This window comes from Phascolarctos cinereus, unplaced genomic scaffold (genome assembly GCF_003287225.1).
Source record: "Phascolarctos cinereus isolate Bilbo 61053 unplaced genomic scaffold, phaCin_HiC Scaffold_2;HRSCAF=192, whole genome shotgun sequence".
Lineage (NCBI taxonomy): Eukaryota > Metazoa > Chordata > Mammalia > Diprotodontia > Phascolarctidae > Phascolarctos > Phascolarctos cinereus.
Window position 1 is genome coordinate 391,074,642 of NW_027555625.1, and position 111,298 is coordinate 391,185,939.

Consider the following 111,298-nt stretch of genomic DNA (forward strand, 5'->3'; position numbering starts at 1 on the left):
AGGAGACACCTCAGAGAAGATTGAGTGCAACACACATCTTACTGATAAAGAAACTGAGGTTCCATAAGCTGCAGTGACTTGCCTAAGGTGAACATCTCAACCTTTCACACACAGTTCGTGGAAGAACCAGGGCAAGATCCCAAGTTTCATGCCTAACAGTTCCATCAGTTCAGTGCTCTTTCAACTGAGGCTTTGCTTGACATGCTGATTAGAGTACTGAAGCTGGAGTTGGAAAAGCCTGGGTTCAAGTAACTGTGACCATAGGTATGTCATGATCTCTCTGAGCCTCAGTTTTCTCATCTGCAAAATAAAGTAATAGGTACCCCACAGGCTTGTGAATCCCAAACGAGTAAGCGTACTTAACTGTGTCATGCAAATCACTTTGCCAACCTTAAGCTATATAAATATCAACTATTAATGATGATCATAGTAGTACACAAGCCTTAAGGACAGAATTTTTCACTTACTGCTTCATTTTTTTAAAAAAGTTATTGCACTGAGCTTAAATTGTCCAGAACCAGGTAACAAAACAGCCTGCAATTTTTTGATTCTTCTGGGACCAGAACTGAGGTTCTTGCTGGTCTATACTCACTGCCCACCCCCTTCATTCCTTCATTCCTCCTTGAAGTACAGGCAGAGACATTCTGGTGGGTGAGTCTGTTTGCTTTATCTCAGTTTTTGGAAAACCATCTCTTCCAATGTTAGTATACTTTTCCAGTTACCTGAAAAAGAGGACTAGGTCACCTATGACAACATGAGCCCTTTACATTTTACCAAAACCAGAACATAAAGGTGACCCTCATTTAACACCTTTCTGGACAATGGCAGCTCACGTAATTCGATCTGTCCAAGCTCAGGGGGGTCTAAGTTTTCTTTTTTTTATTATGACATTAACAAGCAGCAACAAATACAAACATTTCCATATCTAAAGAACAGAAAAAAAGGTATAAATGAAACAGTGAATCTTAACTATATGCAGCTTCTCTTTTTTAAAGTACGTATGCTATTCAGCCATATAGCACCAATACTCCCCTGTTTGTCTGTATCTGCTTCTGAACTTCCTTCTGCTATCTTCTGTGTTTTTTAAAATGAAACTTTTAAATGGATACTTTCTTTTATTTTTTAGGACTATCACTGACCCCCAATTTTACCCCCAACACATTTTAAAATTTAATCTGCCTTTTTAACATTTTCTCCATCACTTTCTTAACTCCAGACAATCAACAAAATAATAAATCCTTTGCCGATTTCTGAAGTGTACATGCTCATATTGAAAGTTTAACAATCAGCTCTCTTGAGCTGATACAAGCTGGCTCCAGCACATCCCTTCTCCCATTTCTAACATTCTCTGATTCATCACATCCCCCTTTCCCAGGGCTATCGTAGAAACACATGACAAAGTGAGCAGAACAGAGAGCAATGGGAGATAGGAACACAGTCGTTCCCACCTCTTGCCCCCCTCCCACATAATTCTGTTTGTCTCATTGAAAGCATATTAATCTAAGTGATTGGTTAAAGTAAACGGCAAACATGGCGCAGTGGACAGTTTGCTAGATTTGGAGGCAAGAAGACCTGACTTTCAAGCGTCGCTTCTAAAACTAGCTGTGTCAACATGAACCAACGGTTACTTTTTTTTAGTCTCAGGCAGTTTTCTAAGACTAAAAGTTATAGGTAGATATTAACATATTGGTCAAGGTCTAAATTATTTAAAGGTAAGTTAGGGATAAAATAAAGTTCTCCCAGATACTGCTTTTTAAAAGTCCACTCTTTGTTGTCATTGTGTTCAGTTATGTCAGTCTCTTCGTGACCCGTAGACTTGTCCGTGGGGTCTTCTTGGCAAAGATACCTGAGTGGTTTGCCATTTCCTTCTCTGTCCTCATTTTACAGATGAGGAACTGAGGCAAACAGGGTTAAGTGACTTGCCCAGGGTAACACAGTAAGTGTCTGAAGGCAGATCTGAACTCAAATCTTTTTGACTCTAGGTTCAGTGTTCTATCTACTGCACCACCTTCCCTATTAGCTGCCCCATTATTCTTAACTCCCTTAAATAATCCTCTCAATATTCCTCTTCTACCTTCCCTCCCTTTACAATAACTTAATTTGGTTGAAGGAGCTCTTGGGAGGACCCAGACATGGTGAATAGGGAGCTGTATGTCTAGCTCCATTCCTTAATCTCCATGGGTACTAAAAAGCAAGAGAAGCACGAGAACACGCCATGACATCAAGAACACTGGACTTGAAACTAGGAGGCCCAGGTTCAATTTTTAGTTCTGACAATTGTGTGTGTGACCATGGAAAGGCACCATTTAACCTTTTTAAGCCTCAGTTTCCTTATCTGAAAAATGATGCTGATAATAATGCTTGTACTACCACCTTCACAGTGCAGTTGTGAGGAAAGTAATTTCAGAAACATAAAATTATATGCCTCTATGTATACACTGTCACTGCTATTATCGAGAGACATCATGGTGAGTAGAAAGTCTGGGAGTTAGGACGATGTAGGTTCAAATCTCACCTCTGACACATACTCAGTGAGAGATCCTGAACTCTCAGCCTCTTGGTACCCCAGAGAGCTCCTTGAGATGACTAAGTCTGAGATTTGCATTGCTAGAGGGAGTTTTTTCATCAGAAATCACCAATCTGGAGCAACAGCAACAACCCGAACCTTATTGTTACTACGCGTTTCTTTCTCTTTTGTGAAACCTGTTAGATAATGTTGGTGCAGCTTCAGTATTCCTGGGTGGGGGGGGGGTGGATCTGAAAAAACAACCAGGGATCTAGGGAATAACACAGGACTCCAGGCTGTGCTGCTGACTGAATTGTGTGATGGTTGGCATCGGTTTCTACCTCAGGAAATAGGGCTAATGCTCCTGTTGAAGGGTCTGATGGTATTATGTCAAGCTTCATATACATAATCACATTTGATTCTCACAATGACCTCCCCCAAAGGAAAATAGTGCAAGCATTATTATCCCCACCTAAGAAGAAATGGAGGCTCAGATTACCACAGGGACTTCCGAGTGGCTGTCCCTGTCCAAGGTCTGTGGGTCACAGGTGCCTTCTTGTCCAAGAAAAGAGAGCTAGCAAATCACCAACTCAGCATTGGGGATTCCACTCTCCTGACTCGCTCTATAGAATAGCCTTTCTTCTATAATTCATCAAACATGTATATTACATGCCTGCCGTGTGTGCAAGGTGCTGGTGCTAGGTTCTGGGAATACAAAAGCAAAAATGAGACAGCGTCCTTAAGGAGCTTGTATTTTACTGGTGAACACGATATGGACATGGGATAAGCAAGTATGAAATATGTGCAATAGAACATCAAGTTATTATTAAGAGGTCAAGAGCCCTCATTAGTGAGAGAATCAGGAGGGGCCTTGTGTAGGAGGTGAAACTTGAGCTATGCTTTGTGAAGCCAGGGATTGGGAGGAAGGGAGGCAGGGCCGTAGCCTGTGCAGAGGCGTGGTGGAGAAGGATGTACTATTTGTACTATCGCATACGGGGGACAGATAACAGGTCACGTTGACAGGAATGGAGAGTGTGGTGGGGAGGTATTATGAAATGAGAGCTCTACTGTGAAAGACTTTGAGTAACAGATTGAGAAATTTTTCCTAGTCATTCAGTAACCTTGATTTAGCATCTATGTGCCAGGTACTTAGTATCTTAGTATCAACACTTAGTAAGTGTTGAGGAGAGAAGGAAAGGCAAGAGACCGGCCCTGATCTCAGGGAACTCTCAGTCTAATGGAGAGGATAGCATTCAAAGATCTATGCACAAATAAGATTATGTACACACACACACACACACACACACACACACACACAGGATGAACTGGAGATAATCAATAGAGGGAAGGCACTAGCCTCAAGGGAGATGGAAAAAGGCTTTCAGTAGAAGGTGGGAATATAGCTGGACCTTGAATCATCTGGGGAGATGAAGATGAGGAGGGAGAGAATTCCAGGCATGGGGGACATGCAGTGAAAATGCCCAGGGTCAGAAATGTGGAGTGTCTTATGTGAGGAACAACAGAGAGGCCAGTATCATTGGATTTCAAAGTATGTGGGAGGGAGAATATAAGGTATAAGATGACTAGAGAGACAATAGGGAGACGCTGAGGATTTCTGAGCAGGGAAATGTCATGGTCAGATCTGCATTTTAGCAGTATCAATTTGGCAATTGTGTGGAGGGTGAATTGGAAAGGGAAGTGGAAACAGCAGGGGAAACCAGTTAGGAAGGTATTTCTATAGTCTCGGAGAGAAGTGAAGAGAGCCTGCACTAGCATGGTGACCAATGACTGGAAAGAAGGGAGCAGATGCAGATGTCATGGACACAGAAATGACAGGACTTTGAATCTAAATGGACACTCCAAGATGGTGGACCCAAGTGAGCAGAAGGATGCCGATGTTACAAAATACTTGAAGTTTTGCAAAGAGTCTTATGGACATTAGCTCGTTACTCCTCACAATGACTTCATGACTGTGCTGCCTTTATATCCACATATAAGTATCCATAAAGGAGAGCTCTCTACCTTGCTTCTCACTCTAGACCTTGCAAATTGCCCAGTGTCTAGGGGAAGGGAGTAGGATTGACTGTTGACTACTTCAATTCTGTTTCTAGAAGCTTAACCTTTTCGGAAAGTTTCTTCCAAGGCCCCCTTAGTCCTAATTGCCTCCATTGGCTTTCACTGTGTTAAAGCTTCAATATATCATTGGGTCTTATACTGCCAGTGGGGTTACACACTCCCCAAGAGTCCATTAGTCACCATGGGAGATTCATTAACTAAGGTCACTAGAGTGGCGTAGAGCACTAGAATGGTAATTTCCTACATAGTACCCTAGTGACCTAGAGCCAGCTAGCTCAGCTGGTCCAAGCATGTGGCTAATGAGGCTAGGGTCATGGCTTCCCATCCTGTATGGCCAATTAGCTTCATGCGGAGAAAAACTCCCTCCTAGGACTACAGCCCCTTATCCTCAGCCAGCCATCTTACAAATGTGTGCCATTGGTCACAAGGAGGATTGGGTGAGAGTATATGGATCAGTCAACATAGACCATTGCTACTTCAAAAAAAAAAATCCAAAACAGCTCAGATCTCACATCCTCCTGATGGTAGGGTGGTAGCAGTATCAGACTATACAAGAACAGCACCTTGACCTCAGTGACCTGGGAAATAGCATACTCCTTGAATAAGATCCTATCCAATGAAAATAATTTAGAGTTCCATTTTCCTGAGAGAAGCCAAGAGGTTTATACCTTGTAACCACCATTCATGAGAAGCCAATGGAAAAGGGAAGAAAAAGACTAATCTTGATCAGTCAAACATAGATGTCAAGATGTGGTTTAGAAATTTTGACCTGCTCATTGTTTTAGCAAATCCAATTCTGGTTCCTACTTTCCTCCTTCAAAATATCATTTAAACATACTCAGATACTTATTTCTCCCATAGTGACTTTGCAAAACAAGCTCTCCCAAATGACAAAAAAAGAAATAAAAAACTTTAATATCACGTAAGCCTACGTCTGTAGACTGAGCATATAACACAGTCTCTAATATATGTGCATATGCTAGGCAATAGTCTATAGAGTATAAAATAACAAACACATTATATGTTCCCATCTGTATATTAAGTTCGTCCATTGATAGTGAGTTTCTTCAGATGTTCCTGTTTCTAGGACATTGGGCTGATTGCACTGAGCCAAGGAATACTACAATAACACTAACATGATTGGCTAGCCATCTATTCAGGAAAAAACAAGTGGATGAAGAATGCATGCTTCTAAGATTATGGCATACATACTCTAGGCCCAGTGTTCTGTTCACTGCACCACCTAGCTGTCTAAAGTTAAATTGAGGGTGATCTCAGAGGGAAGGCACTAAGATTTAGGAAGGCTAGGAAAGGCTTCTTGCAGTAGGTATGCCTTTAATTGAGATGTGAAGAAAGCCTGGGAAGCTAGGAGGCAGAGAGGAGGGAAGAGAGTGTTCTAGGCATGGGGACAGCCAGTGAAAGTTCCTGGAGTAAAAAAAAAAATTCCTTGAGTCAGGAGATGTGCTGTTGTTTGCGTGGAACAGCAAGGAGGCCAATATCACTGGATCACAGAGTCTATGAAGGGGAATTAGATGAAAGAAGCCTAGAAAGGTAGGAAGGGGCCAGGCTGTAAAGGGATTTGAAGGCCAAACAGTAAACTAGCTATGCAAGGATAGTGAAGGATAACAGATTGTAGCCTGAGCACTAGAATGGTATCTCAGAGATAACAAGGATGAAGGTTTCAGGTTACTTAGGTAGATCCTCTATAGCAAATTTATGCACATGCATGGATAAGAATATCCCAGAATGAGATGGTATGTGTGTGTGTGTGGGAGAATTGCCTCAATGGAAAGAGTAAGCACATCAGTAAGGGAATTTATTCATTGGAAGTATTGAAATAAACAAAAAAAATATTATTTAATGATAATGTCCATGAAATTAGCAAATCCATCACTCAGGACTATGTTTACTTCTACTCTGTGAAATTAATGTATAGACACAGTGCAGGTGCTTCTACCTTCACTGTCCCATAAGGAAAGCTATTATTTTAGATGAGTTTCTCATTTAAGAACCTGAACCCAAAGACACATAAAATATTAGAGCTGAAGGTGAACTTAGAGGTCATCTAGCAAAACCTTCAGATTCTACAAAGGAGGAAATAGGCCCAGAGAAATACAATAGCTTGCCCAGTGTCACATAGTGAATTAGAGGCAGAAAAAAGACTTTTCAGCCTCTTTCTATTATGCCAGGCTGCCTCTCTGAACATCCTCTCTTGTTGCCAGGCCCAACCGCTTCTAAACTGAGCTTGGCCTTCCCTGCTCCCCATAGTGTTTATCCAAGGATATCTGTAGTTCCAAGGATAATTGACATCTTCCCAGTGCACTCCTATTTCCTCATGGCTTTCTTGCAAGAAGAAAGGAAAGAATTAAGAACTGAGGCCATCAGAAAAGGCTTTGTATGAGAGGCAGTACTTGGACTAAGTCTTGAAGGAAACTAAGGGTTACTAGGGTTGGGATTCTTATATCTTAAAAATACCCTGGAGGGGCAGAGCCAACATAGCAGAATAAAGGCAGGGACCCTCACCTGGGCTCTCCCAAAGTCCCCTTCAAACAATGTTAAAATAATGCCTCAAAACAAATTCTGAAGCAGAAGAACAAAAGGATGGGGCGTTCCAGGCCAAGGCATCTTAGAAACAATAAAGATCTGTCTCACTGGGTGAGAGTAGAATGCAGTCCAGCATAGGCCATGTCAGCACAAACTGTACCCCAACCAGCCAACAGGAGGCCTTGGAGGCGACTAAATTGAAGGTGGTGACTTCCAGAGCTCTCAGCTCACAGATGGTAAGGGGGTCAGACAAGCAGTTAAAAGGAGATTACAGGGGATTCTTTACTGAAACTAGGAGAAGGGCTCTGTTGCATTGCTCATACATGGTTCCAGGTTGCACTCCCAGGGTGAGGAGGAGAACTAGCAAGAATGAGTTACAGGGCAGAAAAGAATGTGTATAGTCACTCACAGACCACAGTACAGGCCAGGAGAGCAGTCACCACACCTCTCCTTAGATCTTACCACCCTGCAAGAACTGAAAACTTATAGACCCCTAGAACCAGCTCTGAAAATAGCAGCATGAAAAACTTGAAGCTGAAAACAGTGTCCCCTCTAACCCAGGAGTAGAGCCCAACTTTTGTTAAAGTTAAAAATCAAGAAATAGAGTGGCAGCGGTAACGGCGGTAATGGCAGCAGTAAGCTTGGCAGTAATGGTTGAACATGCAGCGGGCGGATGGGGGTCCAATCAGTACATTTGCACGAGTTGGAATAGAAGTCTTTCAAAATGGCAGATGACCTGGACTTTGAGACGAGGGATGCAAGGGCATCAGCTACCTTTCCCATGCAGTGCTCTGCCTTGTGCAAGACTTTGTAGTGCTCAAAGGCCGGCCCTGTAAGATAGTTGAGAGGTCCACCTCCAAGACTAGAAAGCAGGGCCATGCCAAGGTTCATCTGGTTGGTATCGATATCTTTACTGGGAAGAAATATGAAGATATCTGCCCTTCAACCCACAACATGGATGTGCCCAATTTCAAGAGAAATGATTTCCAGCTGATTGGGATTCAGGATGGCTACCTGTCACTGCTCCAGGACAGTGGGGAGGTGAGGGAGGACCTTCCTTTACCTGAGGGGTGACCTTGGCAAGGAGATTGAGCAGAAGTATGATTGTGGAGAAGAGATCCTGATAACAGTGCTGTCAGCCATGACAGAGGGAAGCAGCTGTTGCAATCAAGGCCACAGCAACATAACTGGCCCCCAGGGTGGTGGTGGCTGCAGCAGCAGCAGCAGCAATCAGTGCCTGAAGAGGCCTTCCCTCTCCTCCCCAGCCTGGTCAGGCTTTGGCCCCATGCTGGCAGACGCCTACTCTATTTCTTTGATGTTTTGTTTTGTTTTGTTTTCTCTTGATCCAGGGAGCTCCCCCAACCCCCACCCCTTTAGTCCAGCCCTACCTCCCCCAACCCCTTGGACAAGATCGGGGCAGGGCCTTGGTAAAACTGTCTCCTTCTCTCCCCCACTTCACACTACAGCCCTAGTGGGGGAGAGGGGATGGGGGCTCTTTGAGATTTAGGTTTTTTTATTTTGTATCATTCAATCTGGAAGCAGAAAGCTGTGGATTCTGGATTCTGGCAAAAATCCTCTGCCCCCTCTCCCTACCTATCCTGTCTGGCCCCCTGGTTCCCTATACCTCATCTAGTACCACTCCTTCCTCCAACTCCCCCCACCCCCCTATCTGCCTGTGCCCCCATGTACCCCAAATCTCTTTAGTGGGAGAAGGGACAGGAATGGGGAGGGGGCTCTATTCCCCTCCTCAGGCATCCAGGAGGGCCCATAGCACCCATGGGCCCTTACTCCTTGCCGTTTTCTTCCTGACACATTTGTTAAAAATCAAACCTGAATAAAATTACAAGTTTAATTTTCAAAAATCAAGAAATAGACTGGAAAAATGAGCAAACAAGAGGGCTGACCATAGAAAGTTACTATGGCGACAGGAAAGATCAAAACACAAACTCAGAAGAAGACAACAATGTCAAAACAGCTACATACAAACCCCAAAGAAAAGTGTGAATTGGTCTAGAGCCCCCTCCCCAAAAAATTCCTGGAAGAGCTCAAAAAAGATTTTAAAGATCAAGTAAGAGAGATAGAGGAAAATTGGGGAAATAAATGAGTGTTGCAAGAAAATCGTGAAAAATGAGTCAACAACTTGGTAAAGATGGTACAAAAAAAATACTAAAGAAAATAATACCTTGAGAAACAGAATAGGCCAAATGGCAAAAGAGGCACAAAAATTCATTAAGAGAAGAACTCCTTAAAAAGCAGAGTTGGTCAAATGGAAAAGGAGGTATAAAAGCTCACTGAATAAAACAATTCCTTAAAAATTAGAATTGGGCAAGTGGAAGCTAATGACTCCATGAGATATCAAGAAACAATAAAACAAAATCAAAAGCATGAAAAAAGAGAAGAAAATGTGAAATATCTCATTGGAAAAACAACTGACCTGGAAAATAGATCAGGGAGAGATAATTTAAGAATTATCAGACTACCTGAAAGCTATGATTAAACAAAAGAGAACCTAGACAGTACATTTCAAGAAATTATCAAGGAAAACTACCTTAATATCCTAGAATTAGAGAGTAAAATAGAAATTGAAAGAATCTCCTGATCACCTCTTGAAAGAGGCCCCAGAATGGAAACACCCAGGAATATTATAGCCAAATTCTAGAGAATCAAGGAGAAACTATTTCAAGCTGCCAGAAAGAAACAATTCAAATATTATGGAGCCACAGTCAGGATAACACAAGATTTAGCAGCTTCCATTTAAAATATCAGAGAGCTTGGAATATGGTATTCTAGAAGGCAAAGGAGCTAGGATTACAACCAAGAATCACCTACCTAACAAAATTGAATATAATTTTTCAGGGGGAAAATGGATATTTAATGAAATAAAGGAGCTGAATAGAAAATTTGACTTTAAAATATTAAACTAAAGAGAAGAATAAAAAGGTGAACAGGAAAAAAAAGTGATGTATTCAATAAGGCTAAATTGTTTACATTCCTACGTGGGAAGATGATACTTGTACTCTTAGGAACTTTATCATTATTAGGGCAGTTAGAAGGAATATACATAGACAGAGGGCATAGGTGTGAGTTGACTATGAAGGAATGATATCTAAAAAAATAAAATTAAGGGGTACAAAAGATAGATGACCTGGGACAAGAGGGAAGGGAGAGTAGAAGAGGGTAAATTATCTCACATAAAAGAGGCATGAAAGAGCTTTTACAGTGGGAGAGAAGCTGGGGGTAGGGGTGGAGAGAGCCAACACTTGAACCTTACTCTCATTGGAACTGAATCAAAGATAGAATAAGATACACACTCAGTTGGGCATAAAAATCTATCTTATCATACAGGGAAGGAGGGGAGGAGGATATAAGACTGATAGAAAGGAGAGTGAATTGGGGGAGGCAGTGGTCAGAAGCAAAACACTTTTGAGGAGGAACAGGGTAAAAGGAGATAGAAGGATAAAAAGGGAGAGAAAGTAGGATGGAAGGAAATTCACAGTTAATAATCATAACTATGAATGTGAATGGGATAAACTCACACATAAAATGGAAGTGGATAGCAGAGTAGATTAAAAACCAGAATCTGACAATATATTGCTTACAAGAAACACTTGAAACAGACACACACAGAGTTAAAATAAGGGGCTGGAGCAGAATCTATTATGCTTCAGCTGAAGTAAAAAAAGCAGGGGTAGTAATTATAAGCTCAGATAAAACAAAAGCAAAAATAGATCTAAATAAAAGAGATAAGCTGGGAAACCACACTTTGCTAATAGGTACCATAGACAATGAAATAATATCAATACTAAACATATATGCACCAAATGGTATAGCATCCAGATTCTTAAAGGAAAAGTTAAATGAGTTATAGAAGAAAACAGCCAGTAAAACTATGCTAGTGGGGCACCTCAACTTGCCCCTCTCAAAACTACTAACCAAAAATATAAACAAGAAAGAATAAGATGAATAGAATATTGGAAAAGTTAGATGTGATAGAACTCTGGAGAAAATTGAATGGGAATAGAACAAAATGTACCTCTTTTCTCAGTGGTACATGGCACCTACACAAAAACTGACCATGTATTAGGGCATGAACACCTCACAATGAAATGCAGAAAAACAAAAATATTAAATACATCCTTTCCCAGATCATAATGCCATAAAAACTACATTAAATAAAAGACTGTGGAAACATAGATTAAAAATTAATTGGGAACTAAATAATCTGATCCTAACAAATGAGTGGGTAAGAGAACAAATCATAGAAATAATTCATAATTTCATTAAAAAGAATGACAACAATGAGACAACATAACCAAAATTTATGGGATGCAGCCAAAGTAGTACATAGGGGAAATTTGATGTCTCTAAATGCTTACATCAATAAAATAGAAAAAGAGCAGATCATTGAACTTGGCATACAATTTTTTTTTAAAACTAGGAAAAAGAACAAATTAAAAATCCCCAATTAAATACCAAATTGTAAATCCTGAAAATCTAAGGAGAGATTAATAAAATTGAAAGTTAGACAGTAATTGAACTAATACATAAAAATAGGAGATAGTTTTATGAAAAAAAATAGACAAACCATTGGTTAATTTGATTTAAATAAAAGAAGAAAACCAAATTATCGGTATCAAAAACAAAAAGGGTGAATTCAGCACCAATGAAGATGAAATTTGATCAGTTATGAGGAGCTTAGGAGCTATTTTGCCCAATTATATGCCAATAGATCTAACAATCTAAGATAAATGGATTAATATTTTCCAAAATATAAATTGCCTAGATTTACAAAAGAGGAAATAAAATACTTAATCCTATCTTAGAAAAAGAAATTGAACAAGCCATCAATGAGCTCCCTAAGAAAAAAATCACCAGGACCAGATGGATTCACAGATGAATCCTACCAAACATTTAAAGACAATTGAGTCCAATACCATATAAACTATTTGGAAAAATAAGCAAAGAAGGAGTCCTACATTTTATGACACAAATATGGTGCTGATATCTAAACCATGAAAAGCAAAAATAGAGAAAGAAAACTATAGACTAATTTCCCTAATGAATATTGATGCACAAATTTAAAATAAAATACTAGCAAGGAAATAACAGCAATATATCACAAAGATCATACACTATGACCAGGTGGATTTTTTACCAAGAATGTATAGCTGGTTCAGTATTAGGGAAATGATCAGCATAATTGACCATATCGGTAACAAAACCAACAGAAATCATATTATCTCAATAGATGCAGAAAAAGTTTTTGACTCATTCCTATTAAAAACACTAAAAAAAGCATAGGAATAAATGGAGCTTCCCTTAAAATGATGAGTGGTGTCTATCTAAAACCACTAGCAAACACTATCTGTAATGGGAATGAGCTAGAACCCTTTCCAATAAGATCAGGAGTAAAGGAAGGATGCCCATTATCACCGCTATAATTCAGTATTGTTCTAGATATGCTAGCTATAGCAATAAGAGAACAAAAAGAAACTGAAGGAATTAGAATAATCAATAAAGAAATGAAACTATTGCTTGTTGCAGGAGATATGATAGTATACTTAAAGATCCTAGAGAATCAACTGAAAAAAAAACCTAGTTGAAATAATTTACAATACTAAGAGCTGATTTTATGAAAAAAAAACAATAAAATAGACAAACCTTTGGTTAATTTAAAAAAAAAGAAAGAAGAAAACCAAATTACCAGTATCAAAAATGAAAAGGATGAATCCACCACCAAGGAAGAGAAAACAATAATTAGGAAATATTTTGCCCAACTATATGCCAATAAATTTGACAATCTTAGTGAAATGGATAAATATTTACTAAAATAAAAATAGCCCAGATTAACAGAAGAGGAAGTAAAATACTTAAATAACCCCATCTCAGAAAAAGAAATTGAACAAGCCATTGATGAACTCCCTAGGAAAAAAGCTCCAGGGCCAGATGGATTTACATGCAAATTCTATCAAACATTTAAAGAACAATTAATTCCAATACTATATACACTATTTGGGAAAATAGGTGAAGAAGGAGTCTTACCAAATTCTTTTTATGATACAAATATGGTGCTGATACCTGAAATGGGAAGAGTCAAAACAGAAAAAGAAAATTATAGACCAATTTCCTAATGAATATAGATGCAAAAATTTTAAAAAAATATTAGCAAATAGATTACAGCAACTTATCACAAGAATAATACACTATGACCAGGTAGGATTTATACCAGGAATGCAGGCTTGGTTCAATATTAGGAAAACTATCAGCATAATTGAGCATATCAACACCAAAACCAACAGAAACCACATGATCATCTCAATAGATGCAGAAAAAGCTTTTGACAAAATACAACACCCATTCCTATTAAAAACACTAGAAAGCATAGGTATAAATGGAGTCTTCCTTAAAATAATAAATAGCATCTATCTAAAACCTTCAGCAAGCATTATATGTAATGGGGACAGCATAGAAGCATTTCCAATAAGATCGGGGTGAAACAAGGATGTCCATTATCACCACTGTTATTCAATATTGTACTGGAAATTAGCTTTAGCAATAAGAGAAGAAAAAGAAATTGAAGGTATTAGAATAGGCAAAGAAGAAACAAAGCTATCACTCTTTGCAGATGACATGATGATATACTTAGAAATCCTAGAGAATCAAGTAAAAAACTACTTGAAATAATAAACAACTTTAGCAAAGTTGCAGGCTATAAAATAAACCCACATAAATCATCAGCATTTCTATATATTACCAACAAAGCCCAACAGCAAGAGATAGAAAGAGAAATCCATTTAAACTTACTGTAGACATTATAAAATATTTAGGAGTCTACCTACCAAAACAAACCCAGGAACTCTATGAACACAATTACAAAACACTTTTCACACAAATAAAATCAGATCTAAATAATTGGAAAAACATCAGTTGCTCATGGGTAGGCTGAGCTAATATAATAAAAATGACAATCCTACCTAAGCTAATTTACTTGTTCAGTGCCATACCAATCAAACTACCAAAAAATAACAAGATTCATTTGGAAGAACAAAAGGTCCAGAATAACAAAGGAACTAATGAAAAGAAATGCAGGGGAAGGCGGCCTACCCATTGCAGATCTTAAATTGTATTATAAAGCAGCAATCATCAAAACTGCTTGGTACTGGCTAAGAAATAGAGGTGGATCAGTGGAATAGGTTAAATATGCAAGACAGTAGTCAATGACATAGTAATCTATTATTTGATAAACCCAAAGACCCAGCTTCTGGGATAAGAACCCACTCTTTGAAAAAACTGCTGGGAAAACTGGAAAAGAGTATGGCAGAAACTAGGCATAGACCAAAATCTCACACCATATACCAAAATAAAGTCAAAATGGGTTCATGATTTAAATATAAATACTGTAAGCAAACTGGGAGAACAATAGTTTACCTATCACATTTATGGAGAACAGAAGAATTCATGACCAAACAGGAGATGGAGAACATTACGAAAAGCAAAATGGATAATTTTGATTACATTAAATTGAAAAGTTTTGCACAAACAAAGCCAATGCAACTAAGATTAGAAGGAAGGTAGAAAATTGGGAAAGAATTTTACAACCAGTCTCTCTGATAAGGGCCTCATTTCTAAAATATATAGAGAATTAAGTCAAATTTATAAGAATACAACCATTCCCCAATTGATAAATGGTCAAAGGATATGAACAGGTTTCTCAGATGAAGAAATTAAAGCCATCTATAGTCATATGAAAAAATGCTCTAAATCATTATTGATTAGAGAAATGCAAATCAAAACAACTCTGAGTACCACATCACACCTATCAGATTGGCCAACATGACAAAACAGAAAATTAAAAATGCTGGAGAAGATGTGGGGAAATTGGAACACTAATGCATTGTTGGTGGAGTTGTGAAATGATCCAACCATTTTGGAGAACAATTTGGAACTATGCCCAAAGGGCTATAAAAATGTGCATACCCTTTGACCCAGCAATACCACTTCTAGGGCTATATCCCAAAGAGATCATACAAATGGGAAAAGGACCCACATGTACAAAAATATTCATAGCAGCTCTTTTTTTGTGGTGGCAAAGAATTGGAAATTGAGGGGATGCCCATCAGTTGGGGAATGGCTGAACAAGTTGTGGTATATGAATGTAATGGAATACTATTGTGCTATAAGAAATGATGAACAGGCTGACTTCAGAAAAACCTAGAAAGACTTGTATGGTCTGATGCTGAGTGAAGTGAGCAGAACCAGGAGAACGTTGTACACAATAACAGCCACGTTGTGCGATGACTCATATTGATAGACTTAACCCCTCGCAGCAATACAAGGATCTAAGTCATCTCCAAAGGCCTCATGATGGAAAATGCTATCCACAAAGAGAAAGAACTATGGAGTTTGAACACAGATCGAAATATACTATTTGGTAATTTTTTTCTTCTGTTGTGTTTTGTTTCCTCTTTCTGGTGGTTTCTCCTGTTGGTTCTAATTCTTACTTACAACATCACTAATGAGAAAATATGTTTAATAGGAATGTATACGTATAGCCTACATCAGATTGAGCACTGTCTTGGGGAGGGAGGCGGGGAGAGAAGGGAAGAAAAATTTAAAATGCAAAAGCTTATGGAAATGATTGTTGCTAATTCAAAATAAGTTGATTTAAAAAAAGAAATAATTAACAACTTCAGCAAAGTTATAGTATGTAAAATAAACCTACATAAATCATTAGCATTTCTATATATTACCAACAAAGTGCAGCAACAAGAGATGAAAAGAGAAATTCTATTTAAAATAATTGTAGGCAATACAAAATACTTGGTAATCTACCTGCCAAAGCAAACCCAGGAACTATTATGAATGCAATTACCAAACATTTTTCACATAAACAAAGTCAGATCTAAACAACTGTGAAAATATTAATTGTTCATAGGTAGGCCAAGCCAATGTAATAAAAATGACAATTCTACCTAAATTAATTTATTCAGTGTCATACCAAACTACCAAAAATTATCTTATAGAGCTGGAAAAAACTAATAACAAAATTCATCTGGAGGAACAAAAGGTCAAGAATATTGAGGGAATCAAAGGTAAAAAAATGTGAAGGAAGGTGGCCTAGCTATAACAGATGTCAAACTATATTACCAAGTGGTAATCATCAAAACAATCTGTTACTGGCTAAGAAATAAGTAGTTGGGGCAACAAGGTAGCACAGTGGATAGAGCACTGGCCCAGGAGTCAGAAAGGCCTGAGCTCAAATCCAGACTCAGATGCATGACACTTACTAGCTGTGTGACCCTAGGCAAGTCACTTAACCCCGATTGCCTTGCAAAACAAAACAAAACAAAAAGAACCCCAAAAGAACCAAAAAATAAATAGACTGGCAGATCAATGGAATAGATGAGGTAGAAAATACACAGTGGTAAATGACCATAGTAATCTAGTGTTTGATAAATGCAAAGATCTAAGCTTTTAAGACAAGTATTTACTATTTCACAAAAGCTGCTAGGAAAATTGGAAACCAGTTTGGCAGAAACTAGGTATGGATCAGCAGCTCGCACTCTATACCAAGATAAAGTCAAAATGGGTACATGATTTAGACATAAAGGGTGATACCATAAGTAAATTAGGGGAGCATGGAATAGTTTGTCTGTCATATCTGTGGATAAGGGAAGAATTTACAACCAAACAAGAGATATAGAGTATTACAGGATGTAAAATGGATAATTTTGATTACATTAAATTAAAAAGGTCGAAACCTTTTTAAGAAACAAAATCCTAAATGCAGCCAAGATGAAAAGAAAAACAGAAAACTGAGGGAAATTTTTATAGCAAATTTCTCTGATAAAGGCCTCATTTCTCAAATATATAGAGAACTGAGTCAAATTTATAAAAATACAAGTCATTCCCCAATTGATAAATGATCAAAGCATAGGAACAGGTAGTTTTCAGATGAAGAATGCCAACCTATCTATATTCATATGAAAAAATTAATATTACATATGAAAAATGCTCTAAATCACTATTGATTAGAGAAATTAACAACAAAATAAAACAACTCTGAGGTACCATCTCACACCTATCAGACTGGCTAATATGACAGAGAAGAAAAATTATAAATGTTGGAGGGGATGTGGGAAAATTGGGACACTAGTGCACTGTTGGTGAAGTTGTAAACTGATCCCACTATTCTGGAGAACAATTTAGAACTATGCCCAGAGGGCTGTAAAACTCTGCATACCCTTTGATCCAGCAATACCACTACTAGGTCTGTATCCCAAAGAGATCCAAAAAAAAGTGGAAAGGATCTATTTGTACAAAAACATTTATAGCAGCTCCTTGTGTAGTGGCAAAGAATTGGAAATTGAGGGGCTTCTCATCAGTTGGGGAATGGCTGAACAGGTTGTATATGACTGTGATGGAATACTCTGGTGCTGTAAGAAATGATGAGTATGATGCTTTTAGAAAAATCTGGAAAGGCTTACATGAGCCAATGCAAAGTGAAGTGAGCAGAACAAGAAGAACATTGTACACAGTAACAGCAATATTGTCATGATGATCAATTGTGAAAAGACTTAGCTACTCTGATCAATACAATGATCCAAGACAATCCCAAAGTACTTATAATGAAAAATGTTATCCACCTCCAGAGAGAGAACTGATGGAGTCTGAATGTAGAGCAAAGCACACTTAAAAAAAAACTTTACTTTTCTTCTATTTTTTTCTTTCACAACATGACTGATATGGATATATGTTTTGCACAGCTGCACATATATAACCTATATCAAATTGCTTGCCTTTCCAATGTAAGGCAGGGGATGGAAGGAAAGAACTTGGAACTCAAGATTTTTAAAAATGAATGTTAAAAATTATTTTTACATGTTAATTAAAAAAGAAAATATTAAAAAAGAAAAAACCCACCACATCCTGGTTGGTTAAGACCCATTGAATTTTCCATTACCTTTAGTAATGAATATTTAGAAATGAAATTTAATGAATTGAATGAAATGACATGAAATTTAGTAATGGATACTTAGAAATGAAACACAGTAAATTTTTGCATTTTGACTTAAGAAAAAATTAGACTTTTTTTTGTGAGTGTGGGTGAGTATACCATAAGATTCTATCTTGGGCTCCCTGCTACTACTCTCTATACTCTTCCTTGGTGATCTTGTCATTTCTTTTTTTGGATTTTTTTTTTTGATGAGGCAATTGGAGTTAAGTGACTTACCCAGGGTCACACAGCTAGTAAGTGTCAAGTGTCTGAGGCCAGATTTGAATCAGGTCCAGTGCTCTATCCACTGTGCCACCTAGCTGCCCCGATCTTGTCATTTCTTAATGGTTTCTGTCATCAACCATATACAGATCAGTTCCGAATCTATATATCCAGGTCCTAAGCTAAAGGAAACTGATGACATAGTGGATAGAATGCTATGAATACAAATCCTACCTCAGTCACTTTCTAGCTGTATGACCCTGGACAGACATAGTCTGCCTCAGTTTCCTCAATGTAAAATGGGAATAATAATAGCACCTATCTCATAGGGCTGTTGTGAGTATCGAATGAAATAATATTTGTAAAGCATTTATTACAGTGCCTCAAACATAATAGACTCATATTACCAACTGCCTGCTGGACATTGTCACCTGGATGTCTCTTCAGCATCTCAAATTTAGCTCATCCAAAAATGGCACTTGTATCCTTCCCTTTCCGACCTCCCCAAACCCAGCCCTCTTCCTAAATTCCCATTTCGGTCAAGGGCACCACCACCCTTCTAGTCACCAAAGTTCCTCAACTACTTTCATCACCATCACCCAGGGTTGTGTCAATAAGTGTTTAACAGTTGCTTCTCAGAAAAAAAATAATTGTACTCACAACCCACTTTTAAGTTCAACAAAACAAGTCAAGCTCTGATTTGTAGGTGTGCTAGTTTCAGAGACGTAAATGCTTACAATGAAAATTTAGCAGTTGGCTCTCCAGAGTTGATGGGAACTGACTGCAGTGTATCCCTTCCCTTCAATTTTCCCCAGTCCATTCCGTCAGTCTGGGCAGTTCTGCTGCCCTCCCAACACTCCTTGCATCTCTGTTCCCTTCCATCCAGCCACATTTGCTGCAATCTTAGCTCAGGCCTCACCCCTTCTCACCTGGACGCTGTAATAGGCTCCTTAAGCTTTTTTCTAGTCTCTCCCCTCTCCAATCAACCCTCCATACAGTTGCCAAATCAGCCTTTCTCAAGGACAGGTCTAATTCTGTGGCTCAGAACAGTCTCAGGGATAAAATAGAAGCTTCTCTGCTTGGCATCTGAAATTCTCAACAACATGAGTCCCACCTAACCTACCAGGCTTAGTTCATATGATTTACCTTCACACTATAACCTGCTGTGATTGGTTCTATTAGCTATTCCCTAAGCTTAACACTCCGTGCCTTTGCGTGGCCCTCCTTCCACACCAGGGACATGCTCCCTCTTCACCTTTGCCTCTTACAATCGTTAGCTTCCTTCAAGGCCCAGCTCAGGCATCGCCTTTCCTGATTCTCTAAATTATGTGAGCTCTGTCCCTCTTCAGATTACCTTGCATTTTCTTACCTTTGTATGTATCGTGTCCCCACCAGTAATTTTTTTGACAGCAGGGGCTGTCTCACTTTTCCGTCTCTGATGCCAGCCCAGTGCCTAATTGTGTTTGTTGAGCTATGGGTGGGTATAAGGTTTTATATTCAAAACACCATTTGTGAGGGATTGAGGATCGTTGGACCAGGTTAACTCTCAAGGGATGGGCTAACTCTTCTAGCCCCCTGCTTTTTTCATCCTCCTTCCATTCGTCAAGGACAAGAGTAACCATGTGATTTTCCTTTAAAGCCCAGTTCTTTTAAACTAGGCATAGATTAAAAATCTGTAACAGCTTATCTTGCAGTCATATATCTTTTAAAAAGGAACCCCTGTGCACAGTGCTGAAGGGGGATCACGTCAATGAAGCTCAGGGCCTTCCCTTAGCAGAGCAGTAGACAGTCAAGGAGAATCTTAAGCTAGGGCAAGCTGGGCAGGTGAGGCAGACTAGGAACTCCTATTCTAAAGGCTCAGTGGCACTGGCCAATTATTCCTGAGCTTTCAATAGTACTAGCCACAATATGTTCCATCAAGTTTGTGAGGTTAAGAAACAGCTTTTGAGGTTTGGCTTGGGAAACTCTGATATGGTCTTCCCCCTTCAGAATGCAAACACTGGGCTTCCCTCAGCAACACTGCTCCAAATCCACACATTCCTAGGTTGGAATTGAGGTTGTGGTAGTGCCAAAAGGCAAAAGTGACCCCAACTGGTGGCTGCTGACCTGGAGACTCCTCTGCCAAAGCCTGCTGCCATGTATAAATCTGAAAGAGCTGCAAGAACTTGGTGGTAACCCATAATCATCAACATGTTGTTGAAGGGCTAATTGCCAAGTAGTGCATGCACGTGGGACCATCAGTAATTCTGGAGCTATGCACATTAAAACAGTGATGCATGATTTATGGCTTTAATAATGTTCTGAAGGCTCTTAAATTTTAATCACTTGCAACATCCTTTTTAATATTCAATTACTTTATTAACTAATTAGGTCACTTGCTGAAAAAGCACATAAGGCTGGTGCTATTTTAATATCAGCTGAGCATCACAAAATACCTTTGAAATGGTATAAATGGTTTATTTTAAACAGATCATTAAGATGCTATAATTAATAAACCAATTATGAAGAATGGTCTGAAGGTGATGGATGCAAAAGTACAATAACTGTGTCCATTAGATTAGTCATTTTTACAAACATATACCAAGGGGGCAAAACTTAAATGAAAATCACTGCAAAAGTGCCTTCCTAAATAATTCAGTCATGCAATGATTGATAACTAGAGCCTGGTGAACTTAACTTGAGGCTTGTTCATTACACAAACCTGTAATGTGTGTTTTAGTTCAGCCTAATGATACTCAGGTTGGAAAAGCCTTTCGCAAGCTAAACTTTGTGTTCTCTGATTGCTTACAAGAGCCTTAATTTGAGGACAGGGCCATGTGCTTTCGTGTGAGTTAGTGGTTTGGAGGGATGACAGCCACCCAGAGGAAAAACAGAGGGCCACTGATATCTCATCTGCTTTATTTTCCACTATCAGAGAGTTGAAAACAAAGGATATTAAAAGAAGATCCAAATCCAGTCCTATAGGATCTTTCAAACCTTGTTGCCTCTGCTGCCAAATTGAGAACCACAAAACTATAGAGTGTAGAACTGGAAGTGACTTTGAAACATAACGTCAAAGCTGACAGGAACCTTAGAATGGAGAATACCAGAGCAGGAAGGGACCCTTAGAGAACAGAACACAGAATTTCAGAACTGGAGGAGACCTTAGAACATAGAATATTTGAGTTGGAAGGGAACGTATGATATAGAATGTCAAATCTGGAAGTGACATTAGTACATAGAGAACGTCACAGTGAGAAGGGACCTGAGAATGTAGAATGTCAGTGGGAGAACCTAGAATATTAGAGGGCACTGACCAAATACTGGGGATATAAGGAGAGATATGACACAGGTGCTGCTTACAAGTAGTTTAGTAAGTAGGAAAGATGTATGTACACAACTAACCATGATATCAGAGAGTGTGTTCAGTGGAAAGGAGAGGCCCAGCCATTTGTTCAGTCATTTGCTAAGTGCTTATTATGTGCCAGGCGCTGTGCTAAGACTGAGAAGTAAAGAAAGGCAAAAACCATCCTTTCCCTGAAGGAATTCATATTTGAATGAGGAAGACAACATGAAGACAACTATGCATACAAAACATATACAGAAAGATGGAAGGTAATCTGAGAAGGGAATGGGCTGAAAGCTGGTGGAGGACGGGGAAAGACCTCCTTCAGAAGGGAAGGAGGCCAGAGCAGCCAAAGGGTAGAAGTGAGGAGAGAGAGAGCAAGGCAAAAGAGGAACCTGAGGAAGGAGAGATGATCGTGATGTTCCCTGGAGGAGGTGAGAGGCACCAGGGCAGACGTCATAGGCATGGCACCTGAAGTTGGGCTGGAATTTAAAAATGAGAGAGACGAGAGAGAGAGAGAGAGAGAGAGAGAGAGAGAGAGAGAGAGAGAGAGAGAGAGAGAGAAGAGAGAGAAGAGAGAGAGAGGAAGGAGAGAGAGAGAGAAAGGGAGAGAGAGGAGAGAGAGAGAGACAGAGAGAGAGAGAGGGGGAGAGAGAGAGAGACAGAGAGAGAGAGAGACAGAGAGAGAGAGAGAGGAGAGAGAGAGGAGAGAGAGAGAGAGAGAGAGAGAGAGAGAAGAGAGAGAGAGAGAGAGAAGGGGGGGAGAGAGAGAGAGAGAGACAGAGAGAGAGACAGAGAGAGAGAGAGACAGATGGAGAGAGACAGAGAGAGAGACAGAGAGAGACAGATGGAGAGAGACAAAGAGAGAGAGAAAGAGAGAGAGACAGAGAGAGAGAGATAGATAGAGAGAGAGAGAGAGAGAGAGAGAGAGAGAGAGAGAGAGAGAGAGAGAGAGAGAGAAATACTGCTGTTCCTTTTAGGGACAGGGGACAGCATGGCCAATAGTAGCTGGAGAGAGGAAAAACCAGAAGGAACCTCCTTGGAGATCATTTAGTCCAACTCTTATTTTTTTAAAAAAAGTTTTATTGGTACCTTTTGTTTTTACATCACATTCATCTCTGAACAGGAGGTAGTATGGTGAAGATGAAAAAGTCATGGATTTGGAGCCAGAGAGATTGAGTTCAAATCCTGGCTCTGCTACATACTGTTTGTTTGGACTTGTGCAAATTCTTTCACCTCTCTGTTTCTTCATCTGGAAAATGAGGGGAATTTTCCCTTCCAGCTTTAAATGGACTATGCTTGGACTACAAGGCTCTCAACTTCAAGTGAGATCTTCCTTTTAACAACAACAAAAACAGCTAAGCAAAATCAACCTTCTGAACCTCCATCTGCTCTTATCTATGTTTTTAAAATGTTTCGCTGATGCTCTTTCCTTTTTCTCATTTTGCATTATCATCAGCAACCACCAATTCCACCCCTCCCTCCAAAGCAAAATTGTCTCTTGTAACAAGTAAGCATAGTAAGATAAAACAAATCAACACCCAATGTTTCTCTAGCTTGAAAGCTACCTTGTAAATGAAAGATATGTTGATTTTATGGCCTCCCACCCCATGAACTTCAATCTTAGTAGGGGCTGTAGGCTCTGGCTCCCAATTAATTCAGATTACTCGGTTTCCTCCTGTGCAAGATGAGGTGATAGGGAAGATCTAAGAGTCTATAAGACTCTCCACTTGCTTCAAGAGATCATGTTGATGGCTGTTTAATATTTCCTATGACTTGGGATCTGTATACCCATTTTATACCTCCTGGGGGGAGATTCACTGACAGACACCTTCTGCCAGAGGCCAACAATCCATAGAGGAGCTACCTTGGACAGTACCATCACTAAGATTACTTCTGGCTCTAACATGTTAGGGTTCCATTTGTTATTTCAAAGGTAAGCTGTTTGTATTTCTAATTTTTTGCATTGATGCTTTTTGTTTTTATATCACATTTGTTTCCTGATATAATCTTTGCAATCCCCTACCTGGTAGACCTTCCATTGTAACAAAGATTAAAAAAGAAAAAGAAAGTTCAGTAAAAATAACCAATACATTGACCATGCTTGACAATATATGTAACATTTCACACTGATGGTGGCCCACTTCTGCCATGAAATGAGGGAAGCGAGTTTTCTGAGCTCCTCTCTAAGGTCAAGCTTGGTGCCTATGATTACACGATATGCATTGTCCATGTACATTGTTGAAGTCATTGTGTATTTTGTTTTCTTGGTTCTACTTACTTTACTCTATATCAGTTCATAAGTCTTTCCATGATTCTCTAATTTTTCACATTTGTCATTTCATAAAGCACAATAATATCCTATTACATTCGTGTGCCACAATTTATTGAGTCCCCATTGATGGTTTTTGTTTCTAGTTCTTGCTATTGTTTTTTAAAATAAGGTTTTAGTCTTCAAAGTATCTCTCAGTTTTATTTCTTATGTATGTGGATGCCAGCATGTAGTAGAAAAGTTGGAAAAGGGAAAGCTTAGGAGGTGAAGGAATGTAAATAATAAGGCTGCTAATTTTACCTCCATCTTTTTACTTTTCAGTTGGGTGCCTGTGGCTTTGGGTAGACTGGGATGGCTTTGGAAGAATTTATTTTAGTTTGCAAAAGGTCAGAACTGAAAAGCGTCTCAGAGATCATCTGGTTCAAGTTCCCCCAACCCTTCTCCATCTTAAAGGTTGGGAAACAAAAGTCTAGAGGGTTGAAGTGAGTTGCCCAATATGACACTGCAGGTTAATGCCTTTTAATTCCCAGTTCAATGTTTTTTGGTGCCATTATGCTGCCTCTTCATTCACAAACTCCATGCACATTATTATATGATAAGATGGACAGATTATCTGTGTGGAGCTGCAGAATTTAAAGGGCATGAGTCCTAGCCATCGTCATTTCCTTCCTCAGTTATTTTGAAATGAGGGTTTTTGGGGGGCTACATTTTAATGGCTACAGGATGGTAGAATATACTATAATATTAATCCTCTCTACTTCTATATTTATTTGTTTGTTTATTGTTGAACCTCACCCATCATCATCTTCACCCTCCTCTACCTATTCCTTTGCCTCTAGGATGTAATAATGTATGTTATCATGCACTGTGTATTCATGTACTTTGTGGGCAGGTAAGTGGTGCAGTGGATAGAGTGTCAGATCTGGAGTCAGGAAGACTCATCCTCAGACACTTACTAGCTGTGTGACCCTGGGCAAGTCATTTAATCCTGTTTGCCTCAGTTTCTTTAAGGGTAAAATGAACTGGAGAAGAAAATAGCAAACCACTCCAGTATCTTTGCCAAGAAAACCTGAGATGAGGTCACAAAGAGTCAGACATGACTGAAACAACTCAGCAACAACAACATCATGGCTTAAGCCTAGGATATTGACATGCCAAGAAGATAATTGGAGCAGGCCTTGAGTGTAAGATTGTTTAACCCCCTTGGGAAAAATCTTTCTCTCTTCCCCTCTTCATTCATTTGAAAGTCCAAGGAAGACCTTAACTATGGCTGATTAGAGTAGTAACTGTCCCATGGATATATTTGTTTCAAAGAAAAGGAATTCTACAGGCTTTGAACAGAAAATCAACATAAGATGCAAAAACCTGGGAATGAAGTGAGAGACAATTAATAGGTGAATGGCTGGGGGAAAACCCAGTGGTATATGAATATAATAGAAGTATTGTGTTGTAAGAAAGGATGGGGGGGGCAGAGCCAAGATGGCAGAGTGAAAGCAGTGACTTGCTTGAGCTCTCCCCCAAACCCCTCCAAATACTCATAAAAAATGGCTCTAAACAAATTCTGAAGCAGTAGAACCCACAAAAAGACAGACTGAAACAAATTTCCAGCCCAAGACAACCTGGATGATTGATCATAAAGGTGTATTGCGCCGGGCTGGGAACGCAGCGCAGTACGACATGGGCACGCAGGCCACAGCAAACCTGGAGCAGGCCTCAGAGGACTGAATCATAGGCAGCTGTGGAGGTTTCCAGACTCCTCAATCCACGAATGCCAAAGACAATTTACAAGGTCAGTGGGAAAAGTCTGTTTCTGTTGGTGCCTGAGAAAGGAAGGTGGGTTTCAGCTTCATTCCCCAAGAGTGTGGGCGGGGGTTGGGGGTGGCATCTGCTTCCTGAGCTTCCAGCCCACAGACTGAGGGGGAATCCAGTGGCTGATCAGAGAGGGATTGCAGAGATCTCTTTGCCAGTGCTGAGGCAGGAATCTCTTGCTTTGCCCGTGTTTGGATCTGGGTCACAGTTCTGGGTGGTGGTGAGGGGGTGAGGAGGAATGCTGATGTGGTGGAGCTTGTAGTGGCTGTGGAGAGAAACCCCTCCTCACAGTTACAGGACAGAAAGGAATACTTGTGGTCACAGGCCAGGAAAGGAGTAAACACCTCGCCCCTTATCATACCACCTTGGTAGGCCCTGCAAGTATCTCTGAAAACAGCTGTACAAACCCCTGAAGCTTGGGACAGTACATTCTCCACATTGGAAACAGATTCTTACCTTAACAAATAGTTTAAAACTCAAGTAATTGGCCGGGATCATGAGCAAGCAGCACAAAAAGAGTCAGACTATATTATCTTACTTTGGTGACAAAGAAGATCAAAATATACAACCAGAAGAAGTCAATAAAGTCAAAGCTCCTGCATCCAAAGCCTCCAAGAAAAATAGGAATCAGTCTCAGGCCTTGGAAGAGCTCAAAAGGGATTTTGAGAAGCAAGTAAGGGAAGTAGAGGAAAAACTGGGAAGAGAAATGAGTGATGCAAGAAAATCATGAAAAACAAGTCAACAGCTTGCTAAAGGAGACCCCCAAAAATACTGAAGAAAATAACACCTTAAAAAATAGCCTAACCCAAATGGCAAAAGAGGTCCAAAAAGCCCATGAGGAGAAAAGTGCCCTAAAAAGAAAAATTGGCCAAATGGAAAAGGAAGTCCAAAAGATTACTGAAGAAAATACTTCCTTAAAAATTAGGATAGAGCAATTGGAAGCTAGTGACTTTATGAGAAATCAAGACACTGTAAAACAAATCCAAAAGAATGAAAAATTAGAAAACAATGTGAAATATCTCATTGGAAAAACAACTGACCTGGAAAATAGATCCAGGAGAGAGAATTTAAAAATTATTGGACTATCTGAAAGCCATGATCAAAAAAAGAGCCTAGACATCATCTTTCAAGAAATTATCAAGGAAAACTGCCCTGATATATTAGAACCAGAGGGCAAAATAGAAATTGAAAGAATCCACAGATCTCCTCCTGAAAGAGATCCCCAAAGGAAAACTCCTAGGAATATTATAGCCAAATTCCAGAGTTCCCAGGTCAAGGAAAAATATTACAAGCTGCCAGAAGGAAACAATTCAAGTACTGTGGAAACACAATCAGGATAACACAAGATTTAGCAGCTTCTACATTAAAGGACTGCAGGGCATGGAATATAATATTCTGGAGGGCAAAGGAGATAGGATTACAACCAAGAATCACCTACCCAGCAAAACTGAGTATAATCCTTCAGGGAAAAAATGGTCATTCAGTGAAAAAGAGGACTTTCAAGCATTCCTGATGAAAAGACCAGAGCTGAATAGAAAATTTGACTTTCAAATACAGGACTCAAGTGGAACATGAAGAGGTAAACAGGAAAGAGAAATCATAAGAGACTTATTAAGATTGAACTGTTTACATTCCTGCATGGAAAGATGATATTTATAACTCATGAGACCTTTGTCAGTATTAGGGTAGTTGAAGGAAAAAAATTATATGTATGTATGGATAGATAGATAGATAGATAGATAGATAGGGGCACAGGGTGAGTTGAAGATTAAGGGGTCATATCTGGAGAATAAAATTAAGGGATGAAAGAGGATGATACTCGGAGAAGAGGAAAGGGAGAGGTAGAATGGGGTAAATTATCTCACAAAAAAAAAAACCCAGAAAAGTCTCTTACAGTGGAGGGGAAATGGGGGAAGGTGAGAGGGAATGAGTGAATCTTATTCTCATAGGATTTGGCTTAAGGAGGGAATAACATACACATTCAATTGGGTATGGAAATCTGTCTTACCCTACAGGAAAATAGGGGGAGAAGGGGACAAGAGAGCAGGGGGATGATAGAGAGGAGGGCAGATTGGGAAAGGGGGTAATCAGAAGGAAATACTTCTGAGGAGGGACAGGGTCAAGAGAAAGAATAGAATAAATGGGAGGGCAGGATAGGATTAAGGGAAATAGAGTTAGTTTTTCACAGCATGTCTACTATGGAAGTGTTTTGCATACCAGCACATATATAACCTATATTGAGTTGTTTGCCTTTTCAATGAGGGTGGGTGGGGAGGGAGGAAGAGAGAAAATTTGAAACCTAAAGTTTTAAAAACATATGTTTAAAAAAAATGTTTTCACATGCTACTGGGAAATAAGAAATACAGGAGATGGGGTATAGAAGTCTATCCTGCCCTACAGGAAAATAGAAGGGGAAGGGAATAAGAGAAGGGGAGAGAGATAGAAGACAGGACAGACTAGGGGAAGGGATATTCAGAATGCATGTCATCTTGGGGTGGGGAGAGGGGTGAGATGGGGCAAAATTTGGAACTCAAAAACTTGTGGAAGTAAATGTTGAAAAAAATAAATTTATATTTAAAATAAATAAATAAATAAATTTTTAAAAAAGAAAAAGGATGAGTGTGAGGAATTCAGAGAAACGGGAAGATTTGTATGTGATACAGAGTGAAGTAAGCAGGATCAGGAAAACAATGTAAACAATGACTATAATATTGTAAATTAAAAGAATCCTAAAAGAAGACTGAACTCTGAGTGATTGTCATGACACATTGTACCATTGGAGAACATACCTTTGAACCTCAGCAGAGATAGGAGAAGAATGGTGAATGTACTGTCAGATATGACTGCTTGTTGTGTTGGTTTGTTTTGCTGAACAGTTTTTCTTTGTTACGAGGGAGATTCAGTAGTGAGGGGCTGAGGGAAGGGGACATACATCCAGAAAGGATAATTATAATAACTAACACTGATATATCACTTACTATGTCCAGGCACTGAGCTAAGTGCTTTATAATTATTATCTCCTCTGATATTCACAGCAACCTTGGAAGGTAGTTGTTATTATTATCCCTATTTTATAGATAAGGAAATTAAGGCAGAGAGAGATTAAGTGACTTGCCCAGCATCACAGAGCTAGTGTCTGAGGTCAGATTTGAGCTCGTGTCTTTCTGAATCCAGGTCTGGTGCTCAGCTTATTGGGCTACTTATTGGCAATGAAGTCACAATGAAAGGTATCAATTAAGCTCATTTGTATAAAGTACATTTGACAAAAGAATTGGAATTCTCAACCTCTACAGTTGGTATGACTGAATGAAGCTGAATGAAGTAATGGAAGTATGCTGACTGGGTCAATTATAATCAGTCAGTGAATAAGCATTTATTAAGTCCTTAATATCTGCTAGGAACTATGTAAGCACCAGGGATACAAGAAAAAGCAAAAACAGTCCCTTCCCTCAAGGGGCTTAGATTCTAATGTTGAATTACATTACGTGTGTGTGTGTGTGTGTGTGTGTGTGTGTGTGTGTGTGTGTGTGTGTATGTATACCTACAAGGTAAATACAGAGTAAAATGAGTGTTGTATAACCTCAACTCCGCTTTCATTGTAGCAAGGCACAATTTATTCCTCCCTAATTAATTTAATTTAATTGATCCCTCACTTTTATTCTTCTCTAATTGACTCGTTATTTTGCTCCATCACCATAGCTGTTCCAAATCTCTTCTTTCCTCAAGTCTCTCATAGCAGTGAGCTTCATTTCATGCTTTATAGAAAAAATAAAGCCATTTATTGGAAGTTCCCTTTTTCCTCCTTCTCTACCTCTTACAACCCTTTGACATTGTTTTCCATTCTCTTTTATTCCAGTCTCTGAGGGCCTTGCCAAGACCAATTACACTACACATAACCTTGACCTGCTATCCCTTCCCATCTCCTCTACTAGATTATACCCACAATTATCCCCTCCCTAATCTTTGATTGCACCCCAACTATTGATTTCCTCCCTACTATCTATAAACATGGTCATGTCTCCCTTATTCTTTAAAAAAAAAAACCACCTCACTTGATCCTACCATCTCCTCAATCTACCATCCCAGATCTTTGCTCTTTCTTGTTAAACTCATAGAAAAACAATAGTTATTTAAACTTGTTACCTTCCCTTCTTCTCTCCTCACTCACTCCTGAAACATTTGCAATCTGGCCTCCAATTTCATCACTCCATTGAAACTTCTCTCTCCAAAGTTACCGTTGCCAAATCTAATGAGCTCTTTATTTTTTTTCCTTTGTGAGGCAATTGGGGTTATGTGACTTGCCCAGAGTCACACAGCTAGTTAGTGTTATGTGTCTGGGGTCAGATTTGAACTCAGGTCCTCCTGACTCCAGGGCCGGTGCTCTATCCACTAGCTGCCCCTGATGACCTCTTTTCAATCCTCATCTTCCTTGACCTCTCTGCAGGCATTGATACCATTGGCCACCATTTCCTCCTGGATAATTTTTGCTCTCCTTTGGTTCCCTTTCTACTTGTCTGACTGCTCTTCCTCAGTCTTCTTTACTGGTTCTTCCTCCACGAAATACTCACAAACTGTGGGTGTCCCCCAAGCCATGTCCTTGACCCTTTTCTCTCTCTACACGCTCTCATTTGGTGACCTCATCAGTTTCCAGGGGTTCAGTTAGCATCACTGTGTAGATGACTTCTAGGTCTATATATTGTACCCTTGTTTCTCTACTGAGCTCCACTCCCACATTACTGACTATCTGCTGTACATTTCCAACTACATGTACTGAAGGCATCTTCATGTCCAAAACAAAACTTTGCTTTTTCCCCAAAAAATATTTCTATTTTGAACTGCCCTCTTACTTTTGAGTGGACCACCATTATTCTAGTCATCAAGGTTCTCAACCTCAAAGGCATCTTTGACTCCTCACCTCACATATACAATCACTTGCCAAATCTTACCAGCTTTACCTTCACAGCTCTCATATAATGTCTCCTTTTCTCTGCTCACATAGCTACTACCCTAGCTCTGGGCTTTATTCCCTCTCACCTAGAGTACTACAAAAGACTTGTAACTGGTCTCCTGCCTCACTGATCCATCCTCTCCATACCTGTCAAATGGATTTTTCTAAAGCATATGTCTAGTGACGTTGTTGCCCTACTCATAAAACTCCAGTGGTTCCCTATCACCTTTGAGATCAAATATAATCTCCTCTGTTTGTTGAGCTCTTCACAACGTGTAATAAAGGCCAGCTTTATTACACATTCCTTCCATTCATGCACCATACTGTGGCTCCTCACGTACAATAAATAGCCCATCTCCTGTCTGTGCTTTTGCGTGGCCTAGACCCTCATGCCTGGAACACATTGTCATCACCTCTCAATCTTATAATTTCTAATTTCCTTTGAGATTCAACTCATGTTCTACTTTCTACAAATGAAGCCTTTCCTGCATGCCTCAGCTGTTAGTGTCTTCTCTCTCAAAAAAATTACCTTATGTGTGTTTTGTACATACCTCTGTATGTACATGTTTGTCTCTCCCAATAAAATGTAAGCTCCTTGAGGGCAGGGAAGTCTTTGTATCCCCAGGGTCTAGTATAGAACTTGGCACAAAATAGGTGCTCAATAAATGTTTGTTGATTGATCTACAAGACCCCACCAGGCTCTTCTCCAAAAGCTTTAACATCCCAATCAGCCTCCTCTCACTGGACCTACTTTTCCCTTAAGCATCAGAATACAAGCATGGTAAAATGGAAAGGGAATTAGATCTGGAGCAAGAACCTAAGGCACTAGATTTAGGGTCAGGAAGGCCTGGGTTCAAGTCTTCTGTCAGTTGCTTGCTTGGGTGACCTTGGGCAAATCATTTATGCTGGCATCAAAGAAGGTGTTGCACTTTATGAGCAAAGCAGAATGGCCCTAGTTCAAAAGAAACACGAGATGCCCAAATTTCGAGAGGTCTCTACTCCAAATGTTCACATGGACTATTTGTGCCCAACCTATGGTAGAGCCTTCCAAGCTTGTCTTGGTCCGATCAGCCACAGCCACTGGACCTTGGCCCCAACATAGTGATGTCCCTTCGGTCCTCTTCGAGCCTGCAGGACAACATCCGACTGATCTCATCTATGAAATGAGGGACTTGGACTCGATCACTTCCACAGGGGCACAGATCTAGATTTGATCCTAGATCAAAGGAGGGGCCTTTGACGTTGTTGAGTCCAGCACCTTCATTTTACAGATGAGGAAGGAAACTGAGGCCCAGGGAGGTTGCGATTTGCCCAAGGTCACCAGCCATCCTCACCAAATGTCCACTAACTGCCGTACACTGTGCAGGCAAGACAGCCCTTGAGGGAAAGACAGGAGGCAGCGTGTGCCAGGCAAGTCAAACCACACTACCACCCTCACCACCATCTCGCCTCAGAACCTGATGCAGGCAGCCCAGGGCCCTGAGCCCAAGAGCTTGGGAATAGTGTTGTTCCAGCCATGCTGCGAAGGAATCCTTCCTGGAGACAGAGCCTGGCAAAAGGGTGCCACAGCTCTTTCTACTGAAGACCCAGAAAAGAAAGTTCTTGCCACCAAAGTCCCTCACACTGTCAAATGTCAGCGTCCCACACTGATAGGCATTCATTAGTGCACACGACATTAAAGAAAAAGCATTAACTTCTGCTTTGCCATTATCCCCTGAGGACCATGAGACTTTCCCATATGACTTACAGTTAAAACCTTCTATAGCTGGTTTCTCTCTCATTAGAATGTAAGCTCCTTGAGAACAGGGATTGTCTTGCATTTATTTCTATTTGTATCCAGAGCATTTAGTACAATGTTTTGTATGTGGTAGGTACTTAATAAATGCTTTATTCATTCATTCAACTAGTAAGTGCCTGAGTTGAGATTTGAACCCAGTTCTTCCAGACTCCAAGTCTGATAGCCTACCCACTATGTAAAACTATCTTTCAGTTCTGGATCTACGATCCTAAAACAATTTCTTTTTCTACTTTATTGTGTTGAATCATGAGATAAGCACATAGTGAGCACTTAAGAAATGCTTCATTCATTCATTCGGGAGGAGCTGGAGTCTTCAGCCTTCTTTCTCCTTCCCCCCATTCTCCTCCTATTTCTGCTCATCTCTACAAAATCAATAACAAACACCTTAAAGAGAACAAAGCCCCAGGTAACAACTAACTTGGCTTTCTAAGAACAAGCCCTCCCAGCAGATCCTGATCTCCTATGGCCATGACAGGCCTGGCTGCTGGAGGAGAGATGAGTGATGGGATCTTGCTTTGGGAACAGCATTGGATTGCAACTCTCCAGACATTCTAATCAATAAGCCAGAGACTTGTGGTCTAGATGACACAACTATTAGCTGAGTACACGGCTAAATGAAAGCCAGATCTCTGTAACCAGATGGAGGGCATGACAAAGTGATTACCTGCAGACACACAACAGTGCTGCTCCATACCAAGGATTCTTCAAGGCCCTGAGCATCATCCTTTGAACTTGTTATTTCTAGCAAGTATTTCTGGCTGGGAGTCCTGTCTAGAAGGAACTGTAGCGCAAAGCATACTGACTTTGGAGTCAGAATCTGGATTCAAATCCTGCTGTTACTTTCTAGCTTATGACCTTGGGCAAGTCATTTGTACTTTTTTGGGTCTCCTTTTCCTCATCTTTAAAATGAGAAGAGTGTTCTTGATTTAGTTAACATCAGTATTTATTTTAAATTTGTGTATGTGTGAGTATGAATATATATATATACACATATGTATATAGAGCAGCTAAATGGTGCAGTAGATAGAGCACTGGAGTCAGGAGGACCTAACTTCAAATCTGGTCCCAGACACTTACTAGCCCTGTGACTCTGGGTAAGTCACTTAACCCCATTTGCCTCAGTTTCCTCATCTGCAAAATGAGCTGAAAAAGGAAGTGTCAAAACCAGACCTTGAGGCCACATGTGGCCCTCTAGGTCCTCAAGTGCAGTCCTTTGACTGAATAGGATTCAGGCCACCACATGTGGCCTCGAGGCTCCAGGTTTCCCACCCCTGGCTCAAAACCACTCCAGTATCCAAGAAATCCCCAAATGAGGTCACAAAGAGTCAGACATGACTGAACAACAACACATATGTATGCACAGACATACATATCTTTTGTTTTTGCAGCACTTTTATTTCCACATATATCCCTCTTCCTCCTGCCCCCAATTTGAAGAACTATCCCTTGTAACAAAGAATTAAAAAAAGCAAGTCAGAAAAACTAACCACACATCAATTGAGTATCACACGCTTGAGTACTTATACTGTTGCCCATTCAGAGTCTTTTCACTGGGGCTACATTGGTCATTATATTATATTATAATTATAATGACACAGCTGTCTTTTTTTTGGATTGCTCTTCTTTCTATTTATGTTGCTGTAATTACTATGTATATTGTTTTCCTCTACTGCTTCCCTCACTTTACATCAGTTCATGTCAACCTTCTCATGCTTTTCTGAGTTCTCCATTTTCATTTTTTTCCCTATAGCACAGTACCATTTCATTGCACCCACATACCATAATCCATTTAGCTTTTCCCCAGTTGATGGGCAATTGTGCTTCCAGTTCTTCACTGACATAAAAGGTGCTGCTATGAGTACTTTGATGTATATGGGATTTTTCTTTTTATCACTGACTTCTCCATGAGGTATACACCACGAGTGGAACCTCTGGGCCGGAGGATATGGACATTTTAGTTCTTCCATAGCATAACCCATAGCTTAATTGAGCCAGCTGGTAGCACAGTGAATACAGAACTTGGAATTAGGGGAGAAGGAAGAGGATTGCTTTCCAGAATAGTTAGACTTCATCACAGCTCCCCCGAGAGTGTATCAATATGCTTCCAACCAACATTTGTTAAGGGCTTATTACATAGAAAGAACTGGGTGTGGTGGGATGTGAAGACAAAAGACTTGTCTTCAGGAGTTTACATTTTATTGGAGGAACTCGGATGATCTCTAAGGTATCTTCCAGCTCAGATCCTAGGATCAGATTCCTCCCATTTTAAAGAGCAAGAGAAAAACTAAGTATAGTAACAAGGCAGCGAGGCGGCACAGTGCACAGAGCAGCAGGCCTGGAGTCAGGAAGAACTGAGTTCAAATCCAGCCCTAGATACTTGCTAGCTGTGTGAGGCTGGGTAAGTCACTTAACCTTGTTTGCCTCAGTTTCCTCATCTGTAAAATGAGCTGGAGAAGGAAATGGCAAACCACCTCATTATCTTTACCAAGAAAACCCCAAAAGGAGTCACAAAGAGTTGGACATATCTGAAAAATTACTAAACAACAACAAATAGGAATGATTCTGCTGCATTTAGAAATACAGGATGTCCCAAAGGGTCTTCAAGGTCAACAGTCCAAAACTCTATCTCCATCCCCCAGTTTTACAGATGAGGAAAGGAAGGGGAAGAGGGACAAGAATGAGGTGCTTGAGGTAACAGAGAAAGTTAGTAGCAGAGCTTGGATTTGGACCTGAGGTCTGTTATCTTCTAATTCTGTGGTCTTTCCACTTTTCCATATGGCTTTGATGGAACAAATTGCAAACCATTTCTGGACATATACATTGGCATCCAGGACAAATAAATAAGATGTACGTCAACAACACAGTTACCAGTTTGTGGCAAGTGTTAAAAGAAGTCCAGAGCTACAAAGACACTGGTGGCTAACAGTCCATTGTTAACCTCCCAAACTCTATTCAATGTGACAGTGACACTTCACAGCACATTGCATCCAATCTCATTTGAAGCTGACAAAGATTGTTTCTGCTTTACATCTATTGGTTTATTAATGGTCTACAGCCTCTTAAGCAGATGCATATTCATTAGGTAGCCAGCTGTTAGGAGGTTCCCAGATGTCGAATGTAACTCTGTCTTGGAATGTATTTTTTTTTTCCTTATCATGAAACAAAGTAATTGAGGCTCTATTAAAGAACCAGTTAATTACCAAAGCGGTACCTTATGGCATACTTTGTTTTTATCATTCAAATCTGAGAACTCTTGGGAACCCTAAAAAATTTGGTGAAGAGACAGTATTTAAGAGTCAACTTCTACCTACACATATTTACATATATGTACACACAGATGCTGGGTCGATGCTCATAAATTCAGATATGTTTGCAGTAGAGGAAGCAGAGCACGTTTTTATAGGATGCTCTTTCAAGACATTATATCCTTCTTCTGATTCATCAAAGGAGCTAAGTCCAGAAGGTAACATTTGTAAGCCTTGTAAATTCATCCAAAGTTAGCTTTTTATATTTATTATATTTATATTCTTTTTTTTTTAATCATAAACTACCTTGTTGTTAGGGAATAGCTTTCAAAGATGTTCTCTGCACAAGGGATTAAAAAAGTTTTGCAGGAGGCAGCTAGGTGGCGCAGTAGATAGAACACCGGCCCTGAAGTCAGGAGGACCTGAGTTCAAATCCAGCCTCAGACCAAGCACTTGACACTAGCTGTATGACCCTGGGCAAGTCACTTAACCCCAATTGCCTAAAAATAAAAAAAAAAGTTTTGCTAATTTGTTTCCCAAACCTTATTTTGAGAGATGGATCATTGAAAAAAAAAATTATCAGAAATGAAGAGCTTTAAGCATTGGTAATGAAATAGGGCTGTCAAAGTACCATTTCAAAACATGGTGGCTATCTATATGGTAGTGTAGTACAGTGGTTAGAATGCAACCAAACTGGATTACTTGCTGTTCCCCAAACTTAGTATTTCCTTGTCTTTGTCCACTTTCAGACCTTTGCACGGAGGCTCCAGTGTGCTTGCAGTGCTCTTCATCTTCATCTTCATCTTCTCACTTACCTTCTTCACCTGCCTTGAAGACTCTAAAGTAAGCTTCTCACTCCCCAAGTGATTAGTGCCTTCCTCCTCAAATTATCTCCTACTTGCTCGCCTGTGCTAATGTTGTGTCTCCCTGGCGGGATGTAAGCTCCTTGAGGGCAGGCGCTAGCTTTCGTCGGCCTGTCTGGTCCCAACACTTAGCTCAGGGCCGCACACACACACACACACACACACACACACACACACACACACACACACACACACACACAGTAAGCGCTCAGTAAATTCTCGTTGCATGAGTGAAGAGGCCAGGAAAGCCTGCACTCCAACCTTGCTTCTGAGCCTGGCTGTGCGATTGACTGTGGACAATTGCATTATCTCATCACCCTAAGATTCAGATCCCTCATCTATAGAATAGGGACAACAAGAACGTGCCCAGCTCCTGAGATTGTTGTGAGGCTCATGCAACGTATGTAAAACCCTGAAACGCTGGAGCACTCGATGTTAGTTGTCGTTGTTGACTGGTTTCAGTTGTGTCTGACTCTCCATGATCCCAGTTGGGGTGTTCTTGGCAGAGATGCTGGAGTGCTCCGCTGTTTCCTTCTTCAGCTCATTTTACAATGAGGAAACTGAGGCACACAGGTTAAGTGACTTGCCCAGAGTTACATAGCTAGTGTCTGAGGCTGAAATGGAACTCAGGTTCACCTGATTCCAGGGCCAGTACTCTCTCCACTGCACCACCTAGCCGCCCCACATATGCTAGTTATTAGCCCTCAAAACACTACGCAGACTTTCAGAATCCCTTAAATCTTTCAACTCTTATTTTTATTAGAGAGGCAGCTGTATTGTAATGAAAAGTATGCTGTCTGTGGAATCACAAGACCTGGGTTCAAGTCCTAGCACCACCATTTACTAGCTGTATGACCTTAGGAATATCATTTTACTTCTCTTTCAGTATTCTCATCTGTAAAATGAGGGTAAGTTACAGCACTTAGCTTTCATAATAATGAAGAAAACACCCTTTCTAGAAGCATGAACTCTTATTAAATGTGAGCTCTGACTCCTAGATATTAAATGACAGGAAGCTCACCTTTTTACCTATCTGTATCAAATGCAAAAATCATGGTAGTGGACATTGACTCTTAAAGAAATATGGGGGCAGCTAGGTGGCACAATGGATAAAGCTCAAGCCTTGGAGTCAGGAGGACCTGAGTTCAAATCCAGCCTCAGATACTTAACACCTGCTAGCTGTGTGACCCTGGGCAGGTCACTTAACCCCGATTACCTCACCAAAAAGAAAAAAAAAAGAAATATATATTACATTTATTACATATTATTGCATTAAATCAACCATAGTTCTCCCAATCAATTCTGAATAATTGTGATAAAATTGAATCCAACAATAAATCTAATTTTATACCCTTTCATCATGTCAAATATTTGCCAACAAAGAGTTTCTGATTACTCAAGTTGTTCTGGGTTGGCATCTGTCAGTTGAGGACTTTGCATTGCCTGGGTTTGAGCTACTGACTTGTGGAAAATCACATATCCACACTTCACCAAAATAACCAAAACTGGAATCCTTAATAAATTAGGAACCTAATGTTTGTTTGCCTCACAAGGCACTCTGAGCTGGCAACCTTTACAGAATCCGAATATTCTATGCAAACACTTCAGGGCTTACTGAAAACAATGTTAGTTTTCAAGCCTTCATTGAATGTCCACTGAGCATCAGACTGGCTCACACTGGACATGTGGGGACAAAGTGAGACATCTCAGGGGGAAAAAAAAAGAAAGAAATCTCTGCTTTTACAAAACTTGTTTTTAATTTGAGATTTAAGATCTCAGGGATGATCACTTTTTAGTCTGTGAAACTGGCACAAAACTCATCATCTCATATCAGGATTATTATAAGGGAACTGTTGGGTTTTTTTAAGTTTAAGAGGAAAAAATAGAATTTCTGAGAACATTTACTTAACATATATTGAGTATCATAAAACTTTTTACTGGGTTGCCATGATGAAATAAGTCATCACCAACTGGACAGCCAACTGAAACAAAGACTCATCTGTTTATCTGGGCAACTAGGAGGTGCAGCAGATAGAGTTCCAGGCCTGGAGTCAGAAAGACTCATCATTCTGAGTTCAAATCTGTACTCAGACACTCACTAAGCTGTGTGACCTTTAGCAAGTCATTTTTTTATTTTTTTTAAATTTTTTTGTTTGTTTTTGTTTTTTGGTTGGGCCATGGGGGTTAAGTGACTTGCCCAGGGTCACACAGCTAGTAAGTGTTATGTGTCTGAGGCCGGATTTGAACTCAGGTCTTCCTGAATCCAGGGCCACCTAGCTGCGCCTGCAAGTCATTTTTTTTAAAAAGCAGGCAAATGGCCAGAGAGGAAAGGAGGAGGGGGACAGGGTAGAGCCTCTAAATGGGGGGGATGGAGGAGAGGAACCAGGGTGGCTGGCATCCATGACTGCATGCAGTACCAGAAAGGGACTGGGGAACTGCTGTACTGAGTGCACAGCAAACAGGTCAACGGGGATGGAGGAGCAGGAAACAGGGGGTCAGTTATATAGATGCACAGGGAAGGGGGGCATGTGCTTGGAGCTAAGGTGGGTTTATTGTTTTATTCCCTTCCGACCCAGTCTAGTCCCATTCATACCCCAAGGGATTTAGGGGAAGGGGGAAGGGACTAGCAGGGGCAGGGAAATGGTCAAAGCTATGGGGCAGGGGGTGACATCTTAGATGAGCCAGTTGGCACTGAGGTGCCAGGGTTCCAGCAGCTGCCATCAATACCAAGCCTCTCCCCCCCCACCCCGTGCTGTGCTTCTAATCTGACTTGTTACCGTCGTCGTCCTGGTGGGCATCCCCATCATGCCTGTTCTGTCCTTATTATAGAGGTGGGCCAGAGAGCCCAGGGCAGAAAGGGAGAAGTGGCCAGTGCCTGTGCTGACAGCTGGCGGCAATGGAGGCTGCAGGCCTGTGGGCAGAGAAGCCAGGGGCAGGGCCAGAGCCTGGAGCTGCTACGGATGATGGAGTTCAGTCCAGAGCGGTTACCTGCCTGGCAGGCTCAATCGCCCCCAACACCCGCTTTTGGCGCTCTTGTGAAAGGTAGGCCAAGACTTGAGCACAAATTCCACAGAGCCTTGACGATTTCAGCCTGTTTGTGCATTTCAGTGCTGAGGCCATAGGACATCTCCTAATACACGATGCAGTGACGCTGCATCTCCTACTTCTCACTGGCCAGCTTGTCATACTCCAGTTTCAAGCTGTGGTACTGAGCTTGTAGGAGCTGAAACTCATCTTTGATCTGGTCACAGGAAGCTGAGATTGTGAACTTGAGCTGCTGGGGCAGGTGTCAGGAGCCCAGGTGCCTGCTTTGTGGAAACATCATGTCACTTGTCAGGAGTGGGGGGATCAGGGAAGAGCGGGAGGGCTGTGGGCTGTGGGCTGAAGGAAGGCAGAGGCTGCTGCAGAAATAGCACACTGCAGGGTGACATGTCCAGGGTCACACACACGAGACTTTGCCTCAGTTTCCTCATCTGTAAAATGAGCTGGAGAAGGAAATGGCAAACCACTCCAGTAGCTTTGCCAAGAAAACCCCAAACGGCATCATGAAGAGTTGGACATGATTGAAAAATAATTAAACAAAAATAATTTATCTATCTATCTAAATCTTATTCTCATTAATATTTTTGTTTCCCATCATTCGCAAATATATCCATTCTCTCTTCCCCAGCCTAGCCCTTGTAACAAAGATTTAAAAAGACGGAAAAAAAGTTAATAAAGTATATGCAACATTCTATACCCATAATTCCCCTCTTCTTCAAAGAGAGGATGGAGGTACATTTCCTCAATTTCTCTTGAAGCCTATCTTTTTAAATGTCAACATTCTTCCATCGCTGCTGCCTGGCTATGAGTTATAGAACGGTATACAGTCTGAGGATCACCCAAAGGAAAATGAGGAGGCACACCGGGGCGTGAGCAATCTGCCACACACTGAATTACGAAGAAATAGTTTAAAGGATGTGATCAAAGAAATGTATAAGTGAAAAAAAATTGGCTGATCACATAGCAAGAGCAAGGAACAAAGTATCAAACTGGGATGAAAAAAGACATTTAGAATTTTGCAATTCACCAATATGTGAATATTAGTTCATTTAAAAGCCAAAGTGGTTCAGACACTTTACTCTTTAGTTTTTCAAAGCCAATGAGGAATCATCATTCCATGATCAGGAGCCTTCATCAAAGTCCTACTGACTGCCTCATTGCAGTGGAGAGTAGGTGACAGTTGAATTTCCAAGGGCTAGGTCGACAGATTCCATGTTCTGACAGGGTCTACTGAGCTGCAGAATCTTTGAAAACAAGCCCAAGGCAGACTGTCAGTGGACTAGTCCGGCTAAGTCTGAGGAGGCTCATCACCTGTCTCTTGTGATGGATTTTTTTTCTGCTACCCCAAGACCACCCAGTAAGATAGAGTGGTGACCTGTGTTAATAAAGGGAGTGCCTACAGTAATAAAATCATAGAACCTTGGAACATTTGAGTCTCTATCAGTCATTTATCTATTACACATCAATTGCAACACATGAGCAAAAGTCACTAGTATTCAAAATGTAATCATCAGGCATTATTTAGGTTTTGATATCCAATAGCTAGGCAGAAATTCCACATGTAAATCATCATGCCTGAGCCTGAGGGTCAGAACATAACACTTCACCTAATGTACCCCAAGTCAAGGGCAGCTAGGTGGCACAGTGGATAGAGCTGTTCAGCCTAGAGGCAGGAAGACTCATCTTTCTGAGTTCAAACTCTGGTCTCACTTGCTAACTGTGTGACCCTGGGCAAGTCACTTAACCCTGTTTGCCTCAGTTCCACACCCATAAAATGAGCTGGAGAAGGAAATGGCAAACCACTCCAGTATCCATGCCAAGAGAACCCCAAATGGAGACCCATGAACGAAACTAAGAACAAAAGTTCTTGACACACATTTCCACCAGATAGGGAACTTTACCTTTCTACAAACAAGTACTTAAGGTTTATTTAACAAATTATAGCTCCTTTACACCATTCTTTCATATTACAAAATGCTTTATTCATAAATGATTGCCTTGGTAAGTTTGCAGTGGCAAGGATTAGCATTTGACCTATAAATACAACCTGTAGAAAACCCCACTTCTTTCAAAACAGTTGCTGATTTACAGATGAAACCGACACAGTTGGAGAGCAGTGATGATTAATTCCAAATAAAGATTTTTTAAAAAAAAATCATTTAAGAAACAGAAACTTGTCATGGTAATATTTTTAACATGGAAAATTTATGTGAACAGAGTGTGGGAAGACCTGAACTCAGGAAGACCAGAGTTCAAATCTTGCCTCAGAGATTTATTAGCTGTGTGACCCTGGGCAAGTCATTTAATTTGACTTAACCAATGCCAGACTACGCCCGAGTTGAGATTCAAACCCAGATCATCGGGATCTTCATGTGATTCATTTATATTTCACTACAATGTATTGCCTTTCAATAAAATTTCTCTCAGCTAGAGAGTCATTAAGTCTTTAAAAATGTTTTATCGGTGTTTCATTTTTTTCACATCAGTTTCCTCCAATATCCGTCCTCGTCCCCCTCCCAGAGAGCCATTTCATATAATAGAACCTTTCTAAAGACAAAGAGGAAATGAGTACTAACAGATCAATATGTTGACAAAGTCTGAAAACGTGGGCAATGTACACTAATGGACCTCCCACCTCTGCAAATGTGAGTGGGAGATACGTGCAGACGTATCTTCTCTCTTCCCATTTTTGTTGTAGTCACTGCATATACTGTTTTCTTGGCTCTGCTTATCTCCTGTTATCAGTTCATGTAGGTCTTTCCATGCTTCTCTTCATTCATCACATATATCATTTTTACAGCACAGTAATATTTCATTATAATGTACCATGCTATTTCCTGTAACCTTGAGCAAGCCATTTAACTACTTCTCTAGGTCCACTTTCATTTATCTGTCAAACAAAGGATTGGACTAGATGAGCTGAGGTCTCTTTAACGATAGCTAACATTTACATAGCGCTTATCATATATGTGTCGTGTGCTGTTCTAAGCATTTTACAATTACTTTCTCCTTTGTTCCTCACAACAACTCTGAGGGGTATATGCTGTTATTAACCCTCTTTTAAAGAGGAGGAAAATGAGGCAAACAGAGGTTAAGTGAACTGTGCAGCAATGCAGCTAGTCTGAAGTCAGTTTTAAACTCGGGTCTTCTCGTCTCCAGCCCCACAGAAAAGCATGGTAGTTCCATAATACAGTACTCTGAAGACATATGGTTACTGAAACCAAATGAGAAGATGTAAGGGAAATAGAAGTCTAGAAAAGGTAAACTACAATGACAAGGAGAACTGGTATGAACTCCTTGTATGAAGGCAGATAAAAAAGTATGTTCTTCTAGTCTGGAAACAACTTGGACCAAAGTCAAACCACAAATGGGGTCAATAAAGTGAAGAGATTTGTTCAAGTGAAGAGGCATTCCTGAAAACTTCAGGTTACAAAGTACTTCTTACAGCAGGTAATAAGTTTATTTAATTATTACTTCAAGAAGTTGTAGAAGATGAAAGGATGAACTTTCAAGAAAGAGATTTCTTGAAATAAATGCACAGAAATTCTGAAATGAAAGGGACAAACTTCACTCTGTCCCGTTCACTCCCTCATTTTAAAGGAGAGGAGCCAAACCCTGAATCGGTCTAGCCCCTTCCCTTCCCACTACATCATGAGAAGTCCTAAGAATGTCAATTTATAATTGGAAGCTAGAGATGGCTGTTGGAAATTTGGGGGGTGAGGGCAAGAATGTGCTCGACTTTTTAAGACTGGTAACAGGGAAGACAGGCCACCAAATATTTCTTGATGCCAATTTCAAAAACAGAATGCTGGATTGTATAAATCATGGGGTTTGACCCCATGTGGCAATTCTTGTCCTGTGGGGCCAATAACATTTAAGAAAAAAGAAAGGTACAGAAAGCCAGCAAATGGTATTTTCATGTTCATAAAAACTGAAATGTGATATGTGTCTACTTCTGGACTCAGGAGAGGTCTTTCAGAAAGACATGGCATATTTTCTCTAAATCAATTAAACCTGACTTACTGAAAATGCTGTTTCTTTTGGGTATGAGATATCTGGGAATAAAAACTTAACTTACTTCCTCTGACAACTGCATGCTGCTGAAGGTTGGAGGTGTAACAATAGTCAATCTAAAGCTTAACCAAAAAAAACAAAAAAGGAACGGATCCCCCACCCCTCCAATTTATGGATTTAAAAAAAAAATCAGCAACGAGTTCTCCTACCCTACCACTAGAGCCTGGCTTGATTACTTTGAAGTAACAACACTTGAAAGCTCCTATTCTTTGAAACTAATTTAAACACACTGAATTGTTGAAAGATTAAAAACCGCAGTCAGCTAATTACACTCTCTCTCATCTCTTATTCAGCAAATGAATCACTTTTCATTACCACTTAGCTGAAGTACATGAATTTCTGCCTAATTAGAAATGTTGTAGATGGAGCATTAGCAAGACTGGAGCAGGTCAGGTTATCTTTGCTGCTTCATTTTTAATTCCTAACAGTAGAGTCATATAGGAAAGGATGGAGAGAAGTCATTAAACAATTTTAAATTATTTATAAAAATTACTTTGCCCAAATTATAATTATTTTTTCCCCAAACAGTCTCAAATGTCAAACAGAATGAAGGAAAAAGCGGTTCAACAATGATTTTAATGAATATTTTAATGTTATGTATAACAGAACATTATGAATACAATGGGAACAAAGTTTTATCAATTTAATAAAAAAGAAATCCAACATAAAGAGGGGGAGGTAATAATTTGATACCTATATTATAGTGTTTATTTTCAATATTATTATTCCCAACTTGTGGGTAAAACAATTCATTTTGCATTCCAAACTCTAGAATCATGATTTTCATGTGATCTTAATGCAGAATTATAGCAGGAAAACAAAAATGTTTTTTTAATTAATTTCCTTTATTTTCCATTAAATCAATAAAATCTTTGACTGCTACAGGTCTCCTTTAATAATATATATTTAACTCCCGCTACTGGAACCACAGCTTGCAAATGCCATATTTACACCAAAAAACAAACAAAACGAAACCAAAACCAAGTATTGTATAAAATCTAAAAACCAACACTGTTGGGTTTAAACATTTATATTTAACTTAAAAATGTATTAAGGCTTTTTACCTTATTTTTTGAAAAGATGCCCAAAAAAATAAATATTTTTGCTCTGACAAATTTTGCTGTTAACCAATGGCTATGGGGATAGAGCAGAAAGAAGTCCTGCCCATCAATGACTACAAATTGTAAAGAATGCCTACTGAAAATAAAAGATGCTGGAGATCTTTTTGGAAAGGAAACCGTACAACAGCCCCAGAGAAAGCATTTCTCCCAGATCTCCACTGAATGATAATTATAGTGGGAGAACTGGGAGAAGCCCCTTCCATACCTATCACCAACTGCTTCAAAAGATTTGTTATAATAAAAATTTGGATAGTATAGCAGTGTGCCTGGAACATTAGCAAAAGTATATACATTCCAGTTACCTCTGATTTAGCCATAATCACATATGTAAGCCTTTTTTTGGACAAAAATAGATATTTTTATAAAAAACAGATTATCAGACTTGAATGACTTCAACTATGGACTCAAAAGCGGTAGGAAAAGCAACGGGTCCAATTATGACAAGGCGATTCAGGGACAGAAAAATCAAGTTCATCAGGTAAAAGAAAAGTATAAAATTAGAGATTCAAACAGATTTGTTCAGCCCTATTTCAGTCTTTCCACAAATTACAATGAAATTGCTTATGTAATTTATAAAGGCTTCTGATGGTCTCACTACAAAACATGGTCTAGGCTCATTGGAAAAAATAATTATACTGCCTTGTCTGAAGTGCCCTGGCCTGTCCATCTGGAACACTAGATATTTCACTTTTACAAAAAAGCCTTTTTGGTTTTTTTATGCAGGTTCATTTTTAGTAATTGATAAAAGAAAAGGGTACTGATCAGCATTTTCCACCCCAACATCACCTCTCTGCAGCTAAAAATCCTTCATTCAATCTGGTTCTTTATAGACTCTTATTTGCTAAAGTTGGCAAAATTTGCAAAGGCATCTTGCTTGGGTTGTACAGTTCCAGAAGCCATGGCCAGACTGGGCACTCCCATGCCCATTGTGCCTGTCAATCCCAGCCCCGCAGTTGGCATTCCCATGTTCACATTCATTCCCATCATTCCCTGGTTCATCATAGGAGCATTTCCAAGAGAGGCAATGCCCATTGTGCCAGTCATCACACTAGGCATGCCCACAGGCATGGGTCCTCCCATCAATGTATTGGTCTGAGGCCGGACAGGGATCATATTCGGTGGTGAGCTTAGGTTCACAGCTCCAAAGCTTTGGGTCATCACATTCATAGGCTGTTGCATATCTATGGGAAGAAAAAAGTTTATTGTCTTAAAGTTTCCACACAGAAGCAGAGTGGAAGAAGCCAAAGTAAAAACACAAAATTCCTTTGGAAATACTTTGTAAGGGCAGCTAGGTGGCGCAGTGGATAGAGTATCCAGCCTAAAGTCAGGAAGACTCATTTTTGTGAATTCAAATCTGGCCTCAGACACTTACTAGCTGTGTGGCCCAGGGCAAGTCACTTAACACCATTTGCCTTAGTTTCCTCACCTATCAAATGAGCTGGAAAAGGAAATGGCAAACCACTCCAGTATCTTTGTCAAGAAAACTTCAAATAGGGTCACAGAGAGTCAAACACAATTGAAAACAACTAGACAACTAAAGTTGGTAGAAAAGGCAGAACTTGGAAGTCTTCTGTTCCCAGCTAATCAGATGCTATTTTGTGGCTCCTGGCCCAGTTTTCCCCAAACAGTATTGTAGATGGAAGGGGAAAGAAGAAAACACGTGAGCCCCACTGTAACCATTGTTACCTAACCTCTTACTGGGTCCATACTAACAAAAGCTGTCAAGGTGAGAGCAGGAAAAGAAGTCATTTAATGTGATGGGAATAGACAATACGTGGCAGCAAAGGGAAGCCGTGTTTTAGGAGAGACTGTAGCTGGGCTGGCTCTGCAATTAAAGTAAGAGACTTCATGGCCTGAAGTGTTTTTGACATGGAAACCAGTCACAGCGCTGGCAGGAGGATTGTAGAGTAAAAGACGCACGGGAAGGGAACAATTCGAAGTTAAGGTGAAAGGGTCAGTGTCACTTACTCTGTTGCTGGATCATTGTGTTCAGAGACGGCTGCTGGGGTTTGGAAGGCTGCAGACCAGGTAGTAGGTTGTCCAGGCTAATGTTGACACTGGGGTCCGACCACGTAGATGGCAGGGTTTTGCTGACTGATTTCTGGACCATATCTGTATTCTGATTATAGAGAGGATTAGGCTTCTGCAGCACTGTGCTAACATTTTGTAAAGGCTGGAAAAAAGAAAAATGCTCTAAAAACTAAGCCTCTTCTCCATCGACACTATATGGGAAAATCAGAAAGTTGGATCACGTAGTAGTTTTGTCAAAAAGAAAGCACCACTATGTCAGACTTTCAAATGAAGCCCCTGGAACCAAAGACCAATGACAACTGCTTTATGTGAGTTTGTAAATTTTCTAAAAGTTTACATCCGTAGAGAGCTTTGGAGTTTATAAAGCAATTTCCTTATCAACCTTTTAAGCTACAAGTGTAAGAAGGGAGCAACTGACATGCACAGGTTAGTAAGTTTGCCAGCTAAGAAGTAGCAAAGCTGGCCCTGAAATCAAGATTCTGACTCATCTTTCCCTCTTTAATGACATTTTAAAATTGCATCTACACTACAAAATTAATAATCAGTTCCAACTTTGTGTGCTAATTTCTGGTGGAAAATGCCACCTTTATGACCCAAATTACCTGTTGATTAAAGAGACTATCCACAAAGAACCACACAATGTTAGTGAGGGGAGGGGCTTAGGCCAGAACCTGCATTTTAAAAGAAACTGAGGTCCAGGGTAGTCTGCCTCTCATGGTGAGTTAATTCAAGGCCCTTTCTACTACACATTGAGTACTCTCAAGGGTTACTACCAGCTACAGGGTGTGCCATACTTTAAGAAAATGTTTTTCATGAAAATATGAACTTTAACTTAGGTGTGTTCTCAAAAAGTAACCTAATTATTCCCCTTTAAAATAAGAAGGGTGAGAAATATATATGGTGCTCTGAATGCATCTATTATATTTTTCTGTAATTAATTCAAGGGAAAGGAGGTCATCCTTAGAGACCAGTCTGAGACAGAAAGGTAGGAAGACAATAGGGAAAATATACCTAAAAATATAAAAGACACAGGTATTAATGCAGAACTGACATTTAGCTTTAATTCACACTGCAAAAAGTTTAGGAGACTGTGTGCTTGGGAGAGGTTTTATGTGGTTCCAGAAAAAAAACCTGTTTGCTCACAGAGAGAGAATGTTCTCTATCCTGTTGGTGAGGTCTTTTTCAGCACCGTCCCACCTTCCTTGTCCTATTTCCTACCACCCAGCATTGTAATTTATTTTTTCAGTTCAATTTCTGTATCCAGCAGCGGTCACCTCTTTATGTTCTTTGTTCTCTTCCTGTATCCTAATACTTGGAGGAGTAAAACCTGGACACTGAAATTGGTAGTCAGCATCACAAAAACATTTGCTCAAGAGCCAAAGTCATAAAATTATCAAGTTTCCCACTCAAATGTTACCAACCTCTTAGCCTGTACTTATTTCAAAACTAATCATTCTTGATGTAGTAACATATGTGTGTGTGTGTATTTTATATATATATATATATATGAATAAAAAATGAAAAAACAACCCTCCTAAACCTTCTATTTTCACTTCATTCACATAAATGACCTAAGAAATTCTGAAAGAGAAACAGCTAAATAAACAAAGAGTTGACCAATATATGGTAGACTCAATCCATGAGATGAATGTTCACTTGCATGATACCATTTGGAGAAAATATTTTCTAAATTATTATAAATATTTTAAAAATAAACTTGTCCTCAAAATTAATTTTAACACCTCAGAGAGATAATGATGATCCACTTAAGTTTTGGTTTTTAAGAACACAGTGGAAAATTTTAGTGTATGTTATGTATGTGATGTATAAATAGAATGAAATTACTTTCATTTTTTTCCATCAAAAGTGGCATGCCTCAGTATGCTTCTTCATTCAAAATGAGTTCATTACCTTCTAAACCACCTTTACATTAACATTCTTAGTTTGGAAAACTGAAAAACACACTAGTTTCATTAAGTTGAAAATACAGAGAAGATGATTCAATATCTCCTGAGCTGCTGACTTTTCTTTTCTTCTGGGGGGAGGGGTGAAGAGACAAAGCACAGGTGGGACTGGACTTACCTGTGATCGTGACATGGGTAAACCAAGGCCCACTGTATTAGTGCTCATCATAGAGAAATTCATACTTTGGGAAGATGTCATGGTTCCTTGGGAGGAGCCCATTAAATCAAACAGATCTGAAGTATTTGAGGCTGCTGGAGGCTGACTCAGAGCTGGTTGTGAGCTACTGAAGAGTTCCACAGTTGGCTGGGAGGGGCTACTGAAAAGCTCTCCACTAGAAGCCATGGGACCAGAAGAAGCTTGGTTGAAGGCACTCCAGTCACCAAAGTCTCCATTCCCACTTGTTGCTGAACCTAGTAGGGGAAGGCAGTGGGGAGAGAAGAAAGGTAAGAGACTTTTTGAAAGGCACAGAACAGATGCAACACTCTGTGAACTGAAACAAATGAGAGCTGATTTGTGTCCATCCAGATTAACATCTGCAGGTACAATCTCCATCTGGACTTCCTTCTCTCTCATAAATATTCCATGAGTTTTAACAAGGTAGCAATGAAAAAAAAAAAAGAAACTCTTACATAGAAAGTAAAATCTATGTTTGACAGGTCTTCAGGTGACACACTTCTGAAATGATAGTGAAAGAGGTTCCCTTCAGCCAAGTTTACAAACTAAAAGTGCTTCTAGCTAGATGATAATGGTGTGTGCAGGCTGAGATTGTCAAAAAGGAAGAAGAGATTTTTCAGTCAGTTCTAAAATGACTGAACTTTTTCCAGGGAATACCAGTATTGAGAGAGAGAGAGAGAGAGAGAGAGAGAGAGAGAGAGAGAGAGAGAGAGAGAGAGGGAGAGAGAGAGAGAGAGAGAGAGAGAGCGAGCGCCTGGTAAGAGGCAACAAATGCTTTGAAAAACTATTGATATTTCATAGGACTGACTCTCTAGGAAACCAAGCTATTTAGAACATCTAAAACAACACCATTAAGTTAATGAAATTCAATTAATAGAGGAACAAAATAACAGAATAACAAGACAAAGAAACCAGTAAAATTAAGAGTATTCAGACTATCTATAGCACCTTCTAACTTACTTGGCCATTTCTTCAACGCTAGCACATTTTGCACCAAGTCATGATGTGGTAGCAATGCTAACTCATCCTGTTTCTTGCTTTAACTTGGTTGCAGTATCAATTTTTAGAGAAAATCTTTCAAGAGGCAACATTAAAAAAAGCAAATTAAAAAAACTGTTCCTTTAAAATAGATTTATAGTTTTAAAGCTGAAAATAAAGCTTTGTATGGAACATTTAATTCACAGTTAAGATCTGCTGTGGGCAAACGCATAATAACTAAGGGAACACCTTTCTCCTTTCAGTAAGTAGACAGCAAATTTTTCTTAACTCTCTCTTAAAATAAAGGTATTTAACTGTTCCAAACACCATAGTCTACACTTTCTACAAGTGAGCTGTACATGAGACTATTAAAAGTAAATAAACCTTTGAGAAATGAATTCATTTGCAGCCCCCAAGCACTTTAACAATTTAATTCAAGAAATCCATTACCTCAGGGCCTTCACTAAAGCTAGTCTTTGATCTCTTCTACAAAAAAGGGACTGTATTGGGATATTTCAACCAGTACCACATATTAAAACTTTAAACCCATTTTCGGTAATCTAGATGGATAAAGTAAACACTGAAGGTGCTAATTCTCCACTTATTTGACTAAAGTATGTTTTGGAAAATGGGGAGTGGAAAGGGCAAAAGTTGCTGCCTGTTTATAAAATTTTACCAAAGCTGATTAATCAAGAGAAATATTTCTAGTGGGGCTCTTATTATTCAGAAATGATTGATCACTTCACAAGTCTCTGCCCCTTGCATAATGCTGATCAGGTTAGATCAATCATACTCACACAGGTAAACAAACGTTATCATTTAAACTATGTACATATTCAAATGATGTACACGGCAGACAGGGTCACGTATATTAGAACTTTAAATATTGTAACTAAAGGGGGGCTTAAGACACTTTTTCTGTTCATTTTGATTTTCATGAACTGAAGTCTATTGACTCTTGGTTGTAGACTCAATCATAATTGCCAATGAAACATTGAAGTAATAAATCAAAAGCTCTGGTTTCCCACTAACCTATGTTTCTGGACAGCAGTTACTACCTCTGCTTGAAGCAGCTACTTTGGAGAATAAAGAAACATGTAATTTACTTTATGTTACACATAAATTACATCTCAAACTAAGGAATTCTGTATCTAACTCAGGAATCTTCTCATATCTGCATGGCCAATTATGGGTTTAAAAGAGGGGCAAACTGAAAAAAAAAAGCATACTGCAACTTTAAAAGGATTTTTTGGTAAAGAGTCTAGGTCATTAGACCATTACTAAAAAGCAGAACAATCTTTCATAAAGATTTTACTAGGACACATCTTTAAACAAATATTTAAACCATCTCCATATCTGTTTGCCCCTTCTTTTCACTGCTTATTCCTTGCCCTCTCCTCGGACAGCTGCATCTCTTTCTTTCTCTAAGCAGACTTAGAAAGGGACCTACTACGGCAGCCTTGTATCACCACTTCCTCCTTTTGGGACGTCAAAAAGAGGTTCTCAAAACATTCTAGGGCTATTTTAAGGTTCCTGCATCATGAAGTTTCAGCCTAGACAGTTATATTTTGTAGTAATTTATTTAAATAGCTAAATTATTAAAGAGTTTGAGCTCAGCAGTTCATATCAGTCTTGATTTATCTGAGAGTTCTTCTGGACAAAAAGAGACTACCTTCTAAACTACACCACAACCACAAGGCTGGCATAAACACGGACTGGACTTCAATGCTTGATTTGACTCCTCCACTGCTCCCAAAATGAGGATATTATGTATAACTTGACACTCAGTAATTCCAAGAAAAGGCAACTGACCTGAATTACAATTTTTCTCCAAACCAAAAGGCATTTTTATAAATAAGAGATTTATTCAACAGTACAACAGTATGAATCATTTGCCAAATTTTACTTTTCATCCTAAATGCGCTTATGAGCGAACAGGAAGTCACACATACAAGAGATGGAAAAAAAACCAAAACTCTGAGGGGGAATTTAAAAAGGAAAAAAATTCTTTAACTTAACCCTTTAGTGACATAGTCAATAAACTCTTATCATACCTTGTGAAGGGAAGTTTCCTGATGCAGCAGCTGATCCAAAGTCAGCAAACCCTCCAAACAGATCAGCTGATCCGCCTGGAAATTATGGCCAGAGAAAAAGTAAACATTACCTTCAAATAAGAGGCAGTAATTCCAAAGCCATTCTTAAGATCTTCATTTTTAGAATAGAAAAAAAAAAACAGACCCCTCTCCCCATAATGCTTAAAAGCAAGAGTTAACCAACATTAGTTTGCACGACACCACAATGGTTCTCCTAAGTAACTAGTGCCACTCAATTCTATTTCTCGTGAAATAAAATGCACCATTCTGGGTGTTAAAGTCATTACATTAAAAAAAAAACCACCAAGCTAGGGATGCCATAAAAAGGTGAAATTATTCTGCTATTAAAATCGGAATCTGATTGGGTTAAAAACCAAAACACATAACAAATGGGGAATATCAAAGCCCTAATGCTTCAGGGAGATTAATTTTTAGCACGAAAATTCTGGTCCACATATTGTCAAAATGTTAACCTTAAAAATATCAGGATTCATTTTTCTGATGTTTCAAGGGCAAAGTGATGCTCATTTTAAAACTAAAGTACTTAAAAAAAAGAGTCCAAATCACAAATCTATAAATATATAGCTCAAATAATGCAACACCTAATTTTTAAAATTCTTGTTTGTAAATTTGTGCCAAATTTAATTTCTAGCAACAGTTTCAACTGAAATGTATCCTTTCAAGTTACACTATTATAGTGAACATTTCTTTCTCCATTTCTGTTTTAAACTTTCTAATCGGCTGACCTAAATTCTGAAATGGCTGCCCTTATTTTTGTTTGTCCTCAAAGAATTCACCTCATAACAGTCACAACCTTAGACGTAGCAGCAGCTCAATTATTGTGCTTTTAGTGTTATGCGTACATTATATAGGTTACATCACAGCTGCTTAGCCTGCAGTGCTTAGAAACTAGCCAGGTGGGACTGGAACATCTGTGCTGCACTCAAACACCACCAGGGACAACTTCCAACATCTGGTGCCATTTCTGAATTGTCTTATCGCTGCAAGACATTCTGCCCCATCTGCTACACTCAACTGGGTTAATTAAACTAGAACCATCTCCCCTTTTTAATAAATGGCCAGCAGTAATGAAAGGAACAATTCAGTTTCTGATACATGTGTACTTGTATTCCTTTTTAATGCCATTTTATTGTACTCAGCTATCAGCAGGCATAACAAATACCTTTCTCCCTCCCCCAAATGGGATCTAGCATCAACTACAACTAAACTCCTAAAAGATATTAAATCAAAGCTGGAGTCACATTTCTGTACTTTATATATATAGTCTTCAAAGCATAATGTCATTACTACCTTAGTTTTCCCAGTACTTGCACATGCATTACATTATGTGCTAATTAATTAGTAAATTAACCTGATCCATAAATTAATCCAATTTGTTTACATTAATTTAACAGTAATTTAAAAAAACAAACTCGAATATAGGTCAAGGAAAATAACCAATTTAAACTAACAGATTTATTATTGGATGACAGGAACTGTGTTTTTATGATTCCATAGGATCACTGATTTAGAGATGGGAGATGTTAGGGGTCATCCCCTCATTTTACAGGAGGAACTAAAGCTCAGAAAAGCTAAGTGACTTGCCCAATGTCACAGGGAGGAAGTGGAAGAAAGGCTCCAAATCCAGGTCCTGCAACCCCAAAGTCAACACTTTCCCCACTGTACCACACTGTTTTATATTAACAAATGTGAAGAGGAGAACTGTTTTCAATTTCCCCAAATGATGGCCAAACACAATGTATTTTCACTTAAGCACCAGCTCCCCTCAAACTGTGGACTTTAAATTTAAATGCTCCCATGTCCTAAATTAAAGCCCTGAGTAATCCACTTGGTTCATTACACTTTTCCACCTTTTACATAAAGGCCATCCATAAAAGGCATTTGTTGTAGACTCTAAGTATCTCCTCACCTTCTATACCATAAAACAACTGCCCAAATCAAATGCGTTAGAGGAAGCCCAAGTGGACTACCTTTTATAGGAAAGGGCCATCATCACCTCAAAAGGACAGCTGATATCTCTTTCACCTCATAATTATCAAGTGCATTCAGTCCAATTACGATTCTGTTTAGGCTCAACAAAACAAATACTACCTTAAGTTTGATGTTTCAAAGTTTTGAAACCAAAACCTCTTACGTTTCAGTCAAATTTCCTCACTTGCCTGGGAAATCTACCTTTTACCCACACGTGTGGTATAATTCACATAAAAATGATTAAAGCCACCAACATTTTTAAATTCCTTGGGTTGTCCCTGCTAATTTCTTTGAAGAGAATTTTAAAAGCTGTCTTCTGACCCCTCACATTCTTTGTTGATAAGAAAAAATGTTCCCATACTCTATGCAGAAAGTATATATATTGGTCTATCACAAATCAAATGCATGTGAAAGACTGTTAAACTTCACAACATGAGCTATCCTTCAAGATTCCCACATGAGAGCTGTCATTATAAATGAACCATTTCCATCTGCCTTCTCAGGGCAGCAAGAAGGTTATTTACAATCACCAGCTGGTAACATGTCTTTTTTCACAACCCTGTTATACAAAGGAAAAATATAGCCAAACTACATGATGTTTAAAATACAGAGTAAATAACACCTACTTTGAGAAGTATTTTCATCAGCTACATATTAAAACTGATGGCTAAAATAAAACTGTCTATTGCAGGAACACCTGATTTTTGAGTCGGTAACCTGAGAATGCACTAGGTGTTTAATATTAATATTCATGTAAACAACTTCATTCTAAGTCTTGGTTTTGTTAAGGGTTTCACTACAGATATGCACTTAAGTATGTATTTAAATCTCTAAATTATTCATTACTAAAAAATCCTTGGCATAGATATAATGAAAACTAATTTTTGGATACTTTGTAATTTTATGAGGTTGATAAGAGGATTTTATATTATTCTCTTTTTTATAAGAGAAAAGTACGTCAGTAACCTATAATTCCCCCTTGAATCCATAAGCCAACACGCTTTAATGGGCATCTCCCAAATTTGTACTGAGTATATTTTTTCTTTTGAACACCACCAAGCATATAAATTATCTTATATGAGGGCATTCTATGGATCAGTGCTTTAGTTAGTTAAGAGGGACCTTCAGAACTGTTTTTGAAGGAAATGTGATATATTCAGTAAAAGTAAAAGAGGTTCCCCTTTCCATATCTGATGCTTGCTATCTGCCATCTATAAAAGCCACCAAAATATCCCTACGACATAGTTACACATGAAAACATCCCAATATCAGAAAGTTTTCATGGCATCTAGTAATGAATCTTGATGAATGGTTGGGTGTCAGTCTTGTTTTAAACTCAGTGGAACATTTTATAACAGTTTTACCATAGGTATTCTCAAAGATGCTAACAAGTATGAAAACCCCTCTAAAACAGAAAAATTTTTCTTTTTTTCCTCAAAGGAGATAGTCATCTGTAAGCAGCACAGATGCCATATCTACTTAGCTTTTACAGTTCATGCTCTTATTACCTGCAGGATGGCACAAGTATAAGTATAGGCACATCTGCTAAACAGCACCCAAATGGCATCCCACACAGCAATGTTAATGTGACAACTTTCCACACCTTCAGATACATAGGTGAATCTTTTTTCAATAGTAAAGTCAATTTGAAACTGTTTGTATATTATTAAAGCATTTAAACAGAGATCCAGGGCAACTGATAAATTTTCTCATGTGACAAACTGGATTTAAGAAAGACTGAAAAAACAAGAAAAGGGTCTTATACGTAATTTCTAAGACAATTCTTTCATTTTGCTTAATGTGAGAATTTAGAGATTCTATTCAAACTTTCACTAAGTATTAGGGAAAAAAGTTGACATAACTTGAACTATGGTTTCTCTGCCACCATATCTCACTATATTAATAATGATTTCTATTTAACTGGTCAAACTGCTGGTACTTGAGGAAGAAAGCTGCTCAAAGGTTTCTTGCCAAAGAAAGGAAGCATGTTGGTGCTTAAAACTCTCTCTGTTCAACGTAATGAAGGTTATGTTCATCCAACTGACCTTCCTAGGATTGCTCTATCACAAATACACCAGAGGTTACGTGAAAGAAGCTGTTTAACACTTCAATCCAGGAAGTCCAAAATAGTTGCTACTTTGTGACACTAATTCTGTATTAAAGATAAATTTCAATTTAATAATTTTATATATCTATATAAGGAGAGAACTCAAACTTAAAGCACACCCAAAAGAAGGAAAATGAATCATAGGCTAAAATATTTAAGAATTCTTTAGGGTTGCCAAACTAATAATGTTTAATAATTTTAGATCTATATCTATCTAGGGTATGAACATGAAGAAACAAAAAGGCAGAAGCAGAGAGAAGGACAGATGGGAACCTAGACTTTCTAATGCAAACAGGCCAGGTTTATGAATGAAAATACCTTCAGTTATGTCTTCCACTTAACCAGAATGAAAACTGTTTAGCTCAAATCTGCTTTAAATATTAACTGTATTCAAATTGTAGCATTCAGTCTACTTTGGAAGATTATTCATCTCTTTCTTTATCCTATCATCTTTCTTCTTGCTGTCTGAATTTTACTTAACATGTATTTAAAGCAGACTTAGCAAAATATTTGCTTTGCATTAGGAGTTTTACTTGTTGACCTGTCTTCACCAAAACAGTAATTTATTGTACTACAATCATACACACAATCTTAAAAAAGAATAATTTTCCTGAAATCAAATTTTCAAGGTTTTAAAAATATATGAAAGGGGTAGCTAGGTGGTGCAGTGGATAGAGCACTGGCCCTGAAGTCAGGAGGACCCGACTTCAAATCCAACCTCAGACACATAACACTCACTAGCTGTGTGACTCTTGGCAAGTCACTTAACCCCAATTGCCTCACTAAAAAAAAAAAAAAGTTAAAAACACACACACACACACACACACACACACACACACGCACACAAAGGACACTTAGATATAGTAGAGATTTAGAATGAAAGTTAAGATTTTATCTCCATGTACTGAAAAAAACCTACACAGACTGAGGAAATAGTATCGGTGGGCCTCCTTCCTCCAAACTGAACAAAAACTTGCCATGCCTTCTAAACAATGCCTCAAGTTCAAAGAGCCAAAAGAAATTACAATTCTATGGAGGAGCAATAAAACAGGCAGAACCTAGTACTTTATCCTCCTAAAGCAGAAAGAGCTCAATGGTTAGGCAGCTTTATGAAGAAAAGCATTATCCTCTCTCCAAGTCAATTCAGAAAAACTAGAAAGGGACAAATGTGGTCTCAGTGACAAATTCTATTGAGCATATATAAGCTGAACATAACACTAATGTTATCTAGAGCAGGATTACTTTAAAATCATCGGAATGAAATCTTCTAAAAAGTGATTTTATAATAAGCTTTATTTTTTTAAAGTTATTTTACCCACAAACATATAATGCACAGAGTACTATGCTAGGTACTGAGGATGCAAACTAGCAGGAGGCTGGATTAGATGACTTCTGAAGCCCCTTCTGGTTCTAAATCTGTAAGTCTATGAGGAGGTATGGCTCCTACTTTCAAAGGATTTAGATCTTGTTGTGAACAGGAAACATACATAAAAGATAGTAGTAGCAAGGTAAATACTTGACTAAACTGAGCAAATCAAGCTTGAAGTTTCCTCCAACAAGATGTCCTCTATTCATATTGAGATCATACAGAAGATTACTTGAGAGCTCTGATTACAAAGATAACTATTCAACAATCCTTTGATAACTAATGCTGCTTAAGCAAAGAATAAAATGGGGAGACACCAAATGTGTCTGTCACGTCATAAAGGGCTACCCTAAATTTCTAAATATTCCTGTTTGTAGATACGTCAAGCTAAGGAGTTCTACAAGGTTTCCTCAATGACATTCTATCCACTCAAAAGAGACTGGCCTAGTAATCATGCAATGAAAATGAAAACAAGGAAAAATGCATATTATGCAGGCAATAACATTGAATGAGTGTGTCTGTGGATGAATTAGTATTATTTTGTTTGTTTTTTCTTAATTTTAATTTTTTTAAGGCAATTGGGGTTAAGTGACTTGCCCAGGGTCACACAGCTAGTAAGTATAAAGTGTTTGGTCTGAAACCGGATTTGAACTCAGGTCCTCCTGACGTCAGGACCGGTGCTCTATCCACTGCGCCACCTAGCTGCCCCATTAGTATTATTTTGGACAAGTGTTGAAGACAGACAATGAAGAGCTAGGCCCACGACTGAGCAAAGTGGGCTGGACTGCACTTGGGAAATTGTATAGCATTTTCAAAGATTCCCAAGTTGATTCCTGCCATGAAATCACATCTTTTAAACAGCAATACTCTACCAGTGATACAATGTGGCTATCACAGAACACCAAGCCCACAGAAAAATCAAAATGCAGGAGACCCAAAGAGAAACAGAAAAACATTTGGGGCAAAGAAAGGTGTACGAAAGTTAAGTTGTAGCATGCTAATGTTCCATAATAATGATCACAATGGCATAAAATATTCATCAAGGACATATGTGACCAGAAAAAAAGAAGTGGGCTGGTCATGTAGAAAAGGCAGGGGTTAACCGGCTGGACAATATTAAAGACTAAACAAATTCTTCTGTCTCATAGATAGTACATGGAGGATGTATGAAATGATAGACAAAAATCAATGAGAAAATATGGCAGGGTTGCAATCTGGAAGGGCAGCTACACCTTTAAGTTCACAGATCTATGTCATATGTCATATGCTACATGGCAACTCAGTGGCATAAATTACAGGTAGTACAAGCACTGAGAGAGATGTGATCACTTAATAGTTAGCCTTTCCTTTACATATAATCAGTTAATATCATGACAGAACTTCAGATGAGTAGTCAATCTCTCTCTCTGTCTCTCTCTCACCCCCCCCCCCGCAATCCCTTGCCTTAAGCACAGCTGTCTTTTCTACCTTTCTTTTTATAGGATCATGAAATATTTGAATTACAAAATATTGACTGAGAACATGTAGTCAATCTCTTTGTTTTACAAAAGGAACTGATGCTTGTAAAGTTTCAATGACTTGACCACAGTGACAAGGACAGAGTGGGGACAACAGAAGAAAAGTCTTCCTTATTCCTAATTTAATGCTGCTTCCATTACATATTACACAACCTCATTTTCAGAAATACCATTTTAACAACTTTCTTCCCAGTTGTTTAAAAGTGATACGATACGTTTTTTATTGGGGTCAGGTTCTGTGACGAAAGTTTTTTTAGTGAGGAAAAAACCAAAGTAACCATGAAGCTTACCTGTTGGTTGGCTAGTGCCATCAAACAGTAGATCAACAAGGTCACCAGATGATTTGCTGCTAGGCACTGAAGTCTAAAAGTAAACCCACAACATATAAGTTTTAAATACACTTAATTTATTAGATTTTTCTAGAACACAACTCTTCAAATGATTAAATTTTTAAGTAACTGAAAAAGTTGACAGAAACTCTGGCCAGCTAGACAATTATTAAGTTTTACATTTTATTCATTTCTACTTCTAAACAAAGCAGCTAGATATTCATTTTAAACAAGAGGAGTCATATTATTCTTAAAAAGACTAGAGCACAACCAGGAGAATGTTGTACACAGTAACAGCCACGTTGTGCAATGACCTTGACAGACTTAGCTCTTCTCAGCAATGCAAGGACCTAAAACCTCTCCAAAAGTCTCATGATGGAAAATACTATCCAAATCCAGAGAAAGAACTATAGAGTTTGAATGCAGATCGAAGCATACTATTTGCCCTTTTTTTTTCTTGTTTTGTTTCTTCTTTCTTGTGGTTCCTCCTATTGGTTCTAATTCTTCTTACAAGATGATTATTGTGAAAATATGTTTAATAGGAATGTATATGTACAGCCTACATTAGATTGCACGCTGTCTTGGGAAAGGAGGCCGGGAGGGAGGAGAAAATTAAAACTCAAGAACTTATCAAAGTGATTGTTGAAAACTAAAAATAAATTAAAAAAAAATAAGACTAGTTAAGGTCAACTACAGAGACAACTCTGAAATGCAGAGTTAGGCACTTGCAGTCCCAGATTCCAATCTGCACTAGGCAGATGTGGTTCCTCAGAAGAAGCTTCCAAACATTAATGAAATCATACTTCTAGTTAAAAACAAAATAAGAAAAAAACCTTGGCAAACACTGACAAGTCTACAAACATTTATTAAGTGTCTACAGCACGTCCAAAACTGAAGGCATTATGACAAATACCATGACGATAACATGATCATTATCCTAAATCAGCTCATAATAAAACTAAGTTGGAAGAACCAAGATATATATATATGAAAATTAGAGAGGAAAGATAACTGTAGATAGGAGTGATCCCCACAAAAAAGCGGGACTTTAAAGAGCTGGACTGATAAAAGAGTGTGCAGGGGGTTTCATATAAATATACATGAATCCAGTCGGGCAGGTCTGGCTAGGAAAGGCAGGGCCAACTGATGGACTCTGAATGTCAGGTTAAGCGACACTGTACTGCCTCAAATTTCAAATACATAATTCATTCTTGTCTGAACCTTTGTTTATGATGTTTATTCTCTTGTCCTTTCTATCAAAACAAATTATCTGAATCTTTCAAAAGATCAAATCAAATGAGATAATACTTGGAAAGCACTTAGCACACTACCTCGCATACAGCAGACACCATATTCTACTTATTCTACTCCCCTCCCCCTTCAAATCAAGCCCTACTGTGTTCATGAAATCTTTTCTAATTATACACTACCCTACATTAATCTCTCTTTTCTCTGAGCTAACATTTAGTCTAGACCAGTGGTGTCGAATTCAAACAGGAAAGGAGGTCACTAAACCATACATAAAGACGCTTGGGGGCCACGTACTAACATATTAACATTCTCTATGTCCTATTTTTATTTATTTCGTTAAATATTTCCCAGTAACATTTTAATCTGATTTGCGTGGTACTTGAACGTTGTGGGTGGGCCACATGTTTGACACCTCTGGTCTAGACTAGGCAATCTAGTATTGATATCTATATTTGCGATGATTCTTCTTCCTAAACAGTCTCATGTACATACTGCCTCCCTAACTAAACTGGGTACTCTGGTTCTGAGGTCTTAAAATATTTGGTGACATATCACATCTCCCAATAACAGGTTTGAATAACAAGTGATTTTTTCCCAACCAAGATTAGGCAGAATTATAGACCAATGTGGAAGGTATGTTGCTCATTACCTATATAGTATTTATAATCAAATCTATGCTATACTACTTATACCTAGCAAGAGTTACATGAAACTCTCAAGATGTATATATATATTTTTAGTTTTCTAAGTCAGCATATGATAGAAGATAGAGTTGGAATAAGAACTTGGAGAAAATAAAACACTGAGAAAAGCATCAATATCATAGATGAGAATTTATCTAAACAGGCAAGTTTCGCTATTAACACTGGCAAATTCAGCATGTCAGGTTCACTTTTAGAGTGACTGATGAACAATTTGAAGCAAAATAGTTTCTGATACTCTCCAAAGCTGACTGGCAAATTGGTACACCCCTCACCCCTTTTCAAGTGTATATTAAATATATATATGTAAATACAGCCCCTATGTACTTTAATTTCTTTTCTAAAATCTTCAATAGGAGTCCACACTCAGAAATTCTTCTATGGCTCCAATAGTGACATTAGTGATTCTCAGAAGACAGAGGTAGCTCCAAGAAAGAAATCTATAAATGACATTCTGTTTCTTCTACCTAAAAAGAAATGTTGCTTCTGCATTCAGGATTTGTGTTCAGGGGTCACCAACTGAATGCTTTCTCTGCCCAAAGAGCTTTCTTACCATAAACAGCTTTGCTGGAGAATGCCTAATTAACATGGCTACCTACAGTAGACTGGACTGTGCCCATGCTGCAGAATTTTGAAAATATACAAACTTAGGGATATTCCTACCTTTATTGAAGACTGAGGTGGATGAGTTGTAGCATTCTGATCTGGACTTGCTTTATCCCCTGTGTAATGGGCTGCGGCTCCAAGATCGATGGTTTTGGAAGGATTTGCTGTGCGTTTGTGTCTAGTGGTGGTCGTCTCTGTGGCCTGTGTAATGTGAATGTGTTTCGTCGTCACAGTTTCCTCTTCATCTTTGAACTCACTTTTGGGAGATTTACCTCTTCTCGTTTTCTTTTCTTCATCACTATCACTAAAAGATATTTTAAAAAAATCAAGCAAAATAGTAAGATGGTACTATTCTGAAACACTTATCCTTAGGAATTTGAGGCACAGTAACAACAAAATTCTATACTTCATTATACTGGCTGAGATCATCAGAAAGCTATCTGAATAAATACTCTAGTGAAAGGAACAGCAATACATTTCAAACAACCCTTATGAAGTGCATAACTGAAAATAAACGACAAATAAGTGTTACATAGATCTCATGTGACACCCCCCAAATCTTGTGAAATAAATAAATACTGCAAACACCATTATCTATCTCAGTGTTGTCAATAAGGAAAATGATTGAGGCCTTGAGAAATTAACTGATTTACCCCAGGCACCTTTCTGCTATATTATACTGCCTTCTAAAGAGCCCATCAGTGCTCACTTCATCTGAGATTTGGAGTCTTACTTACTTAAAAAACAACATATCAGGGTCATCTTGACAGAGGCATTATCTTACCAGATTTCCACAGTGTAAAGCACCTAAGCACCTGGGTTTCGCATCCATTTTCTTGCAAAGAGGCTTGCAAAATGGCTTCCTGTTTAGTTCTTCTACATAGTACTATATTATTACTAACTCACCTGAGCAAACTTTTCAACCACTACAATTATTATCCCCTATTTCAATGGACAATTAAGCTGATTTCTATGTGAGGAAAAAAAAACCCTCAGAATTTAATTCACTTAATAACAAGTATGCTGCATTTTACTCTACATGGAAAGCTTAAATGTACTGAAATATTTTGAATAATTGCCTTCTGGGTAAAGTCTAAAACAAAAGTTTGTTTTTAACAGAATAAAATAAAATGGGCTGGTGCCCTTAGATATCAGAACTCAAATCAACACTGGTGATCTGGGAGAAAATAAGTAGAAGAATATGTCTCTTGTCCTGTTTTATCTAATCTTAAAGTAGGCACTGTAATTTAGAGATGATACTTAATATAGTATAGAAAAAAAATCCCTACTTTGCTCTAAAAATTACTACTGAAATGCTCTAATTCAGGCTAGGCTAAAAGTAATTTTCTACTTACATATGAATCATTTTGGAACTCTGAAAATCTAAAATGAAGCAGACCAACTTTCCACAGAGAAAGGTGCTAACATAGTTTTATAGCTACATGGTTTTAAAGCCACAACTTTGAAAAGCATTCAGTGGCCCTTCCTACTTAGCAGCACAACAATAACTGGACTGAAGAATCATAATAGTAGTGTTGTAGATCATGCTAGTTATGCTGATGGAAATCTTACTTTTTTGCATTCCACACATTTTAGATCCAGACTAACTTTGTAGCTTGTGACTTTCAAGCCCAAGTTACCAATAATGAAGTAATGAACTCTGTAGTTCGAGTTCTAAAAAGCACCACAAAAAGATCAGATTTATCAACACTAAAGGATTCTTTATTATCCTTGTGCCTATTTGTTCTGGCCTGATATTCAGAAGTGTCTACTAGCCGTCTAAATATCTACATACCTCATTTCCCAAACAAGAAAGTGACAAAATAGATCTTGGACAGAATGTTTTGCATGTTCTAAGGAGTAAAGCCTTTGTTGTGTCAATTATTAGAATTTAATCGAGTAGGCCATGCTCCCTTGCTAATTTATCTCTCTATATTCTTTCATAGCCTTCCCTCTACTACAACCTGAATACTCCAAACCAGAGAAAAATAAAAATGATAAGTTCTTGGACATATGTCTTATTGTAGATTTAAGGAATGAATGGGAAAAGTTAAGCAAGGGAGGAGAGAAAGATGTGAAGAAACAGTAAAGAAAAAAGTTAAGATCAGAACACAGTAGAGGATATTCAGATGCAGAAAGTCAGATCCTTAGTAAATGGGCTGTCTATATCATCACCTCATTTATCTTTTGGGTAAAGCCCTTCTGTACAAGAACGCCAAAAAGAAAATTCTAAAAACTCATAAATTTTTTGGCCAATAAAGACAACATTCCAGAAATAATCTTGAAAGTGATGGTCAGTCTATGGTATTCCCAGGACCCTGAGATATAAACGAATGTGCTGAGAAGCAGGGTATTAGTAAATATTCCAGTACCTGCACAGCCTTTAAATAAAACAAATATCTCAGGAGATTAGTTTCACTGTCACAGAAATATTACAGATTAATGTTCCCTTTAGAGGTAGCAGACTTCACTAGGTAGGGAAGACATACTTAACACAGACTTATGAAGAAGCAACTTAACGAATGCTGAAATAGTTTAGATTTTGCTCTATACAACTACTGGAGGAAAATGGGATGCACAAAAGTAGATGTCATACCTCAGAAACATACTGTGGCAATTAATTCTTCTGGTTTTTATTACTAACCTATTGGGTAAGTTACTGTTTTTTAAACGTATATGATATGAGCACACTACGAAGTGGCAGAAAGCAGAAGAATAAAATTCAAAATCTTAGCGTTTTCTTGTATTTTGGAGAATCATTTCAATAAACTTGCAGTTCCCACATTCCCGTCTGAGGGGCAATTTCTTCTTCCTTACGTATTTCACCTGACACCTTAAGGCAACCCACATCCTGCTGTAGAATCAGAATAAACACCAGCAGTTCTTGTTCTAATCTAAACCATAGGAGAGACTAAGTGACTTTAAGTAAATGCATAGAGAAAACTTGTTCGACTTTAGGGATTGGTGAGAGTGACTGATAAGGAAAATGAATTAATACTGCTGGCAAAACACATCTGACACAGACATTAAAAAAAAAAAAGCCACAACCCTTTCCAAGAGACCTAGGAGACAAAGTGTTAATACCTGCATCTTTCTGGGGAGTCTTCTCTATCTTTCCTGCGGAACTTGCTGATGGTGTCATCAATTGTGCTTCCAATTTTATCACTCAGTTCACCTAATTTATCACTGAACGGAAAAGCACTCTTGTTTTTATCCCATTCCTCATCCCATTTTGACTTTGGTTCAGGATCGTACCTTTCACCTATATGATGCATTAAAAAAAGTAAAGCTAAGGACATTAAATTCAAAAAGATGCCTGCAGTTCTAATTTCTGAAGCTTTTCCTCCTACAAAACAGTTTTCAAAGCAAAACTGAAAGCTCCCACTGTGCTGAATCAACACAATTACAGCAAGGCACAGCATGTAATGCCAGTCATTAAGTGGCAGGAATGCAGATTCAAAAGCTTTTGTTTATGAAAACTTCTACAGCCTTAATGCCCAGCCCAGCATATCAGGAAGTTCTTAAATGCTGCTGAAAGGATCACCACAAGATAGAAAAATCAAACACGATGATAACAAGAAAATCAGGAATATAAAAAAAATTTAATAGTCATTTAAAGAAAAACATTTTGTTTTGGAGAAGATTTTAAGATACTTTAATGCTATGAATATATGAGAACTACCATGGCACTCCAAAGCCTAGGAAAAGTATGTAATTTTGCCTTATTAAATGAAATCATATATTAGAATACGTCATGAAGAAAACCTACAGGATCATTAAACAAAAATCAAATTTCAGAAAAGAATGGAAAAGAAACGAGCACCACAAACATTTAGTTAAATAATACTGAACTGACACTAAAACATTACTTTCCAACTGGTTATATCTCTGTTTTTCAGCAGTTAAAAAACGACTGACAGCAATTTTGTATATTCAAATGAAATAAAACAAATTCTCATTATCAAAGTTATACATTTTCTAATATATCAAATGAACTTAATAAGAGTTCTTTGTTTTAAATGACAACATCATCTGGTAGGGAGAACAGTTTTGTCTCAAACCTTTCTACTGTGTAGCTGGGGTAAGCAGTGGCTAGTCAAAGAAAACAAAGTCTTGCCACTACCAGTTACACAGAGTAGAAACAAGATGACTAACAAAAAGGACCTTGGCATGAATGTAAACTAAACAGTTAAAAACAGAACATCACTTGATCAATGAACTAAACCCATCGTTCAAACATACACTTGGACTTGCATTACTTAGGAACCGTACGCTTGAACTGTACATAGGAAGCAGTGAGTAAACAGGCCTAAGACCATAATTTCAAGAACTTCATTTTCAGTCTGGTTCATCTGGTGGCCTCAGAGAGAAATGAGGAAGAACGGCAGTAAGTAGGATCTCATGCAGTGAGCTCGGGGGTATATTCTTGCAAATATGTCTAGACTGCACTTAGAAAAAAGTGGCAATAGGCTATGAGGTGAAATGTGACATGGGGGAAAAACAGGGGGTGTAGGGGTAATCTCTAAATGGACTAATGCAAGCAGACAAGGGATGGAATGATTTGCTAACTAAAAATAATGAACTCTGGAATAAACTAGCATTTAATAAAAAGACTTCTTTCAATAACGGTTTCTCAGTCTCTTAAGAATAAAGACAGTGTGCAGGTGCTTCTAGAACAGACCAACATTATTTAAATATGGCCCAACAGTCTTTGAAAATAAAAGTGCTATACTAGTATTTACAATAATATCTAAAGATTAAAAGAACATGTTTTTTTAAGCCTAGAAATACTCCAACTCAAAAGGAATAACTATATCCATGCTACCCAGACAAAACCGAACTTGGCTAGGTTTATCTCTTCAATATCAGGGATATTTTCCAACAATGAAGTACAATCATAGGCAAAATATAGATTAAATTATAAAAACAAGAATTATAACAGAAAAAAATTATCATAGATTATGTACAAAGGCATTACACAAAAATTGTCGAATGGTTGTGATATCATCTCACAGAAAAAGGAGCTCTCATTATGTGAGAAACGGCTATTTGAGTCTCTGGGGTACATCAACTACAATTTCAAAAATTTTAAAAGCACAAAAACATGACAGAAATAATGAAAACCTGCAACTATGCCGAATTACTTTAGCTCATTATGACAGACTTTAAATGCTTCACATTTCAAAGGTATCTTAAAGCTCTAAATTCGATGACCTTAAGTTTTCTATCACTACAAGATATACTTATCTAACTATACCAACAGAGAGAAGAGGGATATGTGCAGGTAATCTGTAAAGCAAATGTACTGAAAAACATGATTTAAAATTTTTTAAAAAGGAAATCATTAGTGCTCCTAAACTACTCCTCTGCTGAACAAAAATTTTAAATTTCTTAGATTCCTAATAATGTGCTTTAATTTTAAGTATAATAATCAGGACTATTTGCTCTTCGTACTACATTTCTATTAATATAACAATTTTCTGATTTTAGAAGTACTCCTGGATTTCAGGAATATTTATGTTCAACTTCTTTTTCTTTGTGGGAAGAGAATGTAAGAAATTAGAAATTCTTCATGCTTCCATATGTAAGGTAATAAAATACTTTTGTACAACTTTCTATATACCAGCAAATCCAAATTTGTGTGTGAATATGAGTATGAAACTGTGTGTGCTTCCCACAAGATCAGAGGATTATTAGAGCCCCTAGCATAGGATAGTATAAGCTCAATGTAACGTACTCACAAGGAAGAGTTACTCTTATTCTACATTTATACAAACGTAAGGTGGCCCATTTTAAGGGTCCTGTTTCAAACAGATTATGTTCTAGCTTGTTCAGGAGCAGCAGCAATGAAAAACATAAGTAAGCAAGTCCACTATAGCCATTCTAATTTATGTAAACCTGAAGCTATGTTAGGCAACAATAGTGAAACAGCGTATGACCACAAGCCTAATGGCTACTGAGGATCTGAATTCAGTTATTTCACTGCATGTAGGAGAAAAGTGCTCTGCATCATTAAGAAGACGACTAGTTACAAAGTCAGATTCAAACTGAAGAGGACAACTCATCACCAGTCACCTTTTCTTGGTCAAGGGTAATTTAAGGTTTGAGACATGCAGCGTTTCCAACAAAGTATAAATTTCTAACAAGTACTACACTGTTAACACCAGGTTTTTTTTTTCATTGTTGTTTGTTTCAAAATTAAGCTTTGGGGGGCAGCTAGGTGGTGCAGTGGATAGAGCACTGGCCCTAGATTCAGGAGAACCTGAGTTCCAATCCAGCCTCAGACACATCACACTTACTAGCTGTGTGACTCTGGGCAAGTCACTTAACCCCACTGCCTAGCCAAAAAATAAATTTTTTTTAAAAAAAATTAAGCTTTGGAATATAGTTACTAAAGGAGCAAAAATTCTTTAATATGCTCAACAACTATATTTTTGCAGGCACATTTCCTAATGATGTTATAAAACATACATTCAGTTGATTACTAAAAGTGCAACTTTATATGTTAAACCTTGAGAAGCAGACTGGAAGATTCCCAGGATTCATCAGCTAGAAATTTAAAAAGCCATTCAAAGGTGCAATATTCTACCAACTCCTCAATAACTGGGCTTTGGTCTCTGGTACTTCATTGGTTTTGCAGTACGTCCCAAGGGTCAACTAAACACTTTTGAATGTTCCTTGCCCACTACTCACCATATCTGAACCCTCCGACACTATCTGAAGAAACCCCAACATATTTGTCTTTGTTCTTCTTTGCCTTCTTTCTCTCTTCTCGAAGTCTATCATCATCTTGGGCAAATTCTACCATTTCTTTCACCTTTTGGCGTATATTTATACCTTGGTCCTTGCCATTTTCATCTGTATATGTGAAAGAGAAGAATGTACCCAACAAAAACCAAGTCACAAGAAAATAAAAAATCATAAACCAAAATCCTACTAAAGACAACAGTATGCTATAATATTCTTTTAAAAATAAATAAAAGGTTAAGAGCACCATTTCATTTTTAACTCAGTCTCCCCTTCTGCAAATTCTAAGACAGCCTTAAAATATTTTGGTTTAAAGTATCTTCATAAGGAGTGTCTGATTTACTAAAAATAACTACATGGTAGTAACACTATGAAACAATAGCTCATAAACAAATGGCAGTTTGCTTTTCCCTTATATTTAAACAAAAAAAATAATTTTAGTTTAAGTACTTTTTTAAAAAAAGTACTCCTATTCCTTGGTTCCATCAGTAGTTTTGGAAAATATTAATTACTAGAGATTGTGTTTAAAGACTGAATTTTTAAAGTGCTTTCAACTGGGGTACACTACAAACTGAAATTTGCTTCACTCTCTAGTCTCTTTCACATTCAAAACACACACTGGCCTTGCTGCCTTTGCACAGTAAATATTATTTGGTGGGAGGAAAAAACCCCAGCTTCAAACAGATGTGTGTGTTTTGGAGCTCTAACCTTTTCTTCCCATATGATTAAAGCTATTCCTTTATGGACACCACAGGGGACCAGTCTCTAGTGCATATTTTAATATAAACCCGAACACTCATGTTGTGTTGGTTCTGTTGTTATTAGCCAGTCTTTTCTGCAAGTTCTTGTCTTCACTAATTAATACTCTAGGGTACCACGTCTTGGATTCTGCACTCTTCACACAACCAGCAACAGTCACATTCTAATTAGAGCGGAGAAGCTTCTAAGCTGGTTCAGGTGACTGACAACTCCAACTACTGTTTTAATTTGCTTATAAGATTTTTCTATTGCTCACCTACAAAGTGGTAATTTTCCAGGGATCGCAAATCATAAATGTGTTCTCTGGCACTTGTAACAACACGCTCTGATCCGTTCCTTATGAGGTAAGCTAGGAGCAGCAACGACTATAAAAATACAAAGCACCTTATGATGGCATGAACAAAAGCTCCACCGGCATTTTACAAGTGTTTTTCTTTAAAAACCAACTCGATTACCAAATTAATTAAAAATATAGACTCATATCAGGCTATAAAAATTCCTACCTCACTTAAACTATATCTTGGATATACAGACTTACATAAAAACATAATAAAATTCTTCTATTAAATACAAATCAATTTTAACTTGTTTGAAGCAAGTCAAATGTCCAGTTTTAAAGTAAAAATTCTACTCCCTTAGATGCTCCCAAATATCCAACATTTGGCATCATGTAAACAAAACATTTACCAAACTGACAAAAATTTTTCACTTTGAATCCAAGTGACATACTATCATTACAGTAACCAAATCAGTGGAATAAACCAGGTCGGTCACTTAAGACAAATAGAAAACCATATTTTAAAAAACTGAGTACACGGACTCTCTTTTTGCTATTTAAATTTTTTTCTAGGGTAATGCCTATATGGATCCTATTGAAAATGTTTTTATTTATGTTTGATTTATAAAAGTTCCAAAATTTTATGTTGGGATTCTAGAAAACACAAGCTTCCTCTAACTTCTAAAAGCTTTATCTAACCTATGAAATGTAGGGAAAACTGCACAGTATGTTGAGAATTCCCTTTACCAAAGTATAATTTACTTTATAATTTGCCAGGAGATTTTAACGTTAAAATAGGATGTAGATGAGAATTTCAACAATAGCCTACTTTTAAGCTTGAAGTTTTTAAATAAAATGAGGTTTGTCTGTAATATCAATTTATCAAGAAAAGATACTGGATGTCAACAAAAAAGTTTTTATTAAAGTATAGCTATTCAAAATATCCTTGAAGACTAAAATATGATAATAGTATTGTATATCAAATTGTAGACTACAGTGATATACAAAAATTACTTGGAACATTATTGGAAAAAAAAATAACCCTATACCTTAGCACCTGATTTTAGAATTCTCTATTATAACTACACAAGGTAGGAACAAAATATCCTTGAGATAAAATCTCTTAAGCATTTTTACAATTTTTTTCCAGCAGATCTGTGATTATTTCATTGGAGCCTATAGGTATCCTACCTCAGTCAGTACATACAGCAAACCTTCCACACTTTGTCATCTTCTGTGATTCTAACATAGACTTTAAAAAAGCAACATGCATACATACACACACTTCATGTATATGTAATCCAATAACAAAAAGATGTTAAGGTTTAAAAAGTGCTTTACACTACATCAGAATTAATTTTATTAGCCGTACAGTTTCTGTTTTTGTGCTACAATACCATACTATATTATATTTTATGAAAATGTACTTATTTAAAAAGGTTACAGACATACAAAATCAAATGGGAATCAGGGTCTGTGTTAATTTCATACACTAAAATATACATTTTGAAAAAGAATACAATGAAATGAGATTCTTTACATAAAAATTTTATTCTTTATAGAAATCTAAAGGGAAATGTTAACTGAGGAAAATGAAAGATACAATATATATTTAAAAGCATTAAAATAAAGTTTCAAATATTTTCACATGATGAATAAAATGCTTTAAAATGAGTAGAATACACAAACAGCAAAGCTGCCTCTTAGCATTCTAGGATAACATATTATGGCATATAAATGTGTTTTAAAGAACACTTTTATTAGTCCACTTGAGTCTGAAACACATATAATGTACCATTAAATTAATAAAAGTTTAAAAATTTCTCAAATCCAACCTTATAGACTCTTCTCCAGTTCTTTTTGTTGTCTTTCAACATTCGTGTCCAAAGCATGTTCATAAGTTCAGAAAACTGTTCATACATAAATGTGGCCCTTAAAAAAAAAAAGTCTACCTTGATTTTCCTGAAGGACTTACAATGCGTTCATTTCAACAGTAGATGGCAGACTTGCTCTAACCTACCATGTTTTCCCATAAAGCAAAAAAACAACAAAAAAACTTAAAGAGGCTAACAACTTTGTAATAGCTAAAAATAAATAGAGACAGATAGATAGACAGATAGATAACATGCACGCACACACAGACAATGATACCCAGTTCGCTGCAGGGCCCTATTATCATTACATTTTTATTTGCTACGCTAATCTTTATATTGACTAAGGAAAAATTATTTTTAAGCTTTTTTTCAGGTTTTTTTAAACTATACTACTGTCAACAATTCTGTATTAAACATACAATTCTTTGTGCCTTACTGGAACACTAGAAACACAGGACAAGCAATTTATAAATACAACCTGTGTCACCCTTAAGTAGAATAGATTTTGCTTTCAATTTTCTATATTACTGTCTGTTCAGATCCTACAAAATTAAGCTACAACTGATGAAGAATAAAGCTTGAGTTCAGAAGCAAGGTTTACATTTCTGTGTAAAGATGCACTACTTCTTTCTGCACTGCTGAGTCAAATTATCACTTACCTGGCAATCTCTCCCATGAGTTGCCCAGAAGGTCCCCAAGGATCATCGTTGGTTGCCTCTCGAACCTTAGACTCAATCTCTGAATAATTCATAACCACATTGGTGCTGCAAAGAAAAAAAATTGCACATACATACACACGAAGATTAGCATCAAAACTGAGAAACACATGAAAACTTAATAATGACACTACTGGGTGTCTTAATGAGATACCTCTACAGGGTGGGAAAGAAAACATCTTTAGTGCACAAGCTACCCTGAGGACACTACACTATGCATTTAAGTTATCTTTAAGAAGGCTTTACTATTCCATTAGCCTTCAAGACTACAGATGAGAGACTAGGGATTACATTAGAGTTGGCATAGGTCCAATAAAAAATGGCTTTTGGTCAAATTGAAATTGAAATTGAACCAATAGAGTCTATTATAAGACAAAGTTGTCAGTTTCCTGATCAGATCTGGTTTGTATGCAGACTTATGTGTTGTACAGTTACGAGAAATTCCATAACTCAATCAGCGAAATTAGACAGGATTTGATGAATGTTATAGTTTCAAGTTTTTGAAAAAGGACTGCAAAGGATTTTCTTAACCATATGAGAAATTTGAAAGGCTTGAAGATATTTTAAAAGAAGGAATGAAAAAAGCATTTTAAGCAAGAACATCAAATTGAAAAATGGGATGGGAAGAACAGCACTGATAAAACTTAATAATTCTACCTTTTTATAATTAATTTAAGAGTTGAAAGGCCCTTTGGGGAAAGCAAAGAAATGAATAAGGTGACAATATTAAGTGCTATAATAGTATAAACATTTAAAGTACTTGTCATTAATGAACAATTTTAAAGCACATTTATGAGGCCAACTCATATCACTAAGTGTTCTTACAAAAGTCTTAGAAACAGTCAAAATGATTATTTACTGATTATATAGTCATACCACTACTCTATCTTCCCTACCTATAGATGTCTTTATTCTTGTTTTAGAGATTTTTAAAAATCACGGAAGTTTATTTTTTGTTGCTCATAAATTCCATTGCAAATGAATAGACATAAAAAATTCACTTCAATGTCTCAATGCCTTCATCTGTGTATGATGGTCAGTAAAAAAAAAAGTTTTTGATTAAATTGAAATGGGAAGTCAAACAAGCATTTGTTTTAAAAGAAAATTAACATTTTCCTTCCAAAGACAACTGCTAATCTAGTTTTGTCTTTTAGATCTTTAGGAAAAATTGCCATATAAAATACAAACTATTTTAAGTGATACAAATTAACTCCCCCATAACTAAAAAAAGCATGTAAAACTTTAAATAAGTGACTTTTAATGGAGATGGGAGAAAGAGCAATATTTTCAAACTGTCAGATATAGTAAGGCAAAGTAAAACCATTGAAGCCACCGGCAAATCTTCACTGAAGTATATCCTTGTAGTGATTGGAAAATACTTATGTATTTCGATAAATGAAGAACAAAAGCTTAAGTTGGCTATGTTCATAGCTGATTAGCAAAATGAGTCTATCATCTACCATAAATCAAAAAGCATGTCAAAACACAGCTGTCGGCATGGACAATAGTAATTAGGATTATGATATTTCATTTTACAAGTATTATTGAGAATTTACTTGAAATTTCCTTATGTAGTTTAATACATTTCACAAAATACTTGAAGTTAATTCCATTCCACATGAAAACACACACACACACACACACACACACACACACACACACACACATACACGAGAAATGTTTTTACTAGAGCCTTCGTGAGTCCTACAGTTTTCAGCACACTAGTTTCCTTGTTTAAACTACAAAGAGACCCATGGGTCAAATGAAATAGGTCCTGTTTATATAACCTCCTCACAAAGTTCTCAAAGGTCTGTATGTGTGTAGAACGACAGAGGGATGAAAAAAATATTTCCTATATTTCTTCAGATGAAAAACATTAAGTCACAAAAAGTGCCAAATATTTTCATTTACAAATTCACAATTACAAAAAATAGCAGTAGTCACTCAGTATATAGTGGTGAAAGGGTGTTCAAGAATGGATATAGCAACCAAAAAAATGTAACTAATTAAGACATCACTAAATAGGAAACCATGCTTCATTTCTAAAGTCAATACTGCAATAAATAAACTTATTGTTTTCAGCAAAATGGAAAGTGCTCTCTCAAAAAATGCCATGGGGATATCTTGGCATAAACAGTTTCAAAACAAAACATCTTTAAGCTACATTTAATTCAGAAACAAATGTAAACTAGAAAAAAGAGTTGTATAGTTTGGCTTTTCTCCAGGTCATTTAAAAATAACCATTTCTAAAAAGGTGGAAATAACATTTTATTCTTCCTTTCCCATGTTTTCTATGGCCTGCATTCCATGCCCTACCCATGATTCCTGTGACCTTTTCTGCAAAAAAAACATACACACACACAAAAAAAAACAGAGAGAGAAAAAGAGAGAGAGAGAGAGAGAGAAAGCAAATAATAATAATTTATGTCCAGATGTGAAGGGGGAAAAATGACTAGTTTGATTTCTAAGACTTCCTGTGATTGAGGAAAAGTAGAATGAAAGAGCATTTTAGAACACTAGAGGGAGCTCTCTGATCAGTTTTCAGAAGGCACGTTCAAGCAACTGTGTTGACTAGCTCTTTTTGCAAAGTTATACAAAAAGTGAGATCATGTCAATAATAGCTTTAAGTTACATATATTGCCTTTAGATTTATACCAACTCTATACAATTAATTTATCTATCATACAGAAAATTTATTTAGCTACCACAGAGCCAATTTTCTGACAAACATGGCCTACCAGGAAAATAACATGAAAAAAGAAAAAGGCAGTAGATACTATGTTAAAGTTTCCCTGCAGTCTCTAGGTAGGTAGTAATTTTTCAATTCTTTACTAGAATGAACAATGAATTGTCTAAGAATTGTATGACAAGTTACAGAACTTTTGTAAATTTAGCCAAAGCAACAATTTATGATAAAAGAGTAGGTCTAAAAACACAGGTGTATAGAAGACACACCTTAGCAAGGATTATGATAAGATCCCATTACTCAACTGTAATGGGAAAACACTTTGGGGTAATTTCCTAGTAAAACTAATGAAGTATCCACAAAAAAAGGTAAATGAGAAAGGAATAAATTGGTTTGCTGTTTTTTTTTAAATGCACTTTTTGCCAACAGAGTGAAGACCACTTAGTTTCAAACTAGAAGTAATAATTTATTTAGCACTAAGATAGTGAAAAGTAGCGAAAGAGCATTAGATTGGGAGTAAAGGGGTCTAAGTTCAGATCTACTACTAGTGAATCCTGGGCAAATCAAAACCTACCTTAAACCTCAGCTTCCTAACTTTAAAATGAAGGATCTGGGTCTCTAGAAAGTCTCCATGGTCTCTATTTTTAGCTTTTAACTGTATGACTCAGTAACCGCCAAATTCTCCAAAGTATTTTAGCCATTCAAGAGCTAAACATAAATATTCACCACAAGTATACTGACATACTATGCATCTAATTTTGTACATCCAGATTTCTACATGATGCAAACTAAAATTTAACAGATTCTTCACTTAAGAAGTGATTTTACAATTGGTGGGTTATCAATGCTCCTTGTTTTCTCCTCCCCACATGTACTTTAGTTTTTGTTTTTTAATTTTTGGTCAATTCACTGTTTTAAAAGCACTCCAAAATGAGTCTATATGCTTGCCATAAAATGCTAGGCAATGAAACTCAGTTAACTTTACATTTTATCAGCAGTTCTGGAAAATAGTTCTGGTGGTTAGTAAGGTTGAAATCAATATCTAAAATGGGGCTTTTTGACTTGCTTCTAGATTTCAATCACCTATGCTACACTTGAAATGCATATTAAGAATGGCTTCTATTGGTTATGTTAAAAAAAATTCACACCTATTTTTTGTATTACTTCCAGTTCAACAAAAATTGATGTACTCTGTTCAAAATAAAACTTACTTTGAGAGAATTAAAATGTAACTAATGTGGGTCCATCAATGTAACCAATAAAAAGATTCACAGGAAAACTCACAGTACTCACAAAAATCACAGTACAACTGTAATTATATTTTAACTTCTTAAAATTCAATTCAGTCCAACAAAGAGTTGTCAACTATACATATGGCAAAATGTACAAGAGCTACAGTCTCTGCCCTAAAATAGCTTACAATATGGGCTTAAAAAGTTATACTCAAAATATGAAATAAAGCAGAATGTAAAGCTAGATGGCACAGTGGATATAGAGCACTGGAAGACATCTTCCTGAATTCAGTCCAGCCCCAGACACTTACTGTGTGACCCTGGACAAGTCACTTAACTCTGTTTGCCTCAGTCTCTCATCTGTAAAATGAACAGAAGGAAATGGCAAACCATTCCAGTATCCTGGCCAAGAAAACCCCCAAAACAGGGCTCCAAAGAGCCAGACATGACTAAAATGTGACCTTTAAAGAAGGGAGTGAGTGAATTACTTCTGAGAATGGTGACAGAGAGGTTAGGTTATATCTACACCACAATTTCTTAAGTGGGATTAACAGGGACACATATTCCTCAGATAGATAAGTGATTAATGCATAATAACAAAGTTCTCAAAAGAATAACTATAAATTATTAACAACTATATGAATGACTACTTCAAATCACTAATAATCAAAACAACCCTGAATTTCAATTTATACTCAACAAGTTGGCAAAAATGAGAAAAGATAGAAAAGATGAGAAAAATAATGCATGGATTGTGGAATGACAGGCACATGACGGCATTTTTGGTGAAGTTGTGAACTGGTACAACCATTCTAGAAAGCAATTTCTAATTATACAAATACAGTGACTAAAATGTCCATACCCTTTTCACTAGGCAGAAACCAGAAAGAGATTGCTGACAAAAAAAAGAAAGGCCTGTATGCCTCCAAATATTGATATTAGCACTTCTGATCACAAGATGGCTAAACAAACTGTGGTATAGAATGTAATGAAATATTACTGTGCTGTAAGAAATAATGCATGTAAAGATTTATATGAGCTGATACAAAGTGAAATAAGCAGAGCCAGGAAAACAACATAAACAACAATGTAAATGGAAAGAACAATCACAAAACAATCAAAACTGAATACTGAACAAGTGAGGTGCCAAAGAGGAGCTATGAGAAGAATCCTCCTCCTGTTCCTTTGTAGAGAGACATGGAGGTCCATGGGTGTGGAACACTGTATTTAATGCCAGATTTTTTTTTTATGTTGACAGGTTTGGCAGGGTTTTTTTTCCTCTTGTTTTTTGTACATAGACGTGTAAGTAACAAATGCATTAAATGTGCACAGAATCCAAATAATTTTTATCAAATTATCTTTCACTGCAGTCTTAACCTGATATTAAAGGAATTAAATTGAGAATGATTCCCAAACATATGAACAGATGAAGACATCAGAAAGAGGTAAGAAAAAAAAGGAAGGTGAGGTGAAATTTGTCTTCTGGATAAACATTTTCAAAATGTTTTAACACGAAAATCAAAACAATTAAGAAAAAAATTTTCCTTGGCATTAGTAAAGTGCCAAGAAAATTCGCTCCTTGTTTTGTGTTTCCAACCAAAATATAATGACTTTTAAAAAATATTTGCACTTAAAGCCTGATAATGATTCATGCAATTTCCACTGTTCATCAGCACTTCAGAAAGCCTTCCCTGTTGGCAAGCTGAAAATTTCATAAGGTATTTTCTAAAATTGATGTAAATGTTCTACTTTATGGAATTATCCACAAGTTACTTATTATCACTCTCGTTAATATGAAACTTATCAAGACCAACCAACACCCCTCCGCCCAGCTGCAATAAATGCGCCCCCCTGTAATAAATACATGTCCTTACTGTTAGTTTAAATCCTAAGAATAACTCATAAGCATTTGGAGGTTTGCAAAGCACACTCCCATTACAACCCTGTAAGGAAGGTTCAGTAGAAAAAACTGTTAATTATCATTGCCAACTCTATTGCTATATTTGGTTACATAGGATCACAATTTACAAAGGAGCTCTGTTACAGAACTACAATGCCAAATAAAGTATAGTATAACTTTACATCTCCCCTCCCCCAAACATTCAATAAACATTGCAAAGTTGATAGGTAACAAATAACTGATTCTCCGTTATCTCAAAACAAAACAAAAAACCAGAGTACAGGAAAAAGGAATAGAGAATTGCTGATAACACCTAAGGAGAAAAATTAAAACAAAAAAAAAATAGTACTGACCAAAAAAAAAAAAAGAGTATTGAAACTGCTTGTTAAATAATAGCAAGGCATTAATGCAAATCATGCTACAACAAAGTGCAAGGAAATGTGATAAAGATACATTCCAGTAATAGGTCCTTCATTCATCTTGCAAAATATGAAATATTCTACTAAAGGACGAAATAAAGTAATTTGACAAACTACACTCATGTATTACAAAAGGAAAGGAAAACCACCTTGAATGGGAAAACAATTAGAAACATTTCTAAAATTCAATGCCTTATTCTATTAGAAGATCCGAAAAAAGTGAAACCTGGTTCCTTTTAAAATGTATATTTCAAACCAATTATATCATGTGTACATGGAGTGCCTATGTGCATAATATTATACAGTCAACTATTACACAGAGGACCTTGCTGGATTAAGCACCTTCTGTTTTCCATCTTTACTTTCCAAGAGGGAATACTAAAATGCTAAATGCTGAAATGTGAAACTTTCTAACTCCCCCTCCTTTTTCTTTTACTACCACCCTGAGTTTTCAATGAAACAGTATACATCATCCTTCCAATATCTCCTTCTGTAAGGAATAAAGGAGATTAAACAAATAAAAGAGCTCATTGCCAGGTTCATTGGAAAAAAGTTTTTTTCCTTCCAAAATCCAATGTTTAGGATCATTTTAAATACTTGATAAATCATTTACAATGAAAATAGGTAGCCAAAACTTTTAAAATGCCACAATGACGAAAAAAAATTTTGCCTGTCACAGGTGCTGCCTAGCATAAAAGAATAAAAATGGAAAAACACAGTTTTCTTCTGCCATTCACGGACATATCAAAACAACAGAGATACACCTCTAACTGATAACACTGTTTTCGAAGTTCCAATAACTTAATCTGCCCTTTGTTTTTAAGACTAAGCCCTCAGCACAGAGCTTGGCACACAGTAAGCACTTAAATACTTATTAACTTGATTTAGTATTCTAACTCTCTCCATAACCTACACATCAAGAAAACAAAGGACTATATTTTTCCTGACTAATCTGATGTTGTCCTTTTCAAAAGCTATCCAATATATAAATTCTACTAATTAATATTCACATCCTCCCCCGAAAATGGCCTATAATTTCTGTAATAATCAATCCACCAACATCTTAGTATGTTAGGAAGCAGTTCTGAACTACAGAATTTGAATTAACCCTGTTATTTTCTATGAGAGTAATACTCTTTTGGTGTTTTCTCACCAATGCACTTGCCTGGCAGTTTAAGTATTTTTTTAAGTTGTTCCCATTTGGACTATTTTTCACGTAAAATATAAATATGATTCAATGAAAAATTCTGACTTTTTTTCCAAGAGAAAATCTGTGAAAAGAAGGGGTCCTACCACCAAGGGTAGGAATAAAATTTAATTAGATTAGAATTAGTAACATATTAACACAATTTTTACAATGACCATCGAATAATGAGTTACACATTTTAAGTATTCCTCAAAGAAAATCAAAAAAGGCCACATCTTAAAAGCAAAGGAGAATTAAACCCTTATTTTCACCTATTGTGTACTTGAAAGAAACATCTGGAAAGTCAAACATCTTGGTTTAGTGCAAAAAAGCACTGGAATTGCAGTTAAGAAATTAGAGTTCCAATTCTAGCTCTGCTATTTTACTAGCTGTATGACCCTGTATAAGCTACTATGCTCACTTCTCTAAGCCTTCTTCTTCATGTGTAATAGGGATATTATAACTTACATTAACTACTTCACAGGGTAACTGTAAGGATCCTTGCAGGATCTATGCAAAAGTTGGTAAAGTATAAAGTAATTTATCATATTGTTATTCCTTATAGAAAAGCTTATCAAAAGCTCTTCAAGTTCTGAGATAGTGGAAAACCTGGATTGAGTCACAAGACCGAGTTTAAGTCCCTGCTCTAATGTACCCTACATCACTTACCTCACAATCTCTAAGGGCTTCAGTTTGCTCATTTGTAAATGGGAGATAGTAAGTCACAATGTTATTATGAAGAAAGCACTAAGTGAGTTTTTAAATATATGCCCTGTTGACCTGAAGCACAGGAGTACCAACAGACCAAAAACAAGCTTATTCAGTGTAAATCTTTATGCATAAATCAAAGGAAACTCCTACTTTTAGTTTAACCAAAGCTACACAAGTAAACAGACAAACACTCTTGAATGCAGTTTCATCTGGTAAATAAAGAGCCAGAATTGATCATTTTCAACATTCAGTGCAGTAATTTACTTCGAAATAAACAGCATAGGCAATATACCCGGATCAATGTCATAGGCCATTAAAAGACAGCAACCCAGTGTTGAGTACAACTTGACCATAAAAAATCCTTAGGTTTTTTACCCCCAAATATAAAAAACAAGAAAATTAATTTGATCTGAATATACCAGTTTGTATTTAAAGCTTAGATACTACTGGGATTTCTCATTTTTCTCCGCAAAAGGTTATCTTCTTGATATGCATTCAGAATTTGATTTGAATTTTGCAACTTTTCAAGGGAACACTTTAATAATTTATGAAGCAGATGTGCAAGGCAAACTGCATAGAAACAGAGAAGCCAAAAGAAACATCCTGATGTCCACAACTGAATTGTGACTAGTGGGAGGAAAAACTAGAAAGCTATTTCCTGTGCCTTACAACTTCAGTGGTTAGACAGCATACCAAATAAAATAACCCATTATGTAGCTCCTTCCTTTTTAAACATTATAAAAGACCTAGACTCCAGGAATGCCCCATTTAACGTATTTATTTATACATTATATATCCCTATATCCATTTGATTTTTTTATGCCTATTTGCTTAAAACAAATGCTTGGGAATTTTGGAAATTTAAAAAAATGAACATTAGTTGAGCACCAAAATCCTTTTTGTAGTTTTTAACTGAAAAGCACAATCTGACCCAAAGCTGAAGTAACAAAGGTCTGAAGACTACTGTTTTATAGTACATCTATAGGTCAAAAGGTATCCATTACTTATCACGGGTGAACAAATAAGACTTGATACATCTTCTTAATTTTAAAGCTCAATTTTTTTCCATAATTTTGTGGATAACTCCTTCTGAACTAAAGTTTTACTTCATATCATATAAAAAAGGGGAAATCTGGTACCCAAATCCTTCCTCCCCCCCCCAGTTTAATTCCTGTGTACCTAATAACCTATGTGGAAGTAGAACCAAATCTTACCCACCTCCATGAAATAATTTTATTACACAAATTAAGCTACCAGTAAAACTAGTATGGACCATGCATTTCTTACTCAATTTGTTTACAGACATTCTTTTTACAAAAACTTAACAGTGCCAGTACTGAAGAAAGAAGCATCCAGATGAGAAGCTGCTACTGAATTCTTAAACTGAGGTTCTTTTCTAAACAATGTTTTTACTATGAACTTGACAAACATTTAACACAAATGTTTCTATATGCAAAGAACAGAAAAAGATCATTGTATATGGAAGCACAAATTTATTTTACATACAACAGATGATCTTACGTTTTTTGTCTCAGACCTTTTTGGAAGTTTGGCTAAACCTATGGAATTTTTCTCAGAGTATGTTCAAATGCATAAAATAAAATACATAGGATTACAAAGGAAACTGATTATATTAAAACACATTTATCAAAGTATTCTTTCCATCCAAATTCATGGAACCCTAGTGAAGAACCACTCACATAATAGCTTCTATTTTAAAAATATATGATGAAATTTTTAACAGTAATACCAGCCCTGCCCTTTTTCATCCCTAAATTTACTAGATTGTTTCCCTGAGCTGGGAAGAAGTCTCATACTATTACATTTCTATCTTCTGCTCCTTCTGTTATTGATACCCTATCACTTTGTTGATGCTGATGTTAAGCCGCTACTCTTCTTTTTAACTCAACAAATTCCACATTACTTTGGGCTCAGCAGCAGCTTTCTATCTTGATGTTATTTTCCTCTTCAGATTGATTCCAATTCCTTGACTAATAATTTCTGCACAACTAGTTGAACACCACAATATTATAGAAAAAGCACTTGTCTGCTTGCAGAAGCCAAAGTTTTAATCCTGAGCTGCCTGCTCACCAGGTATATGACTCTGGACAAGTCCAATCCTCTCTAATCTTTATGCTCCTAAGCTATAAAATGGTGTTATCAATCTTGCCTACCTCAATATACCCCAATACATTTTCGTACCGTCCTATCAAAATTAAGTGAAATGTCTATCAAATGAAGTAACATCTGAAAGTGCTTTAAACTTTCAAGTGCTATAAAATAATTATGATTATAATGGGACAGTTCTATTAGATACTGATGGACATACCTACACTTTTGGCCTAAGGATCACAAAACCTTAGTTTTCAGTGCCTCTGGCTTTGTACCTGAAGAAAGTCACAGGGCATCCAGCTGTCTGCTCCAACCACTCTGTTATAACTTGGGCAGCAATGCAGCATGTTCTAGGGAAACCGTTCTACATAGGCTAAGGCTAGTCCAACTGGCCAAGAAGCCAGGAAGGAGGCAGTGGGGAGTAGCAACTCGAATCAAAGGTTTTTAAGAGTTTAAACTAAGCCATCGGCAACCTTTTTGAAAATGGTGAGAACAAAATGGTGCTAGTCATTTTCAGAAAACTCGATCTCTAATGTTTAAGTCAATATACATCCCAAGTATGTAAAATTTCACTTTAAAATCAACTTAGCTGGAATATTTTTCATATATGACCTCATACCACTTTATGCTCCGATGTACTTATGATACTGTCCATGTATATCTTATCTCTCCTTGCTATAATGTGAATTCTTTGTAGACACTTTATCCTATTTACCTCTTTATAATGCCTAGCACTGTGCATTGCAAGTGATCAATGCTTAATAAATGCTTGTTAAATTAATGAAGACAATTTTTCTGTATTTTAAATTGTATTTCAACAACGGATAATTCAAATTAAATTTCAGATGCATTTGTGCAGGTGATCATCATTAACGCAGTTTTTATTTCATGAGGATGGTATTTCCTTATAGAAGCACACTCTTCGGCAATGTAAAAAGAACAACAATAAAATCATACTTAACACAAAACGCAAGTAAGCATTTTTTTCTTAGTATAATGGGAAGGCTAAGTAAGGGACACTACACAGAGAGATTTAGTTTTTTCTAGAACAATAAGAGGAGCATAAATACTTCAACTTCTTTGCCTCGGCTTTGCAACAAAATCCCAGTACACCACCATGTTTATGGTCAAAGTTTCAGTTAAAACTTCAGGTAAAAATCATTTCTCTCAGGCATGCCACTCATGTCTAACAGAAAAAAAAAATCACCTAAAAATACTAGTCTTTTAAGAAAGTGATTGTATTTCTCAGAACTACAGACTGATTTGTATTCTGAATAGTTTCTATCTCTTGTGAATAATTTTCTTTAAAAAGTTAATTTACCTTATTTACCCTGGTAGCTACCACCAAAACAAACTCTCTTTTGCAGAACGGGGGAGTGGAGGAACTACACAGTTTTTGAGTTTATATTTATTTATGAAGTCTGGAAAGTGCTGGAATAATAAATAGTTGATGAGACTATAGGTGGGAAACTACCTCCTTTGAATTATGGATTTCTCTTGATTGGCAGGATTATATCCTATGAAAGAATCAAATTGATAGCGTAGGAGAAGAGTCAAGAGACTAAGGGTCAGGACATTTGGGTCCTAGCACTGACAATTACCTATGGGTACCTAAAAGGCACAGTGGATAGTGCTGGACTTGAAGTCAAGAAAATCTGAGTTCTTCCTGGGTTCAAATCTGGCCTCAGACACTTATTAGCTGTGGTCTAGTTATCCTGATCTATATCTCACCACTGGACCTAGATGGCTCAGGAGGAGAAAGTGAGGTTGGTGACCTTGCATACCCCTCCCTCATTTAAATTCAATTCACTTGCAAGTCATGGCATCATCTTCAAAAGCGAAGGACAAACAACAATGACGACCCTGGGCAAATCACTTAACCCTGTTTGCCTCAGTTTCCACAACTATAAAATGAGCTGGAGGCAGAAATGGCAAACCACTCCAGTATCTTTGCCAAGAAAACCCCAAATGGGTCACAAAGTTGGATATGACTGAAACAACTGAACAACCAACCACTTTTTCCACCTGAAAACAAGAGGATGGTCTCTACACTTTATTTGGATATGCAAGCTCTTTGAAGATTATTAAAGCTATTTTAAGATTTGGGATTTTAAAATACATTCTGACTAGTGGAATACCTTTATCGCTATAGGATCAGATCTGATAAAACCACGGATTCACACTGCAAATTACATGGTCAAATTTTTTTTAATGGAACTTTCCTACCGCTATATATTGGGAGGCAAAAAGGAAACAGAAGTGTTGAAAGTTTGTATACACAAATTTTTGAAGTTGGCACAACCAGCTGGACAACAAGAAGCTAAGTGAGCAATAGCATATTCAAGGTGAAAGGAAGCAATTAGAACTACACACACACACACACACACACACACAGAGGGGTGTGTGTGTGTGTGTGTGTGTGTGTGTGTGTGAATTTCCTTCCAGACAGGAAATCAGTATATAGTATACAGATCCTTGGAAAAGTTTGCTTTTTCTAGATGATAAATCACAATTAATGAGGGCTTCATAACCCCATGGAATTTAGAAATGTATAGACATGAACATATATACAACCCAAATGAAACAACTATTTTATTTTAATTTGAGGGAAGGGATGTAGCTATTATAATTTCTTCCCCTCCCAGTCCATAGTTAAAGAAAACAGAAGAAAAACAAAATATATGCCCAGCGACTAAGGAATAGGTTAAACAAAGCACTGTATATGACTGTAATAGAATATTACTGAGCAATTGGGAACAAGGATTAATAATTTAGAGAAACATGGGGAGACTTCTATGAAAGAACGCTCCGTGAAGAAAGCACAGGCACAATGACAGCAACAATGTAAAGAAAGTCAAAACAAAAGCTGAGCAAAATACCCCAATCCATTTGCAGTACCATTCTATCAAAATTAAAGGCTATATCTTTCCTTCTGTTAACAATGGCTAAAATAACTTTTCAGGGAATGTAGGAATGTGTGTTGGGAAGTGTCTGTATTAAAATAAAATGAGTCAATTACATTTTTTTCTAAAAATTAAAAAAAAAATCAGAACAAAACAACTGCAACTGACACTCCAAATGAAAGCACAATACTGTAAACAAATAGAAAAGATAAGGTTTAAAGAGGTGATAGAATATGGCCAAAATGAGTAACTAAAAGCTAAAGCTCATAACACTAAATTCCACTGGTGGGTAGGGAGAAATTCTGACACCAAGCTTCAGTGGTTCTCTAGTATAAAAAAAAAACTCTTCACGTTGGCATTTACAGCCCTTTGCAATCTATCTCAAACCATCTTTCTGGACTCACGTTCCACACCTCCATTCACTCTAAATCCTAGACAAATTTGCTTGCTCGCTGATTCCTGTATCCTACATGCCATCTCCTGCCTCTAGCCCTATGCACAGGCAATGTGCAAATTCCTTCGTGCTAGGAATGTTCTTCTCCCTCCTCTACCCCTTCTGGAAACCCTAATTCCCTTCAAAATATGCCTCAGGTGCCACCACCCAGAAAAGCAGTCTTTTTTTACTTCCTTCTACCTCTAGTTGTGAAATTTTCCTTGAAACAGATTTGCATTTATTTTCTATTTATCACCTAAATCTTGCATACCCCCAGAAGAACAAAAGCTGCTTTAAACGTTTTGCTTTTGTTTTAATATTCCCAGTAACTAGCACAGATTCTTTAGATATAGTGGGCACCTAGTAATTGGGGAATTAAATCACTTAACTAAATAAAGCAGCCCACTAAATAAAGGTTGAGAGAAGTAGGGACTGAATTTGTGGCACTTTTTTCACTATCCCTAACATGCCCTTGTACATTAATGCTCAAATATTTATCAAATTGAACACATCCAGAAAGATACACCTGATAAATTTTAAAAATGTTCATTATAAAATGCCAGTTAATAAAAAAGTTAGGTTAAACCTCAAAATTTTAAATAAGCATTCTCAGAAAGAATGTAAGATCTGGAAATTCATGCTATGTTGTCCAAGGCCCTCATTTTACAGATGATGAAAATGAAGCCTAGAGAAGTTAAAATGACTTGTCCAAGATCACCCAGGTAATATGTGGCCAAGTTAGGATTCAAATCCCAGTCCTCTGAATCCAAATCCAGGGCTCAATTTCTACCATACTTCATTATTCATTACCCTTTGCTATTAAACAGGATAACAGAATGAGCTGTACTGGTTCTAAAAAAAGTTACATAATTAGAACCCTTTAATTTCTAGTAAAAGAAACAAAAGAAGTGACCTTCCAAGGATACCAGGGTATTAAGCAAGAGTCTCAGGATTTGCTGCTAATTCTAGCATTTCAAACTACCTATAGGGTTCCCTTAAAAAGTCAGGTTTTCCTGGGCCATTTGAACAGGATGGGTTGTTTTTCTTTTTCAAATGGACCACTTGACAGAAATGATGGAGGCACCTCTCACACAAAGCTTTGTGTGATCCTCGTAGTTGTTAGTGTTTATCTTGTACAGCCTGCACCCTCTACGTCCACTTGTAAATCTTGAGAGAAGGAACTGTTCTATTTTGTTTCCTAGTACTTTGAATGCAGTATATAGAACTAGAACTGTGATTTCCTTAGTATAGGGAATTCCAGAAAGACAAAACTCCCTCTTCCAATGTAAGTTCACACTACTCTGCAACTTACAGTCTTAGAGAGTAGCTTAGAACACTGAAGATTAAATGACTTGACAGGATCATACACCAGGCATATGTCTGAGGCCAAACTTGAACCCAGGTCTTCCTGGCTTCAAGACTGCCTCTCTGAGTACAGTAGATACTTAATAAATGCTTATTGACTTGAGAACCTTGAAACTTAACCAGCTGGGTGCTTCTATCCACTGAAAAACAATCAGAAATGAAGAAATATCTGTCACTGATTAGATTTAATCTTTGTTCAAGTCACTTCACCTTTTGGACCCATTCTTCATCTGTAAAATGAGGGGACTGGACATATAAGACCAATTCCACCTTTAATGAGCCATGAACTTGAACCCTGTGGTGCCTCACTCCTAGAAATATCAACCCACAAAAGAAGTTAACGTCCAACGGAAGTAGTGTTGTGTAGTGAGGGGGTCAAGGAGGCCCCCGCCTTACCATGATCACCCACAACTCATTAGGCCATGTTATCTTACCTCTGATCTATGTCCTCCTTACTACTCTTGGATCTAGCTGTCTTTTGGTACTCAGACCTCCTTTCCGAGGGGGGCAAGATGGAGTTCTAAGAGGTTCAACTCTTTTTTGGAGAAAGTACAGTTATCCCTTCCACATCGCAGAGACACTCCCATGATCTGGAAATCCATGTAAAACTTTCTGATCCCTCCTTCATACCTGAGAAGAAGGTTTTTATAGTGCCTTATTGTAAAATTTGGGTTAAATACTTAGTCATAGGCTCTGTGTCACCTGCTGGCCTTCCATGTGTGCTGTCTGCAGCTTCCACAAAACTCCCCCCAAATTCCCATTTAATTTCTTATGCTGAACTGAGATATACTGCAACCACAATGGTGAAAAGTTGCAATGTGGAAAGGATAACTGCAGTTACATAATAATACATTTCTTAAAATTATTTTTTGAAAAAAGAAAGGAGGCTGACACTTAGATCAAACAGAAATGATGTAGACTAGGCATAGAAATCCCTCCCTCCCCCTTCAGGGCCACTGATCTGAAGGACAGTGGAGAGTTGGGGGGAATACCAGTGTTGGCCTAAGTGAAAAACAACTGAAAAATAAGTGTTCCATTCAGCCATATGATGAAGAAATGGGAACATGACACCCATTCAATAAATACCACTACTCCTACTATAACTACTTAATAAATAAATGTTTATATTATATACTATAGAGAAAGGAGGAAGGAAAAGAGAGGCAAAAAAGTCTGAAGAGCAAACATAAAGGCGCGCGCGCGCGCACACACACACACACACACACACAGAGTCACAAAGCACAAAGATGTTTATGGAACAACACTACCACAATGTCATTTGGCAGACTTTCTGCTGGAGAAATGTATCTTGTATATAGGTAAGGAGGAAAGGAACAGTATAACAATTAGGGGTGATTCACGCTATCATTTTTTCCCCCTTCTGTTGAGTTTTGTTTCCTCCTATTGGTTTTAATTTTTACTTGCAACTTCACTAATGTGAAAATATGTTTAATTAATGTATAGCCTATATCAGATTGTGCACCATCTTGGGGAGGGTAGAAAAAGAATAAAAAAAGACATTTAAAAAAAAACAATTAGGGTGATTCAGAAAGTCTTCATGTTAGGAAGTAATGACTGAGCTGAGCCTTGCAGTAAACTAAGACTTCTAAGAGGAAGAGGTGAGGGGAGTATACCCATGCCTAAGGGTCTGGAACGGTAAGCCGGCACTGTATTATGCCACTAACGAACATTTTTACAACTTGAGATATAAATGAAGCTATCATCTCTTGGTACTTTTACTGTGAGTGGATAAAAGTAAGAAGTTGCTTATGCCTGATACAGATTTCTGAAAAGTTCTAACTACATATTTAATATAGGAAGACCAAAGTACCAGAAGTACTTCCAAGTAATGAGAGAAAAACAAAAGGGTATTCCTTCTTATTCCTCAGCAAGAATTGTGAATGAGTTCAGATATTTCATAGGTAGATATTTATGATATGATAAAATTATACATTATAGGTGTATACATATAGGAGTGTACGCATGCATGCTCGTGCGCGCACGCGCACACACACACACTCAGTAACATTTAAAACTGTTACACTCTCACAAAAATTACCAAGTAGTGGATAGTGGTGAAGAAAAAAAAGAGTATTTCCTACTATATTTGATTTAGTCTCAAAATCCTTTTGAACATCTAGGTATATAGGGATACTCTATACATATTTGGATATATAGTTTAAAATGCTTACTCAAAATTTATTATTTACTGAAATACTAAAATATTAATAATAATGACAGAATTTTTTTGGCATTAATAAAGGAAGAGGATAAAATCTTAAGAAAGTTTAGTGTAAAAATATTTGATCAACTGTAAAAAAGCATTTTAAACAGAAAATAACTATACTTTTATCATTTACAAAGTCTCCAAATTAAACTGAAATGATCAAAAGAGGTTATGACATTTGTTTAGCTCAAAATTCTAGGAGCATATACACTAGCAAATTTCTTAAGTGCCCCTACTCAATATAAATCACCCGTGTTTTTTGAACTACCCGTAACTATTAGTTGACAGATTATTTTCCATTTTAGTTTTACCATTTCGAAGGCTAATTGTGTTTTAAATGTTCAAACATCTTATTCACAGTAAACAAAAATCAAGATGAGAAAATACTATTCTCAACATTTCTCTGAGAAAACTTGGTTTCTCAAAAGTGAGTTCACAGGTCCCAAATGAATTATCAACTGATAAGTTTCAGTAGGGCAAAGATCCTTACTATTTACCTATCTACAGAAAAGTTAAGTTCAATGTCTGTTTATACATCTAATAACTCTATTTTACTTCTGGTTGCTGAACAGGTAAGTACCACTATTATAATAAGAATGGCATCAAAGGGCATCTTACATTATTCACTAATAACAATAAGAACTGAAACAGTGGTTTTTAAAGTACTCAAGGCAGAAATTACAATAATTTACAAAGAGTTTATTTCCACATCCTTCTTGCCACTAACACCATGCACTAGCCTAATTCAGACCTTATCAATGCATCTCAGTTGGACTGTTATTTCAATAGATTTCTTCTTACTTGGTGTCCATATTTAGTTTCTCCCTCTCTAATCCATGCTCCAATATGGTTGGCCAAATAATCTCCCTTACTTTACTACAGGTCTCACTACATTACATTACTCCCCTACTGAGACAGCCAGGTGGTACAGTGGATAGATCACTGTTTAAAAGTGGCCACAGAAACTTCCTAACTGTGTGACCCAAGTAAGTCACCTACTGTCTACCTCAGTTTTCTCAAGCGTAAAACAGGGATAATAATAGCACCCACATCATATATAGGTTGTTGTGAGCATCAAATAAGATAATATTTGTAAAATGACCGGGACACAGCAGAATGTTAATGTTTATTGCCTTTCCTTTTCACACTCTGCTCAAAAATCCCAATGGCTCCTTATTGTTTCTAGAATACAGTACAAATTGCCCAGCCTGTCAATCATCAATCATTCTATATAATGTGGTGCCCACTTACCTTTCCAGATATATCATGTTTTTGCACTTGTGGTCCCTTATGCATGGAATGTACTCCTCTCATCTCTTCCTCTTAGAGTTCTTAGCTTACTTCAAGGCCCAGCTCAGGTATTACTTCCAACATGAAGCCTTTCTGAATCACCCTAATTGTTATACTGTTCCTCTCCTCCTTATCTTTATACAAGATACATTCCTCCAGCTGAAGATAAGAACCTTAAGGGAAAGGTTTATATCTTTTTATTTGTAATCCCAATGCCTAATACTACTTCTACAGCTTAAGAAATGTTTACTGAATTAAACTGAATACTCTCATACCGTAACATAGATAACTCGATTTCTAGTACTGACTCTTATCCAATTAAATTTGTAGCCCACCTTTCCCCATTTTAAATTACCAGCTTATTTCAATCAAGTGTCTAAAACAAAACATTTGCAATACTGTTTTACAATCACCAATTGCCCCATATAGTTGTATACATACACTCCCATGCATATTATTAGTATGGCAACAACTATTTTATCAGTGTAGTATACAAAGTAAGCAGAAAATTTTGTGCCAGGTTGTTAAAGTTTTTTTAAATTAGTTAAAGTTTTCTAGCTGACTGCACCATGCTGCCTTCTAAAGATTATTCGATAAGCAATATTGCTCATAAAACCGAAAGATGGGGTTGAAAAACAAACAAGAACTGTCAAGGCCACAAACTAATGGATGTGCCTGTCTCAAGTCTCTCTCCACTCCAATCCACCTGCCATTCAGCCATCAAAGTGATTTGCTAAGGAGGTCTGATGATGTTCCAACCCCACCCCAACCTCCTCAATAAATTCCCTATTGCCTCCAGAATCAACTACAAAAGGCTCTGTTTAGCATTCAAAGCCCTTATAACCTAGCCCCCAACTATCTTTCCAATCTTCTTACTTCTCCTGACTGTCCATCACAGTGTCAATGGCCTCTCCTGGTTGTTCTAAAAACAAGATACTTCTTCTCTTGACTCCTGGTATTTTCTCTGGCTGCTGTCCACGCCTGGAATGCTTTCCCTCCTCTACTCTACCTACTGACCTCCTTGGCCCACTTCAAGATCCAACTAAAATCTCATCTTTTACTGGAAGCCTTCCCCAATACCTCTTAATTCTAGTGTCTTCCCTCTGTTAATCATTTCCTATTCATAATATAACTCCTCTCTCTGTATGTATGTGTGTGTATGTATGTACATACGTACATACATATCTATGTAGTGTCCCCCATTAGACTTCAAGCTCCCTGAAGGCAGAGATTGTGTTTTACTTTCTTATCTCTACTGCTTTGCACTTTAATGTTTATTGGTTATTAGGCTCAATTTTCCATTTCTATTAGCACTGTAATTATTGTAACTACTAGCATTGTAATTATTTTAACTAAACTTAAAAGTACCAGTAATTTGTAGTTTTCATGGAGTGTAGGAAGAAAGGACAAGCTTCAGTGGAGTTCCCAAATAACCACAAGTAAGCTGATTAAGACCAATGGACTCACCTCAAATAAACCTAGCACTTTTATAAGGATGTGAAAAAATGAAGCATCAGCTGAGCTGTCAGTTACTGAACCAATCCTTCTGAATTTGTGTGAGAGAAATGGCAAATATTTAAAGAATCCTAGGATTTCCTGTAGGGCTCAAAAGTCACTATGTTTCTAAAATCAGATCTTGATTTATCTGCCTCAAACACTGTTGGGATGAAATAACACTAGCATATGATGACTTGGAACAAAGTCAAACTTAAAGAAAAAAGTGATTATTTTAACGTTTTTTTGTCTTGACCTACCATTTTCTTGATCTTGCAACTTAAGGAACATTTTAATATTGGCTTGGCTCTCTAAAATAAGGCCATTCTTGTACTGAAGCATAAAGGATTTATCTGTAGGATGTATTAATGCTTATGGGACTTGACTACATGACCTTTAATGCAAAGAAAAGTTCATCACATTTAAAACATTTATTTTGTGATTTAGGCTTGATTAATTTTTATACTTAATGTCACTTTCAGTTCATATTTAAATTAGGTGTGTATAAAGTTAAAGAATACAAACATGTCCTCTGTTCAGTATATCCTATGTCAATACGAAAACTATCAGGATAATTCACATGATTATTTTTGGTAAAAATACCATCCTGGAAAAATGTAATTTTACAAAAATCCTAATGTAACAACTCAAGTATTAATGTTCATTTATACCTACTATAGAATATTAGTTTATGCCCATAAATGATTCAAAGGTGTGTGTGCAGAGGGAGGGGATGAGACTTGAGTTTGTTCCCAGATTCTATTCAGTCAATCAACAACTGACACAGTGTTTGTTATGTGCCAGGCACTATGCTAGGCAATTAGGGATACAAAACCAAAAATTTAACAGCCTCTAGTCTCAAGGACTTCACATTCTTTTGGCAGAAATAACATGTAAATAAGAAAGGTCTCAAGCAAGTAGTGCTTGAGAAAAACACAAAAAACAAACAAACAAAAAAAGGGGTAGTCCTTAAGTTCTGATGCCTAGGGGATTCTAAAAGCAGAGGAAGAGGGAATGCACGGGGACTGCCTGTGCAAAGCACAGAAACAAGAGATGAATGTTCTGTGTGAGGATCATCAGGCCAGTTTGGCTAGACTGCACTATGTGAAGGGACATCACTTTGCCAGACCCTCACTGCTCAGACCAGAGACCATGCTCTCAAGGACTGTTAACCATTTTAACACTGGAATTCCTTTCCAACCTCTACTCCAACTGCTCAGTGTCCCATGTGGTTCACTTATTTAGGTCACCAAATATATGAGTGCTTCCTATGTATAAGGGGTGATAGATACTATGAGAATAAGTCTATAAACAGTATTGGTTCAGCTTAGCACTGATTAGCTGGAAGAAAACAGGTAGAAATTTTAAGTAAACAGCTCTGTACTTTCAACTTTTAAAGGCTGTTTTCTAAAATTATCCCTCGTTTCATTAAGAACACTTGTTAACTTTATGTCTTTCGAAATTAGAATTGGGAACAGCAATACAAGTGAAACCACCTTTTGCTGTACTCATTTTTTTGAGTAGCAAAGCTTCTTGAGAAGCAATGCTTCCTTTACTTGGCTATCTTTTCACCCAGTCTTTCTGTCCAATGTACTCTGCACGTACTCTAGCGGACTTTGCCCTAACCTATTTTCAATTTGAGAAGCAAAATTAAATCAAATAATGGCATCAAAACTGAAAAGTGTGTGAATCTACACTCACCAATACTGTAACTTTCCAAACCAAAATAACCTTCCTTGGTCACCACTATCCTATATGTGTTGTCTCCACCAACCAGAAAGAAAGCCCTTTGAAAGCACAGAGAATGTCTTCAGCTTTGTATTTGTATTCCCAGCATTTACTACACAGTAAATGATTAATCAATTCTTTTTTCCATTTCATTTCAGTAAGTTTGGAAAAGTAGGCTGGACTCAAATAGTGAAGAGTTTTAAATGCCAAACTGAGTTTTTATTTGATCCTAAAAGTAATGGAACCGTAGTCTGTTGCGCAACAAGAGCGACATGGTTGGCGAGCCATGGGCTTTAGGATGATCACTTTGAGAAGAAAGACTTAAGGCATGAAGTAATAGGCCAGTGGAGAGATTACGAGGGCCTGGTTGGACTAAATGTCCCAAACATAAGAGATGTGGTGGGGGCACAATCAACAGGATTGGGAAATGACTGGCTATGTGCTGGAAGTTAAGAATGAGGATGCTCATGACTCTGAAGTTGTGAAAGATGGCCCGAAATGTTCTCCATGGAAAAAAAAGGGATGTGACACTTCACCCAATTACATGACTTCAATGTGGCGCAGCAACTTGGTATCCTGATTCAGGGTATAAATTTATAGAATCTCCTAGGATTGTTAAATGTTCATATTTAGTTACATTTCATTTAGAACACTTATGGCAGTAGAAAACTAGGTTCCTAGATCAAATTCAAGTAGAGAACATTCAAAGAAGCCTAACAAACTTACAAAACACCTCTTCCTCTTTACCTTTCTCTTCTAAAAAACCTTTCATGATGCCGAATTACATATGAAGAATAGCATTAAAATTAAATTTAATAGGATTGGTCTAACTTTAGAATACATGCCAAAAAAAAAAGCATCTACCTCCCCCCCATTAAAATGAAACTTATTTTCTACACGATATGAGCTAAGGTATGTAATTCTTAATTTTAAGTTATCCATTTGATACACAGGAGAAAAAAGTTCAGAAGGAGAGGAGACCCACAAAACAAACAGAAGAGTTGTGTCACTATATTGATACAGTTATCATACAAGTTTATCAACCCATTAATTTTAATTCCCCCAAACTATAAATAATGGAGCTTATGATTTTTTTATACAACTACATTTTCATATTTCTGCATGTATATGTTATCCCCCTCCAAAAAAAAAAAAAAGAGATCCAACGGTATTACATGATCTTCTGAGTTGCAGAAGGCTGTTGCCCAGAATATTTTCTTTCTAGTAGGCCTGGTTTTTATAGATTGAAGAGGAAACATCACATTGTTCTAAGTGGTGTCATATGTTAAATCGGCTCTACCAACAGATCATATAACAAAAGCTACTCAAAAAATGAGTACAGCAAAAGGTGGTTTCACTTGTATTGCTGTTCCCAGTTCTAATTTCAAAAGACATAAAGTCAACAAGTGTTCTTAATGAAACGAGGGATAATTTTAGAAAATAGCTTTTAAAAGTTGAAAGTACAGAGCTATTTACTTAAAATTTCTACCTGTTTTCTTCCAACTAATCAGCACTAAGCTAAACCAATACTGTTTATAGACTTATTCTCATAGTATCTATCACCCCTTATATATAGGAAGCACTCAAATATTTGGTGAATTAATGGAATACTAGCTCACCTCAGAGTAATGCCAAAATTAACCAAGTCTGAGTAACCTTCACGTCCTGCTAAGGTATCAAAGATACACTGCTTTATATGAAAAGCACAAGATTCTCTTTTCTTCAGGGGTAAAATGACTAATTAGTAAGTGTTGGAAAAATGTAACATTTGTGCATGATTCACCTTAAACCAAAGTCATATTTGGTTTTCTAGGCACAGGGAAACAGCTATATATAGCTAATCAACTACCCCAAACCACAAAGACCACACACATCTCATAATGCTTTCAAATGAAAGATAAGGAGAAGGATCAGATGTCCTATTCCTATAGAGCAGATTGCAGGACATTTGCATAACTGCAATGAAAACTACTATCCAGACTACGTTATAAAATCAAACGGACAATCCATAGAGCAAATCTTATTCACATACCTTGGACAAAAACTGTAGATGGATGATGAGCTGAACCTAGAATGCAAGAGGCTGAGAAAGGACTCACAGACAGAATTTAGGAAACTTGGGCCATGTTTTTAATGACTCTGTGCTTCAACCAGAAACCAAGGCTTATCTTTTTTTATCAACAATATTTTTCTGGTGATGCTTTATGACAGCAAGATAAGGAAGACCACAAACTCCAAAGAAGTAAAGTAAGTCACCTAAAAGGCAGTAAGGTACGTGGTGGGTATGAACAGTATCAACAAAGTACCGTGCAAGAAAAGCTACATTGAAGATGTCATAATATAGATGCATATTTAGAAAAACAGAAGCAACAAGGGCATACTCCACTGATATTCACACAACATCAAGCAGAATGCCTCCCAGAGAGCAGAATGCCTCCCAGAGAGTTGCATGGATTCCCTATGCTGTATTATGGGAGGACAAGGAAAGGAGTTAACAGCATAGGAAAAATGGGTTACACTTTGCATTGATGGAAGGGACTATCTCAACAAGATCATAAATTCATCAAAATACCAAATAAATCCTTATTGGAAAATAACTAAGAGACCACACTGAACACATTTTCAAGACTGAAATACAGCTATTAAATCATATCTTCACTTTTTTCTACTTCACAAAATTCAGAGGGACTCTGAGGTCTCAAATACTAGACACTAACTTTTCTAACATCAAGAAACCAATTTCTTGATGCCAGAATCCTCTGTTACCTGAAGGTACAATTTTGGAGATCTAGACAACTTAAGAGACATTTTCTTTGGTTGCTGCAAGAAATAGTATCTTGTACATTTTGAACAGTTCACTTAGGTGAAAAGAAAAGGAGGAAAATTGGATGGTTTTTTTTTCTGGGTGTTCCCTAAATGTTTAGCTTGTTAATAAACAGTAAACTCTATTTATGGATTCGCCATCTATTTTCCATAATGCTAAATTTGATGTGTCCTACATTTTTCACTCAATACCTAATATACCTAATTTGCCCTCCCCACTTTTCAACCAATCTAATTCCTTTAAAATCATGCTAGGAATTTATCTACCACCTCCATAAAGTCTTTCCTGACTACTCTAGTGCATTTCCTTCACACAACTATAAAGCATTTCTTATGACCATCTTAAAATTAGCATTTATCTTGTTTTAGCTTACCCTCTAAAAAGTGTCAAGCATTTTTGTGTTGTCCCATCTCAGACACTAAATGGCTGTGTGAACCCTGGCAAATCACAACTTCGGTCTCAGTTTCTTCATCCGTAAAATGAAGATAATAAGAGCACCTACCTCCCAGGGCTGTTGTGGGGAATCAATGAAATAATGTGCAAACCTTCAAGGGACACATAAATGCTATTATTATATTATCATCATCTCAATCGAACCTTATTAAGATCATTACAAACTAAGGTTGGGAGATAACAATTCTCACTGTGCATCAATTAACCTTTCAAGCTAACACTACAATACAGGTAGTACTTGATTAGGACTGGTGGAGATTTAATTGCTATACGACAATCATAGATACTTTGAACAAAAGAAAAATCAAGAACAGAATTCCATAACTAAGCAATTAACATGGGTCACTATAGCGCAGCATTATAGGCATAATTACTTCATGAAAAAATCAACAAGTTATCATACATGGAACAGTGGTAACAAAAGGGTCACATGAAATTTACCAAAGCTGTTAGTCATCAAGAAAGGTTTCAAATAAAAAACCGGCAGAACCCAGACAACGCATGACTATGGGATCTCTAAAGTAACATCAGAATGTTTTAAAAGCTAAGGATCTTGCTGATATTTCAGATGTTATTCACAAGGCTAAGTATTTAGTAGGTGTCAAGTAAATATTTGATTGAAGTGTTCTGACAGAGAAAACCTTTTTTTTGGGTTTTTTTCCTTTACCTAAGTAGACTATTTGAAAGGTATAGATACGGCTTTTTGCAGTAACCAAGCAGAATGTCTCCAAGTTGTCCAGATTTCCAAAATTGTACCTTTAGGTAAGAATGATTCCTGGCGTCAAGAACATAGCTTCTTCATGTTAGAAAAGATAGTGTCTAGTATCTGAGACCTTGTAGCCCTTCTAGTTTTATCCAGAAGAAACTGAAAATGATTTAAAAGCTAAGTATTTTGATCTTGAAGATATTTTCAAAATCTAGAGTCTCAGTTATTTTCCTATAATGCTTCATTTGTAATTTTGAGGAATCTATGATTCTTTTTTTTTTAAGGCAATTGGGGTTAAGTGACTTGCCCAGGATCACACAGCTAGTAAGTGTCAAGTGTTTGGTCTGAGGCCGCATTTGAACTCAGGGCCGGTGCTCTATCCACTGCGCCACCTAGCTGCCCCCGGAATCTATGATTCTGTAAATAGTCCCTCCACAGGAGTCTTTCCTGTCCCTGCCCCACATTAAGTTACAGATACATGTATTTGTTCATTTCTTCTCCCATGAGATGGAATCAAGAAGTAATATTAGGAGGATAGAGAGTAGAGAGACTAAAAGAACAAAAGTACCTAAAAAAAAATCAAGGCATGACATATTTCTTCTTAAGTGCCACTCCAATACTAAAACTAATATAACACATACTCTACTAGTATAGAAGCTACTCTTCAGCAATTTCCATTAACTTTAGAGGATTTTCTACTAGTTACAAAGCTAACACCACTCAATTTTATTTGGGAACATGCCTTTAAAGTCTGATTTATTTAAATTCATTTGCAACCTCCAAGCAACAGGCAACAAAGTGTTTGCCGAATGAATTAAATGAAAGGAAGCTTTGGTAATCACATCCAACTAGAATGGATAAATACAGACTGGCAAACACTGTTTACTTTGCATTTAAAGAATAACTTTCAGGGGGCAGCTAGGTGGCTTAGTGCATAGAGTTCCAGCCCTGGAGTCAGGAGGACCTGAGTACAAATGTGATCTCAGACACATGACACTTACTAGCTGTGTGACCCTGGGCAAGTCACTTAACCTTGACAGCCAAAGCAAAACAAAACAAAACAAAAAGACAGGGAAAAAAAAGTATACCTTTCCCAAATCTTTACAATAATTGTCATTAGATGATTTCCTTTGAACAAAATATTAGTTTGTAAGGTAGCTCACATTAGGTAGAAATTATAGTAGAAATGAAAACTAATACTTTAAATATGCATGTCTGATTGTGTTTATAAATACATGTCAAAGCCACCAAGCAAGTGATATAGTTTAAATATAAGAATATAAGCCTCCACTGAAGTTTTACTTCATTACCTTACAGAGGTTTGAAAACAACCTTGGGTTATTAAAGACTATGCCAGAAGGCAAGTTCTGATTGGTACTACAATGAGATGCTCATAGCTATGAGATTCTCATGGCTAACAGTTGGCTACTGAGTGGTTAATTTTTTTGTCACTGCAACCTTTTGTTTTTCCTTGTAACTTAATTACAAGTCTACTGTTAAATTCCTTCTCTTCTCCAAAAGAAAAAAAAAGAAAGAACAAATATGCATAATCAAGTGAAACAAATTCCCACGCACGCCACGTCCAAAAAAATTTATCCCAGAGTCCATCATCTTTTTGCCAAGAGGTAGATAACAGGTTTCATCATTGGTCCTCTGGAGTCATTGCTGATTGAGGGAGCAGAGTTTGTAAAGCTTTAAAACCTTAAAAAAAGGTTTTTTTTCCTCTGCATAATTTTGTTGTCATTTTATAAACTGTTCTCTGAATTCTGCTCAATTTATTCTACACATCACTTCATACAAGTCTTTCTGAAACTATATCTTTAGTAATTTCTTACAAAATAATAACATTCTATCACTTTCACACCCCACATTTTGCTCAGTAATTTCCCAACTGATAGGCAATCTCTTAGTTTCCAGTTCTATGTTATACCAAAACAGCCACAGCAACTACTGAAATTGCTATGGTGGTGAGGGGCTACAATGCTACAATTGGCACTGGTAGAGAAGTACACACACTGATGAAATCACAGGCCTTTGCAACATAAAAATATAATGCAAAACTTAAAAATGTGATTTTTTCATTAGTCCCCAAATCAAGTAATTTAACAAGTTTGCAAAGTAATGAATAGTAAAGGGAAAATTAAGGAAAAATCTGTAAATGCAAAAAAAAATCTTATTTTTAATCAATACGTTTTGTTTTTACATCACTTTAATTTTCAAATACCTCCCACTTTCATCCACCCAGCATACCAGTTCTATTAACAAAAGTTAAAAAAAAACCCAATAAAAACACCTTGAGAAAATCATCCATACTCCAACTGTTTCTGACAGTATGCATTATTTCATAACCACAGTCCCTTACCTCTATAAACTACTTATTTAAAAATAAGAATTTCAATGCTGCAGCAAAATTAATTACATAGAAACATTTTGATATGTATCATTTCTGTACTTTAAAAGATTTAGAGACTAAAGTCTAAAACCAGCTGAGTATTTCAAAGCCACATACCTATCAAAAATAATTATCGTGAGAATAAAGTATGATGTATCATATATTTACTTTCCTGAAAATTTTGGCAACTAGGCACAACTTCAATTGAAGAAGTAAAGCATAATTATGTATGATGCAGCATGTACTTATGCACAGAAGTAGCACCTACTAAAGCTGAGTTTGGTTTCTAAGCTCTCTAAGGTCCTGACTTGGATGAAGAATTCTTACATTTATTGTTACTTAACAAAATCTGCCATGCTTAGCAGCTCATGGGCTTAAATCCAACCCAGGAGTTATGGATTGCTAAGTACTGGCCCTGTCTCTTTGGGACAAAAAAAAAAAAACGCAACTCAAGGGCTTAACAGTAAGCCAGTAAGAGACACCTGCCAAGTGGGGAGTGTGAAGAAAATCCTTCTTGTGTCTCTGGACTGGTCTTCCATTGTAAACACTACCAATTTCTGCTCTAAGGTACTAAACATTATACCAAATTAATAATTTTCCTCAAAAATAAAAATCTCCAAAAATGATAATATACATTTTTAATAGTGAAGATCAATTTAAAAAATTGTAAGTGATTTTTTAATCTGTCTAAAGTTTAAAAATGAATGAACATGAGCTTTTGTACTAAAAACAAATGCAGGCAAAAGGTTTTTATGCATTTAGTGAAATACGAGTGTCAATTACCCAAGATAAAATGCCAATAAAATAGACTGAAAAAAAACCTGAAGGACAAGTGGATGGAAGTTGCAGCAGATACATTACACAAACAACACTGCAACAAGTCATCCTCAAAGTGCATTTCTGCAACATACATTACAACATTACACGCCATGTGCGCTTGATTTTTTAAAAATACATATTAAAGCAGGCTAAGTAAAGCACATTTAAAACAATCTCTTAGTTGCAAAATTCCACGGCCTCTTTCTGAATCCTCATTCTCCTCGACCTCTCTTCTCTGTAACCTCTGCCACTACTGATCACTCTTTTCCTCCTTGCTACTATCTTCTCGACAGGTTTTTGGGACACAGTCTCTCTGGGCTCTCACTCTACCTCTGTGACCACTCCTCCTGTCTCCTCTGCTTGATTCTCTCTTCCAGGTCACGCTCTCTAAAATACAGGTGTAGCTCAGGGTTCAGTCCTGAGTACTCTTCTCTTCTCCCTCTAAACTATACTGCACTTGGTGTTCCCATGGATTTAATTATCATCTCTATGCTGATGATTCTCAAATCTACCCATCCTGCCTCAAATTCTCTGCTCATCTCCTGTCTTGTATCTCAAACTGCCACTCACACATACTGAAATGAATGTCCAGTAGACATCTTAAACCCACTATGTCCAAAACGGAATCATTACCTTTCCACCTAAACCTTTCCCACCTCCTACCTTCCCTATTATTATAAAGGGCAACACCATGCAGTTCCTCTTAAAAACCTAGGAGTCACCCTTAACTCCTACCTCTCATGCCACCATAATCAGTTGCCAAACCCTCTTGATGTCACTTTTGCACCATTTCTGGTATAGGCTTCCTCCCGCTCTCTTCTGAGACTGTTACAACTCGGATGCAAGCCCTCACTGCCTCACACCTGCACTATTTGAATAGCCTGCTGGTGGTTCTGCCTGACTCAAGTCTCTCTCCACTCCAATTCATCCATTTAGGCTCCCAGACGATTTTCCTAAAACAGAGGTCAAACATCCATACTCAGTAAACTCCAGCAGTTCCCTATTGCTGCCAGGATCAAATATAAAATACTCTGTATGGCATTAAAAGCCCTTCATAACCTCACCCCCTCCTAACTTTTCAATATTCTCATACCTTACTCCCCATCCTGTTGTCACTGGCGCCCTGGCTGTTCAACAAACAAAACACTGCACCTCTTGGCTCTGGGCATTTTCTCTAGCTCTTCTCCATGTCTGGAAAAGTCCTCCCTCCACTCAACTCACTGACTCCTAGTCTTCTTTCAAGCACCAACTAAAATCTTAACTTTTACTGGAAGCCTTCCCTAACCCTTCTTAATTCCACTGCCTTCCCGCTGTTAATTATTTCCTATTTATCCCGTATATAACTTGCTTTGTATATATTTGTTTGCATATTGTCTCTCCCATTAGATTTTAAGTTCCTAGAGGGCAGGAGTGTCTTTTCCCAGTGCTTAGCACAATGCCTAGCACATAGTAAGTAGGTGGCTAGTAAATATTTATTGATTGATTGGTTATATTTAAGTTCTCAGTTGTACTTTAGAAGAGACCATGCTGGGGGCAGCTAGGTGGCGCAGTGGATAGAGCACCGGCCCTGGATTCAGGAGGACCTGAATTCAAATCCAGCCTTAGACACATAACACTTACTGTGTGACCCTGGGCAAGTCACTTAACCCCATTACCTAGCCAAAAAAAAAAAAAAGAGTAGAAGAGACCATGCCTCTTGGCATTCAGACAAATATTCTGTTATACAGATGTGTCTAATTTACCTCAATAGCAATAACTTGTACTTAATGTATTCAAGCTCCCATTTCCTTGTGTTAGAAATAGAGCCCCTTGGACCCCCCCTCAACCAGGTTGGGAAGTTAGCCTGGGCAAGCTGCTGCAGCCCATTGCTTTCCCAGTTGCAAGGCCGGGTGAAGTCTCACTCTCAATAAGGAAACTAAGTCCAGAGTGAAAGAAGAATCGTTTATTATGGTTCTTGCAAGAATCAGGTGCGCCCCCTGCTGGGAGAGGCACGCCATACACAAGAGAGAGCCAGCTTTTGCACGGCTTGTATGATCTCGTTCTTCCCCTCAGAGCCAGGATTGGTCCAGCTCATCTGAGTTACACTCTTCCTGAACTGCCCATCCCATGTCATGTTAACTCCTCCCAGTTCATGCATCCCACGTTCAAATAACAGGGCCATAAAAGGGCCATCTTCGCCCTCAGAGGGTGTCAATATTCAATAAGCTTATTAAGCAAGCACAATGGAGAAAAAAGCCTTTGCCAGTCCTTGACCCCAAAGGGTCACAAGCAGGGTCTCAACCGGTTTAGCCTCCAGGGCTCTCTTAGGGAACTAGGTGTTTTGCAGAATGTCCAGGGCACTTTCTGATTGTGGAGAGGCTAGGCACAAGACCTTGGAAGTCCTCAGAATTCCCTTGTTCTGCTGTGGAAGCCTACCTTCTAAAGCTTTCCCACACTTGTTTTTCAGACTCCAGAATATACAACTAACTCCCTCCACCCCTCAAAAAGCTACCAAACTTACTTATTTCATAAACAAAAAGTGAAACATTAAGTCTGTTCTATCTGTGCATAATGGAACCATATTCTCCAAAGTAAGAGTAGTAAGAGTAAGGAGAAGGTGCAGTTTGAACAGAGTGGGTGCTAACATAAACATAAGAGAGAGGCATACTGCATATGAAATACGTACAATATCTTTAAAAATTAAAATACAGTTAAACAGGTTATCAACAGGTTTATGAAGAGTAATATGTAGATATAGTTTAATGAAAGTATTAACTTTTTTTTGCAAGAAGCAACTACTGGAAATCAAATGTTCCTTGCTTAAACTAAACATGAATTTTTACGAAGTGACACCTAGAGGGCAGGTGTTAGATGATTCAACTGGATCTCCTGAAATATAACACGTACTGACAGAAAGGTCAAGAACTTTTAGTCAAGTCAACAAACAGATTAAAAAAAAAAACTTGTTAACTCATACACTAGAAGACATTAAGAAAATTTTAACAGGAAGTTGAGTGCTTTTTTAGAATTACCTAATTACCTTAGGCAGTAGTAATAAGGAAAACTTGCTCAAGTTACAATAAATGACCTCTCAAAGAAGCTGGCAAAAGTAAGTAAATTTAAAACTTTATTTCCTAGTTAAGATCTTAATATCTACTCATGTCCCAGGTACTAGGATTGCTTCATTTACCATACAATAACAGGTACTTAGGTCTGGTGTAAGGAATTAGCAGAGGAAGGAGAGGTAAATCACTCTAAATGAATATTCATTCAACAAAATTTAAATGCTCAGAAGGTAATGTGTTGGTCTGTGGAAAATACAAACATAAGTAAGATAGTCCCCGTTCTAGAGGAACTTAAAATCTAGAAAATCTAGTAGAGGCAATAATATATGCACAAAAAAATTCAAACTGATATGAAATAGAACACTACAAGCACAGAAGAGATACCAAGTATAATATGAGTTGGGAAAAATCACTACTAGTGGGAGCAAAGGTGAGGAACTAAGGGAATGCTTCACAGAGGAGACAGTATTTGGGCTGGGCTTTGAAAGTTGAGCCAAGGAGAAATTGGGGAACACTGCATAATTGATTTCTTAACTTTTTTTTATGTTTTAACCTGTGCAAGGATGAGAGAGTTGTTGCTGGAATGAAGATTATTGGGGGGGGGAGCATAGATGGCTGAAAAGAAAAGCGAAAACTAAAAAATAATAAATTTGCTTTGGATCACTCTCTCTGAACAAAGTTGTTTTCTGAGGTTAGAGAATGAAGCTTTGATATTGAAAGCATATTGTGGACTTGCAATTAATGATGATAAACCATTCTCTTTTTCTCTCCACTGGTTGATAGGAAGTTATCTAAACATTTAAGAAATAAAACAAGCAGAGGCTCTCTCTCTCTCTCTCTCTCTGGTGAGTGGGAAGAGTAATCAAAACTAAAATTTACAGAAAAGTTCAACACAGCTATTTAACAAGTTGCCCCAGGACCTAGACAACAATCTGAAGAATAAATCTTTACACAATACATTCATTTGACAAATACTGATTAATTTTATAAATCTGGCTGAAATAACTAGCCAAATACAAATGATAATTGTAATTATACAAAATAATCTTGTTCTTCAGTTGTTTTTAATAAATAAGAATCAATGCACAAATTATCAGTATTTCACACCAGAATGAAAGAGGGGAACTCACTTAGAATCATGCTATGCAACATTAGCCCTACATGGCATAAACAAGGAGGTGTACCTACCTCACCACCCTTCCTAAACTTGAGGAACAAACTCAACAGTCCCACATCTTATATGCCAATTACTCCAGTTGGTAAGATACAGAGGTTAACTTGTTCCTCAAACAAATGAAGACAGGTGATCAATACTGAAGTAGCTTTACCCAAATGACCTTTGAGAAAAGGAGAATGGTATAGTTTGCTTTAAAAGCTCTGGAGACAGTGATGGAGTCACATTTCTTCTGTCATCATTTATTTTTCTTTAATCAAAAAGAGCTGAAGTGAGAGACAGCTGTGTTCCTACTCCCTGGTATTTCCAAGTTTTGCGTTCCTAGTTCTCATGCCAATAAAAAAAAATCCCTCTAAGCTCTCAAAACCACACATATAAATACAAATTAGTTTACGTATTACATATTAGTTTATGCAGAGTGTATAAGAACGGCTCTACTCTGTCAGATGCCCAGTATGTATAGCTTAGTGTTTACTTTGTTTCTGACAAAAGCCTTAAGGTTCATATTTTAGAAAAATGTGTTACTTCTTTCTTGAGGTGAATGAACTTCAATGGTTAGGGATAAATTCCAAATATTCTACTTTCTCTAAGTAACTCCATCACCTATAAATCTGTCTAAACTTTTTTTGACTCAGTTTTCATCCAATATCAACTCATGAGAATAATAAATTCCACAAACTGACCTACTGTGCACAACGGTACTTTGTTTTTCTGACAATACCTTTGCAAAGAGTGCTGTCATCTAAGATTTGGTGTTTAACCTATTGATACTATTCACGATTTTGTAGACTTCAGTCATAAGCATTGAGTATTCCTAAACACTTTATTTTCTCCTCAGATGGATGTACATCTATGACCAGTAGAGTTTTCCTCCTCTGAGTCTTCATCAGTTACACTACTATCATTTTTAAAATGTATTAGTAACTGGAATTGCACACAGGATTATTCTAGGAATGGCCATACCACGATTTTTGTACAAGGGTAAGGTAATATTAGAATTTCTAGCAAATGAGTTTCTTTTATTACTGCAAATGGGAGATGAGAAATAAATTACGAGCGGTATGTTATACCAAAAATATCCAAATATCAATTTTAACTCTATGGTCTTGATAAGTAAAAACCTATCTATGTGTGTATGTATATATACACACTATGTGTATATATGTATGTATGTATCTATCCAACATTCCAAACAGACACACAGGAATTGGGTTTAGAGGGGTGGACTGTCTGGGAAAGTGAGAAGTTGTTTTAATGCCCTGCCCACAAAAAACAAAAGCCTAATGCAAAAAGCCCATCTTGTTTTTCTTATTTAATATTTTATTTGTCCCAATTACATGTAAAAACAATTTTAACAGCCTTTTTTCTTTCAAATTCTGAGTTCCAAATTTTGTGCCCCCCCCCCCGAGAAAAGCCCATCTTTTTAATACTGATATTCTTGTAGGTTTATCATATGGATGTGAGACATGGCACTATTAATCTCTAAAGAAATGAGAAAGTTTCATCTGGAGAGCAATGACAAGGCATAAAGACAGTTGTGAGTAGACTGCAACAAATTATAAACAGGGAATTATAAAGAAGTGGAGACAAATCAAAGAAATGTTGAGTGAAAAATGTTGGTAATGTATTGAAAACAAAGGATAACTAATGTACAAGATCTACCCCACTGACATTCTTAAGACATGAAAACCTCTAGCTCATTAGGTAGATCTGGGAACACTTATCAGGGGACCATGCACAAGACTGGCAAGCATGGGCCAGTTTCAATTTACATTATTGGAGAGGACACTCAGGGCAATGAGTTCTGAGTTCTTAAATCATACACAGACTATGTGCTTGGGTCACCATTATAAGTTTCTTTAGGATATTTTTCCTTTCGAAATTTTCTGAAAAGAAAACTACTCACAATACAACTACTGTTATGATGAGTTAACATTTCTAAGCTAAAGTGTACAGTAAAATGAAGATGAAATCATTTCTCAAGAATAGGCTCTTCACATAATTAGGAAAACTGTATAGTAACATTAAGGTGAAGCAATTACAGAATTAAAATATTAGGTATATAAAAAATGAACAGTAATCATAGGATCACAGAAGAGTAAACTAAAGACTCAGAGAGGGTATGACGTCCCCAAGGTCACACAGACTGTAAGGGAGAAGGGGGATCCAGGTCTCCTGACCTCAATATGAGATAAACAATAAAATATTATTGACAAAATTCTACTTGAAAAACTTGAGTCACATATCAAATACTTCGATCCTCTAAATTTAGATTTCCAATTTTACTTTTCTTGTCTTCTATACATTCCCTTCCCCTTTCAACCTTTCAACACAAAGCCATCAAATTTTAAAAAAACTTTTAAAAAAGTCTTTCATATTCAATTTTGTCTGGATCTATTTGTAGCATAGTACATTATACCCAGTTAAATGAAAACTAGGAAATGAAGTAAGATCAATGTTTGCTTATTAACTTGGCTTAGTAAAAACAAAAGCAAAGGGTGGACAGATATCATTAACCTAAATCAAAATTTTAAGTTTTATTATTTCAAAGAAATGAGTTGCTCTAACGTAACTCACTAAATGTATACAGCGCAAAGCCCTAACGCAAGCACTACACAAAATATGAAACATGGGCCTTGAACCAAAGGGTTGAAGAAATCAAGTCAGTGTCATAGACACCACCAAGAATATTACTGTTTAATGATTTTTGAAAAATGCCTGCATCATTAACCTTCTATACTACATTTCCTTGTTTTAGGGTAGCTGGCCAATTTTTAACCACTTTTACTTGCATAATCACTAAACGTTCAAAAGGAAGGAGGCTGTCTAAATTTTCTAACTTTATTTCCTGTTGGCCTAGGCAAAAAAAAAAAAGTTACTTAACCCTCCATTTTATCTAGCATGCTCTTAACTACCAAGGTTTTCCTGGTCCACTATCAATCTAAAGTCTCACTTTAGAAAGAATGAGTAAAAATTGTAAACTGTTTTAATAGTTACAGATTACATTAGTTTAAAACTAGTTAACATTAAGTTCTATCCTTTAAAAGGTTCAGTGGCCACTAACAACAAAGTACTTTCTGTTGTTTTGGGTGTACATCCACTTTAGGGGACATTTCTCAGCGATTCCATTCAACGAGGAGGAAGTGGCACGCCAACAGCGAAGTTCTGGCAACGCACCTTCTCAAAGGGGTCACGACAGTTAAAAAAGCAAGCACTGGAGTCAGCTTCACTGGACAGACTGTCACCCCCCTGTCCTCTGAGCCACTTTAGACCACTACTCGTGCGACCCACCTGTTAAACCCACCACTAGGATCACCAGGCTCGCTTCAAAAGACGAAGTTAAAGTTTTTTGGGGGAAAGGAAAACCAGGCAATTCGGAAAACGGCCCCTTCCAGGCCTCAGGTCCCCTCCGCGGGTCGCTGGGGCCCGGGGTCCCGCATGCACGACCTCTCCCCCCCGGACAAGTCCTCGGCCTGCTGCCCAACTCCGTTCCCCGCGCCCCGAATCCAGGAGCTCCTTCCTTAGGCCAGGGGGTCGCCAGAAGACGCTCACTGCCCCGGAGATGAGCCGGGCCGCGGGTCCGAGGGAGGGACGGAGCCGCTCCAGGAGGACAGGGAGGCCAAGCTGCACCTTTGGATCCCTCCCGCCCCCACGGAGAGAGGGCCCGGAGGCGAGGAGACCTGTCGCCGCCATGATGGGACAGGATCAGCTGGAAGAAGTGGGGGGGTTGGGGGCTTGGCCAGTGTGACGTGGGGAGGCCCCGGCGCGCGGATCCGGCCCGCCCCCTCCCTCCGCGGGCCCCCGACAACAAACTGCCCCCCGGCTCTGCCCCGACTCACGCTTTGTCCACCAGCTCCCGGACCTTCCACATGTTCAGCATCTTGCCCCGCGGGAGCTGGGCCTCCGCCGCTTCCTCCTCCTCCTGCTCCCCACAGACCCAGGGGCACTTCCGTGCGGGAGCAGGGGCAGGTCGCGGCCGGGCTGATATCGCCGGCGCCGCCGCCACCCGCCGCCGCTACCTCGAACTGGCCCCTTCACTCCTTCCTCCACCACAGCAGCGGCGCCGCCGGTGACACGTCGGGGACGTGGCGCTGCGTGAAGCGGAAGTGTCCGCCCACACCCCTTCGTCCTCGCTCCCGCGCAAGGCACTGTGGGGGTTGTCGTTTTCTGGACACAAGGGGTTGGCCTCAGAGGCTTAAGTTTGTTCTCTTGTCCCTACACGCTGGTTGACGTAGGTGTTTTGTTACGGTTGTCCCGATTTCTCTTTGACAACGTGGGTTAGGCGGCTTGCAAATTGTAAAGTACACAAACGGGAACAGTCGCTGTTTCAGTCACATAGCGGCTGCACGGGAGATCCCTTCATTCAGAGGCAGTTGAGAGGGCCCTTTTAAAGTTTATGTAGGATCACACATTTAGATCTGGAAGGTGTGTTAGAGGTCTTAGTACAATTTCCTCACTTTACATATGAGGAAAACTGAGGTCCAGGTGACCTGCCCAAGATAGCATGTAAGTGGTAGACCTGGGATTCGATTCTAGGTCCAGACTCGTGGCACCTTAGAGATCCCTTGGAATGGAACGAGTCCTAAACCGAGCTCAATTATCTTCACCCCACGCTCTCAAAACCCTCCACTCCTCCTAACTTCCCTGCTACCATGGGTCATCCTCGACTCTTCACTGTTACTCACTCCTGTATCCAATATGATGCCAACGACTTTAGCTTTTACCTTTGTAACTCGCTAGCATCTATTAAAGCACCCTTGTGCAGGCCTTCATCACCTCACACCTGGGACTGTTACAACAGCTGCTAGTTGCCTCCTCTCTCTCCATACCAGTCTATCCATAACAGCCTCCACTCAGCTGTTAAAGAGATCTTCCTAGAGGGAAATGACTTTGTCATTCACCTATTCAATACGCTGTAGTCACTTCCAGGATCATAATTTTAAAAGTCTGCTGTTTGGCTTTTAGAACCCTTTATAACCTCACGCCTTTCTACTTTTCCAGCCTTCTTACACCTTAGTTTTCTGTACATACTCTAACCATGACTCTGGCCAATAAGATACTTCATCTCCTGATTGGGTATTTTCACTTGCTGTGTCCCATGCCTGAAATGCTCTCTGTCACCTCTGCCTCCTAGTTTCCTTGGCTTCCTTCAAATCTCTGCTAAAATCTCACCTTTACAGGAAACCTTTCCTTCCTACTGAATATATTAGTGCCTTCCCTCTGAGATTATCTCCGATTTGCCTACACTTATATCTTCTTTTTTTTGTGCATAGTTGTTTGAATACTGTCTTCTCCCATTAGATTATGAGCCATCTGAGGGCAGAAACTATTTTTACCTATCTTCATATTCTTAGCACTTAGCACAGTGTCTGGCACATAGTATACACTTAATAAATTCTTGTTGATTTGGGTTCAAATCTCATCTTGGAAACCTATTATCTATGTGACTTTAGGCAAGTTAGCCTCCCTTGACCTTCATTTCCTCCTCTTTAAAATAAGGGAGTTGGCATTATCCTTCAGCTCTAGTGATTTTCTGTGATTCACACAAACCCCTTAGAGGCCCAAGAGAAGTTAACTAATTTGCTCATAGTAGCAAAGTAGACAATGGAATCCAAACCCATCTTTTTTGGCTTCACCTTAGCCTTCTCTTGCTTCTTTTGAGTCCCAATTCTCAAATTCCTAAAATTTAAGCATTTGATCCAATATTAGGGTAGGTTGGAGGAAATGGGCATATGTAGTTTGGAGAAGGAACGACTTAGCAGGGTGTATGATAGCAATCTTCAAATATCTGAAGAATTGCGGGAGAGGGATTAGGCTTGTTCTATTTGGCCCCAGAGGACAGAACCAGGAGTAGTAGACTGAAAATTGCAAAGTAT

At 37.7% G+C, this 111,298-nt stretch overlaps 1 protein-coding gene and 2 pseudogenes across 2 annotated transcripts; 1 reads left to right on the plus strand and 2 right to left on the minus strand.

The window, feature by feature from the left end:
* The first annotated feature begins 7,832 nt into the window (after window positions 1–7,832).
* Window positions 7,833–8,313, plus strand: LOC110212360 (eukaryotic translation initiation factor 5A-1-like; annotated as a pseudogene).
* A 31,051-nt stretch (window positions 8,314–39,364) lies between these two features.
* On the minus strand, window positions 39,365–39,929 carry LOC110212294 (TLE family member 5 pseudogene; annotated as a pseudogene).
* Window positions 39,930–44,290: 4,361 nt separating this feature from the next.
* On the minus strand, window positions 44,291–109,490 carry CLINT1 (clathrin interactor 1). Of its 2 annotated transcripts, none has more exons than XM_020992372.2 (12): window positions 109,262–109,490; window positions 72,268–72,372; window positions 71,570–71,666; window positions 69,714–69,822; window positions 68,645–68,809; window positions 65,036–65,213; window positions 62,009–62,255; window positions 59,355–59,427; window positions 52,044–52,118; window positions 48,955–49,247; window positions 46,810–47,014; window positions 44,291–46,022 (listed from the first exon to the last, which is right to left on the minus strand). In XM_020992372.2, the coding sequence occupies exons 1-12, from the start codon at window positions 109,300–109,302 to the stop codon at window positions 45,676–45,678; spliced, it is 1,935 nt and encodes a 644-aa protein (XP_020848031.1). In that variant the 5' UTR covers window positions 109,303–109,490; the 3' UTR covers window positions 44,291–45,675. The 2 variants fall into 2 exon arrangements, with proteins under 2 accessions (XP_020848031.1, XP_020848032.1); XM_020992373.2 differs by having other exon boundaries at window positions 46,810–46,960; window positions 109,262–109,489.
* Between the last annotated feature and the right edge of the window lie 1,808 nt (window positions 109,491–111,298).

Coding starts and splice junctions, on each gene's coding strand:
- CLINT1 (XM_020992372.2), bottom strand. CDS start 109,302: ATGCTGAACATGTGGAAGGTCCGGGAGCTGGTGGACAAAGC. Junction 62,256..65,035: donor GACTCCCCAGAAAGATGCAG/GTATTAACACTT, acceptor AATATCTTTTAG/TGATAGTGATGAAGAAAAGA. Junction 59,428..62,008: donor CACCTCAGTCTTCAATAAAG/GTAGGAATATCC, acceptor GTTTACTTTTAG/ACTTCAGTGCCTAGCAGCAA.